General features: G+C 43.5%; 7 protein-coding genes across 8 annotated transcripts in view; 5 read left to right on the top strand and 2 right to left on the bottom strand.

Moving 5' to 3' along the window:
* The first annotated feature begins 7,747 nt into the window (after positions 1–7,747).
* Positions 7,748–13,446, top strand: irx6a (iroquois homeobox 6a). 2 transcript variants are annotated; one of them, XM_037456963.2, is made up of 7 exons: positions 7,748–8,136; positions 9,189–9,482; positions 10,134–10,243; positions 10,488–10,783; positions 10,917–11,576; positions 11,747–11,858; positions 12,167–13,446. In XM_037456963.2, exons 1-6 carry the CDS (start codon positions 8,071–8,073, stop codon positions 11,851–11,853), a joined length of 1,533 nt encoding a protein of 510 aa, XP_037312860.2. In that variant the 5' UTR covers positions 7,748–8,070; the 3' UTR covers positions 11,854–11,858; positions 12,167–13,446. The 2 variants fall into 2 exon arrangements, with proteins under 2 accessions (XP_037312860.2, XP_037312861.2); XM_037456964.2 differs by having other exon boundaries at positions 7,749–8,136; positions 9,239–9,482.
* Positions 13,447–55,100: 41,654 nt separating this feature from the next.
* Positions 55,101–68,665, top strand: mmp2 (matrix metallopeptidase 2). Its single transcript, XM_037453388.2, has 13 exons — positions 55,101–55,451; positions 55,596–55,822; positions 56,718–56,866; positions 57,458–57,586; positions 58,292–58,465; positions 59,147–59,320; positions 61,871–62,044; positions 62,305–62,460; positions 62,608–62,734; positions 65,389–65,525; positions 65,956–66,115; positions 66,409–66,518; positions 67,943–68,665. Exons 1-13 carry the CDS (start codon positions 55,305–55,307, stop codon positions 68,044–68,046), a joined length of 1,968 nt encoding a protein of 655 aa, XP_037309285.2. The 5' UTR covers positions 55,101–55,304; the 3' UTR covers positions 68,047–68,665.
* Positions 68,666–69,898: 1,233 nt separating this feature from the next.
* On the top strand, positions 69,899–78,876 carry lpcat2 (lysophosphatidylcholine acyltransferase 2). Its single transcript, XM_037450861.2, has 14 exons — positions 69,899–70,219; positions 70,630–70,772; positions 72,179–72,396; positions 72,878–72,990; positions 73,298–73,358; positions 73,655–73,713; positions 74,063–74,097; positions 74,204–74,258; positions 74,926–75,008; positions 75,229–75,354; positions 75,498–75,651; positions 76,388–76,486; positions 76,936–77,077; positions 77,211–78,876. The coding sequence occupies exons 1-14, from the start codon at positions 70,109–70,111 to the stop codon at positions 77,378–77,380; spliced, it is 1,569 nt and encodes a 522-aa protein (XP_037306758.1). The 5' UTR covers positions 69,899–70,108; the 3' UTR covers positions 77,381–78,876.
* A 6,259-nt stretch (positions 78,877–85,135) lies between these two features.
* On the top strand, positions 85,136–103,358 carry slc6a2 (solute carrier family 6 member 2). Its single transcript, XM_037484570.2, has 15 exons — positions 85,136–85,235; positions 85,645–86,081; positions 87,714–87,845; positions 88,925–89,162; positions 93,143–93,281; positions 93,675–93,809; positions 94,597–94,700; positions 96,356–96,480; positions 96,691–96,803; positions 97,621–97,749; positions 98,251–98,350; positions 98,650–98,750; positions 99,723–99,890; positions 101,105–101,176; positions 101,456–103,358. The coding sequence occupies exons 2-15, from the start codon at positions 85,787–85,789 to the stop codon at positions 101,477–101,479; spliced, it is 1,875 nt and encodes a 624-aa protein (XP_037340467.1). The 5' UTR covers positions 85,136–85,235; positions 85,645–85,786; the 3' UTR covers positions 101,480–103,358.
* Positions 103,359–113,473: 10,115 nt separating this feature from the next.
* Positions 113,474–129,302, top strand: slc12a4 (solute carrier family 12 member 4). The gene is made up of 24 exons (XM_037484558.2): positions 113,474–113,747; positions 120,444–120,541; positions 120,625–120,756; positions 121,119–121,265; positions 121,582–121,636; positions 121,885–122,015; positions 122,167–122,408; positions 122,563–122,777; positions 123,068–123,232; positions 123,511–123,609; positions 123,700–123,757; positions 123,848–124,022; positions 124,278–124,396; positions 124,595–124,693; positions 124,836–124,955; positions 125,102–125,206; positions 125,935–126,103; positions 126,461–126,656; positions 126,961–127,130; positions 127,290–127,421; positions 127,691–127,798; positions 128,201–128,388; positions 128,504–128,637; positions 128,744–129,302. Exons 1-24 carry the CDS (start codon positions 113,612–113,614, stop codon positions 128,833–128,835), a joined length of 3,285 nt encoding a protein of 1,094 aa, XP_037340455.2. The 5' UTR covers positions 113,474–113,611; the 3' UTR covers positions 128,836–129,302.
* Positions 129,303–129,918: 616 nt separating this feature from the next.
* Positions 129,919–134,058, bottom strand: dpep2 (dipeptidase 2). The gene is made up of 11 exons (XM_037484584.2): positions 133,899–134,058; positions 133,260–133,420; positions 133,008–133,134; positions 132,767–132,896; positions 132,305–132,455; positions 132,106–132,175; positions 131,677–131,853; positions 131,232–131,316; positions 131,065–131,140; positions 130,722–130,857; positions 129,919–130,549 (listed from the first exon to the last, which is right to left on the bottom strand). Exons 2-11 carry the CDS (start codon positions 133,415–133,417, stop codon positions 130,343–130,345), a joined length of 1,317 nt encoding a protein of 438 aa, XP_037340481.1. The 5' UTR covers positions 133,418–133,420; positions 133,899–134,058; the 3' UTR covers positions 129,919–130,342.
* A 7,451-nt stretch (positions 134,059–141,509) lies between these two features.
* The window catches only part of rpp25b (ribonuclease P and MRP subunit p25, b), a 2,399-nt gene continuing 217 nt past the window's right edge, over positions 141,510–143,691 (bottom strand). Inside the window, exon 1 of the mRNA XM_037455735.2 lies at positions 141,510–143,691. This exon is cut by the window's right edge and continues 217 nt beyond it. Coding sequence (XP_037311632.2) covers positions 142,092–142,949 — 858 coding nt within the window. The 5' untranslated portion in view covers positions 142,950–143,691 and the 3' untranslated portion in view covers positions 141,510–142,091.

Below are 143,691 nucleotides of genomic sequence, written 5' to 3'. Positions count from 1 at the left end.
ATCTGAAGACAAAGACAAATGTTGCAGCAACAAAAATATTGTCGGCCGCATCTGGATCCAGTTGCGAGTCGAGCATGGACGGACCTCCACTAGCTAGGCGGCAAACGAGGAACAGAGGGCCCGAACGATTGAAGTGTCATTGGTCGAATTGCAATTTCCACCCTATGGAGGGCTCTGGCCGTGGCTCTGGGGGGACAGGAATCTATACAGCTTACACATACGATTGCATGCTCACCAGTTAGCACTGAGCTGCCACTCTTACCTGCAATACAAAATCAATCGGGTCAATTTGCTTAAACCTATAACAAAACTAAAGCTTAGCGATGTTTTTTTGATGTACAATCAAATGGAAGATAGACTTTCACTGTGTAACACAAGCCTGATTCATCTCACTACATAACCTTGCTTTTTGTTTCCTTTGCTTTGACATCCGGGAATAAAAATCAAAGTGGCCATGTGAGGGATTTAGGAGGAGAGACAGTTACTCCACATTGCGTTGGGCCTCTGAACTTTCAACTGAACCTTTAGCATGTGTACATTGATGTGATTGAAATTGACACTGCTATGCTACGAGTGCTATACACTCTCACACACGCACACACACACACACCATTGAAAAGTTCACAGTCCAAGGTCACTGCCAGTAACCGTGAAGAAAAATCCCAAACAACCATTATTCTTAAAGAAGAGTATATCTAACTGTCAGCTCAGTCGGGATTATTCCACCACGTTTGGCTCCCCAACTTCCCCACCGTAATCCACCCCAAAAAAACTCTCGGTGAAGCCATTCAAAACAATTTATGAATACAAACATCAAGTCCAGCTATTTGTATTGGCACCGCTTTGCGCTAAACCAGACTGAACCGGGACCAGATGGGGCTGGGCCTATTCCCGTTGCCATGCGGTGCAACACTCGAGGCAGCTCAGTAGACACCGCGCTCAACGCGGAGCACGGCCTTCTGTAAATGGAGAGCGTTTCAATATTTAGACCCCTTCTCATTACATTCCCCCCCCCCTTGGGTGTGTTTGTGTGGTCGATCTCGACAAGGAGGCATTAAAACCACGGCGATGCAAAAAACGGTTTGTTGTTTGTTCTGTATTGTTGCCTCACTGGCTTACAGGCTATCGTCAAGTTTCGGGGCGTCCTTCACATCTCGTTGCGATTCGGCTCTTTGATGGCTTCCTACTTCAATCAACTCTTGATCTCGCGTGAGGGCAAGTTCGAAAGGAGAAGATGATCTTTCATAACCAGTCGCTTCCAGGCCAAAGCTGGGCTGCATCACGCAGTAGTTAACATACGAGTTCTCCTGCCCAGGAAATACTTGGCCGAACATGAGAGAAAAGATGCCGACGCATACCGTGACCCGTCTGGTGTTGACAGCGGTGGCTGTGCTGTGGCCGGTAATTGGCCTGACAGTAATAGGAACTGTCTCTCTGCCTCTGCGGGGGCCCCAGAGATGGGCCACAATGCTGCTGTGAATTTAGCAGCTGCAGTCAGACGGAAAGCATGTAACTTGCAATTTTCCTCGTCTTCCCCTTTTTTTTTTTCTTCTTCTCCGTCTCCGTTTGAACACGACATGATCATTTATAAGTTGAGTGAATTTCACGACCCTCGGGCCCTTGAAAACCTGGTGAACCGCCAACATGCGATTTCAGAAGTACATGGTTGTCAATGATAAAATGAGCCCTCCATTCGTCATCGCAGAGGAACTTGTTCTTTGCCAGTAGAAGCATTTAGCCGACAGCGGCGTTTTGCTGCTACTGGCCCAGCGCCTTGAGGGAAAGTTGGGTGTGAAGTCAACATCCATCTCGACAAATAAAAAAACGCACAAACACAAAACACGGGCAAAGTAGCAATGAAGCAGCTCGCGCCGAGCTCATTACTGCCGGTGACTGAAAACACGCGTTTGATCACACCGGAGTACAAATGCGAACGTTAATTCGCGGGGAGACGCGGATCCACGGGACGCCACCGCAGGAGCTTCGACACACCCGGAATAGACGTGTACGCACACCGCTTGCCGGCAGGAACACACATAGACAAAGAGCCTAAGGCCCCCGAGATGAAAGGCGGCGCATGGATCCGCACGTCATGTGATCGACCCGCTCCTCCACACACACACACACGCACACACACGCACACACACACACGCACACGCGTCTCCAGACACACCTGGGTGAAAAGAGACACAACTTCCTCCCACTTGCTCAATGTCTCGCTTGCTCTCTTACACACACCTTCTCTCACACGAGCTCTCTCTCTCTTTCTATAAGCAGTTATTTCCCAGAGTCACTGCCAGCTCTCTCTCTCTCTCTCTCTCTCTCTCTCTCTCTCTCAGTGACAAGCTACAAATCCCTGACACCACCGCTGATGATAGCTTTACAGTGGAGCCTCAAGGGTTCTCTGGCAGCCCGCACACACACACACACACACACACACAACAACTCACCCACTTGCCTCCCCCTCTGTCTCTCTCTCTCTCTCTCTCCCACTCCCAGGAGCCCCAGGGGCCTCTGGGATATGCGGCTCCCAACACAAAATGCCTTGGGTTTGTTTGAGTGAAACATCTGAATGCAAGCTAACTAAAGTGACAAGTGGTACAAACGAAACACCAATTTGGCCTCGTCCGTTAATGTTCAGATTAACGGTTTGAAGCGTGGGGGAACAAAAGCAGGATGAACAGTCAAGCCTTTAAAGTCAAGATGCCGATGTGAAGAACATACCACGGGACAGCGGCACTAAATAAAGAGCAGTCGAACTTGAACCGCCATCCGTCATCGGCCTTTTGTGTGACCACACCACATACGCCGAGGCAGTCGTCATGATGTCATAACTTTACCCTCTTCTCTTTTCTTGCTCCGTTTGAAAAGAGATTTAATGACTCCTTCTGTGTGCTGTAATAATTCAGCCGCCGTGGGAATGTTTGTTTTGGTGTTAACCGGCCCGGCCACCGCTGTGACCGTATCCGCCATTATTTCTCATTACAATATTGATTACTTTTCTTTCCCTTTTGGATAATTTTGCGGTGCTAATAAATGCTCTTCACGGGGGCAGTTTTTTGTACATGCAGTGTACGTGTGCATGAATGTAATAATTCCAGATCACAAGTGCCTTGGATTTATTGGCATATACCAATTTGGCTTTAATGAGATCATACACCTCCAGGTAGGTGCAGCTTCATCCCCTGTTCCTCCTTCTCTCCGTCTGTCTGCCCTTATTACCATTTCATACACACCCCCTCCACCTCCACCTCCACCCCCAGTGCCACTGCTACCCCCCATCTGATGAAAAACCAGAAGGCTTTGTGTGGTTCATTAAGTCAGCATTGAAAATGTATTAAGTAGGAGAATAGTGCTGGGAGCTATTGAGTGTTGACTTAACCTTTCCATTTTTCTTTTTTTTTCTTTCTCCACCCAGTGATTCTTCTAATGGAAGATGCGTGCATTACTCAGGCTCATTAGGAGTCGCGTGGATCCGGTACAACAACACATAATGGAGGTTTGGTGTTGCTTACTCTTAAATGATGTGTTTGAATGTAGTGTTAGGGCGTATGAGTAGTTAAATGTTCTACACGGCCGGCCTTGGGTCACATGGTACATTTACTGATTGTCACTGCTGGAGCTTGTCGCAGCTTGTTTCAAGTAAATAAACGGACACTTTCTTTGTAAAATGAGAATGCAGATCTGTGGGATACTAAAAATTGGATATCAAACCAAATCAGCTTGTACTTTCTTACGCCATCCTGCTATTGATGTCTTTGGCGTCCTGCACCAGAATAAAGAATATCTGAATTAGGCTGATCATATACGTCCTTTAAATCTCAGATAAAACACAGCTCTGAGGACAGAATTCTTTTCACCTATGTAACATTTTTATTATTTATTTTCTGTCAAATCCAGCCAAGCAGAAGAGTTAATTCATGCATGTGTTACTTCTAGGCTACTGTAGATTACAGCAATCCCTTGTTATAAGGCTTCTTAAGTCTCTCCAGTTGATCTAGAATCATAATACTCCTGTATTAGTTTCTCAACAGCGACTTCTTTTTTAAAGAATCAATTTAAAATCTTTCTCCTCAGCTAGAAAGCCCTAATTGGCCGGGCACCATTAAGGAGGGTACATTCATTTCTATGGAACCATCTTACAGTTTCACACTCACCATATTCAAGAGTAAGGCTTTACATCTGATAATGGTTATAGTTAGGGCTGGCTCACGTTTGTTTTGCACGAGCCCATGGAAACACCCCAAGACACACTTCCTCTTCTCTCTCTCCCTCTGTATGCGTCTTTGTGCGTCCTCCCCACAGAGTTGTTTGTGGTTCATGGTAATATCTTGACCGTGGTCATGTGGCCGGCCCTGGCTCTTCTGATATCCACTACTATTATCATTTTTAGGGCCTGAGCTGACTGAAAGGTCGGGCGAAGCCCTATTGTGTTTCGAAGAATTATTATTATTATCATTATTATTATTATAATTATCATTAGTCCATTATTATTAGATACCATCACTGCTCTTATTATCATTACTGTATTACTGCACCCACCCCTGCTGGTAGTAGTTGTGACATGACGTGCACCAATGACGTGTGGTGAGATTGCGGCTCTTTTAGTGTCAGATTTGCTTACATAACATTATGTTTTGGGTGTATTTAAACCAGCACTCCGATCTTCTCCTTGGTCTCACGCTCATCCACAGGTTTGAAACAAGATAAATATATAAAAGATAAAACTTTAAGGACATAACATTGGCAGCTCGCACATGGACTACTGGTTATTTTCGGTATTTCATTTCAGCTTTCTTTGCACACACATCAGTGAGTTACATATTGGATTCCACTGGGAAAATGCGTGTTTTGCGATCCGGCTCCGGCGTGGCTTTGCTGCGTCCTCCGCCGCCTTACCTGCTCCACCAACACAAGAAGAAGAGACGTGTAGAAGCAGAGCAACGGTAGAGTTGACCCCGTGGGTTCTCCCGCGCCCCCTACATGGAGGCAGAGGTACTGCTTGCCTCTCGTCTGTGCAATTTCATCAGCGAGACAGAAATGTAATTTATAGCCCTGATGAGTAGTAGTTCATATGTATTTTATTTTATTGTATCATTATTTGTTTTTTACATTTCTATTGCACTCCATCCTGGTAGAGGAATCCCTCATCATGTTTTCATCCCCATTGAAGTGTTTTTCTTGGGGGGGATAAAAATTACTTATTTGTGTGTTCTGGGTTTAATGATTTCATGTGCGTATCGATTTGTGATTTTGGGTCACGTAAATTAAATGGAGTTGAATTTACATGAATCCACTAAAACAGACTTTGAATAAAGTTTTTTTCTCGATAAACAAAAACAAGGAACCGCTAATTACGGTTGTCAGCCATTTAGTGGCGAATAAAAAAACAAAAGCTTGTAACAATGTGAGTACTAAGTAATCCAGACAAAACAATGTAAAAATGTCTCTTCTTGGCAGTGTCAAACATTTTAAGGGGAAGGACACTGCGGCCAGTCTGCCATTACAATTAGTGTTCATTTTGGCCTGATTCAGGTAGATCTACACTGACTGCTGGACATGTATTATGCATGAGTCTGTCCATATGCACTTGGGCCATCATGCATGCCCTTGTAGAAAAGCACCGGCCACCGGTATGCAATTACGTTTGGCTTGTGTCTGCATTCTGCTATGGAATAATGGTTCAAGCATGGAAGTGTACATTCCTTTAGGATAAAAAGTTTTCATATCCGTCCCTGATGCTAAATGGAAAGGTAAGTATGTTACGTACAGCTTGTTGCTGACATGTGTGTTGAGCTCTTTCCTCTGCCCGGCTGAAAAAATGTGTTCTCGTTAAGTTGGTCAGAAATACTGAAGTATAAGGTGTTGCTTTTGGGAATTGAGAAAAAGAGCCACCAATTCTTTTGAATACTGCATTGTCACTGAACTGATAAGAGAGCTGTTTTTTTTATTTTTTATATATAGATATGTTATTTCTCTCTATTGTATCCGGAACACTGTAAATACACATGGATGGACACGTTTTGCCCTCTGTGGCATTTGTCATACAAGGATATCCGAACATATAGTCATATTGTGGTCAAGCTGGCCTGTCCCTTTCATTCAATATACTTTATTTTAACGCAGTTTGAAACGTCTGTGTGATACCCTGGCTCATAGCTCTTAGCAGGCATCAACAAGTTGGGGAACAGAGAGAATATTTTATTCAAAGAACTATTCTACCACATGAAAGGTTTCCTTCATTTTTTAGTTGTGAGCACCGACTACCTTCCTTCTGTAACTTAGTTGTGTTAGGTTGCAGTGGGCACTTATCAGGGTTGCAGTGTGTGTGTGTGTGTGTGTGTGAGTTGCTCTTGCCTGTGGGGGATTACTGCCCAGGCACTTTCCACAGCCTCGACCGTGGCCCACCCCGTCCACTTTATCTCTGTGGAAAATCTCTTGACGGGGAGATCTCCATCTTCCTCACGTGGCTCTTTAGCGCCCCTCGGAGAGGAGGACCATAATCGCAGACGCGTCTCCTTGGGAGCAAACGCCTTCCATCAGTTAAGCAACGGCGGGCCACGGGGGGATTTGGCACAAGGTATCAGCCGTGACAACGGAAACCTTACACAGCCCTATAATCAGAAGCAGGCGGATCATTTGACTCAGCGGGACTGACCATCGCTGTCACTGTCAATACGAGTACAGGGCGAATAAAGGGGAATAACGCCCCCCCCCCCCCCTCCCTGCCTTCCCTTCTCCCGACTCAACATCACACGAGGAGGGGGGGGGGGGGGACAGTGTGTTTATGTTTATGGGGGAGAGCGAGAAAACGGGTGATGGTTGGGCTGATCATCTAATAAGGCTTAAAATTATTCCTCGTTTCATTCACTGCGAGGCAGCATCATTCCTTACTCATCCTTCAAATGAGCATCATTCAATTAAAATGCAATTCTCGTCGCCCCCATCCACGGATATTTAATTAGACTGGAAAGCACTGCTTCCACTTTCTGTTTTTTTTTTTTCTTTTTTTCTTGGGATTTCACCTCTAAGGCATATTTTCACTGTTACTCGTTGGTTAAACAAGGGCATGTATCCATTTGTTAATTGATACAATTACGCATTACGCGTAATGGTCACGTTGGTCTCCAGGCGCGCATCAATCACTGGTCTATTGACCTGCCCAAAACCCTTCTAACCGTTCCTGCTGGGACTGCCCCTCAATTACATTTAGAGAAATAGAGGAACATAGAAACATCATCGTCATTAACTCCGCGGTGGACCTCTGGCCAGAGAGCCAGAGGCGGACAAAGGTCGAGATTAAATAGAGGGGAAAACAACTGTGTTTATTTCAACCGCGTTGATTGTGATGAATTGTAAATAAAAGAAAATGTTTAAACTACTCTCTTTACACAGAAAATACCCAGCAGACGAGTTTAGACGTTTGTTTCCAGCTGGGTGAAAAGAAAAATGTGTCCTTCTGAATGTGTATGTGTCTGTGATATTTCACAAGACACTTTAATTCATTAAACTATACAAAGGGTGTACATGTGTTGCTAAACTACAATTCAATAATAATGGGAATAAAACACTTTTCTGAGACCTCAGCAAATCGGGGAAACAGAATTCTATTACAGAGACTGTGTACAGTGCACCTTAAGAAAACCCTGCCTTGGACGTGATTGGCAAAGACATTATTCTATCCTTTGGTACCCTGCCGTTCCGGGATTACAGTGACGTCACGCCGATACCCTTGCATGGATGAATGCTAAAGAACTATAGAGCCACAAATAATAGCACAAGCAGAGTCTATATCTTGCAAGTCTTACGTTATCCTTTAAGCCTCCTTCAGCTAACACAACAACAATTTTTTTTTTGCACTTAATGACGCTTAATTTCATTTCTTATCGGGTCCTTCGGGGGGATTATTCATTCATATAAAACAATCTGCAGCTGGTGCCATCCTAAAGTCTCCCTCCTATGAGTGAAGTCATCTATTATTGAGCGAAAGGCCGTGCGTGGAAATGTGTGTAAGACGGTGGATTTGAAGTAGAATTGGTCGCAATCGATCAAGGGTGAAGAATATTTCTGATGGTAACAAAAGAAGCAGCTATGTCTTTCTCGCAATTTGGATACCCTTACAATGCATCTTCACAGGTAAGCCTCTTTGCTTTTTATTTGTGTACACACACACACTACACAGACACACACACTAATTGTTTTTTTGTGCATGTTGCCTTGTATTTTACTACAGTAAGGGCATTTTTCTCTCTTACCAACATTATTGGCCGAGTGACTTTGAGAAGGAATGTTATTTTCGTGTGGTGTTGTTCAACTAAATGTCGATGTATATATATATATATATACACACGCCCGTGTCCAATTACACTGAATTATGAATGAACTCACGTGTTTTTCTGATGACAATAGAGAGGGATGTCACATATTGCTCGCTACGAGGTGTAATTGGGCTGTAAAGCATGCTGTACAGATTCGCAAAATTCTTTTTTAATGCGACTTGTGGGATTCAGACACCTTGCTTTCTTCGGAAAACTTAAAAAAAAAACTATAGTGGGCATTTTAATTTAAATATACATTTGTTCACTTAGTGGCATGTTCGAAAAAGTTCGACTTGATCGGGGTGGAGAAGTTACTGTTGTGAAAAAGTTGTCACCCAACTTTTCTCTCGATAACATTTTAAACATTTTGTATAAAATTCAAATATTTTAGATGTTTATTACGGTGTTGAATTATTTGCGTTGTGATATCACCCTGTTACATCGATGATAAACCATGGATTTCACCCACCTAGATTTCCATCTTAATATCCCCTCAGAAATAATAATTACTACATTTTTTATTAATAAACGAAAAAGTGACTTTGAAGTACTATTGCTTATTACACGTTTTCACAGTGTAAGTCACTTTGTGTCATTCAAGGAGTCCCGTGAAAAGCGTCTTTCCTTGAACTAGGGCAGATCGCACGTTAGTATAAAGACACCTGATTTAGGACATTTAAACTGAAAGGAACTTCACCTTTTCACAATCGCAATGCCGACTCAAAGGCTCAACTCTACACCGACGGAGCAACTTCACCCGGCCACACATTTGCAGCGCATCACCCACAGTCACTTCACAGCTGTCACAGGCATCCAGATGAGAGCTGGAGCAGCCAATGACCATCTCTATCCACGATTCTCTTCATGCAGTTTTTCGTGTCGGCAAACCCCAGTACGACTTGCTGCGATTCGATTTCCAGGTCGGTCTCTGATGGGACAGGCGGCTCCCAGACCGCCGCCGCCGCCGCTGCCGCCGCCGCCGCCGCCGCCGCCTCCTTCTGCTGCCCGTCCTACGAGAACCGACTCCTGGCGAGCAGCCGGACGGAGCTGAACGCGGCGCTGGGGATGTACGGCTCGCCATACGCCGCGGCGGCTGCCGCCAGCCAGAACTACGCCAACTACTTCCCCTACAGCACCGACCCATCCGCTATCTACTCCACTCTGGTGGGCTCACTTTAGCTTGATTTGATGGGTAGCTGGGAGGGTGCGGGGTGGGGGTGGGAGGGGGGGGGGGGGGTGTTTCAGGCTAATCGATCAACCGGGTTTAGTTTGTCAATTTATCTCAAGCTGCAAACGTATCCGTCTCGACAAGCCGTTTAATCCGCCGTCCAGTCTCGTTTTCTTCCCGTCAATAACAAATCTAAAGCCCCTTCCCCAGTGCGAAGGGAACTAGAGGAATGCAAAGGACTCGATTGAAAAAAATGTCACTTATTGTTATTGTTTTAAAAGTAATCATCCACATTCTGCCTGGTTTAAACAAAAAAAACTGGCTTTTGTTGTTGTTGCTGAAACAGCATTTGAATTAAAAGCATTGACTTACATTAAACTTTCAGATATATTCACTTTGAGAAAGTTTAAATGGATATTTTGGATTGCAGCTGGGACTTTTTAAAAATGTTTATTCCTATACATAATAAACCGTTAACCTTTTCGATCCATGGAAATGTTCAACAGTGTTTAAAATGTTTTTTAAAAGTGATGTTGTGGTTACATTTTTATGACTTAAAGCAAATGTCTTCATTTTTATTTTGAAAAAAAAAAATGAAATGAATACGTATTGCAAACTTACAACAACTTTATTGTTTTTTTTTGCAGAATCCACAGTATGACATCAAGGACAGCACAGGCACTTTACACTCCGGCATCACTCAAACCGCTGCATACTATCCTTACGACCATTCACTGGGACAGTATCAATACGACAGGTACATTTTACGTTCCTTTTTACTCTTTCTGTGATGTGAGTGTCGGCAGACCCGGGTCAGAGGTCATAACAGCAAACATTTCACGGGATGAATACACTGCATTCAGATCAAGGGTCAGAGTTTAAATGAACACTGATACCTGATGCGGGAGGGGGGGGGGGGGGGGGGGAGCTGTGGGGCAGCAGGGAGCAGGGACACGATGAGGTAGGGTACTATGTGATGATTTTGTGTGTCCCTTCTCCAGATACGGCACAGTAGACTTTAACGGCACAGCCAGGAGAAAGAACGCAACTCGTGAAACCACCAGCACCCTCAAAACATGGTTGTATGAGCACCGCAAGAACCCCTACCCCACCAAGGGAGAGAAGATCATGCTGGCCATCATCACAAAAATGACCCTCACCCAGGTGTCCACCTGGTTCGCCAACGCCAGGAGGAGACTAAAGAAGGAGAACAAGATGACCTGGTCGCCAAAGAATAAGGCCAACGACGACAGGAAGGATGACTTTAACAAGAGCGACCAAGACGGCGTCACCAAAGGTAGATTCATTTTTGGTGGCAAAAAAGGTTTCTTACACCAAATTAAAGTAAATAGACAAGGACAAAGATAAGGACCATGCATGGTAACATAGGGTTTACATCAAAAGGTACTAATCATCTGTTTTCCACGCAGACTCTAGTGATTGCAAGGAGGAGAAGGATCTGCATCTAAGTGATCTGGAGGACATGGACGACGACGACTGTGACAAGTTGGACAGTGACTGTGAAAAGGCGGCTGCAGACGAGCAGGCCCTCCACAGGGTCATGGCAGTATCCGGAGCACCTCAAAAGAGAGACTGCGGCTCTGAGCTGCACCTGAGTTTAACCAACAGCTTCCACACATTCCCCTGCACTCTCAAAAGTGTCGCCAGCCTCTCCCCTCTCCCGTCCGACTTCCTGGACCCCGCGGTGTCCAAGGCACCGTCTTCGACCGGCCCCGCGGGAACTGTGTCCCTGTCTCACTTCGAGGGATCAGACAAGCCTCGGATTTGGTCTCTGGCTCGCACGGCGGCTTCGGGGGTCATACTGAGCCATCAGCAGCACGGCTCGGAGCTCAGGACAGGCAACTCAACCGGGGACTGCCAGCTCCAGGGCCCCAGCATTACTGGACAGTGTGGGGGCATCAGAGGCCTCCATGAATCCAGTGTCCCCAGTGCTGAGAACCCATTCCCCGATGGCCTATCCTTGCACTCAAAAGTCTATGGCACCGGCAGCTACATTCACAAGGACCTCCAACTGCACTGCCCGTCCTACGCTGCCCTTCCAGACGCATGTCAGTACTCCACTATTGAAGGTATGTTGTTTTATTCCTGCACTAGAGATACAGTTAGACAGTTAGAGTAAACAGCATGCCATGATGTTTAAACAGTAAGGAAAGTCCATTTAGGGTTAGTGAGGAGACGCTTCATGCCAACTTGCAGCAGAGGCAAGTTTTCTCAGATATGCTTTTATTCGGTTGTGCAGGATTCTCTGGTGGCAAAGAAGAGGCACAGTCATCTGACCTCAGAGAAGCCTGCGGGATCGTGCAGGATGACAAGGTCACAGCGTTCAGACCAGTGATGAAGAGGTGAAGCAGGTGAGAATCTCCACTGAACTTGAAAAGAACAGCAAAGTCACAACACACACGTGCACGCACAACTACGGAGGTACGGAACAGGAGCATTGAACACGTGAACAAGCACACACAGACACCAAATGTATAATGTATTTGTGTTGCTAAATCTAAAGTTTGATTGTATCTTAATATAAAAAACGTAATGGATTGCTGTGCAATATTTCAGAAGTCATTTATAATAACCTTTTTGAATTTGATCTACTTGGAAATATAATAACTTTTTATATAGTGTTTGCTCCTCGTTTGAATGCCGTCTTTTCCTCTCCTAGATTCCGGGAAACTGTACCACAATAAGGAATGGGACATGTATTATGCACTAAAGGAAGACTACATGGGAGCTACCTGATGCTGCAGTGAGAGGCTGTCAAACTGTGGACGTGGCTATCATTTTGCACAACTTTGTTTTTATGGTGTAAATGACTTTATGCAAAAGTTCTAGATGCAAAGGTATGAAAAAGGCCAAATTAAAATGGCAAAATTTGTGTATGGCAATCGTGTAGTGTAGCAAACTTATTTATTTCTCTGTGTATTTATTATTTTGTTACGTTGCCTGTTTGTTTATTATCTGAGGTGTTTATTGGTTGAATTCGTGTCTGTTCTGAGTGTATTGTTACATGTTGCGTTTTACTGTGGCTTCGTTTTATTTTGCCTGAAGTAAAAAAGGAGCAGGTCTTTGGACATTCAGCTGACCGTAAAAAGGACCGGATTCCCTGTGTTGTTAAAATGTGAGGTTCTTCCGTGTTTGCCTATCATGTGTTTTTTTTTTTCTTTTCTAAGAATACAATTTTTTTTCTCCAAGAGTTTTCCTTGTCTGTGTCATGGTTTTTCATTAATTAAAAGCCAATTGTTCAATTTAAAACATTTGCAGATGTGCAATTGATCAAAGTTCGTCGTCCTGACTCGACGCCGAAGGCCACAGTGCTGACGCAGGGTCATAATTCAGAGGATTTAGAACGTGAGTGAAATCCACAAGTTGCGGAAGAAAGGGGACATCACCCCCCCTATTGTTAGCATCTAATCCAAAGTGGCACCGAACACTTTGTTACTGTTCAGAGCAAGCAGCGAGGCAGGGACATAGAATGAATGCTGCTTTGTCCCCTTGCAGCGAGCCCACTGCACTAACTTAACATTGTGTTAATTAAAAGGTCATTTGCAGGATCAAACCCGGCAGAGAAATTCACATGGTCCATCAAAGCGCCTTTTGTTTGGCCTGTTTTGGCACGCACTCGTTATGTTGGTGACTCTCCTTACAAACAGCTGTAATAAGATGATCACTTTAGTCCTCTTGATGTCCTCCGACGGGTTTAAGAACTTTTGAAACGAAGCAGTTTTAAAACAAACGACGGGAGTCAGCTGTATAAACTTGAATGAAGGTTTGAATATTGATTTTCACTAACTATTCCACTGCAAAAAAATGTTGTCATCATTTTGTCCTTGTGTGTCAATCTGATATTTAATAAATCTGGGTGAGGCTGAAAGGAAAAAACAAGTACAATCTTTATAAATGTACAGCCTGTGTGATGTCAAAGGTTTGCATCTCTATAATAAACAGGACAAGTCAAAACAACGTGCATTCCTTACAGTGACCCTTATACTTTCAATAGAAATACAGCAAAAACATATTGGCTATAGAAAAACATAGATGGGGAGAACAGGGAGGAGTTCACTCCATCTAACGTGTGGCCTAATAACAGCTTTTATCCATCAGTCGAGGGCCGATAATTTAACAGTCCTTCTGCTAATGACAAGCAGATCTCCTCCTCCTCCTCCAAATCCTCCTCCTCCACACTAATCACTCGTGACCCCGGATGCGATGCTCTTTACGTTCAAATGTAGGCTAGGTGTGTATCAAATATTTACAACCAAATTTAATTAAAGCGCAGGGCTGTAAAGAAAAGATGCCTTAACGCCACTGAAGGTAATGATGCATGCGCAATGGGATTACCACGGCGACGTACCTGGGGGAAAGCGAAGATAATGGCCATGATGGCCTCAGACGGAGCGTGTGCCTGAAGCAGCTAACAGGTCAATTAGTCTGTCGGTCCCATATATTGGGTGTTTTAATGTGGCCAAAGCAGCTGCGCAGACAATCAAGAGACACATCAACCGGATAATCCGGTCTGGATGCCACGGCTCAGAAACCGCATTTAAAATATTGCGAGGAAACCCAAATTAGAATAAATGAAGTAAAACATCCTTAAGTTTGAAGATGTATAGATGTTTAGCATAATTTCCGTGTCATGGTGCTGGTGAACACAGGGGGAGGAGACAAACACAACAGATTTTTTTTTTTGTCTGAAATCTTTAATCTGAGGCGAGACATGAAACTACAATCTTTCAGAATAATAAATTCCTTAGGTAGCCTATATATGAACAAGTGAATCTCCCTAATACAGCTTCCCTTTTGGTAAATTACATTTTTCATTAGGGAGGGGGAGGTGGCTGTGCGTAGGAGAGCCTATTTGCATAATCCAAAACAGATTTGCAATAATCTGTGAATGAGACGAAAATATGCACCCAAAAGAAAATAATAATAAGAAAAACAATCAATGCAATCAACACTTGCACGGTTTTGAGATTATTTTTTTTGTCAGCACCTTTTGTGTGAATTCAGAGGTTGTCTTTATAGTCATATGTCTGTTGTTATCAAACAGAAGTTAACCCCCCCTTTACTGTTACGGATTAGTGATCATTTCTTTTCCAGCTTGCACCCTCTGCTCTTTTCAAGTCAAGTTTCAACGACGGGTGTTCATTTAAAGTCTGTGTGTGCACTCACACCGAATTATTTGGGACGAGTTAAAGAAACTTTAACAGAAAAATTCTGAACAGCTGGTGTAGTTGTTTTTTGTTTACTTTCAATTTTAAAGGTCACCTTTAAACTGACTTTTTTTTTGTTGCTGCAACTATTATGAAATACACAACTGAGTTGAAATAACAATAAGTGCAACTTCCCCATGCTGGTCTGCCACGTTCTTCAGTCAGCGATCACAAATGAAGGCTCAGAAATGTACATAAAACCTGCAAAGTACAATTCCTAAATAGTGTTTGAGCACACAATCTTTGCTTTGCTTGGGAATCCTCAACTTTATAATAAATGAAGCGTCTTGTGGCTAAATGGCTAAATAGTTTCAAATGCCCTTGTTTCATGTAATCATTGTTTTTTGGTATTTGGCTGCATCACGCTTAACAATGACTGCTAGTGTAGTATGTTGTGCGACATGCTACTGTAGGTCAATGAGGGGTTAACCTTTGACAAAGCACTGTCAGAACCATCCATCAAATGCTCTTTTGGGTTTTGGCCCCCACTTAATGAGCATGGGCCTGCGGCGGTAAAAGAATAGGAATAATTCTGATATGATAGTAATGGCCCCTTCGCATAAATGGAAGCCACAATAACAACAACAACAACAACATCTCGAACAATAATTTGCCCGCTAGTCTGACAAAGGAGGCCGCATGTAGGTGCCCTTTGATGTGTCCCACGCTGGGCCACTAAGGCTCATAAAACAAAAGTCTTTGTACCGGTGGCTCGGCGTTCCGATGAGGAGGACAATATGTACACTTCATTACATTTTGTCAAAAGGCGCAATGAAATGTGTGCGGGACATTGTTCCTGTGCATGTCTCCCTCCATGGAATTCCTGATTGACGATGTTGCTACAAGGTCTCTGCTAATGAGTTTTGTCAGAGACAATTACGGACTTGGTGGAATGGCCGCAGAGGGGATGAAAAGGTGGCTTTGTGCGCTTTGGGTGGATGTTGCATTGCGACCCTGCTTCTTTCCGTACCCCGTGTTTGACCTGCGTTGTTTGTTTCGTGTCTGAAAGAATCCCGGGAACCTGCGTTCTCCAGGCCCAGTGATCTGCTCCGCCACCTTTGCCCTTTTCAAAGCACGTCCCGAACTGGAATCCGGTGCCTCCGTTTCCCAGGGTCCTGTTTCGTTTGACTTAAAATTGAGTCGAGTCAGGGAGTCCTGAAATAAAGATTTGCAATTGAGTTAATTCACTTCACTGACAGTCTGTCACTGCCTAATATGGCTCAAGTGGCACTACGCTGTGAAGGTAAGCGTCACACTGCAACCAATCGGTTCAAACCTTTGCCTCCATGGCTTCTGCTGCTCAGCGATTCTCTCTTGGTGTCAATTCCACTGCTTAAGCAGAGTGTGAAGTCAATCTATCTCCTGCACTATCTGTTACTAGTAAAAAGGGCACAAATGGCACTCAGGGGATTAAATGAGCAAAGATTGTTTACTCTTGACACACGCATGCTTAAGCGGGTCAAAAAGCCCCAATCACACAATGAAAGGCAAGATTCGTAGATTCTAACCGACTATGCTATCGCGAGAAGAGCTTCCACGTGAATCCTCACACTTCCACCCACAGAGCGCTCAACTCTGTGTCCTCCTGTTTCTGTTATCTTGTTTTTTTTTTCTTTTATGTTTGTCTGCTGGACTGGCAGCTCCCTGCTGCTGACCTTAGATTGGCGTCACCGCCATCCGAATAATCTCTTGTGTCTTTTTAATGCCCTTTAATAATCCCCTGCGCATCTCATTTTTTAATCTCGCTCACTCCTTCTGTTTTTCTTCCCCTTCACATCGGGCATCTGTTGGCCTTTAATGCCTGCTGTTGAGTTTCCATTTGACTTCTAAACACGGTGGATCATGTCTTAAGATGACCACAAAATAGGCAGAAATCTCAGCAAAAACATGTCACGTTTGCTAAAGTCAAAACAAATTGCAGTTCTGAAAAACAATCCATCGCGTTGGCAATTCTAAGATTAGATGGAATAAGAGGCAGGGCTCATGTGTACTGACACTAAAAAAAAAACATTAAGAAAAGGGGTGTTTTGGGGTCTCACGTTATATACGGGCGGAGACCATGCTGCTCCGATCAACCGCTCCACCCTTATAACCCCACTGTACATGACCCGTCCAGATCCAGATGGCAAGTACAAGTTAGCAACGTGCTGGTGGAGACGGTGGAGCAATGAGCAGCTAAAACCACGGTCATTTTCTCACATGTGAGTGTAGACCAAAAACCTAAAGTAAAGTCGAAGGGATGCAAACAGTGGAGTGACAGCGCAGTGCAATAGTGCTGATTCAAGTCCACACAACCTGAACAGTGATGAGGGGCGTGGAAATTCTTTATGACTTTTTCTGCTCTCTGGTAGGGAAAATATTGATCAGTGCAGTTTGAAGACATCGGTATTAACTGCTTATGCAAACAAACCAACTTGAACAAATGGTTTGATTTTTCTCCTAAAATTATGTTATTGACAAAGTGCTATTGCTTTTTCTTTTCAAAACCACGTAATTGGAGCACAGTGCTCCTTGTTGGATGAACTTTCACTGTCGTTGGTGTTTGTATGATCTCTGGATTGTACAGAAGGAAAGACAGCTTTGCTGGTTTAGAGAGAATATTCATGATACTAGAGAACAACAGACTCATTTTAGCAACTTCACATTGAAGGACACAAACAACTCATGACTCAGGCTAATTCAGGGTGATCGTTTTTTCTTTTGTGACTGTTGCATAGGCAGCAGTTCATCTGGACTGCAGACAGCAACAGTGTTCAGTAACCGCACTCTGCAGAGCACCTGGAGCACTGTCAATTCTCTTCAATTTGTGTCTCCGATGGCCACAGTTCGGCAACTCTTCCCACCATTTGACAGATGAGGTCCAGCATGTGACGCCAGCAGCTCGACTCTCTCTCGGCGACTCTACACCTGACTGCCCCCCCCACACCCCCACCCTCCCTCTTCACAGATATGTAGCACAACGAGTAGCTGTAGCAGTATCGCCCATAATGAACATCCTCCACCTGAACAGTGAGTATTTCCACTACATTAGTTTCATTGGTAGCATGCGGGCGGCTGTGTAACAGTAGGGTGTCAACAGCACTCTTCTCCCACCAGGCTCTGCTTGTGGGCCTGCTTTCTCTGTGTGAAGCGCCCCCGTGTAGGATTACACACTCCGGTGTGCGAGTAAAAATAGTTGCTCGCTCTAACGGTGCCTCCACGCCTGCCCCGACGTCCACGTCCGCCGCCGCCGCTTACTGTTACTCACGGCCCTCGGGTACCGTGCAGAGACGCCGAGGGACGCCAAAGCTTTTTACGAGAGCGGTGTTCAGTTTTGATTTGCAGAACGTGTCATTACTGTGATGATGCAAACCTTAAAAAAAACAAAAAAAAAACGTATGCACGCAATCACAGAAGAGCACTTTGAAGCGATTGTGCCATGTTGAATACCTGGGAAAAGCTTGTTAAGACACTGGGGAGAACACCGTGGCCTCTAATTTGAATTTCATCATTTAAGTACATTGCACGGGAGCCATGAAATGTGAAGAAGAAAAAAAAAAAAAAAACAGCTTTGTTCATCGCAAACAAAGCTCAGCGGCTCTCATCAAGCGGCGCCAACGCGCGGCGCCCCACAACAAGCCGCTGTTGTTGCGTTGGCATGCCAGCAGTGACCTGGCTGCGACACAGCGGAGCAATGAGAGGCCTCAGAGAGGGGCAGTCGGTCCGCACGCTCCACATTCTACAGCAGCAAGGTAAGTAGGAGGAGGAGGAGGAGGAGGAGGGAGCAGCAGAGGGAGGTGACACGGAGACCACACATTTCCAAAAGTTCACTCTTAAACACACTACGCTCATAAAAGTACAGGCCCCATTATTCACGGGTGGGATTTCTCCGTCTCGCTTATGGCGTGCAGGCAAACAGCCCGAAACCCCCGGAGCTGTGTCAAATGATGGAGCATCATAATTACGCCCCTTTTTATTGGCCATCTTATTCCAGCTATGACTGATGCTGCTCCCAACCCTAAGTGTTTCCATTTGCACTTTCATGTGGTAAACGAGCAGAGAATCCGCGGCTCGCCCAGCCTTTTCGAAGGTGGGCTGACAAATATTTATGGCCTGACGTGGAGTCACTTTTAATCAGGGCTGGTGACCCGCTCCCGAGGATTCTGGCCACGCCGGTGCACGCTTATCTCCCGCGTAATAAATGAGCCTTCAAAAGGGCCCACCGTGCTCGCATTATGCGCTTGTCTAAAAATAATAACTGACACATTTCTTTAGAATCACTCACGATCAAGAAGCCAGAAGAGGCGAACGCAGATCGCTGCTGTAACATGGCAGAAAGGAATCAATGACCTCCCTCTACTGGTTAGAGGCCAGACTACAGTGGAGTGAGTTACCAAACCTCTGCGACTGACTCTGTTTGAAGTTGAGCTATATGACTTGCCACAAATATATTATTTTTCACGCAAAAAAACAGCTCCCTAATTTCCGTTTTTTTTGGATAACCACGTGGTTAAGATGTCCTTTAAAAACGATGAATTGCACACGCACTCAAAGGACGTTGATGAAAGCTGATTTATTACATTTATTTACATGTATTACCTCGAATCCCTTTGAAAACCCAGTTAGCACTACTCAAAAGCAAAGTCCTATCTTTTTTTTTAAATTTGTTGTAAATCCTTTGTATGTGAGGGGCAGGATGTGATGGATGGCAGAGGAAGCCAAGAAGAGATCTGTTGATGATACACCATTAATAGAAATTACCCTCAAACTTCATATTGAAGCCGGTCGAGACGTACCGTGATCCTTTGCTCTGGTTTAACTTCTTCACTGTTGTTTGCGATCTGCGATCTCACACTTTGTTTTATGCTGCCTACTTTGAAATCTAGATTTATGGCACCAATATGTTCTTTTCCATGCTTTAACAGCCTATAAGGCATTATGGGAGGGCCCCCTTGGTGGAAACAGATATTTTCATCCATATTAGGAGTTATGGGGATAGTGATCCTTAAAAATGAAAGCCATAAATCACTTCCCTTCACGATCGTACCATTAACGGCAGCATGGTTTTGTCGTTTGGCTCATGCTAATAGTTCGGGCTTGAGGTTGTGGCCGTAGGGAAGGAGCGAGGAGCGAGACGCATGTTTCCCCGCTGCCAGCGGTGTGTGGGAGGCGTTGAGAAAGCCGAGTTTGTCTCGGTGGTCCCCGTGTTAGTGCTTCGGCTTTCTTAGCCTGATCACTGTCAAGCGTCCTCGGCATCTGCTCGGCATCTGTACCCCCCACCCCCCCCCCCCCACCCCCTCTCCCTTCCAACCCCCGTCTTCCAATTTTGACTTCCTATATTGGGCCTGGTTGTGGTCTTCTTGTGAGACCCCGGGACAAACTATCGGAGCATTTTGTACTCTCCAGAAGGCACCGGATGCCAGCAGAGTGCATATTAAATTTGTTACTAATTTTGAACTTGGCATGGTGGACCACGTAGCTGCCACCAGCTCTGTGGAAGCAGGCGGGTTCAGCCCCACTGCGACCACAACCACAATACAAACAAAGCATATGGAACAGCAGCTCCCAGTATACTACTGACAGTAAATGTTTGGAAAAGGAACTTTTAAAAATAACCCAGTGTAATAGAATTAGTGCGAGAGAGGCGCCTGGCGGCATGTTTTCCCCCTTTTTGACTCTTGCACAAGATTAAACTCATAGTTTGAGAGGCATAACCAAACCGAAGGAAGGAATGGGGCTGCTTTTGTATTTTTAAGATCCTTCTTGTGAACTGGGAAATCCTGGGGCATCTTTTTTCTTTTACTAATTTTGTATACCTAACCTTCACAAAAGAGCACTTTAAGATCTGAAAATCTAAATTTAATAACGTGCATGCCAGTGAGTAGCTGTGAAAACCAGAAGCAGTCAGATCTTTTACCAAAGTACAAGTAGTGTAGGAATTCTTTGTTACAAGTGATAGCAGTGAATTCAAATGTGGGCTTTTGTCAAAGTACAAAAGTACTAAAATTATGACCCATTTCAGAATAAAATGGACTATGTTATTGGGTTATTATTGTTGATGCTTTCATGTATGTACCAAACTACTTAGGTGTGTATTACACATCTTCTAGGTTTATATTGCGTCATTTATTTATTTTTATTTCATCAATAATCTTGAACTGCAAAGCTGCTTTGAAACAATTGCTTTGAAACAATTGCATTAAATGGAAATACAACTACCTTTGAATTGTATCTAAATTCAGTTTTTGAATTAAAGACATTAATTAAAGATTTTTTTTTCCTTGCCCCCTCCAGCAGCAGACATGTGGGCTGCAGCCGTGGCACGTTCAGTATCAGTGTGAAATCACTGCTAATAGCGCCTAACAAAGCTTGTTGCGGATTCAGATCTACAGCTTGTGGCGACCAGGTCGCAAGGTTTATTTTTTATTTTTTTATAGGCACATGTCCGTCGGTGAGTCCGGCTATTTGACAGTGTGAAACACACACCGTGATATTCACAGGTTTCCTTCAGTCTTCAGTTCATGCCCATCACCTAAGTGGCTGTGTAAAACAGGATGTTGATTCTGGCCCCAGCTGCATCTGTCACCCATGGAACTGCAGTGACCTCTAGAGACAGCTCTCCCCACATACAGTGCGGAGGCGAGGTGAGGTGTTTTGGCACGATCCAGGTGAGGTGGTGGTCGATAAATGCATTTGTGTGTGAGAGAGAGAGATAGAGAGAGAGAGAGAGAGAGAGATCACAGGCAAGTTGAGACCACAGACAGTTCCGAACGGATCGTTAAATACAAGGCATGGCAAATGACAGAAGCATCAGAGCAGAATTAGGGCTGGTCCCCACGCACGCACGCACGTGGCAGACAACACACTCTCTATCATGCACATACGCACACCATTACCAGCGCTGGTACATAGTTAAACAAAGCGAGGCCCGACTGGACCCCGGGCCACCCTGCAGATCCCGGTGATGAGTGTGGGAGCTGTGTCTTCTCTGGTCTAATATGTTTAGCAAACATTCATTTATTCTCCCCCAATCAATAACACAGAGCAGCGTGTGTTTATGATTCAGCCTCTACTCACGCAGTTCATCTGCAGTTCATGGAAGCTGAAACACTGCTTTAGCCTCTGGCCCATCGCTTCATCTGCTCCAGTCGACGACTACGTCTCTGTCACTCTCTCTCTCTCTCTCTCTCCCTCCATGTCACCAATATGGATAAAGGGACATTTTGGAGGAAACACTAATTGTTTGTTAGGAATAAAATATCTGTCAGACATTTCTAGTTTCAAATCTTGACACACCACGTCAAAAACAGGTAATAGCAAATACTTTTTCATGCTTCCTCTAAGCCAATAAAACATGTTTTGATAGAGAGGCACATTGGTATATACAGATTTGCAGCTCATGGTGATGTTGAAAACCATCCCAAACAGGGAGAAAGGGTATTACCTTCAGTTGAACTATGAAACTCGAGGGGCTCTAGCTTAGAAAACGATTATACGGCATCTTAAAACATGCACAATGATTCGCCATGGACCCTTTACACCCCAAAATTCCCAAGGTAGGAAATTATCCCGTAGAAATTGTTCCAAAAATGCAGCCGTGAATCACTATCAGATGGAGACTTCGTTTCATTTGAGGGAAACCGGTGCTCGCTTTAACTCTCCGCTGAGGAACATAGAGTATCTAGTAAAGAATGGAGCTCATTCATACTCCCAAGTGCAGTAAACGTATTTTATATGGGTAGTTATTATTGTTATCATAATTATCATTTTGTGTGTGCTGTAAAAGCGGATGATGGAGGATATATGGATGGCTGAGGCTGTAAATAATGGTTGCCTTGGAGGACCGTAAAGCTGTCCCTTCTTTTCCGTGGCAGAATAAATAACAGCACATGCCTCGACGTGCTCAGTCTACACTCACACCAAATCGGCTTTGTTATGTGAGTGGGTCAGTGGGTGCTGTGACAAGAAGTAAGATATCCATGGTTACTGCAGATTTATATCCAGATTGGTGAAGCGGCACGGACGGACAACACATATCCACGGTGTGCCTGTACAGTATGTACGTGTGTGTGTGTGTGTGTGCGTTTTCAGTGGCGTATGTGCTTTCCATTAGCCGCGTACAGCACAGGGGCCCGATGCACAGATGCCCTGAGCGGTGCCATACGGCCGATGGCTCATTAGAGCTCCGATGGAAGACATGAATCAAAGGAGGAGCCGAGAGGAAACAATCAATCTGCCTAATGGGAATCCCCTGTGAGGGGCGTGGGCCAGCCGTCCCAGTGCAGCTGTAGCTGTTTTAAACGTGACCTCCGAGTTTCAACAAAGCCGCCGAAATTGTCCCCACGGCTGTCGTAGCCGCCGCCAACGGAGAGAGCACAGCACACACATACACACACACACACACACCAAAGCCCCACAACAAGCTATATAGCGCAGGGGGCCTCCCACGGAGTGTGTGGGTGCAGCGTTGTGATGATGTGGTTTCTGAAATGGAGACCGGGAGACCCGGCATTCCCATGCGTCTCCGCCAGTCCCCAGCACATGTGTCGCCCATATCCTTCATAGCTTGAAATAACACCCGGCTTAATGTGGCGGGATATCAACGAGGTGGCGGGGGATCGGATTTATAGCGGGTGGGGCGTCTGTGTTCTTGGACGCATGCTGGTAGTGTGTGTTGACTGTGGGCGTGTGAGGCGGTGGCCAAGGTCAAGGCAACATTGTTGCGGTCTAGGGGCGAAATGGCACTCAATGAGGTCAAGGTTAGGGTTTTTCACCCCCACGGTTTACCTAAACTTTCTCCCCTCCCAATTCCGACTTCAGACAGCCCTCATGAGCTTTGATCTTGTACGCTGCGTGCTCTCCGCCTGCCTGAGGACTACTTATCTATTCAGCGTGGGTTTTGCTAGCCGTGCTTTAAGAATCGAGTTATGCTAAACAGAGGTTGATTTAAACCAGAGGTTGACCTCTGACCTGGGCTTAGAGGATAATGTCCCAAGGAAGGAGAGCAAAGTCCTGTTACCGTCCATGAATCAGGCTCCCAGCGACATTATTTCAAAATTGCTTAGTTGCATGGAACTCCCTTTAGTGCTGAACGGACTTTCATAAAATTGATTTTCTGAGTACACCCTTTTAGCAGCTATAAGCTTGAAATATGAACCCTTCATTGCTGAAAGCATTTCATTTTTTTTGCCCCTGTGACTAATGATCCAGGGAAGAAGTGTGTTTGAAATTCTCCTCGGCAGCCATTTCCATAATTAAACACTGCTAATTATAGAGCTTTGGCTGACTTTAAACAAACAGGCACTGTTGCCGAGCATGCTTTCACGCCTTCCATTTAGAAAATTTATGCAAATCATACCCGTATTGTATGTTTTCTTAGATGAAACTGACAACGTTTAGACACATTGCTCACGCTCTCCAAGATCACACAGTGATGCCGGTAGTAATGCTGAGGGAAAGCCAACGAGCTATTGGCGGTTTGCAGGAAACACCCTGCACAGGTATGACATCCCATACAATGAGGATCAAAGCTCACAGTGCAAAAGTATTAGACGGTTGCATGTGTTCACATTCACATGTGTGTATGTTGGTTTGTGCACACATGAATATGCATTCATTCATTACCATGAGTGCCCTGTGGTTGAAAAAAAAAAAAACCCGTCTTGGCCAACAAACATTTCTGCTTTGTTGATTCTAGTGTTATGATACTGCTTCTCAATTTATCAGCCCTTGACAGCAAGCCACTAGAAGCCATTATATCAGACAAATGAAAATTATATATGAAGATTGACATCAAGTAATTTGTTAGGGAGGAAATAATTCTGCAAGGAAATAAACAGGGCACAGGACTGAGAGCTATGCTGCCAGTAATTCACATATCAACAGCATTTAAATTATTAAAAAGATTGGAAATCATAATTGGCCATATATTTTTCCCATTCTTCTCCACACAAATGGGTCGCCTGGGGTACTTGACATTCACCAGTGGTTTGTAATGTAAATGACAGAACCTATTTTCTCCATATCTTAACAGGGGATGGAGTGATTGACTATGAATATAAGCAAGCCACAGGTGGGGGGTCAATTATCATTTGAATAATCGAGCATCAGCGGGTGCCTGGCTTGGCTGTGAAGTGTGACACATTTTTATCTCTATGCATTTCAATGAAGTCAGACTGGTACATAAAAGGTTATCACCTAGGAAACATATTTGCCTAGGCGCAAGTTAAACAGGCAAGTGAGATCAGCATAGATATTCAATTTAACCAGTCAACCCTGACCTATAAATATTTCAACAAAACCCAATGAGGACGCCTCCCCTCCACCCCAACCCCCTTCTTTTCCGTCTTTGATCCAATTCCATTTCAGCAGCGGGAGATACGAGAGGAGAGAGAGGGAGGAAGGACTTGTGGGGAGGGAGGGAGGATAGCGTGGAGGGTATGAGAAAAGAAAGTCAAGCACATTGTAGCTTATCTATCAAGTGAATTGTTTAATGCATCTGCCACCTTCTCACCCAAGGGGAGGACGGCGAGCAAGAGGGGAAAGAGGGGGGGGGGACGAGACTCACCCCCGCGGCGCACCGGTGGCTCCCAAAGTTGGGGTCGGAGGCGTGGGCCTAATCTATTGGTTGTGAGCTGACAAATCCGGCCTGACACGGTGACTCCGTAGTGGGTAGACTCGGGAGATGGGCATTAATCACAGCGTGTGCTCTGCTGAGAGCTCCGGCCCACTGGGGACGCCTCAAAGTGAGCTGGAGGTTATACAGGCGAGGGGATTAATCAATATGGCCCCCGCAATAACAGCCCCGACCGGCCAGCACTTAAAGGCCCGCCGGTACCGAGGCGCGGCGCGCACTCACCCAGCGCCCCCCCCCCCCCCCCCCCCCCACCGGACGGACGCCCGTTTAGAGATAGGCGCACGCACTCGTCTCCCACCGAAAAGGCTGTGTGAAGTGAGTTCTGTCGTCAGGGAAAAGAGGAGGAACACGCACCAATTCATTCATTTTCTCTCTTTGTGGAGGGGAAGCACAACGGTCATTTTAAGTAAAGACATTTCCAGGATCGCTCAACGTCGGTGCACACGGACCCGTTTGCATGCAAACACCTCCATCGTGCTGCAAGAGCTGGCCCCACAGTCCATCATTCTCCGATGTGCTGTGATTACACAGCACAGACAAGCCCTCTCAGCTGGGAGCAAACCCGGGGATCGGTGTGTGTGTGTGTGTGTGTGTGGGGGGGGGGGGTAAGGGGGGGTTGCGAGATAACTGCATCCACGCAAGGAGCCCAAAAACTGGCTCAAGTGTTCTGTCAATGGACAGCGCCCCCCCCCCCCCTTCCCTCTTCGTAGGAGTCCGCCACCCCGCAGAGACCTCGATCAGCGGCCCCCTGCCTGACAGGAGATCTGTCAGCCCCCCCCCCCCCCCCCATCACTTCATACAGTCAGCGAGGGCTGGTTTAGCAGGAAGCAGACAGTGTAGCAGGAGGTGAAAACTCCAGCTATTTGTCAACGTGGCGCCCGTGTCAAAATGTCAGGCCCGGGGACGCTCCCCGTGCAGCTGGGCTGTTAGCCAGGGAGACAGGCCGTATGGTCGGAGCAGGAGCGCGCTGTCACCGACCAGTCAAACTGCCCCGGGACCGGCAATCAAGGAGGCTCTTTTGCTCGCTCGCCCTCCTTATCTATCCATCACAAATCTCCTCTCTCACTGACTAGCATCTATCTGCAGGGTGATTTTCTCCCCGACGCTCTCCATCTCTCGGCCTAAAAATGCATATTTTGCCTCGTGTTTAATCATTTGTCACCTGATCGATCTATCCTTCTTCATCCCTTTTCTTCAACCAAAATGGAAATTTCAAATATTTTTGTATACATATACATAATGATGGACCCATATATACTTTTCCTCTATGTTGTATTTTTTTGAAATACAATTGGAAACAGGGAAGAAAATGAGGGTGAGCAAAACAGATGCAGAGGGACCGGCCCGATTCTGGATAAGCGAGAGGCTTGCATTACGTTTCGGCCAATCCCTGTCAGGATGATGTTATTTCAAAATATTATGCTTACGTTGTGAATTCCGTTCTTGAAATCTGCTCAAGGCAGATTGATGGAAGTCAAAAACAACTGGGGTTAAAACGGTAAACATCTTGGTGTTTACTTGAAGTGCCAAGTCTGGTGGCAACTCCATTGTCTGTCGGCCTGAGACGCTTCCAATCCCAGAAGATTAAGAGCTGAAATAACAATAACACAACATCAAATCAAGTAACATATGAAACGTGAAAAAACAACATTAACTGTATTCATGAGCGGCAAATTCATTGCTCTGCCTTTGCTTAAGCTCCTTTGACTCTGGCGTTTACCAGGAGAGGGTGGAGGATTTACGGAGGCAAAAATGCAAACAGGGTATTTATGGGTCAAACACGGCCTAGATGGCTTTATGGCAGATTACGCCCTTTTTTTTCCAGAGGAGAACACAAATTCAGTTTTATAGTGGCTTGATAACATTTTACAGCTTTTAATTTTGATTACTATTAGGTCATATAGTCAGAATGCTACAGGATTGGGGTGGCTCTGTTGGATGGGGGGGGGGTTGTATGGGGTTGGCTGATCTCTCATGACATTTTACACTCTCTCTCTCTCTCTCTCTCCCTCTTTCCGTCCAGTTTTTTTCCCCCCCGATCCGACTACCCCTCCCAGAGTCCATCTGGTACCTTTGCTCCCCCTCAGAACGCGGGCCGGTGGAATTCCCTGGCCTAATTAATGAGCAGACACTCGCAGACGGCCAAAGGCTCACATGTCTGTCTCTGTACGCCGCGATGCCTCACGAGGCCCTTTATTGAAAAGGGGAAATGAATTAGATCAACCGGACAGAATCCACCAGCCAACAACATGAAGTGTCACGCAGTTTTTTTTGACCAACATGGGTTTTGAAAGGTGATTAGACAGTTGTCAGAAGTCGGCTACTGATCGTCGATATCTTGTCCCGCGCGGCATCTCAAAAGATTTGCTACCATTTTGAGGTACAATATGTTTCCCAAGTTTCATGCACTCTTGTTTTCTTGCTTCTACATGCCTTCTAAAGATCTAAATGACCTGTTACGGATTTGTACCTTTGTGATGGACTATTTACTCCCTAACTTTTCTGTTGGCTTAGACAGGATGCAGTCCACCCAAGGTCCAGAATACAACAAGGGTGTGTAATATATATACATAAATCATGAATTCAGCTTCCTATATTTTATTATACAACTTAAGAGTAACTCTCTGAGTGGCAGAAAGGCAGCATGAGGCCACAGTAGCCGCCAGGCCACCAAAGGAGATCCAAAATACCGAATCAATGATTTCATCTTCCTGAGGGCCAAACAAGTCCTGGAGAGCTCACACGAGTGGAAAGAGTTGCAAAAGAGAGACAGTAAAAAAAAAAAAAAAAGCACTCTGGCAGTCCGTTGTTGGCAGAATAAAAACAAACAAGAAATTGTGTGTTTGAAATGTTTTTTCCTTTTGAGTTGTGACATTATTTTTCATGTGGGACATCAATCACGCAGTGAGTTAATGACACATCCAGCCCATGAATCTTTCAGCTCCTTTTCCCCAACCTCAACAAGGCATGCTGGGGCTGTTCCTGCACAGCAGCTGCTGGAGCAACGCAGTGCCGGAGCCCGGGCGGATTTGCCAGCACCGAAGCTTTGATCTCAGCTTGTGGAACAGATAGCTGCGAGGCCGGGCCTGGATCTGGCTAGACACACACACACACACACACACACACACACACACACAGTAGCCTTCCTCCCCCGTGAGACACCTCTACATGACCAAACACCTTCATTGCAGATCAGTGCTGGGATTATAATTTCAATTGATATATAATACGTGCAGAAATCCTCCACCCAAAAAACGCCCCTGCCATCTATCTATCTATCAATCCATCTATGTATGTATGTATCTATCTCACTACCGAGGAGCCAGGACTCAGGAACAGCCTGCTCCATTCACACATTCACACTCCCTGGGCAGCTCCGCTGACATACTTTCCCTGCTAATGGGGCCACCTGCAGGTCTGTGCAGGGCCCCGTCCCGGACAGCGTCAGAGGGGAATGCAGACGGAGCAGGCGGTGACGGGGGGGGGGGGGGGAGGGGGGGGTGTGGCGGTGCTGGGCATCTGTGACTGGCACCAGCATAAGAGCTCTTTTATTTCCCCCTGTTCTGCCGAGTGCCACGGGCACACTCACACACACACACACAGAGCCGGGCAAGGGTACAGGCCGTAGCACCAACACATGTCGGGAGAGGCTTTCTCTGTGATCTGAGCGAGCAGGGCCCCGCTCATAACCCCCCCCTGATGTTTGATGTTTGGACGGCAACGTAGCTGACGTACAGTGTAATCATGAGTGCTTAAATGGTTCAAAACAAATGTTTTAATCAGGATATTTGTTGAATTTCAAGTATAAACAACACATACAACAGCATAAGATTCAACATGGTGTTATGCGATTTAACATGAAAATACAATCCTTTACGATATCAGACAGCATGACAAAAAACAACGCAATTCAAAAACGAGCAACAAAATATGTTCCTTGTTTTTGGCCTTAAGATGCGACATACAGAAGCGTTTTCTGATCTCATCAGCTTTAAAGAGCATTATTTGTCTGTGCGCTGTGGCTTCTAAAGCCGATACAAATCACCCTTCAACAAGAAACGGGTTAAATATAAGAAAACGCTTTAAACAAAACTAAATGACAAAATGTATATTTCCATATTTAGGGAAAGAACATGGTTTGATTGATTTAACGCAATATAGTATGCGACAAAACATGACGCGACACAACAAGACACCAAATGACACGATACAATGTGATAATAAGATTTATATGGCACTTTCCCACTATAACTATAATTAAAACACCCACGTCATAGATCTTCATCCATTTAAACACTCTCTCACAAATGTCTAACAATTGGATTTCCGCTGAAGAACCTTTTTGCACCTGAGGGTAAAAGCTGTTTTTCAAGACCAGGGTCAGCCCACCTGATTACAGACAGCTCACACAATAATTGTTTTTTAATGTGTGCATTCAAAGCCGTAATTCCGAAAATAAAGCTCACAGTAGGAACCAGTTGGGCGACAGCGATGAAAAGGCCATTCAATTAACAAAGCCCGGGAGTGTCTGCTACCTGGGCTGTAATTTCCTTAAACACCATCCTCGGCAGTTAAAGAGAGGCGTTAAAGAGAAACCTCCATGCGGTCCTCACACACTGAGCCCTGCCTTGGGGCAGCTGAGCAAATTTATGGGTGTACTCTGCTCATTACACCAGAGAATAATCAGCCTTTTAAAACAAACCTATAATTGCTTGAGCCCCTGAAGTCCACAGGTCTATTCAAATCATTTCGCTAATCACTCTAGTGTAAATGTCAAGCAAGCGCACCTCTCAGTACACGTGTTCTGTGAGTTATTTCTTATTTATTGCAAAACGTAAATGTAAATTACATATTCATGCTGCTTCCTGTTTGCATGTGTTCCTCAGTAATAATGATAATTATCCAAAAATGTCGTCACACGGTGTTTCTGATACAACTATCATGTGGGTCGAATGCAACCTACACTCAAAGTTTATATTTTTATTTTTATCTTATTTTAACCATCTGGAATGTAAAAGTGTTTGCTGGAGTATCTGCATTCATTCGGATTAGTTGAATAATTAAATCGTTATTAGTTGAAAATGCTAAATTGAGGCAGATGCTGAACCTAATCTAGGTTACATAATGTTCTACGAACAGAGGTGATGTGTCAAGTGATCACAGCGACACGTTGCACTAAACGCTCTTGCATGAATGGTCCATAATTCTTGTTGACGGGCTCCTAAACACATTCACACGGCTACGCGCAGTTCACCAAATACTCCTCCACTGCGCCCGGAAACCTGACCCTCCCTTCAGAACAAAGTGGGAAAAAACACAGGCCCAGTTAAAGAGGGAATCAAAAGGGGAACGATTTAGAAATTCAAGGGGATCAAATGGTAGCTTTATTAGGAGCTGAAGCCGCATGGGCTGGAAGGAATGAAAGCCCGGTCTGTGCTGGGCCCTGCCGGGCCCGGTCAGCCGAGACACCCAGTAAGAGAGAGGGAGCACTCAGGCCCGTAGCTGCCTTCACACTGCTAACCAAACCCTCAAGGGTCATCCCACTCTCCCGCCTCAGCATACCGCTGCACAGATGACTTTCTCAACAGGTACGGTGAGGAGGGGGGCCGGCCAGGTAATCCAACGCTGATGGGATCACTCAGCCCCTTTGCAGGCAGGGCGGGCATTTTCCTTCCGCCATCGCGCTGTTAGCGCGGCGCGCTCACGAGATGTCAGGCTTTCGAGTGAGCGGGAGGGAAAGCATTTCCCCCGAGCAGCGAATGCAGGTGACGACAATTCAGGTTAGAGATTTTCTTCTGCGTCCTGCAGGGGTGTGTGGAACAAATCCAATTTTTACAGAAGGGACAAAAAAGGAAAGCAGGCCAAAAAGGATATCATTCATAATTACAAGGCTAAGCCAAAGCAAATGCTCCCCCACAGAGAACTGCAACAATGGCCTTAATTACATTTTTTTTTTTTTCTCCTCCAAACCTCACCTCAAAGTAAGAGCACGGATGACAAATTTGGCATTGGGATTCCAGCTCATGGCTACTCTCTTTGCCAATTTCTTCCCATTTTTTTTTTTTTTTTGCTTGTTGCCAAGACAAATCATATTAATATGTTACTAAAGAATACTAAAACCTTTTGGCCACTTACCAGCCTACCGGTGCCAGTAAACTTCATTAAAGGAAAAAATGCTTTTAGGAAACCTTTCCTCGGTGGCAATTATGAACAAGTTCCTTCATTGAACCCCCCCCCTCACCCAGCATGGGTGGGCTAGGTGCCTGGGGGCCACTGGCGTGCAGACAACTGATCACTAGCCTGAATGGAAAGCAGGTCCAGAGAGCCGGCTCAAGTAACTGCTTTGTTGCTGAATAAATGTCACCAGCAACAAAGTTTACAAAGGGCCATTTGTCAACATGTTTATGTAATAAAGTTCGATAACTATGGCGATGACAGCCAACGACTAAAAAAAAAAGGGTCCCGCGACCATGATGGAGAGGAAAAGTAGCTTTTTTTGACATTACACGAAAGAGCCTTGGTGGGAACTGGCTAATAGTTCTTGGATCGATGAGCACTAAAACAAATCTTTGGTTGATCCAGTGTGAACGAGGTGAGACGACTGTGAGTACTACAATATAGCAGACTTGCATTTTCTGGCTAAAGGCATGCCGATACAAATGATGAAAACAAAACTTTTTCACTTGCTTTCCCTAATTACATCTAACTGAAATACACTGAATATGCAATTCATGAGAAGTGTTTCACAAATTTGGCAACGCTCACAGTTTTTCCTGCCTCCTTATAGACCCCAGAGGTATGGGCAGGCGCGTAATAACATATTAATTTAGTCTCAAATTGCATTATTTATTACTTTGGTTATTTGCTTAAGAAGCAACGCTCAATCTAATAAACCTGCATTGTCTACCTGCTTGAAAATTAACTTGAGACGGACAAGAAATGAGACATTCTAAGCTTTACAAAACAATTAAGTAAAATGTCTCATTTTTAACTACCCAAAACAGCACCAAAAAAGTGGAAAAGTCATGTTTTGACAGGAAGTTAAAATTCCTTTTATTGTACAACATATATTCATTCATTCATTGTTTGTTTTTAGTGTCAGAGCAAAAGTTTACTACTTCTTACTTGGCCTTGATCCGGCATAATATGTTCTGTTACAATACAATAGGAGGCACATATAAAACATATTGAATCAATTTTTATATCGAAGGTTGTACTGGAAGTGGGGAAGACATAAGTGTGGCGTGTCTGTTTTCGCTTTGCATAAATTGTGCAGCAAGGCGAAAAAAAAAGGAGCAGACCAAGACCTGGAGGTGTGGTTGTATTCAAACTGTTATTTTCACATCCTCATTAGATAAGGAGCGCTGCTGAGTTTTAAGATCCACTGACAACCTGTGAGGACGTTTTCATATGCGGCCAGTCTCTTGAGACCCGCTTAGAGACGTGGCCTATGAATGAGAGAGCTGTTTCGAAGAGGCCAACCAAAGGCAGCCCGCTGTCTGCGTGCCACTCCATCACTCAGTGACCCCTTCAAAGGACACGCCAAACCAATCAGCAGAGAGGCCTTTAAGGAAAAAATCCCCCTACCTGTCCCAGGCGATGGCCGGTCAGTTAGTGGAGAGCCCTCCCTTGACATTCATGGTTGGGGTAACTGGGAGGGGGGGGGAGGGCCTTCGTCTCAGAGAGGTCATTAATCTTTCTTCCCTTCTCTTTTTGACACCTGAGCCAGACCGTTCCGGCAGTCCGGGCGCTACGCAACCGCCTCCTCTCTGGATCCGATCAGAGTCATGGAGGAGGGCGCCCCGCTGAGAACCAGCACCAAAAAAAAACACATGTAGAAGCACATGCCCAAAGCCGGTGGGTATACTGACGCACAAACATACACTTTATCTCCGGCTCACTAACAGGAAGCCATCAGCAAGCTGATCCCTTCCCCTCGTCTCTCCAACGCTCACAACTCACTCGCTGGCACACCCCGACCTGACAATTTATTTCATTGTAGTCAGACACCAAACAGGAGGCAGTCTGGGGGGGGGGGGGGGGCGCTTTAGAGATGACTTCCGACACTCGCTGCAAACGAGGCACCTGGAGATTGCTCTTGAGGACGGAGGGGGGGGGCGGGCTTGCCTAAATGTGCGTTTGTTTGAACACACACACACAGACACACACAAGTGCGCTTGTGCACCCAGATGTTATTCTTGTCGTACTGGCGCCAAAATGATGTTTGTCACTGAAAACCCCCGATACTTGTGCTATCTCGTAAAACCGGGGTTGGGGGGGGGGGGGGGGGGGGGGGGGTGGATGATGATGTGATGACAGTGAGTTCAGAGGCTGCAGATGACGCGCAGTGATACGACAGCTTACGGCTGTGATACCTGTTTAGACAAACCCTCTGACAACAAGACGTGTCACTGAGCGAGGCTTTAGCACAGCCAATTCCCTCATCACAAGATGCGGATTTGCTTGCCTCCGAAGCTAGTCTTTCGAAGCCTCTCCTTATGACGGTTAGCGCTAAGCCACAATGTTTACGCAGCCCCCCCCCTCGGGGGCTATTTCACTTGCCAGCACCGAAATAGTAGTCATATCCCAAATCGCGTCTTGCGAGGAGGAAAAAGTCTCATTGATGAGGATGAGGAGAGAAAGGGACAAGACAAGCTTGGGGATTAGAGGCCCCTAAACTCCCGCACAGCGCACTCCACCGTCTGGTGCTGTGCATTGAGCCGTCTTGACAGGAGGGGGGCCTTATGGCATTTGAAGGAGGTTAGCTGGGGTCACGGAGCGTTGCTCAGCGGGGATTAGGAGGCGTGTGGCCCCCTTCGCTTTTAATCAAACCCTTCCAATCAGGTCAGATTACAATGGGATAAGCGGCATCAGCACATTGTGTGGTTAACGCTTCCTTTTCTCGACGAGTCCCCTCGTGCTGCAGAGTAGACGGAGGGTGCATTGTGTTGAGGAAAAAAAACAAAATGCAAATGATTTTCATTATCGCTCTTTAAGAAGTGGGTTAGCCAAATGTGATGAAGCATTATGTGAAAACATTGAGGGCTTTTCGAAGATTGTTGCTCACACTTTAGTTTCAAACAGCTTACGGGAGCTTTCTCTCGTCTCCGTTGCTCTTTTTTTTGGGGGGGGGGGGGCGCGGGCCACATGCTCTGACCTTTGATGCTGCCGTCGCGTTGCACGTTTAAGTCAACGGGAAGGAGCCGTCTATCAGGCGGGTTCATCGTGACCTATTAATATTTGCTGCTCTCAAGGCCAGAGAAAAGGAGATGGGTCATTATGTTGGACGCCTTCTTGGAGCAGACAGCGTTTTTTTGGTGGTGGTTTCAACTCTGCAGAGGTTTTTCTGAAGAATTTGGTAAACAGTGTTAACAAGGTAGAGGCTGAAGGAAAGCCAGAGAAGAGACGCTTTGCCTGCGTTACCGTATGGCACGACCCCCCCCCCCCCCCCCCCCCCGGATTCGTAATCTGGGAGTCAGGCTGCATACCTCCTGATTTCTCTGTTAGAACAAGGAGAGAGGAGAGCGGTCCGTGGGACTTCAAAGGGGGCAGGGAGACGCACATGGCTGCTAATTTTTCAGACCGGGCATATGTGGCGGAGAGCTCGGATTTGAGGCTCTCCTCATACTTCAAAGCCGGGGGCGCTTTAAAAGGTCTGGCTGTGTTTTGACATGGATCTGCAGAGGTGAATGAGAATCAAGCCCCCGCAGCAGACCCTTCAGAAGTCAGGCTCACTCTGTTTAACCCCCCCCCCCCCCCCCCCCACTGCATATTTCACACACACACACACAATTCTCCCTCTGTACACACTCTCTCCTCCCTGTCTTGACAAAGAGAAGAAGAAAACAAGAAAATTCAATAATGCCTTTGAGAGGCAGGATTACCTGAGGAGACGCCCGCGCTGCTTTGCTGCGAGTGAAATCTCATGTGCCCTCCTCTCCGTCTGCTCTCCCCACAAACCCCCGCCCCCCCCCCCCCCACCTCCCCGTTCCGCTCCTCTCTCCCTTCTACTGCCGAACTTGGCTAAAGACATCCCTCCAAAAACACATCAAAACTCTCCTTTGATGCCGTGGCAGGCAATTAACCCCATGAGTCCAAAATTACAGATTGCCGGGGATGTGACACATTTTGGATGGGTTGGGTGGCAAGTGTGCATGTGTCTCCTTAGGGGAAGGGGGGGTGCTATGGAACTGGGGTGGGCTGGGTGGGCGTGTTGTTTGTTTGTTTTAAAGCAGGCTACTTCTTTAATGAAGTGATGCCGTGGCAGATTTGAGACAACCCATTTCTGTCAGTTTGAAAAGTAAAGTAGGGTAAACCTCTAGAGAAAGGGCTGGCTTCACCGGAGTGAAGTGTTTGCACTCCATTATTTGTACTCCTGCTCACTTCTGATGAACAATGCTGCAGTACAGAGGGAACAAAGGAGCCAGGCTCCTTGCGTTCCTTAATTAAGTCGTGGGTGAAACCAAAACAATGATGAGGTCTATCCCAATTTTTACAGTTTTTTTTGTTTTTTTTTTGTGTCACCCGCTCCTCTTGTGTTCAGCTTTGCACGCAAAAATAATCCTGCTGGGTTGGAGTGGCTGTGATGTATGGAGATGCAGACCAGAGTCCCCCCCCCCCCCCCCCCCCCGGACCGATGGGGTTGATGGAGTTCTTTGCATTGTCACTGGGCATTAACACGGATTCAATGCCATCCGGCTGGTCCGTCTAATTACGAGTGATGCAGCGCACTTTTCCGTTTTTTTTAATCGTCATTTTTACCGTCCGTGCATGCGGCGCGGCCTTCCCTCGTGGTGAGTCCCGTTTGGGGCTCGCCCCCCCCACGGGTCCTTCACCCGCCAGCCTGAGTCTTGATTCTGTCAGTCATGGGGTTGGGCGTCCTCAACTCTGTTTCAACACAGTTGTGTCTCTCTCTCTGTGCGATGCCAGGCACTAACACGCACAATTACCTAAGTTCAAGCAAACATGCAGCTCTCTGATCTGCACAATTAGCGCACATCACAGCGTTTGGGTACACAACATGAATCTGTGGTTTTTCTCCGCCAAACGACCAATGAGTCATTTTTCCTCCCTTGCTGTAGACACTCTCTCTCTCTGCCGTTTCATCCTACCAGAAACAGGCAAAGGCTTCTGATCTCCTCAAAACATTGTTTTACGTGGGGTTTGAGGGGTGGGGTTGGGGGGGGGGGGGGGGTGTTCTTTCGCGCTGCCCTCCCCTGGCAGACAGTGAGATTACACTGTGATTATAAGCAACTCAATATTGTATGACAGCCTCTTCCACGTGGGGGACTTACAATCATGTTTCATTAATTCAGCTTGAGTGAAGCCTCATTTCAAGCATACAGGAGCTTAAGATTTATGTGAAATTAATAACATAGCAGATGTCTGCAGAATACCGTATCTCTGGTATAAATAAAGGAAATCAGATATTTGTCAAAAATGCATAAATACATGTATAAACTTCAAACCTGCATTCGATCAGGCGATCAGGAGTTTAAGAGCCCTTCCCTTACATCATGCAATGCCAGGTACCAGAGGGGTGTCAAGTGACAGATTTGTACCAAATGGCCTTATTTAACACTGCATCTCAGCTTTAATACTGCCAAGCAAAAGCGAGCTGGTGTCGGATATTTCAAGAAGATGTAATCACCCGGGGATCTTGCCGAAACATGTTATGCATCAGGGCTTTCCTGTTTTTAATTTTCATGAGTTGCCATTACCTCTCATCTATTCTTTTCTTGTGTAACAAAATGCATCTGTGTTTCAAAAATGTCTCGCGCACTTTGTTCAAACTCAGAGAGCCCGACATAAGACCGCCTCAGGCCAGAACCGTTGTACTCCCGCTCCCTTTTGTGTGCACTGTCTCTCTGCATAGACTCAATATGGGGACAAGAGCTTCACAGCCTGCTGTCGTGCTGCGTGCTGCCGACCCTCCCCAGGTACTCCACCGGCGCAGCTCAAACGGAGGCAGTGGGGAGATAGCGTTTCTCTGCTTCAAAGAGGAGAAAAGATAAATCATTCAGGTTGGGGCTTTTGTACCAATATGCCACGGAGCTGCGATCACAATCCCCTTTTCCACTCTCTTTGTTTCCAAACTAAAGCGTCTGAATGTGACAGTGAATCTGACTTCCTCTGCATGTCGTCTATGCGGCTCAATCCATATCATTTTTTCAAATTCGATATGACACCAACAGCGTGCACGCTTTGAGAAAAGTGGAGCTGGGAGATCGTATTGTGCAAAGATTCGCCACTTTAAAGAGAAGAGGTAACTATTTCAGACAGGTGCAGCGTATGTCACACACTTAATGCTGCAGGAGATGAACTATAGCATCTTCAGTGATAGTTTAATACGTTTAAGATGAAGCATGATTTTAAATATCAGGAGTGAAAGTCAAAAAACTGACGACGATGGTTTATTTTTGAAAGTTTCGAAGTTGAGACAGAAGTTGTTTCAGTCTGTAATTAATTTTCATCATTTTATTCTATCTTTATTCTAAGTCAGCTGAACCAAAAAGTGTCATCTTTCCTTGAGACGTCCTGTTTTCATTCACGCTCTCGTTCATTGATGGCAAGTCTTTTCGTGGAAAAGCTGCCCAAGTCCTGTCAACGCCATCCTGCCCCCCGCCTGTTTAAGTCGTTTAAAAGAATACAATACCAACAGAATAAACAATAAAGGAAAATCTGAGTTATTAAATTGAATATTGGGGTAATGCATAATCTAACTTCATCTCAATGGAACTGTTGGAAATTCTTTGTTTAAACAGATAGAGCTGAGGCACTCTAATAATTGAAAAACCAATTCAAATTTATATGTGAGCCGGGTCTGTGCAAAAGTGGGCGGATGGGAGAATGAGGTGTAGGGGTGCATTAATCTTTATAACACTATTATTTTTTCTTCATTTCTCGAATAACAATTGTCTCCTGCATAATAGGATCAAAGTGAGTTTGCTAATAACGTCAGTAGAAGAAGGGGGATTACAGTATGTCAGTCAAACCCTTTCTAAAGGTGTCTAATTCAGTCTGAACTCAGATACCCTTTGGACTGTTCGCTCCCGCTTTACACATCAATGGGCGCAGCGGCCCGCCAGCCTCTGCCAAGAACACAGTGGTGCAGAATAAAACAGTGCATTGTGCTAAACTGTCTATTTAATCCATTCACTGCAAGGGCTCAGCTAATGTTCAGTGTTCCTGTTTTATAATTACGCCCAGACAACAGCAAGCACAACTCTTAACCCTCCTCTTACATCCGTTCCACGTCGCATCATCGGGCCACGGGAGTCTCAGGGAGGAGTCGCTTCGAGGAAGCAAAGCACGCCTGCTCGAATAGATATATATATATATATTTTTTTTATTTTCTTTGATTGACATCCAGATACTTCAGGTCATGGAGGTGAGTTTGGAGATTCGCGTGCAGGTGGTGTGGGGGGGGTGGAGTGTGTACCAGTGTGACATGTTGTTAATTTACTAATAAATAGGGAAGGGAAGGGTGACAGGGGGTCCAGAGGAGGGAAAGTGCTCCTGCTTTGTGTGGCCCCCGAGGTGACGTGTGGTGATGTGTGTGTGGAGAGAGACACGATGCCCAGAAGCTCTGGCCACTTGCCAGCGCTAACTGTACTGCTCCCGCTCCTCCCTGCTGAGAGAACATCCATCTCCCCTCCCCGGCACGACACTCGGTTTATTCCCACATTCATTTGTCATGTCCCCAATCAGCTGGATGAATAGAAATCCTGTGACCATGATGAATGGTGATTTTAATTAAGACCAACAAAAAAAAAGAAAAGAATGAACACTGAACTTGAGATGCTGTTTTCTTTTTCTTACACTCTCCGTTTATCTAATAAAAAAGTACCCCCACCCCGTAATTATTATTTTTTTTCTTACGCTGGCAGTGAGTGATGGCTTTTGCAGTCACTGTCAGTCAGCTGTAGGTCATCTGACAGAAGAGACAGAGGGATACGTATGTGTGTGTGGGGGTTGGTCTGTGTGTGTGTGTGTGTGTGTGTGGGGGTGGGGGGGGGCGGGGGGGGCTGTTACTGTGGACCCAGAATGCTTTTGTTTGTTTGTTTGCCGTGTTTAAAACAAAGAGCGCATGGCATTGAGAATTCCATCTGAAGGAACTCCCCTCAGAGATTAGTTATTCAAAGGCATGCAAATGACATCGCCATGTGCTGGTTTACAAGGGGGTTGTGTTCATTTTGGATCTGCTTAATTGCTTCATTTCTAAAATAACTTCTCTGTTGTTTGCCAGCACAATACAGATAAAGGCTGTGTACAGCAGAGCTGTAGCGCATTTGATGCACCCTTTTTTTTGCATTGTTTGTGCATTATTTTGCTGGTTGGTCAACAATATGTTCATCAAAAATGAATGTGCTGGTTTCTGAAACACAGTATGATGTGGGCGAGGTCCTTTTGACTGCAGCATTGCAAGCTAATCTGGAAAGGTCTGTTCCAAATCATTTTAGGCAAATAACTGAAAACAATTTGAGGCGATGTGTGAAGTACAGATCTTAAGCTTGATCATGAATTCCAAGTTAAAAGATGTGACAACATTTACTGCTATTTTAAGTTTCACCTTTAGCAGCAATTATAGTATATATATAGTTCACAGTTATACCTCCAGATTACTTGATCAAAATTAAACTGATTCATGTTAGTAGTTGTAGAGTGTAGCAGTTGTTTTTTTTTACCATCCAGCTATCACTTGATATAAGTCTATTACTTTAATAACCTTCGTTGCAGTTTTTCTGGAGGCAGATTACAAAAAGATCATCTAACAGTAAAGCCTAAAGATGACCCGTGCAGAGTGCATTTAAAAACCTCAGTGCCCAATAAAAACAAAGACAAAACACTAACTACGGATATCTAAGATTCTAGTTGACTTTTTAAAAATATTTTAAATTCAACTACATTTGGTCTTTGTCAGTCAACGATAAAAAATGAACCCAAATCGATAGGATCCATATTTTCAAAACCACATCAGATAAAGAATATGATTATGTGAATATATGTCATTATGCATGAAACAACATGGAGAAAGTGATTCTATGGGCATAATCCAAAGGAGGAAGTCCAGCAGCCCTTGTGTCCCACAGAGTTAATCACCTTGGTGAGGTGCAGAGAGGCCGGATTGAATTACAAAAAAAGCAGCATATCTTCAGAAGTAAGCCATGCGTGAGATTCCTACACTCTCCTTAAACATGCAATTCCAGCAGGGGCCTCGGCATTTTAAAATCATTGAAAAGAATCAATTACTGTAAATGCAGCCAAGCATGTAACCCATGACATATCTACACATTGCAGTTTGGGTAGGCTAAAGCTGCATTTGGACTATCTATTGTGAGATTCTGGAGGGTGGAAAACATTATTATAAACCAATACGCATACATGGTACCTACATCCCCCTCAAGGATGCTGGATACATTTATAATGCATCTTTTGTAAAAGGCTAATATCAGCCTCAAAAAGAGTGCCAGATGTGTTATATCAGATGGGCCACATGGGCCAAAAATGGGCCCAAAAAATGATTTTATATATATATATATATATATATATATCCCTTTTACTTTCTTTTATACTTATATTGATGGCACTGTGCAGCAGTCTTCAAACCAAGTCTAAACAAGTGAAACCTTGTGGGGAAGCAAGGATTTGTGGATTGACGTCCTCAACTAATCTTTTCAAAATAACCCCAATATTGCCCAAATATTCTCATTATGTGCACAACATAACCTGCTTTACGTCCAATCAGCCCAGAAGCCTTACTACAGCTGTATATCTGCAGAAACACGCCTAATCCCATGTTAAACGGAATAACACATAATAAAAGGAAGAAAAAAAACGTCATCCCGTGGTCAGGGCCTAAATCTCTTTTCCATGTCCGTCCTGAGTGGACAAGCAATGTTATTCATTGTGAAACAAGGCGGGGACAAGGATCAGAGCTGCTCTTTGGGCACCATCTGAGGACTGAACCACTGTTTTCACATCATATCTCAGTGTATACAAGCTGTAAACCAGCGTTGGTGTGGCCTAGGCCCTTTGTTAACACTTGTACATTGGTCCTCGTCTTGATCAGACACACTCACAAATATTGATCGCTACAAATTTGTTGACATCGTCCTCGTTGCCAGAACAGCACCCTTTAAAAAGAGGATTGACTGTCTAACGTAGCTATGTCAGTGCCGTGGAACGACACCCTTCTCTACCTTCGTGTATGCTTATGCCGCCTATTCTTATTTGAGGGGCATTGCTTGATCATTCATTATTAGCTCACGTCTGTCAAACCAAACAATGAATAGACTGCTTAAAATTGATGACTATATAGAAGTGCATATGAGCAAAAAGGCTTTCATTTAGTGCCCTACTCTCCATGTAGGAGGTGACAGCCATGATGGATATGACACTATACACCAGATTTATCTTGGAAATGGAATAATTATGCACTTAATGCATGACTGGTGGTCTGCATTTATACTGATAACTAACAGGGTAGAAAGCAGGATAAGCAGAGGGGGTCGGAAAGTAAAATCCCCAAGGCTTCATAGCCTTGGGCCCCATTGGAAATCTTTAACTACAGGAAAACACATTTTCTTTAGTCAAGGTTAAGATACAAGTCTACATGCGCTCTGACAGTGTCACCTCCACAGGGACGGTCGGCTCATTGCAAGGTGACCTTAGGACGGCTAATGGTGACTAATACCCCTGTAGAGGGAAGCTAAGGGTCATAACACGCCACACCACTTACAGGAGAACCACACGGAGACACCAGCCAACACCGATCAATATGCGGCATTACAGATTCCACCATCTTTCTTTGTTCCTCTCTTCAGCCCAGACACGGAGACACATAATGTGGAAATAATGTAGATTTCCGTCCAATCTCCTGTGAAGGCAGAACACAAACACCTGGCGTGTAAGTGCTCACTGTTTCAAGAGACCGACTTTCCATTACAAGTTCTCAGTTTGGCTGTTGCTCAGGGAACAAAACAAACAGCTTTGCATGCGGCGCTGCCTTTATAATTGAATGTGCATTTCCCAGACATCAAAATGATCTGAATGTTGCAACGGAGGCCTCTCTCTTCATTTTACCTCAGCCCAACTTCAGACAGGGTTTCTTCCTCAACCACGGGAGGGGGGTGGAATCCCTCAGTAGTGTCACTGAGTGTTTTGCGTTACACGAGACAAATAATCCTTCCGTCTCAGAGGCGTGAATGTACTTTACAGGTATCCGTCATCCAAGTGTCAATCCTGCCGACAGATTTCACACGCCACTGGCACCAGTGCACATCTATCTGCTCGCTTCCTGATTGCATAAATACTCCCGGTGACACAGTGGACTGCATCCAATTCCGCACCCGCTCAGACAGCTCGGGCAAATACATGCACAAGTCATGAGGGCGAGGGGGAGAAAAAAAACATTAACTAATAAATACAGAGCGCCAGTTAAGGGCGGGGCTCTTATCTGCGAGACTGGCTTCTCAACTCCTGAACTGGAGAGGTTATTGTGTGATGCTGTACATCATCAGAATAAAAATGAGCAAAGCTGAGAAATTTGTCATTTGGGAAGAGGGTCACCGAAGGGCCTAACAGCTCATATTGGCTAAATACTTTGTGTCTCCACACCTCAAAGACGGATACTCTATAATTAAAGTAATTGCGGTCATTAGCCTTGCACTATTTTACTAATAAATTCCCAGAGGCTTAGTGTGATTACGCTGTTGTACTTTGGGCCTTTTGAAACGCCACAAATCCACCCCCGGCGCTAAGCTATGTACGACAAATGTTACAATGCCACCTTTCAGGTACAGGATGATGAACAGCAGCTGAATGGGGAAAAGGGGGTTCAAATCCATCTGGCGGGTTTCCTATTCACGTCCACGTCTCGGTTCCCGATGTGTGCGGTGGATGGTTTGGCGCCGCGCCTTTGATCAGCACATGCAGACAATGCTGCTCTCTTCAGCCCTGTGGCACGGGGGGGGGGTTTACCTGCTGCTAAGTCAGGTATCACAGCCGGGGACCGAGCACCTTAAAGAGGCTTTAACCCTCCTCTGGATCAGGCTGACATGATTCATGTGGGCCGGGTGTGGATTTGAGTCCCTGCTGTGGCGCAGCGTCTTTCATGTCAGGCTGTTTATGAGAATATGGAGATGGGTTTTGCGTGCTGGCGGGCGTTCCTCAGAGCAGCGATACGACCCCGGGCTGGGCTTGATCCCTGACGAGTCAGAATCTACCTCTCGATGAATCTCTTGTAGCACACTTAATACCCATAAGAACATGGTGCACGAGGTCCCTCATCTTGGTAACAGAAAGGAATTTGAGAGCAGATTAATATTATGAACAGTAATATTCCCCCGGCGGCATCTGCATGCGCCAGGGATTACAGGGCTCTGGGGTGATTACCGGCAGGGGAAGAGGGGTTACAAGTCCAAAAAACTTTTTCATCTTCACCGAGGACACAAGAGCACACACTTAGAACGACATACAAACACAAAATAACAGAGCATATGCACGTCTGCTGAAATCTGCGTCTTGTTATGTTCATCCGTCAATGTCACGAGTCATGAACAAGATTTTCTTATATATAATGTCTTATATTAACTTTTAAAGCATTTTGTATCGTATCATTTAACACAGAAAGTCAAAATTCAGAATTCCTGCAAATAGACACATTAATTAACATATAGGACGGACTGTAATAGTGTGATAGTAGACAAACAGGGTTTACAGTAATTTCATAGCATGTTGCCGGTAATTTCCGGGGGTTAATCCAATCTGTTACAACACATTATTAGTACCATAGTTTTTTTCTGGTCCTCAATCACTGATACATCTCTATTTGCAAGACAACTCCTATTAGGAACATTTTTTTTCCAAAGTTTAAGGGGTACAGCATGTGGAGAAGAAAAATTACAAACACGGCAAATGTGACCTGCAATAACTACGTAGAATAATTAAAAGGGAAAGAGAAGAAAAGGAAAAAGATTTCACTGCCTGAAACACAAATTGGCATCTCTAGTTCCCCACTCCCTTTTGAACATTGTCCTGTTCCATCTGGTTTGGAGTTCTGTAGTCTGCTCTAAAATAGTGAAGATCAACACAGTTTGGTATCCAACATTACATCATCCCACTGTAATTGGAAAATAACTTAACTAACAATAGTTCTGCTCTGCTGGCTATGCTGAGCTTGGGCTAGCTAACATTACAGTGCTCGCTTTGCCAATTTTAGCAACATGATATATGGAAACACACCAAATCCAAAATTGTCTCAAATGTTAACGGTTTATTAATCATGAAAACTAAATAATACCAGACACTGTCAAATTCTGGTGATAAGTATAACTTTACCTCGGCTCCTCAATTTACATCCACATGGCTGGGCCCAAAGGGGGGTTACTGAAGCTGTGCTGTCCAAACCACAATCAACAGCCAATCACATCGTCTCACTCAAAAATCTCCGGGCAGTTTGAATAATCAGAAAATACTACATTTATTAAAATGTATGCTTTATCCTATAACCACCTGTAATGTTTTTTTTTTGTTTATATTATCAGTCAAATAGATTACCCTACCCCATCCAATTTGAACAGAAGGCACTTTCTTTAATTATGTTTTTTTTTCTCTCTCCCTGATGTGTGTGAGAACACTATTAGTTTAGTGAATTAAGAAAGGAAGCACACAAGGCGAGGAGAAGAAAAAGCTAATCTCCCACAGGACGGCATCGGGGATCCCTCAGGGCACCACGTCCGGCCCACTCTAGATATCAGTTTTCTGTGAGGCCCGAGGAGCTGCCAGGTTTAAGGCCCTGCTCACTTTAAGCCCCATTATTCCCCTTGCCACCGGGCTGACGCCAGGCCACGCGTGCGAAGCAAGCCAAGGAAATCGCCTACGGGACTTGTCTCGTGACAGAAGACTCAGCAATTTCCTCAGCACCTTTTGCGTGAGGATAACACACAGTCCACCTCGGCCATGTGCAACCAATAAGTCGGCGTAATTAAGGCCAGGCCGCGCACGGGCAAAGGGGGGCAGGGGGGGGCTTGAGAAGGCTGAAACAGGCCTCTCATGTCTGAAATTATCCAGAGGAAAGTGGTCCGACACGCTGTTCTCCTGCTAGGTGGTGGCGTGAAAGAAAAGAAACAACACTGTTTCCATTTAGAGTTAAGTCGGAATCACGGTGCGCCAAAGATTGCACACACTTGTGAGAGAAAAGCAGCAGGATATTTCCCTTCTTAGGCTCTAGTGTTGACTTTGTAAATTCCACAAGGTCCCGAGGATCGAGCAGAGGAAGGAAGGCAAGGGGCACTGCTGAATGCCGCCAAGCAGGGTCTGAGTTTGTCAGCGGCGCATAAGCTTGAAGTTCAAAGAGCAATCTGATAGATAAGCTGTCTTGGCAGCGGTTTCCTCCGGTGTGTTTGCCAGCAGACTGCTTCCGTCCGACAGCACCCAGTAGTCATCAATTAGAAAGCTGAAGGGTGCCATCCACACACAAGCACGGCCACTATTTGCGTGCGAGTTGAGCAGGCAGCTTTGCTCAAGAGGCTTACAACCATACGGGACCAATAAACAGCAATGCGCCGTGATATGTGTTTTAGGTTTGCAACATATCTTTCTTGTTTGAACTGATTCTGCAAAAAGTATATAATGACTGAAGTTCCTTTTTTCTGCTGTTGTTGTTTGCAAATGCAACAATACATTTATCTATATCTATAGTATTGTAAATGTTTTTTTTTTTTTTATTAAATGTATTAATTAGTATAACAAAGCATGTTACTGTAAGGTACACACATTCTATTGTTAAATCTGAAAGAATTGAAAGAAAAATATTTGTGGAATAAATAAGGGATTATATTCCACCCATACGTCGTATATGAAGATGGGGTCATGTTCAATTCATGTGCGGTTTTCAAAGATGACAAATGTTTAGAGTGTTTACCTCTACTTGAGTGTGATGAAAACTCAACAATTTTTTTAAGCAAGCCCTACTGTGCACTACCTGTCTAGCTTAGCAGACACACATTTAGCCACTAGCTAGCTATGCGTTTGCCATGTCATTTTAAAATGCAGCATTGTATATGTCAGGGTGTTCACGTTTAGCTTCTGCTGCCCCCGAGTGGCAAAAAATTTTAAATTATGTAATAGATGGCGGAAGGCGATCAACATGAACATTACATTTGAATGTAATTTAAACTATTTGAAAATAATAAAAAGACGGTGAAACTGGTGAAATAAAAATAAATAGGGTAACTGTTTCAATAATGCATAAAATGGGTTTTCCAATGTTTCTCAGTCGGTCACAAGCTGCTTTCGGAGATTAAACCGAATCTTCGGTCTGCAATAGCAACATGAGAAGAATATAACAAAAGGCTAATGATCCATAGACCTTTTACTTAAATATCATTTAAAGCCTTGTGTGAGGAAACATCCCAATTGATAATGCTTGAAATTCATCATTATTGGAATAATGCATTGGAGGAATTACTTTGCAAGAGCCAGCCGCCTGAAGGGTGACCTGTGACAATTCCATACAACACCTCTTCTGAGCTGAGGGAATTCATTTTCATCTCCCCACTGGCTGTCTTAATCACCATGTTTCATTGTGACAGAGAGTTCACTGCGGCTGCTCACATTTCAAGAATGGGACGTTAAATTGGTTTCACCGCTGTCCAGTCACATTCTGCACGAGTAGTAACACGAGTTTTAACAAAATTTGGACAGACTTCTTGATCAAAACAGCATAAATTACAGCACCCTCTTTATAATGTCCTGTTATAATGTCCTGTTTTTTCGGCTTGTGGGGACATGGTTTCAGAGAGTTGGAAAGGTGATAATAAACATTACGCAGAATATAACTTTCACAATATGTCTCAGGGGAAAAGGTCGACAGGATTATCATTTAGGACACATAGCAGACCATCTGTTTCAGCTCTCTATCCTCTTTAATCCCCTGATCTTCAATTGACAAGTTTGCAATGGGATTTCCAGATTTATTCACTCGATTTTGCAAATCATACTAAATACATTCTTAGCCGACTATACTTGAAGAATAACATCAAATGAGATATCATCACTTGTATTGTACAACCATGCAAAAACATTGTCCAACGTTAACTAAAACATTAAAAACACGAGCTTGGTTATTCCAGGTGGGGGAAATGACCGTGGTCCTGGGCTTAGGCAGGTGAATTTAACATGTCGGTAGCTATAATTTAAGTGCAAGAGCAGGGATCCTGCGGAAATCAATACTCCGCCGCATTTGCATCGCTTTGATCATGTACTGCAGGACCGGGAGATTAAGTAATACGGATGCAGCCTGACAGGTCGATCATTAACACTAGTTTGTAATCTGCCTGTGCCTCCACACGTCCTGTCTAACGCCTTGGGAAACACAAGTGTTCTACATAAGTGAATTTAGGAGGGCACATGTAAGACAATGGTTGTAACAGGCCGAACAGCTTGCTAGGTGAGCGTTGTCTCCGTGAATCATTGTCTGGCTTCAATCACACCTAACCTAGGCCCACCTAAGTGAAGAAAGAGGCGTAGGTGAGATCAAATGCCTTCATTTTACAGGTAAAAACAATCAACCCATCTCTCTCGATGCGGAGAGACAGAATGCGGGTCAGCGGCGGGCGGCCATGTCCGAGGGGCAACCTTTGCCATGTGTTTCCCGCCGCGGTTCACCCCACTCTCTCTCTAATCCACTCAAGGGGTCATCGTGCTTAGACGATTTAGCGCACTGATCCAAGGACACAAAGTCACGTTTCATACGTCAATGAAATTCACAGCGCTCCACATGAGACTTATCTTTGGTCTGCCTCCATTTGCGTGGTCTTAACACACACACACGCACACACATACACACAAAGAGTGGAAATCAGGTTTCAATATGGCCCTGCTGTGGAAATCACTGTCCCTCATACATTACAAAGATCTCAAATATAATATGGTGGATTATGCTTTGATATCAGCTCTTACTTACCATTGTGCGTTAGGGGAAAATACCTGCCCTCTTTCCCAATAGGATCAGCGGATTGATCTTGGTAAGACGTAACGCACACAGATGGTCAGACAGGAAAAAATTAGAGAAATATGCATTATGAATACATTTGTCTTGCATAATATCAAATATGATTCATCTATCACAGAGATAATGGCTTGATGCATTGGTGTACTTAGCAAAGAGACAAAGTTAATTTTTTTATAGGCCAAATATTCCTTCCAAGATCCCCCGTAATAAAAATGTTTCTACTGGGAATATTAAATTAATTAAATGTAACTCATCTATCTTGCTTGCAGCGCAGCCCTGTGCATTGATTCATTTCTATTTACATTTCAATGCTGTAAACAAAATGCACTCAGTAAGGTATGTGAAACCCTCCCATAACATGTTACAACAATAAACACATTTTTATTTAAATTCATTTTATTTTCTGATGGGTAATATTTTAAGTCGTTTAAGCAAAAAAAGCCCGTCGCATGGCTGTCGCCGATCAAACATCCGACTTTGTTGTTTGCTGGAATGAATGGAGAAAGGCGATACGGTAATTTGGAGCAGCAGGATCACCGCTCCCCAGTGACCAGTGGGCCTCAGCTTCCTGACAAAGGTCTTTTTCAATATCCTGCGAACACACGGGCCGCGCAGACGTGCACGCTATCCGGTAAAACACAAGGAGGCCTCTGGGCTGCAGGCACCGGCCCTACAAGACTTCAGATCACAAGTAGCAGCAGATTAAAGGAGGCACCGCTTCCAAGGGGCCGGAACACTGGCTCATACATCAGCTCCCCTCTGCTGCTGCGTCACACAGAAAAGCTGTTGTCGGGCATGTGATCTCGCGGCTAAATAAGCCACATAGAAGCGTCAAATTGTCCGCAATCAACGGCACCGCAATTTTGTTTACGGCTGTTCCTTTGCTACGTGGAGGTTAGAACAGCTGTTTGCAATCCCTTTGAAAGGTGCATGAACATGAAAACGGTATGTTTCAAAAGTGGAAAAAGCTCCTGAGCTGTGTCATCAGAGGGTTCACAGTGTGGCAGGTTGTGGAAAAAGCCTGTAGGGGAGAAGTAATTCAACTCTCTCTTACTAACAAGTTGACTAGGGGTCAAAGGTGAGGAAAAAAGAGAAAACTTTATTGAATCATGCTCCCTCAACTTCGGAGGTGACATCGAGCTTGTTATTGACAGGGAATAGGAAATTCACTTTGTCTGGCATTTGTGACGGTTGGGCCCAAACCATAACAACCAATGGCCTATTGAGCTTTCAAGGCTTTGCTGTATCATCTACCAGGAAGCAGGTTCGCTAAGGTGACTGTGGGGATTTGTTTGTTCTTAACGTGTGACTGATGAACTAAGAGGAGGGAGGGGGGTGAAAGCCAAAATATAATTCAATCTGACTGTTGAGATTTTCTGTTCTATAAAAATCCTGCATGCTCAAATCCGGTTAAAGTAATTTACCTGGGCGTGTTTTTTTTCCTGACTCTCGGCAGATGTGCAGCATCTTCCCAAAACCGAGGTACATATAAGCTGGAAGAGATTAAAAGGAGTTTCCATGCCTGGTTGTCTTCCCTTTTAATGAGTGAAAGGAAATGATAGTGAATCTGATTTCCCGAAGGGTCTCAACACTATTCTCATTCTCTTTTAATAGACGATTATTTATCTTCTGATTGTTTTCTCATTCCTAATTACACTCCAAGGGAGAAAAAACCCAGCATTAGCATAAAAAGCTGGTGTTGATGCATGAACTCGGGCTGGGGTGGCACCCTCAGATTATGAGAGAAATTATTTTCAGATACATCTTCCCAGTGAAGGATGAACCTTGGGGTGAAGTAATAATTATTGAAGGTTTTTCTAATTCATGTGCTGAAAGTGACGGGTAGAGAGACAGTTCAGAGAGCTGTTGCAGCAGATGAGCTATTATGTTGTTTGCACGCCCGCTTCAAAAGCTTCTGTCGAGCGCATCAGACTAATAGTAGTATTTCAGCACTCCTTTCACTCACTTGCATCATCCCTTTTATCCAACAATCCAGGTAACAATGATCCTGACTTATCAAAGCCATCCTTTCACAGTGACGTCTAAATCAAATCACTTCTGAAAAATGAATCTCCGAGTGTCGGCATGCAAAAACCAAAGAGCCGCTGCGCTGCAAAATTACCACCCTAAATATTTCAGAATTACTAAAAGCAATCCATGGTAGACATTTATATTTCATCTGTTGTCTGTGTACCTTAAGATATCTTTGAGAGTAATTTGTTTTTTATGTGAGAAAGTCATCAATATTTCAATCTTCACACAAGATCACACAAACAGACCGATGATGTCTCTACCGGGAAACAGTTGTTGCGAGCTGTGACGTCAACGCTCACAATTTACCCAGAGCTGTGAGGACGAAAAGAATATGTATACAAAAACCACCAAATTAACATTTCATAGGTGAAGAATCTCTGACATTTTTACAGATGCTGTCTAAAAACTCCTTTAGACACTTAAATACAAGTGGACTCTTCAACATACAATAAAACAAGACAGGTAAATGAACAAATCAACACCTTTTTAAAATAACAAAATAACTAACCAACTTTAAAAAAAAAGCAGAGATGGACTGGGAGAGAAAAAGGAAGGAGAGTAAAACTGTGAAGAAGGGGTCAGCCCTCCCCTCTCTCGCTTCTTTCCATCTGCTGTTGCCAGCCTCTGCCACAGAGTGGTGCCGACACGGCTGTCTCGGAGTGAGGCAGGGCCAGCCCCGTGTCCTATAAACTCACACAAATCATTTACATGCTGTACTCATCAAAGGCAACGCTCCCTCATCTCTGCCGAGATTTGCTGCTGAACTGAGCTTCCAATATCGCGTCTCAAAGCGGTGCGGCTAACCTTTGCAACTGCCAAGAACGTGATTAATTTTTTAAGTACAGCTGTTGACCTATTATTGAGATGGGGAAGAGCCACGAGAGACAATCATCTCCTCTCCTCTGTATAATGGAATGCATTATTGCATCAGTGTTTACAAGGCGTGCTAAAAGAGAAACAGAATGGGAGAGAAAGCATTAAATAAAGCAATTGGGCTAATGTCGCTTTGGGCCTTGTGCACACACAAAATGTCAATCAAAACTTGCATTTCTTTGATTCATTGCAGTTTGCTCTGGCAGTTGCATCTGAGAAAAGAGTGGTGACACAATGTGGAACAATAATTACCCTGCAGTGTTAAAGTCCTCCAATGTCTTGGTGCATTCATAAATAAAATATGTTCAAGATAATGGATTTATGTTCAATAATTCATCATCAGAATGTTTCCAGCCGAGTGATATAATATGTGTCACAGTATTCTGTAACACAGTGCTTAGCCAAATTAAGTGATCTTGAAACAGATTTATTGACAGGGCGGCTGCTGCATTCATTTACTCAGCAACCATTGCTTAATTACTCCTGCAAAGCACATAAAACAAACAATGCCAATAGACTGATTCTAAACCACTCAGTGTCAGTATTACCTACACGCCCAGGCTAACTCAAGCCAGGACTGAACCGCCCTCACCACAACAAACTTTCTGGTTTGGAGTGAGAGTTGAGGAGCGGGCGGAGTAGCCCTCGAACAAGAAGGGGAATTCATGACCTTGGTGCTAGCCAACCATGGAGGCGGTTTGGTTTGATGACCCATCAGAGAATCTCCCCGGGTCCTTGCAGGAGCCAGTGGACCGGGGTGAGGGTGACATCCAGGGCTACGGTCTGTTCAGCTGGACCGGGGTCAATCAGTGGGCCTGGATATCAACAGCCAGCTGGAGAGCCATGATACGCCTGGCCTTCATGTCCAGAATGTCCCATTCCCAGTCGCAAGAGGAGGCCAGGCTGGCATGCTGGAGGGAGCCACTCATCCTCATAATTAATGACATGAGTTTGTGTGGTGTCGAACCAGAGCAAGCAAATTGCGGCATTGCATTAAGTCGCATTTGTGAATCACATGTAAACATCCCTCAAAGTCATTCAAACTCAAAATACGTGTCCTTAATGAAGGGTGATTTATTGTGGTGCAAATGCCGAGGTACAAATCAGCTCTATTGGTGTAGAGCATAGTATACAAGGATGATTGTGTTAAAACCAGCAACAAACAAATATAAATGAAGGAGATGCACTTGCATTCAGCAGCAACAAGACACCTTCCATAAAACGTATTTTATCAAAAAACACATACACAAACATTGTGCGATGCATTCAACGGGGGCAAAAAAAAGAATGAATACAATTTACATGCAAATCAAACCTTATCATCTCTATCTCTTTGTGCCCTTCCGCATGCAAAATTGCATTAATATGCAAAAAAGCATTCAATTACTGTAGCTGTGACTTTTCCCATCCAAACATTTTCTATTTGGAGAGGCAGGCCCATGTACATTTAATAGGTAGCCATTCTGTTCCTCGGCTCTGCCAGAGATCACTGTGAGTGTGTCAGTTAGAAGAGAAGGCAGCATGTATCAGTGCATGAAATAAAGCTCCTGCTCCAAAGTGACAGGCCCTGGATATTGTTGGAAAATGGATGTTAAATTCACTCTGCAAACTCCAACAGCAGCGCCGGCTATGAAAAATTAACTGCACTCTGGCTAAGGGAAAGGGAAATTGCTTTGCTAGATATACCACAAAATCCTGTTTGTGAGCTATCCATCTGTCTGATCTCTGGAAAAAAAGAAAAGAAAGAAAAGTCTTTCAGCTTTCTGTAGCCTATTAAAGAGTCCGCTTTCTTGTGATGTTCAGAGTCATCCAGTATAGGAAGCAAAGAGACGTCAAAGGGAGTTGGAGTAAATCCTTAATCTAAAGCAAAGAAGTACAGAGAGTCAGTCAAGAAGACTGTCTCCAAGGGCTTGAGAGCCAAAAGAGATGCTGGACGGATGTCAGCCACCAGAGGGGAGTGATACTGACGCTCACTGCTGCTAACCTCAACCGGCCTCCTATGCACCGGGAGCCTGTGGGAGTCGCTGCATTTCCATTTGAATTTCTGGGAATGATTGAGATCTCATTTCACGGAATATTCGGACTGCGATGAGTCAGAGTTCTGCAACATGGTTTCGTGCAGCACATGATAATGAACCCATCGGAGTCAGAAAAAAAGGGACACAAATAAGTGCTATGAGTGGTTGTAACAATGGTTGCATTTAGCCAAATGTGCCACCAAATGGAAAACATATAACATATGAACATGTGACATACATCTAATGAAATACAATGTTGGAAATTGTGAAACGGGGGGTAAGTGAGTGAGTCAATGGGCAAATATGCTAACCGCATTCTGTGAATTCTAATGGAGGTTAAACTTCATGTGCACGCAGGGCAATTCCATCCATTCACATTAAAATATTCATGCCATTACAGCCTTTTTCTTCTTTCTCATCCACATTGTGGCCTTACATTTCTCAAGCTTCTTGTTTGGGGTTAAAGGTGCACCATGGTGATCAGAGAATTGATATAGCCTTAAACTATTTGTTGTGTAAAGCTATAGTGTAGTCATGTCGACCTGAGCAGAGCATAAAGGTGCTCACCCCATGGGTGTGTTGTTTGTTCAGAGCTCCACCACCCGATCCCGTCACATGTTAGGATCCCTTACTAGGCAACGGAAATGCTTTGGTTGGAAATTACATTGTAATTTTGTAAGTATGCTGCAACAGCGTAAGATTAGACCTAGAATGTGGGTTTAGCTACATAAGAGGGAAAAGTGTTTTTTTTAAACTGATACCGAGGTGAGTTTTCACATCCCGCCACCAGAGGTCAATATAACACTTTAAATTATGTCTTGCCTGTCTACAGTCTGTCTCTGACAAAGTAAGTGGTGCCATATTTACAAAATGTAGACAATTCAATCCACAGCGAGAAAAAGAGATATATCCGTTTTGACTGAATAAAGCAATGAAAAAAATTGTTTAATAGTTAACTGCTGAGGCACATATTCACATATGTACATATTCCCATCATGAACCACACTCGTAATGTATTCACAGGGTGGTTGACATTAAATCACTGGCTCCTAAAATTGCATTAACCTGAACGAGTTTATGTGGTCCTGATACAAGTGGCATAAGGGATGATGATCGGACCTGATCAGGATTTACATGATGGGGCATCACCCCTCTTTCAGAAAAATAGAAAAAATAGAAAGTGAAGTTATTATTAAATTAAATTGTCATTGTCATGCATATCCTGTCTTCATGCACGTTTTAGCTGCGCTATGGGGCAACGTCAAGTTTGCCCTCAGAAGGCGGGTCTAAAAAGCACTGAAAAAATGTGTGACATACAATTTAACCAATTAGTGTCCTTAAACAGACTTAGTCTGGAGACACACTGGGTTTTCCCCAAGCTTCCACGTTCTGACATTTTGGAGGAAGCAAAGAGCACAAATTCTATCACGGTCTACATATTATATCATACTGACATCATATGACTATATTGTATATATATATATATATATATGTATCAAATTATACTGAATTTCCTTCAGGGGTGAAGAAAATAAGATGGCCAAAGTGTTTTTACTGTTTGTCTTCATGTTGGCATAAAAAATAAATAAATATTTAACTGCAAAGTAGTACTGTGTTTTCCATACCTTAATTGTTTTGCATTAAATCAACGGGATGTTTGCTGAAATGGATTCGATTGCCCTACCTGGAACATTTTCCACCAGTCTCTACTGCCTGTTAGACGGCTGTAAAATCAGGGCGGACTGAGAAGTCAACATGAGTAATCACCAAACCCTCCCTGTGTTAGCCCGTGCATCCCTCCGCAGCCCCCTTTTTCTCGGCCTGGAGACTGCGCAGAAAGCTGTGGGGGGAAAAAAAGTGCGTGTGTAAGCAGAACTGAGAAAGTTCATAGAGCCGAGTTGCAGGATGTCCCGTTGAGGAGAAAAGAAAATCCTGCAGAGCTGCAGAAGCAACACAAGCCGAGGGGGGAAGAGAAGTGCAGCTCAGGACCAACAGCATTCACCAAACTCTAGACATCGGTAAACTCGGAGGAAATGGCCTCTCCGACGGTATTTAGCTGTCGTCGGATTGTTTTCAAACTGTTTGTGGTGCAGTTCATTGCCTTTCAAGCCAATGCTGCCCCCGTCGTCCATCAGTTTCCCGGAGACGATTCTCCACAAACAGACAAAGAAGTTGCTCTGGTAAGTTTATTTGTGGTTTTCTTAAACACAGTCAGCTGTGAAGTAACAGTGTTTACTCCTGAAGTACAAGAATTGTACTTCTGTTGGGGAATAGTCTGTGGTCAGTTAATTGCATTAATTTCAATTTCTCTTTTTCTCCCCAAGCACTATCTGAATAAGTTTTATGGATGCCCGGAAGACAGATGTAACCTTATGGTGCTCAAGGACACCTTGAAGAAAATGCAAAAGTTCTTCTCTCTGCAAGAAACTGGAGAGATTGATGCCCAAACTGTGGAAATCATGAAAAAGCCCCGCTGTGGCGTCCCAGATGTGGCCAATTACAAATTCTTCCACAGGAAACCCATCTGGCAGAAGAAAGACATCACATACAGGTCAGGGAATTAACTTTACCTAAAGATTTACTAAACAAGCATTGAATTATCCTGCCCTTTAGGTGCTAAACTGTGTCCTGCATGGGGTATTTTATAATGGAAGTAACTCCCACTTCATTCTGAACCTGAAATAGTAATAGTCAAGTAATGACATCAAGGCAGCTTCGCCTAAAGCTTGCAGACCACAGAGAGGTAAAATGATTTGACTCCAGCCAGCTGCAGCCCATAAAAACAACATGAACTACTTATTGGAGTCCCTCCATAACACTAAGGTTTAAATGTAAATCCCAAAGCAGCTTTTGATGAGTGCACAAAAGTACAAAGCCAGAGTCTGTTTGCTTTGCAAAATGTACCACAGCTTGGCCCCGCCCTCCTCCCGCCTCCCACCTCACCCTCCCCTCAACCCGCAGTCCACCCAACCCCCATCCACACGGTCGCTGTGCGCTTGCATCTTGCGTCTCGCTTGAACCAGCATTCCTACACAGTGTGTGTGTGTGTGTGAGGTCTTTTGTTTTTGTTCTGTTTGAGGTTTACAACAATGTGGAAAACCGTTTATTTTTTTCTCGTGGGCCCTGATCATTGCAGCCCGTCTGCCTGCGTGTTTGTACGGAGAACCTAGAGCCAAGGACAACAGCAAGATCTGAGATCTTAGGCTGCCTTTGAGAAAGGACTGTGCAGACGCACCGGGTTTGTAGCCGGACACAGTTTCAGGAAGCATCATCATAGACTGTCAGCCCGTAATCTGAAGTTGAGAAGATAGATCTTATGATTTCTGCAGGCTGTAAAAGACATGCCGCTCACAAAGACACACACCGCGTTTTTTCACGTGATATTTTGTGTTTATTTGACTTCTTTTATCTTGTTATTTGAATGTGACCCTCTGCTAACTCCGTAGAATCCTCGGGTATACCCCCGACCTGGATGAGGAAGTCATCAACGATGCCTTCTTCAGAGCCTTCAAAGTATGGAGCGACGTCACGCCACTCACAATCACCCGCATCATGGATGGAGAGGCCGACATCATGATTAATTTTGGCCGCAACGGTACGGCATGTATTTAAACAAGCACGTAGGCGTACAACACACTGTACTTTACTCAGCTGAACTACCATCAGGTTATCTGTGCATCATAGGGCCCTACAATCAGTGACACCCCTCAGACTTATAATAAATACCTTCATTTTATAGTAAATCTCTTCCTTTGACATCAAAATCCCTGCTGACTGCAACTTTCCCACTTGTCAGCATTGCGTTAAACTCTTGTCTTGCGACATTGGGCTGGAATGTAGAACAGGAGCGGTAACAACTTCAAAATCAAAGCGCTTTAATAAGCAAGTTGTGAAGTTTCCTTCCCCCTCAAAGAGGATCTATACAGATCATGTTCGGTCACAACCCAAGTAAGCAAACAGTTGAAAACATGGTATCACCGTAACTAACACTTCTTCACACAGGTCAGTCTGACTAAGGCAGCCGTTTTACATGCTAAGGCACAATAGCTTGTTGTAATAGCTTCTGTCGATGCCAGGAGCTATACTACGATAGTAGTGGAACAAGAAAACATGGCAACCCGAGATGACGTGAAACCAAGCAAATGTCACATTATCGATGCTGATGTTGGAATGATGCAATCGACAGAGCACGGAGACGGTTACCCCTTCGATGGCAAAGATGGCCTCCTGGCTCACGCCTTTGCTCCAGGGCCCGGGATCGGGGGAGACTCCCACTTTGATGATGATGAGCAGTGGACGCTGGGAGATGGCCAAGGTAACTGGGAAACGCTGTTTGGAAACACCCAAGCGTGTTGCAATAGCAACACCGCAACCGTTTTTGGAATCGTGGCGTAATCTCATGAAAATGTGTACCAATTTGTCTAAAGACACAACGAGTGTGAAATAGGTGTGTGTGACACTGATAACACTTTTAACTTTCAACTACTTTGTTTGGATTTTATTAACTTTGTCTGAACTTTCTGGCACTGGATGTGACAAATCTCAGCCATCTGGAAGCTCAATAGAAGAAAAAGAAATCTCTCTTGCAGGCATTTTGCATTTGCTCGCAGTGACCCAGATAGTTTAATGTATTTCCCATTATTCCGAATCTTCTTTTCTGAATTCGTAATTTGAGCACAAGTATCTATAAACAATTGTTTGCTTGTCTCATGACACAAATAAGTCTAACAACAGCTAGAATGATTTTTTTAAAATAATACACAGCCTGTCGAAGTTGTATCCCATTTACTACAGTGAATAGTCAGTTTTCATTATATGTATTCTTTTTGAGAGCCTTCTTTTAAATGATGTCCCATAGTTTAAGTAGCCTCTACAACATTGCAGTTTCCTTCAGAGACGCAGCGTATTGTGTCGAACATCATGTCGCCTTTAGGCTCGGTTTGGGAAAATGGATGACGGTTATATAAAAGTAATAGAAAGCGTTATGGTGTTGATGCTTGCTCCCAAATCTTCTAAACAGTGGTGAAGGTGAAGTACGGCAACGCTGATGGGGAGTTCTGTAAATTCCCCTTCTTGTTCGAGGGCAAGGAGTACAACAGCTGTACACCTCAGGGCCGGGACGACGGCTTCCTGTGGTGCTCCACGAGCTACAACTTCGACGAAGACGGCAAATATGGTTTCTGCCCCCATGAATGTAAGTTGGACCTGTGGTGTTCTTTTGTTATATTTTTATGCAACAACACTATGTAACAATGACTTGTGTGGCTCCGCGTGACCTCAGCTGCATGGCGGTCATGTCCTAATTGCGCCTGGAATTGGACCAGTGTTTTTTTTTTACTAGCAAAGTAGTACTTCATCAGATTGTTTTGCGATATTCAAAGCTCTTCTGCTGATTGCTGACAGCGGGGAAAGTAGGTTAAACAGTTTGCCAGGAAAGTGTTGTTTGCTGTTTGGAGTGGATTATGGAATATATTTTTTCCAAGTCTCTGTCCCACTTTAGAACGCTGGGCTTTGTCAAACATTTTGTTTATCTGTGTTGTATTGCTGTCCATGCTGCTAACGTGAACACATGCCCATTACATCTAGGTGCCAGAGTACACATGTACTAAGTTGTTTTCATAGAAGAACACGAGAGAAGCCTGTTTGTACCGTGTTGTTAAGCTTTTGTATTGATGCACAGAAAAAAAAGTTCCGCTCCCCCCTTTTTTCTTTGTTCAGATTTCTCCTCTCTCTCATCATCACGCAGTCATCAAAGGATCTTAGTTGCTTCAAATGACCATGTAGGAATTGTATATTGCTCTTCATAAGCATCCAAGACATGGAAAAGTTTCACTATAACACCTCTATGTATTTTTTTTCTCTTCTTTCTTTACAGTACTATTCACCATTGCTGGAAACGCAGGAGGCGCCGCATGCAAATTCCCCTTCACCTTTCAGGGAGAGACGTACGACGCATGCACCACTCAGGGCAGAGACGATGGGTACCGCTGGTGTGCCACCAGTGAGAACTACGACCAGGACAAAACCTATGGATTCTGCCCCGAAACCGGTAGGTGGTGCGATCTGCTGCCTGTTGGGCTGATCCAATGTAATGCAAAATAGCAATAGTAAAATAATATATATTTCAATGTAAATGTATCGTACCCTTGAATAGCAAAATTATTTCCCACCAACAGTTCTTACGGCATGATTTGTTATGGCCATTTATTAGAATTGTTAAATGCACACGCAGAGAAAACAACTCTATTGGAATTTGCAATATCCCATTAAATAGCATCAGGGTACATGGTGTATTCTTCAATCATATGGGTAGCCAACACAACTGCCAACTTTCTGAGCTAAAGTAGTAATGGTACACGCTTTCCTGGATTGTGTTATATTAAATGATATTTCAAAAGGAAAGTGTTGCTTTTACCAAGTAGCTGGATTGAGAGTTTTAGATAATCTATTTCCATTCCTTCTTTATTGTAATTAAAATTTGCTCGCTTTTTTAGCTTGGATTTCAAAAGTAGGCTACCTTCCCCCATATATCATATACAAATGAATTAATCAATTAATTACGAAAATGAGACATCGTGTTTGCGTATGATGTATCAAAATGTGTTTAGATCCACATGGTAAATACAGGCTGAAAAGCAAACCCCTATAAATCCATTGTATTCCATTTATGTCCCATATATTTCCATAAATTCCCGTTATTCTCATGGAAATGGGTTATTGGGCTTATTAAAAGGCTTGCTTAGATGCCTACAGTGTGCTTTACTGGCTGTGATTATTTTGATGTGTAGTGATGGGTGCCCATTGGTCTGCAGGAATGCTCCGGCTGGGGTTTTTGGTTTTCGGTCTTGCTTGTGGTCCGCTGAATGACTGTGAAAGTATTTTAATATGCAATGGCAAAGCTTATTTTCCATTCTGTCAGTGGGACTGGTTTTATGGTCGAGGTAGTGTAGCAGGGGAGGGAGATAGACCACTGGAGCCTTCATCTGGTTCTAATTGATAAGGAAAGTAGCTTAGTTTTAAAGCCTTGTGCGATAGGTTGTGCTAAATAAGAAATTATATATATATATATACACTCACCGGCCACTTTATTAGGTACCCCATGCTAGTAACGGGTTGGACCCCCTTTTGCCTTTAGAACTGCCTCAATTCTTCGTGGCATAGATTCAACAAGGTGCTGGAAGCATTCCTCATGGAGTTTGGTCCATATTGACATGATGGCATCACACAGCTGCCGCAGATTTGTCGGCTGCACATCCATGATGCGAATCTCCCGTTCCACCACATCCCAAAGATGCTCTATTGGATTGAGATCTGGTGATTGTGGAGGCCATTTGAGTACAGCGAACTCATTGTCATGTTCAAGAAACCAGTCTGAGATGATTCCAGCTTTATGACATGGCGCATTATCCTGCTGAAAGTAGCCATCAGAAGTTGGGTACATTGTGGTCATAAAGGGATGGACATGGTCAGCAACAATACTCAGGTAGGCTGTGGCGTTGCAACGATGCTCAATTGGTACCAAGGGGCCCAAAGAGTGCCAAGAAAATATTCCCCACACCACGACACCACCACCACCAGCCTGAACCGTTGATACAAGGCAGGATGGATCCATGCTTTCATGTTGTAGACGCCAAATTCTGACCCTACCATCCGAATGTCGCAGCAGAAATCGAGACTCATCAGACCAGGCAACGTTTTTCCAATCTTCTATTGTCCAATTTCGATGAGCTTGTGCAAATTGTAGCCTCAGTTTCCTGTTCTTAGCTGAAAGGAGTGGCACCCGGTGTGGTCTTCTGCTGCTGTAGCCCATCTGCCTCAAAGTTCGACGTACTGTGCGTTCAGAGATGCTCTTATGCCCACCTTGGTTGTAACGGGTGGTTATTTGAGTCACTGTTGCCCTTCTATCAGCTCGAACCAGTCTGGCCATTCTCCTCTGACCTCTGGCATCAACAAGGCATTTCCGCCCACAGAACTGCCGCTCACTGGATGTTTTTTCTTTTTCGGACCATTCTCTGTAAACCCTAGAGATGGTTGTGCGTGAAAATCCCAGTAGATTAGCAGTTTCTGAAATACTCAGACCAGCCCTTCTGGCACCAACAATCATGCCACGTTCAAAGTCACTCAAATCACCTTTCTTCCCCATACTGATGCTCGGTTTGAACTGCAGGAGATTGTCTTGACAATGTCTACATGCCTAAATGCACTGAGTTGCCGCCATGTGATTGGCTGCTTAGAAATTAAGTGTTAACGAGCAGTTGGACAGGTGTACCTAATAAAGTGGCCGGTGAGTGTATATATATTATATATATATATATATATATATATTTGAACAAAAACATTGTCTCAGCAAGTCTGCCAGATGGAAAATGATCTCTCTTTGAAAGAAAATCAATCCGGGCGAGTGTTTTTTGGTTCAGTGCCCCTTTTGGATTAGTTATTTATGTTGTGTGTGTTCTGCCAGTGCTTTCTTGATGCTGTTTTCAACATCATCTGTGTTTTGACTTCACAATACAACACAATCTGTTCTGAGGAAACATTCTGGCACACAAAGTTTATTGCACATGCTTCTTCTTCAGTACACTTGTGTTTCTCCCTCTAGCCATGTCGACTGTGGGAGGAAATGCACAGGGAAGCCCCTGTGTTTTCCCCTTCACCTTCTTGGGGGACACCTACGAGGCCTGTACCACATCTGGACGCAGCGATGGCAAGATGTGGTGCGCTACCACCAAGAGCTATGACGATGACACCAAATGGGGTTTCTGTCCAGACCAAGGTATGAATAGTATTTGTGGGCAGTTCTTTTGTATGCATTAGTCATTGTGTTACTTGCAAACACAATAAACATGAAAATAAAAAGGTTAAAGGCAGGTTTGTTGTTATTCAATCATCATGTCTCATTCATGTGTCCCACAGGCTACAGCTGGTATACAGTAGTTACCACTTGGTAGACCTATCCATATGATCATTCGTATTTTTTTAAAGTAATATTCAGAGTTTGCAATTCATTTTCTTCATTGTGCTGCACGTTTCCAGGTTACAGTTTGTTCCTGGTGGCAGCCCATGAGTTTGGTCATGCCCTTGGCTTGGAGCACTCTGAGGACCCTGGAGCATTGATGGCCCCCATTTACACTTTCACTAAAGACTTTAGGCTTCCAAATGATGACATCAAAGGCATCCAGGAGCTCTACGGTGAGATGAATTGTCACGTCGAACGGGATCAATCCTAACACTAGACCAAGCATATATTTGTACCATAAACATGAACAGATTAATGTACTGCGAGCGTGTTATCTCTTTCTAAATCATTAAATATTCTGTAAAATGTCTTATGAACAGGTGTGCCAACGGACAAACCCTACCCTCCCACCCAGGGTCCGGTTACTCCAATGGACATCTGTAAAGACACAGTTGTGTTTGATGCTGTAGCGCAGATTAGGGGAGAGACATTCTTCTTCAAGGACAGGTAATTGAATACAAAGAAACAAGGAGTCCCAATATCGTTTGACCTAAACATGTCTTCAGCAAATATGTTTATGCTTCATTAACTGCAAATGATACGAGAGCACTGACAATGAAACCTTTGCAAAGTCCCGCCCTCAAACGCAAACTGGTCAATTGTAGGCAACCTTTGACCTGCTGTGACCGAGGTCCAACAGTTAACCAGCTTTGATTCCCATTTGTGGAGTTTGGGACCGTCATATGCAAATGAAGGGTCAACTAATCATCCAAAACCAATCCAAATCAAGTTCCCGACCACGTTGTTTGAATATGTTAGCTGATATATTTTCATTAGCTTTCTGAGTCATATATGCAAAAACTTGCAACAAATACCAAAGTCCATCCCCCCAATAGCCTACTTCTGACTTCATAGGCAATTTAACATGAGGTTTCTTGTTCATTATTGCAATCGTAGGTTTTTTTTTTTAATGAAGGCACAATTAGTGTGAGGAAAGAAATACACTATTCCTTCAGTCATGCAGAGAGAACCAAAATACTCATCAGTCATAAACACAGTCCACACTGCACCCTCCCCACTGGCGCCAGTGAACGCAAAGTCTTGTCGGCTCAACTGTGTCTACTGGCTGACCGTGTGTAGAAGCGAGTTTCAAGAAGTGCTTTGGTTTCGTCAACAGTCTTTATGAGTCAGTGTATGTTCCCATGGGAAGGTGAACATTTTCATTACAACAGCTGAAGTTTGTTACAGAATACTTCTCTCGGGAGTCACTGAGAACAAACGCAATAACGTGGTAGAAAACAACCGGGTGGAAAACACAAACAGCGTCCTTGTTAGTTATGATATCTCAATGCCTCTAGCTGCGCTATTACATTGAAGCCTTTGAATTTTATGGGTAACAGAGCTGTATACCTGTCGTGGCCATAAATGCGTCCAAAGCAAACAGGCCTGCATTCCTTCTTACCAAAGAGTCTTTCAGCTAACATGGTTTTCCTCGGTGAGAACCTTGCCATGATTCTGCTCACAAGTCCTGTTTTAAAACTGAATAACTTTGCAACACTGCGATGGAAAAATGTCTAGAATTACAATGTTTCATACAAGCAAATTGCATTTACCTAAATTTAGTTGACTAATTAGAGACCGCATTGACATTGGGAGGCCATTTAGCCTCATGTTTGGCCATGTTCAGCGGATCACCATATCTGACAGCTTGCTTGCGTGACCATACAAGGCTTTGTGTGCTGCTTTCAGTCAATTCTTGATCTGACATTTGAATCCGGAAGAGTAGAATTTTAGAACAGAGTGATCTCAGGGAACAGATGGGAACCTCAGTAAGATACATTACATCTTCCTGGAGATTGAGATAAGTTTCAGGAAGGTGTGTTGCTCTGACCTTCACAGGGTGTTAATTAGTTGCCTGAAGGCCATGTCAGGTTTGTGGGCTGTAGAGATCTGGTACAAGCCACGTTTTATAGCTTTAGAGTAAAAGCACTTCCTTCTGGGTTCCCAGAGCTAACACTCATTATCCTCCCTACATTATAAAAGTATGAACCCCTTTTTTCTCCTGACTCAACATTGTTATGATGTCGGACACATCTTGAAATGATGCAGTGAGTAACACTTACGGCTCCCCTGAGCTCAGCATAGTGTCTGTCTGGAGGCTTAAGGAGAAGGTAGTTATAAAGCATGTCTCATAGAAACAGTTAAGCCAACTTACTGAATCTGTAGCAACTTATTTATGCACATGTATCCTAGCATGTAGTCACCATAAGCTATTAGGAATGTACAGTATTTACTTGCAATTGTAATCCTTCAGATTTTATTACCCTAGTGATACTAATGGTTAGCAAGTTTGGTTTAAAACTCTTTTAGGGGGTATTTGTCAAAAGACGTAACTTAAGTATCTCTGTACAGTGCAAACCACACAATTAGATAACTTGAAATGCAAAGTTGGTTTTTGAGCAATGGTTTGGGAAAATCAGTTATGTGGAGCACAGCACTATGTATACTATATGACTAAATCGTGTTAATCTGTCCCCTAAAACAGCCACCAGGCGGATCATTTATTTATTTATTCTGCTTTTTAATTAAATAGAGACAGGAAGAAAAGACAGAAAAGCCCTCTGGATATTGCTGGTCTACTGCATCAACCTGACAAATTGAACCACAAGAACATTGCTAAAATAATGCAATTAGATGGTTGGTTCAGATTGAATATGTCTCTTCTATGATCCTGACAAAATGTAAATACAACTTTAGATATGTCTGTATGTTCAGTAAGTTTTATTCTATCCCCTTTGCCATTTATTTTGCATTTGGCAAACCTTTTTCTTCTTAAAAAATAGGTCAGTGGAAAAGAGTTTGGTAAGCTGCCGTTATTGTGCAGCTGTGTATTGGAAATCCGGGCAAGATAGGTCTTGTTCCGCTGGCGTCTGCAGCCTTCGTTATAACAAGAACCAGATGCTCATGAATCAGGCCATTGTGGCTCGGCCGGGTTAAGCACTTGCACTAAAACCTCCTCTTACGCGGTACACAAATATACGCACGCATAGACACACACACACACACACACACTTTGCCCACCTCCCTTTCATCAGACCCCTCTGAAGGTTTGCTCCGTCGGCTCATCTACCTCATTCACACAGTCATTCTCTTTCTGCCAGGTTCCTGTTCAGGTCAGTCAACTTCCGAAGCAAGCCCAACGGCCCCATGCTGGTAGCCACCTACTGGCCAGACCTACCCACCAAGATAGATGCTGCCTATGAAAACCCAGTGGAGGAAACATCTGTCTTCTTCTCAGGTAATGCTGGAGAAAAAAAAACTGTGGAGAAAGGTCTGATTTTCTGAATATTAATATCATATCGCATGAACTGGTCCCCCTGGTCACATCCTCCATGTCCCTCTACGAGAGTCTACGGTGATCGGAGAAACAGGCAGTTCCGCTTTCATTTGGATTCACTTCAGGGTGGCGTTTCTACAAACTGAAACATTAGAAAAAGCAGGAATGTCGGCTGGGCGCTCTTGTGTGCGGTCTGCACTCTTGGGACATTTCACATACTCCATCATAGTTATTAGTGGTTTAGTATATTCTTCTTTTGCATTTGACTAATATGACAACCTTCTTGAATACTGATGCAAGTTACATAAATGTGATGAAAAGGAGGACTGTTTTTTCCTATGGGGGACACCGATACCCTTCATTGTTATACATACTAACTTTTCCCGTCCAGGCAACGAGATGTGGGTCTACAAAGCAGATGTGTTGGAGAAAGGCTACCCCAGGAGGCTGTCCAGCCTGGAACTCCCCTCTGATGTGCAGCAAATCGACGCAGCCTTCAACTTTAGGAAGAACAGGAAGACCTACTTCTTTGCTGGCGACAAATTCTGGAGGTAAGGGGGGGGACGGGGGGGGGGGGGGGGGGGGCAAAGCTCATGCTAACCACTTGTGAGCATAAGTCTGTCACACCTTAGTTTGAGCTGTTGTTGTCAACGCGTCCTGTAGCAATGCCAGGACAGGTCTGGGTCTAGTTAATGTTTAGTGTGACCTAAACTGCACTGAGCTTTGATGGCCCTTGCACTTTTTTATAGAAAGCTATGAGTGGTTTGGATCTGTGGGTGTATGGGATTGTGAAGCAGTCATAAAAGGATTATACTGTTTCAATGCCCTTTTATTGTGTGTTTAGATACGATGAAGATAAGAAGAAGATGGACCCTGGCTTCCCCAAACTTATTGCAGATTCCTGGAATGGCATCCCAGATGGCATAGACGCTTCCTTCAGTCTCAATGGCATTGGTAAAAAAATGATTATTATTTTTTTTCACATAAATTATTAACTGAGAGGCTCTGTATGATTATAGGCAGGAACATTAGTGTAGGCTCTACAATGGTGCTTATAGCCACATGCTAACATAATCACAATTAAAATCCTTACATGCTGATATTTAGCAGGTCACCATCTTAGTTTAGCAGATAATTAGAATAAATGTAAATAAAATAAAAGACGTTGTTGAAGTTAATGCAGTTCGTTCTGAGCAGGAGATCAATTAGTGCTTAACAGCTAATGGAAACCACATGGTGACATTAGATGAAAGGATATACAATACCTTTAATTATTAGGATTCATCCCAAAAGCACGTATGTGCTGATTCGAAACCCATCCAATGGTCGATGAGGCATTGCAGTAAAAAACAACCCCATAATGGATGAGAAAAGTGTCTTAATCCTCTGTGTGCCATAGTAGTCTGTAAATCCAACAGTTATAAATAGTGAGATCAGTTTTCCACCAAATGTAAAACTGTAAAAAAGTAAACCAGCAATACCCACTCTCTTCTAAAACGCCAGAGGTAACATGAACTTACATTTTCCTTGAGTCTTTAAAAAGACTTAAGGGAAAGGGGGATTTTGTGGTGGTTGTGTTCCATCGATAATGTCTGGATTAGAAGGGGTGCTTTGTGTGCTAGCTTACAGTGTTTGGGCAGGCATCTCTTGTAGCTACAGTAAAAAGGAGCCATATCCAGTTAGCACTCTGCCTCCTGCAATAAAACGCCTCATATTCCACAACCCGGCAAGCAATGACGCCATCTAGCCAGAAATGAACCGTTTTGGGGAATCGACTGATAATGAGGAGGTGCAATGGGCCCAATGAGAGTAGCTCTGAAGTTAGGGTGTCATCTGTGGCCTGATGTTAGGCCTACTTTAGGTCATTGCAACGAAGGTGAGAGGACTATATGGTGGTGAGATGGTTTTTTTCACGACTCCGCCGGTAAACTTCCCGCGAGACTGTGATTGTCAGCCGCGTGTCCTTCAGGATTAGAGATGGTTTGCAGATTTGTGTTCATGGCAAGTTGCCAGGGATTTTTCCATCACTGCTCTACTAACATTCACACATTGCTGTAGGCATCACTTCGCCCCCTTCTCCACACAGTGGGCAAACATCTTTATACAAAGAAAGTCTGTGCCCCTCTACAGAGGTGCCTGTGTGCTTGCTGATTAGCATCATTCAGAGCGAAATAAACTTAACATCGGCCTCAGCAGAGCCTGATTTGATGATGTTCTAATACTCGTTACTTTGATTGATCTGCTTTGATCCAATTTAGATTCATTTACTGTAAAAGTTTTCCCTTATTTCATTTTTATTATTATACAAGCAATATAAAAAAGCCAATGCTAACCTCAGTAATTAACATTGTGTGCATTTTTTTCCCCACCTCTTACAGATTACAGCTACTTCTTCAAAGACAACCACTATTTCAAACTGGAAGACAGCAGCTTGAAGATCGTCAAGTTGGGTGAAATCAAAAAGGACTGGCTCGGTTGTTGAGCTTTTTTGGAAAACCTCTCGCGTCTGGCCAATTCCCGTTCTGATATCTGACCTCACGAGGACGTGGCCATAGTACCGCGCACAAGCCGAGGGTGCCGCAGTGCACACTGTTGTAAGCTTTTATCCTGTCAGGGAGACATGTCCCTTCCAGACTGTATAACCAGCCTCCAGCTTTGTAGTGAGGCACCTTGGGACTTCCTTCCCAGGCTCAACATATGAACTGGATATTTTGCTATATTACTATGGGATAGTGACATTTCATTTATTGTGTTGAGGCAAATTTATTTCAACACGTATCGCTTTTAACTCAGACATCAGGTATGTCAACACTGCATTGAACGCAGGGCTATACTGGGCGATGTGATATTGCCATTTTATGCAAATTGGATTCTGAACGGCTGTTTTACACCGTGTGAAGTATTCGTGTTGACTTGGAATTACTTCTATGTCCAGTGTATAAGTGCAGTTTAGTAAATCACTTTTAATTTTCATTGTTGTGCAATACATTTGACAATATCAATTTGCACGATGTGTTTGACCGAAAATGGTGCTTTAGAGATTGCTTTTTGATTATAGTCCTATCTTCATACAGTATAATGTATATATATATATATATATATATATATACACACACACACCTTTTATATTCCATGTATCTATGTCTGACTACTTAGTATTCTCTGAATGTTACACCGTAGCTTTTGCAGGCACTCATTATTCTTCATTTGATTAGCACTTTGCATAAGATATATAAAGGGACTGCTTAATATGGAGACCAAATTAGTGTCATGGGAACTTTGTGTTGCATTCTCTTCACTAATGGTACAGTGGGATTAAAGGCACAGGCTGCCTCCAGAGGCTTTATTGATTTGTCACATGATGGAATCATGTCAAGAGTACCGCAGTAGTATTTTTTTAATTTTCGTATACAGTATATGTATTCTTTTTTTTCTATCTTGGGTTTTAACAATGCAGTCAGTGTTTGTGTTGTTTTTAATGCTTGTGCACTTTGTTACTGTCATCAATAAAGATGGTCAATATAATGTGGATCAGTGATAAACAAAGGAATTAAAGGGGACGATTGACGCCATTATGGGCTTTCAGCATTAAGAGTGTGAACTCACAAACAAGTCTCCAAATAATTCAGATAAACCCATTTTAAGTTGTACTACTTTTTCTCCAAACGTTGCATGATATTTGATAATAGCTTTATGATATGAAGTGATTATATGGGAAATGTGAATGTAAAGTGACTAGAATTTCTGTAAAAGAAATGTAACATTAGTGGGATGAAATGTAAGCTATGCTATTATTTGGTAAAAAGTGTGCAGTATGTTTACAGTACCAGTATGAAATAGTAATATGAAGAAAAAGGTACTTTAAATGGCCCTTAATATACAGCAGGGCTACTTTAGTTATTAACCTACTTACCACTGCTCAGTTGTTTATTATATTGCGCCATCTCATGGACAAATATGAAAGCTTGAAAACAAATATATGAATACGTCACATGTCTCCCTTGGATTCGTTTACTTACCCCCCTTATGTGCAATACTTCCAGTGTAGCTCAACACATCTGCACAAAATACAGCTAACACACAGGTTTCCTACTGTGGCGTGTGCACAAAGCAAACGTGCGCGTGCACCGACAGCGCCACTCTGGCGTCTTGCTTTCATACACATTTTGTTATTGGTTAAAAATATCGGTCCTGAAAACGCTTATAATAGAGGTTCCCATATTGTAGGAATGGTTTATAATCATTCTAAACAAAAAACACCTCGTGCACACTCACACACACACACACACACACAGGAGGACTCAGACCCCGGCTGCGGCCACGTTGGGGGCGGAGCCTAGACGCGTTCCCGTGGTTCCGCACTGGGTGCACGCTGGGATTCGCCGTAGCGCCGGTAACGCTCGTCCGACGCAGGTGGTGCACACGGGAGAGCCGCCGCGCAATGATAACATAACGCCGCGTCGACTTTTATCCGTCCGTCCGTCCGTTCCCCCCCTCCCTCCCCCCGGTGTCTCCGTCCGTCCGTCCGTCCGTCCGGCGCCGCGATGCCGCCGCAGCGCGTGTTCGCTTTGCCGAGGCAGCAATCTCTGCTCCTGCCCGCGGTCATCAACCCGTTCGTCCAAGACACCCGTCTGACCAAAGCGGCTATAATAAAAGTGAGTATGGCGTTCCTGGCTCTACGGACAAGACAAGGCAGTTGTTTTTATTACAATAGTGTCATCGGGATTGCTAAAATGGCTCACATTCACACACACACACACACACATCTAATGTGTGAGATTACACACACACACACACACGCGCGCACAGAGGCGGCACCGTAACCAGGGCCTGTAATCTTCTCCAACAAGGCTTTGGCAATCTGCTTGTGGGGCACTGACAATGAGAGCCGTTGTGCGCTTTCTAGAAACGCAGTCCAGTGATGAGGATTTCCACACTCGTGCATGTTTGCTTTGAAAAAAAAAAAATGTCAACAGCCTGCCCTGCAAAGAACCCTGGCTGCAGTACGCCCTTAAATGGTATCTGCAATGTACGATGTTTGTGTGTTTGTCCCGTCTCCATGCAGTGTGTCCTCGTGGGTCTCATCCTGGTGCCCGTTCGCGCTGTCCTCGTGTCCCTGGTTCTGATGGTGACATGGCCTGTGGCCGTCCTAATAACCCTCAACCACCCTATGAAGGGAGCAGTGGAGCCGATGACAGGCTGGAGAAGGTAACCAGGGTGCAAACAACCATCTGGCTGCAGCACGGAGCGAACACACACACACACACACACACACACGCACACACACACACACACCTCACCCTTGTAGGATCCTTTGGGCTGCCAAGATATTTCATGTGTTGATGAGTGCCTTGCTTAGATCTTAGATAGAACTAAAGCAAGAAGAAGTATCAGAAGCAATGCATTTCCTGCGTTTCAAACTGGACAGGAAAAGAACACAGAGACAACAGTATATTCTCAAAATAATAGTTCCTGACGTGGCTTTATCGTGTGCAGCAGCTTGAATTACTACCAAATCATGTTGGTCCTCAGATCATATCGGCACCACAAGCATTACGCTTAGCTCGGTTCTCAGAAGTCTGAGTCAGTGGTATCGGTGGGCTTCATATATATATATATATAAAAAATGAGCAAGTGATTGATCTGTTCATAGATAACAACCAACATGCCATCTGTGTGTGTGTGTGTGCAGACAGAGTGCAGCATTTAGAACGTTGCGCTTATAGCAGCTGCCATACACACACAGTGAGCAGTGCCACAGCTTACAGGAACATTGTGGTGACCCTAGGCCACAGCTTTTTAAACGATTAGGACCAAATATGGTGTGGGTGCAGTAACACGGGAGAAGCTTATCTCTCTCACCCACCTATTCTGTGAAAAGGCTCTTATGCTTCTAAAGGCTCGGAGAGATTCTCACAGAGGGGAAATATGTAAAGCTTTGGTTGGGCTACAATGAAAGGACAACATTATTAAATAGTCAAGTATTTCAAGTAGTATTTATTCAACTGAACTGACTGCTAGTTATTAATGTAATAGTACGATCTTGCCAGTGAATCTAAAGAGGCAGCCTGTGTTTTTAGTTTATTTTTCGCCTACTGCTTATTCAAGGAGACAATATCTGCACCATATGAACGCCGACACTTTGTGTTTGCGTGGGAAGCTCTCTACGCTCAAAACTCAAAGCCCCATTGAGCAGAAAAAACAAAGCATCTGTAAATAGTTCAGAGCTGAACATACCGCGGAAGAATGTTTTAAAAAAAGGTCCACGTCATTTTTCTCACTTTTTTTTTTCTCAATCGATTGCGATCAGGCGATTCCTCCTTTTTGGATAATGAGGAAGTGACCGGTGGTTGTGAAATTCAAGAAAAGCTCAAAATGATGTAATTCTTCCTGTTTTTGAAACACTTGCTGCCGAGTCCATTTGTGAAAAGAAAAAAAAAAAACACTGACATTTTCCCGCTTGCAACATGAAGGTGATGATAGGGAAATAAGAGAAATTTCACCATGACAATGCTAGTGTGACACGCATTAGTGCGAATTTAAATACACATTACCATTTTTCCAAAGAAATCCCTTTCAACTTGAATAATCGAGAACCTTGTGGTTGTTTCCAGGCTCATGTGTCGGAAAGTGATGGCGGCTCTGGGGAGGACGTACTACTTCTGCATGGGCTTCAGGGTGGTGGTCAAGGGCAAGCAAGCCGACAGCACCGAGGCCCCCATCCTGGCCGTGGCGCCGCACTCCACCTTTTTCGATGGGATCGTGTGCCTCGTTGCGGGCCTCCCCTCCACCGTCTCGCGCGTCGAGAACCTTGAAACGCCCATCTTTGGCCGTGAGATATTTTTGGGTTTGCTTAGCTGTGGTCTCCATACAGGAAAGGCAGGATGTGTTTGTGGGCTTTCTGGTTTGTGTGTGTGTGTGTGCTGTTGACAGTATACCAAAGTGTGAAGATTGTTGCTCATGTTCTGCATAGGGGGCAAACACTTTTATGCGCATTGATCTTAAATACAGGAATCTTAGTCCTATAAACGTCCATATTTCATCATAACTAACATGAAGAAATGTACTCGGGTATACCGTGGGATCCATTTTTTCTTTGCAAATGTGACACCACGAAGCGTGTGTTATTCAACTGTCGTATAATAGTGCTATCATAAGTTAATATCAACCTAATTGACTCTCCCCAACTTACTTGAAAAAGAAAGACGTGCAAATGAACCAAGGCTTGCCGATTTAAAGTGAAAGTAAACAATGTGACAAATCCTGATTATTTAGGAGTCTGCATTAATGTTTGTGTTTTGGCCCGTGGTCAGGGTTCGTGCGCTGTCTTCAGCCTGTGCTGGTGTCCAGAAAGGACCCCGACTCCAGGAAGAATACAATCCGGGAGATTGAAAGCAGAGCCAAGTCCGCAGGCCGCTGGCCACAGGTCTGTCCCAACACATAAAACAAACCTTCCCAAACAACCCCCCCCAATATGGCAATTTTGAATCCTGTCAATGGAGAGAACATTTTGGATTTGATTACTTTTATCAGTAAAGCATGTTTTATTTAGCTATTTTAGTTTTTTACATTATCAGGCAGAGAGCCAAAGCACATACAATATGACTCAAATATAATAACCATTATTTCAAAAGCAGACTCTGCATGTTGCTAGGGGCAACCACACAACTTTTACATACATGATACCAGTTGTAATTTTAACATTGTGTAATGATTCTTTGTTTCCTAAAAAGGTTTTGATTTTTCCGGAGGGAACATGTACAAATCGCTCATGTCTCATCACTTTCAAACAAGGTAAGAAATGAAATAAGATTTGAATGCAATGTACAGTAAATGTATATGTGCAACAAGTAAAATGATTCCAGATCATAATACCTAAAGTATTTCAGCTGATGGGCTTAAGAAGAACAAAAGTGAAGTTGGGAAAATGTCCCCTTTAACTTAACTCAAATAAACTGAGCAGAGTGGTTAAACAATGGGAATCAAGATCCAACACTGCTCCATTCCTTCATTAAATGATTTGTTGTTTGCAGGGATGAACCAATGAGAAGTCTCCATGATGTCTTTCACATTGTTTCCCCCCCCTCCAGGTGCCTTTGTCCCCGGGGTCCCTGTGCAGCCTGTGATTATGAGATATCCCAACAAACTGGTGAGCGATTTGGAATTGTAATACAGCAGTAATAATATTTATCTTCACATATTGAGAGCCACACTGTACTAGCTTGCACGGACATTAATTATATTGAGGCCGAGTGAAGGCAAATGCAAATGCATCCTATCGGGTTACTTTACACACACAGTGTATCACAGCGTTGGTGATTAGTTAATCCATCCCAGCAGAAGCACATGGGTTCATCAGTTTGATGAATCTGCACACTTCTATGAACGATGCCAACTCCAAAGTCCTTATGAGCGACTTGCAGCCGAGCTCCACCTCCTTGTGTACACCATTGTATGTCAGAGTCAATGTTTCATGGGGCTTTTTGCATGTCTTCCAGGATACGGTGACTTGGACTTGGCAGGGTTTCAGCTCGTAAGTAGGCCTCCTCCACGCTCCTGTCTGCTGCTGCCTAAACTGCAACAACTACTGGTACAGTGGAATCACTATTTGTGTCTTGTTGTTGTTGTGTTATGTGCAGGAAGACGCTGCTGCTTCTAACTCTGAGCCAGCTGTACACCACGGTGGAGATAGAGGTAACATGCGTTCCCCTTACGTGCCTTTTACTAAAAGGGTGAACGCGCTACAAACTGTTTTTTGTTTTTGTTGTATTATTTAAAAAGCAAAAAAAGATGGAACGTTTTCACTTGCCAGGATGGATTCATATGAATTGATTCTGGCACTGTGACCTCACGCCGGTTCCGTTCTCTGCATGTAATATCTCAGGGAATCTCATGAGATTTTACACAAACATCTAATTGAACTCACCTGATCATAACAACAATTTCAAAAATAATAATGGATAATAACAAATTACACAAATGTCTTATACGAAAAAAGTGAGAACATTTTGGAAAAGACATGCACACGGCCTCTCAACTGGTTGGTGGAGGCATTGCCAGGTGTTCATTTGGGGTTCATGGGTCACATTTTACCCTACGATTTGATCAAGGTGCAACTTAACCTGCCAGATTTACGAGAAGTATCAGTTACATTTAAAAACTAAAGAGAGCTAAGTGTTTAGCCTTCATTAGCTTTAATGCTTATTAATATGAATCAATATGACATTCTCTGAGGTACTAAATCAACGCGCGAGGTGCATTCCTGCATCTGGGAATTTGGTTTCTATGCCAGGCTTTTGGAGTTTACTTTCTGCTCAACCTTCCGCGTGACCGTCTTTGTCTGTTTTCTCTATTTTTGCAGTTCTTGCCAACGCAGATCCCCACAGAGGAGGAGAAGAAGAGCCCTCCCCTGTTTGCTAACAGAGTGCGACAAACTATGGCCCGGTAAGTTTTAATTGGCCTGCAACGCGAATCGCAAAATGCAACAGATAAGCAAAGTCGCTTTCTCCCCCTCCCGCTTTCTTTCTGACTTAAGGACTACGGTAGTGTACAATGAGTTTAGTCATTGCTTCCCCTTGATCTGTCCGACTGTCGCACGTCTTTCTGGCCCGTTGCATCCGGCACTTTTAAGAGCATCGCAGCCGTGTTTTATGCCGACTTTCAGGACCTTAGGAGTTCCAGTGACCGACCACACGTACGAAGACTGCCGCCTGATGATCTCAGCCGGTGAGCTGACGCTGCCCATGGAGGCCGGCCTGGTCGAGTTCACCAAAATAAGCCGTAAACTCAAGTAAGAGCATCTCACTCTACGTGCACTGTAGGCATCCCCTGTCGTATAGATAACTCAAAAAGAAAATGATGAAGTGACTGCAATGCATGACAAGAGTGTGACGTACAGCGCAAAAACCTCCTCATTGTGCATGGCTTCCTCAGTCTGAAGTGGGACAATGTGAAAAAGGACCTAGAGGGCTTCGCAGCAATTGCCGGCTCTTGTAAAGGGGGACGGATCACCATCGAGGAGTTTGCCAAATTCCTGAAGTTGCCTGTCAACCCAGCCCTCGAGGAGCTTTTTGCATTGTTTGACAGGGTGAGAGACGCACACATGGTATTTTGGTCAGCTGTTCACAAAGCGACGACGGTTCGCAAAGGCGTCTTGGCTTTGGCAATGCATCCCCGCTCTGTTGTCACCCATCCCGGGCAGTGGTGAGTGGGGACCAAGCACGGGCTCAATGGCAATATTAAAACAGACAAAAAAGGGGTGTTCCGAGGACGTTCGAGTCACTCGAGGTCCATAACTGGCTCCTTAAAGCCGAATGCAGCCACGGACGCAGGGGCCTCACACAGTCACACACAACTCATAACGTCTGGCTGAGATGATTAATGCAGCCAGTGGGTTGGAATAGATCTTCGTGCAGACAAACTGGCCCTGACGCATACTGCACGAAGCCATCCCGCACCTATGAATATACATTGTTGACATCATGATGTGCCAGAATCTTGATGTGCAAACTACAGAATGGCACACATATTCCATCATGACATAGTAGGTGCACCATAGCCTCATTCGGAGGACGTCATGATGAGTGTAACGCATAAAAACTGCCCTTTCACATCCAGTTTATCCAGTTTTTTTTATCCCTCAGGAATACCATGACTCATTATTTTCCGGTTTATAGAAATCCCTTACGGTATCAAATATATATTACCTCGTCCTCCTTTTTAACATTCTGAATCGACCGTAAAGTATTTATATCCATGATGATAATCTGTACATTTATGAATGCAAATTTTTGTACTGCTGTCTCTTTTATTTCCTTTGGCAGAACGGAGACGGCACCATAGACTTCAGAGAGTACGTTATCGGCGTGACCATTTTGTGTCGACCGGCCAACACGGAAGATGTGCTTCGAATGGCTTTCCAGGTACGTGGATACGTTCAGACGTTGCTCCTGCTTTGGGTCTGAAAAAAAATATTCACTGTTGTATTTAAATGCCCACTGAATACAAATATATATGCAAACCATCGCCACTGCATCAGATCAAATGTTCCGTTTTCCTGCGGATATTTCTCTTGGCTCTGTATATACTTTACATACTGTATGTAAAGTATATTAAATGTTCACTTTTCGGACTAAATATTAAAGACATCCATAAAATAACAGAAAGCAGAGGTAGTTTGACATTGGAGTACAGCAGGCAGCACCAGAGGAAGAACAGAAGCTTTGGGTAATGTCAAGTTAACTATATCTGTCGTTCGTGGAGAAGTTGGAGACATTTTTTCCGGGCCAAGTGGTTAAATGTGGTTTTCGGTACTTTTCCTGAAAATGCATTATTTTATTCCCCCCCCCTTTTTCTGTCCCGGCTCGTGCAGCTGTTTGATGTGGACAAGGATGAGAAAATCACCCGAGAGGAGTTCTCTGCTCTGCTGCGCTCAGCTCTGGGTGTTTCCAATCTGAACATGGCCAAACTCTTCAAGGAGATTGATGCTGACCGCTCCGGTTTCATCACCTTTAGTGAGTAGACCCAGTCCCGTTGCTCCATTTTGTTCTCATGACCTCCTTTGGCTTCTCCACCTGCATATTATGCAATGGGAATATGTACTGTGAATAAATACAATATTTATTTATAATATTTTCATTTCTTCAGCTGAATTTCACGACTTCGCCATGGTCCACCCGGAGTACGCCAAGCTCTTCTCCACCTACCTGGAGCTCCAGAGATACCAGGCCATCCAGGAGGCGACGCCGGGGGATCTGGAATTAACCGGTTCAGCTGAAGAACAGGAAGACAGCACCTCAGACAAAAAAGATGACTGAGGGTGACACCGAGGATGGCTGCGACTCGACGGGATGGGAAGGGAAAAAGCAAACGTGTGTCCCGCCCCTTTTGACTTTAAACACAGGTCAGCATTGTAGGTCATGTGCTTGCCTTTTTATAAATAGTTTTTTAGAGTACTTCTTTTTTTCAAAGTTGGTGCCTTATCGAGATCTCAAATGAACCACCTTGCCCAAGTCGCCGCACAATAAACGTCGTATTGCAGTCTTTTGAATCCCCAAAGCTTTGTGTGTAGGTGTGTTTTGGTCATGTGTTCTTCATATAAAAAAAAAAAAAAAAAAGAACATGCAAACAACCACTGGCTCTGTCCCGATATAGTGGAGCACAGTTGTTCCGTAGAATTAGGAACGCGGAAACTTTAGAAGCACCGCAATCGTAGTGTTAGTGACAGCGTTTTATGACATAATCGCCATACTTTTGACCACATTTCTGTGTATCTTTCGGCTTCCCTTTGCTCGGACTTGGATAAACGTGCATGTTGCGTTGTGCACCTTCTTCTTGGACTCTCTGTTCCCGTGTAAATGTGCAGAGAACAGTAGCCTTTAAAAAAAAAAAAAAATCCAACCAAAGGGCCCACGTGCTTCTGCGTTGCAGTATAATTAGTGTACCGTTGAGCTTTATTAAGATCGCTCCAATCCGGCAAAGCCACTGATGTTCTGTAGTAAATCCATGTCTACAAGGAGCATACGCGCTGTGCATTACACTTATTTTCAGCGCTCGGGGTGGGGGTGGGGGAGGGGGCACGGACCTTGTAAGACGGCTGTATAATTAGACAGAGGTTTGTTTTGCATCTGTATCTATTTGCATTTCTACCGAAGGCGGCTTATTGCTGAGACAGCAGCACGTCTGTGCAGCTTTGAGTTAACGAAAGCAAATCGGCCGCCAAATTTAGGGCAATTTGTGAGCAAAAAGGCAACGGTGCTTCTTCACGACATCGCACCCCGGCGGGGTTGTGCTTTCAGATTATCTAGCGTCTACTGTTATTTATTTAGCAAGGCGCATTGCAATTATGTGATTTCTTTTTTTGTTAACAATGCAAATTTTGCTTTTTAAAATAAAACAGAGTAAAATGTTAAGCTTGCTGGATTTTTTTGTATTCGCCACTGAGGGAACTAATGACTTCTGTAGATTTTGAATTTAATGAAGCACAGATGCTTTGGAAGTGTCTCTGGTTCTCTGCATCGCCACCAGGGGCCAGTACTTACCTACGAGTAATTCCTCCATGTGTTTGCTTTTTGTTCTTTTACTAAAGTACCAGTTTGAAATTCAGCCAGTAGAGCTAGAAACAATGTTTAATCAGGATTTACGGTACGTGTTTTGGTATGGGTAAAATAATGCATACATGTGCAAACGTTGCAATTAATCTTGAGGCACTGAAACTGAGTTTTGCCATCGTTTTAAATTCCTATCAGCAATAAAAGTGAGTTCATCTTTGATCTTGAACATAAACATTTCAATAAATCTCTTCTCAATTTTGTTTGATGCGTAATTCCTTAATTGTTACTACAATGTGCTCATAATTGCTCAATTTATCTGCCGTGCATTTCTTCTTTTGGCTCATTTGTGACCCTCCCTGATTTCATTGAGGTGCAGAAGAATGAATTATGGACATATGCAGTATTTGTGTTGATTGGGCTTAAAGAAACACCATACAATGGGTGTGGGTCATTTGGAGATGTAAGTCTTGGTTCTGTATGCGATTTCACCCTCCATTAAGTTAGAGTTATGTCTAAAACGTGTGTGGCGGTTTCTTTGTTATGTAACTGAGCCACTTTCCAAAACATTGTGAGCAACGTCCTTCTTTTATTTAGAGAAGGTAATTAGACAAGTTGGCCTAATTTCTAACAGCTTAATAGATGTTCTATTATAAAATAAAAATCTCACTTTTTTAGTTACATAAAGCAAAGAACTAAAAGTAACTTAATATCAGTGCTTGGTTCATTATAAAAGTGATTATAATATTCGGAAAAACAAATGTCAAAGAGCAATTATTAAGTATTGTGTTTGAATTTATAAGTCAACACAAGATACTTTATAGTGTGCAATGGTTACTTTTATAGAACATTATGAATATTTTGAGTGTTTTTAACTAAAACCACAGTGGTATAAGCAGAGTATTATGAATTTAACCTTTGAAAGTTATAGAAACCTTTTGTCCAACTTTACTATATTTTATATATCCCAATGATTCTGAGGTGTTGGTAACTTTCAGAAGGCGAGAGCTTGAAGACAGAGTAAACGATCCGTCGGTGCCAAAATTGTTCCAGGTGGGATGTTGAGCTTGGTAAATTTATGTTAGCATCTTAATAAATAAATAAATAATGGCACGTGATTATGCAATCAAGTGGGGAAACCATCAGAAACAGGTGTTATGTTATTTAATATTGCTTCAAGTGCTTCCTCTTTTATTTATTGAGCGTAATGGGTGCATCTGAGACATCTCCGCGAGGTTCAGTCATATTGAAATGTTTTTTTGTAATATATCGAAGGGATTGGTCAATGTGTTCAAAGTAGTTATGTTTTAGTAATATGTCTTAGAGTTTTCTCCTACGAGCTTATTGCTCCACTCAGTTCTTCTCTCTGCTCAACATTTTTTTTTACAATTTCTGCTCATTGGCTCATTGGTGGGCTGCTGGATTATTTTTCCTCTCACGACTACTTTTTCTGTTTCTAGTCAACTTTGTATTAAAGTCAGAATCTAGTAGTGACGATGTGTTGCAACCTCACCTGGCTTAACTCTGGTTTAACTAATAAAAGTTAAGCTTAACGCAACGTGGTCGACGGTGTTAATGGGATGGAATATTCCAGCTTGTGCTGTTGATACAATCAAGGTGCGAGTGAGGAAGTAATTGCTGAACGTCAATCATACATCAGAACTGTTTCAGATAATTGATGTTGCAATTTTACATAGATGTCCTTTTCCAGTGTTTTAATGTAATTTATTAAAATAGATAATGTTTATTAATAAAATGTAGATAAGTACAGAGAAAGTAAACAATTTCAATGGATGTAATGAGTTACCTTTTTGCCTTTTGGTCCGGCATTACTTTTTTTTTTGGACATTACGTTGAGAACATGACTCCTTTTTGGCACAACTGCACATTCCAGCTCAACTGCTGTCAAGGGAGTAGTTCATCTGTGAAGGGGCCATGATGCTAATGCAATCCCAACACATGCCGTTCTAAATACAATGAGCATGGATGTGCTTACACGCGCGCACACACACACACACACGCGCGCGCACACACACACACACACGCGCGCAAAAAAAAAAGAAACCGCAGTCTCTCTGCGTGCACAGAGGAGAGTGAAATGAATGATGGAGTGCTAGTCGCTTCATTAAAGGCCTGCTGTTAGACAAACTGTGATTACCAGCTATGATTTCCAACTTCAATTTGCTTTAACCTTTTCCGAACGCACGGAGGCTCATTTCATTTTAATCAAAATTGATGAGATGGCATGGAATCAATTAAGTGACATTGTCGGCGCGCTTGCAACAGTGCGACTGCTTCCCCACCCCGCAACTCCCGCTCTCTCTCACAGCCCCCTCCTCCCCTGCAGCCGCCACCCTGTCCTTTGCACGGCTGTTGTGTATGGCTGTGTCCACCCCGCCCCTCCTCCCGCCTCGGGTGGTGATGCTGTCGCTGTAGATTGTGAGAGATACGTGTTGGTAATGCAATTTTGGCCTCCTCAGGACCAGAGTGAGTGAGCAGCCTGTGTTTGTGGACACAAGCTTGACGCCGGCCTCTTAAGGGATGAGTGGTGTGTGTGTGTGTGTGTGTGTGGGGGGGGGGGGGGCAGCACTGGTCCAGGCTGGAAGGAAAGGTCAGAACAGACAGGCCTCGCAGTTTAAACAGATGTGACGGTACCGTGTGTCTAAATTGAACCAGGTAGCCCGGCTTCCTCAGGCCAAATCGGCGCGAGTCTCAGTGGCTTTTCCACGAGTCCACAACAAGTCAGCTATTTATTTCAATTTCTTTCATGGTATTTCCACTTTTGTATAAGTTATGGCTTCCAATCATAGAGGGGTGAATGCTGTATGTATTGTAAGAAGTCAATACCTTAAACACTTAAACTCATGCTCCCATCCACCGAATACATTTCACTATAAATATAAAACTATAACACATACAGACTGTTTAACTACGATACAACGGACTGATTCTTTCAACTGTTTTATTTTTTTAAAGTGAAACGAAAATTGAGAATTGTTAGAGCAAAGACATTTAAGGAGCTTTACATAAAAGGAAGATTCTTCTTATAGAATATGCCTTCCTGCTTATAACAACAGGATACCTGGGGTGTGTATACACTCCTTTGACCCCCTCCTTTGTCCTCAATGACGAACGAGGATGTATGGCTTCAACATTACAGGACAGAGGTTAATTGCTGGCGAGGACTACTGAAAGAAATAAAATACCATGAACAGATGAGGGGAAAGATCAAGTTAAAGGTATTCTTGCATAATCCTCAAACTCTATATACCATCCTCCTTAATCCAGTGTGCCACGCTGGGTATTTTTGGCCACCTATACTGGACTTCCAGTATATTAATTAGATTTCCCTGAATCTGAACAATGGTTGGCAACACGAGTTACCTTTATAAAGATGCCCCCCCCCCCTCTGTCCTCTCACGCATGGCTTCCGTCCAGCCACCCGGTGCAAAGAGTTTGATGAACTCCGATGAGGGTTTGCCATGTCATGGATACCCAATTCTTTTTGGGTTGGCGAGTCATGCGCTCGCAAGCAAACCCCCCCCCCCCCCCCCCGGAGAACGCTCGCATCTCTTTACTTTGAGGGCCGCAGTTTCGGAGCCCGCAGCGAGCCGCCAACCTTGAGCTCCCCAACTGGAGTCCCTCGCAGACCTCATTGTTACGTTTCCTTATCACACCATATGACACCTTGTTGACTTTCTCTCCCACTTATTATTCTCTCAGGAAAGGGATTGTTCCTCATTTCCTGCGTGATGGTTTGTGGAAACAGTGGAGGTCTCGGTGAGGGCAAGGTTCGGGGGAGCCGCATTGAAACAGCGGGACGCCCAGCGGCGGTGTGAATGCGCTGCTGGTTTGTTTTCGTGTCCCGATGTTTGGGGTGTTTCGCATCTCTGCGTTTGATTCCTTTCCAGATCTTGTCCTACGTATTTGGAGGATGGGTCAGAGCAAGGTCAATTGTTTTGTACTTGTTAGTGAAACTTGCCAAAAAGAAAAGGGGGTGTAAATGTTTACAAGCTCCAAAACAAACTCTCCAAACTCTGGTACCAGGGATCAAACGTCTCACAATGTTTTTACTCCTAGGAGGCAAGGGACAGAAAGTGCAATGTGTTGTCTGATGGAAATATGGCTTTACGCAACAATTAGATAAGAGAACTTTAGAATTGTCCGTATGGAAATGTAATATGTTTCTCTTATGGGACGTTTAAGATCAATTGAATCTCAATAGTTGCACATTTATTTCAATTCAAACAGCAATAATAATGTCAAGCTTCCCCCTCTGCGCCCCCTAATTACTACCCACCATTCAGACTCAAGTAGTGTGTGCCCCCTATTGTGTTTCTCATTGACCAGTTGCTTGGATATTACCGGGGTGGGACTTTGTAAAAAGATTCTTTGATATAAGGATGAAGGAGACGGTCATTGTGTGACAGAGTTGTGAGGACAATGGCACCACATTCTTATAGATCTGTTTTGGAGTGTATGTGTTGGCTGAAGCACAAGATGGGGCTACGGCTGAGGAACATTCTTTAGCCTCCACCTTTTTATATACACCACATTTACCAGATGTGTGCTGCTCAGAAATGTTCTGACTCATAATGCTTTTTTTTTTCTCCAACCGAATGTATACAGCATGTAGGGAATGAGACATAACATTGCTTACAACTTTGCAGACACCAGTGAAGCCCAGAAAGAGAGAGAGAGAGAGAGAGAGACGCTTAAAGATGCTCTTCTCTTTGTGAGGCCGGCAGAGATTTAAACCAGAGAGTTTCAATGGGATGCAATAATTAAAAAAACTCATTGTGAATGCCCAGGCCTGATTATTAAGTCTATTGAAGGACAAAACAAGGAATACTGGGCTTTGTGCAGAGCAAAACGTGTGGACTTGTCACACCAGGAGCCGCCCTGGTGTCACTAACGCCCCTAACGACGACTCTGTTCCATTGGTGAAACCCCAGTGAGAGTATGGCACGGTACCAGGGTCCTGACTTTAAAATCAGCCGGATGAAATCCAGACTGTTTAATTATTAAAGCCTCAGCTCTCCCAAATGCTGTGGCGAGGCAAAGTGCCCGTAAACATTTTTCTGTAAATCTTATTTGTAGCCCGGTGTAAGGGGGGCTCTTTTTATGACGTGGGTTTGATTGTAAAAGGCGTAACTGAGACATATACTGCGGGGTCACCTCATAACTCAGGGGGACGAAAGTGAAAGGTTGTCGGGTTGTGTGTGTGTGTGTGTGTGAACCGAAAAGGGCCGAGTGGAGCTCTTTGCTGTGACCCTATCTAAATGCACGGGTTAAATCCAGGCAGTCAATCCCGGGCCGCGTCTTGTTTCATTAGCTTCTAATCCTAAGGTCAACATGGAAAAGCCCGAACCTTAAGAAATAGAAGGAAGGTCTCCAGAACCGGGGCTCCAGCCAGAATTCGGAACCCCTGGGACGACGGAGGGCGAAGGATGAAACGACTTTCCCTTCAGCACAGCAGTGCTGTGCGTCCTGTGACGGAGGCAGCGTCTTCTCAACCGACACCTTTACATCTGTAGGCCACCTCTGAGGGACGTTGTCCGTCAAACTCTTGCTGCTCAACGCGCGGTGCGTTGACATTTCGAAAAGGAGTCACTGTTTGAATGTAGAGCCTCACGGTTCATATTCAGAAACACACTCCCCTTTTAAACACTGTCACACATAATAAGACAAAACATTTGGTCATCATTTTCCTCAGGTAACGGGCAACACAAAACCAAGTGAAAAAAACGGATAGGACTAATTCAGGGGAGAACAACAGTAATAACACATTATCCTTCCGTGTTACCTGGTCCTTTGCTTCACCATCTTCGCAGTTATTCAATCTTCACAAACAAAATGCCCAAAACCAGCCCTATTAGGGTTGTATAAAACAAGCACTGGGGAGCAAAGAGGACATGAATTGACTCTAATGGGATGAACTGATCAACCATATCCAATAGAAATCATTGCCCTTGGCTAAAGCTGCTTTAGAATTAAATTACACATGGAACACAATGCTTTCATGGCTTCTTAGAAAACTGTAATTCAATCTGTTTGGAACAGAGTAAAAACAGATAAAGTACAAATCCAAACATTAAAAAAAGTTTTTCTGCATGTCAAATTCAAAAGGACTGATGTGAAGCTGAAGGTAAAATTACTTCATGCCTCTCAAACTATTGTAAATCCAAGCAAATAAGCACATTATTGTACTTTTTATTTTGGAGTTGGGAAAAAGTTTTTTCAGGTTCAAAGCAAAGTTCATGGAAAGAATATCTGATTTATGTATAAGTTACGACGTCATCTGCCCACCCAGTTCGATTCCCGCCTGATTCTTCCTCCGGCGGGTCGGAAGCAGATGCACATGTTTATGGTAAAACGAGCATGCCAAATCCACCTCCAACATGGAGAGGAAGTGTTTAATTGTGACATCACGTGGAAGAGAGAGAGAGAGAGAGAGAGGAGGGGGGGGGGGGGAGGAACCCGATTTAAAAGCTCGCGTTTTTTATCTCCCCTGCTGGAGAAGGCGAGTCTTATATTTCCTTTAGAATGGGAAGTCTTCCCTCAGATGCGTCTGGACATCAGCGGCATCGGGTCATGGACACGTGTACCTAGCTCCACACAAGTACGGAGGGACAACTTGTAGCCACACACACACACACACACACACACCTTTGAACGGCTTTAGTAACGGTGACACATTGAAGTAACCATTGGTCTTTCTCCTGTTCCTTACGGGGGGCTTTAAGGGGATGGTTTGAGTGGGTTGACTGTTTAGCGCACAATACGCTCATGCGCGCGCCGTGACGCTCTTTGCGGTCTCTCTCACCTGCTGCTGGTGCTGCTGCTGCTGGGCACCAGCCACAATGTTTTATCCTATTAATGTCCGTGTCATATGTGTTAGGTCTGGCTACTACGGTAGGAATCACGTCAGCCACCCCGCCGCGTCCTAAACGGTGTTGTTCACTCCGCGCGGAAACTTTACGCACAAACGTCAAACAACCCAAACTGTGTTTCTCTTTCCTCCCCTCCAGCCCATGCACGCGGACGTAGCAGCTGCAGTTTCGGCGGACAACACTCGCGTGGAGTTGCGGTCCTCGGGAGGACCGACGCAGACCATCGAGTCCGCCAGAACCCGCAGGGGCCCGTGAGAGCACCGGGTCAGCGTGGATCAACATGAATATCCAGGTTCTGCCAGAACACAAGCTCTCGTCGGTGGCCCCGCTGAACCAGTGCAATGTGGATAAAAAAGAGGTCGAACTGATACTGGTGAAGGACCAGAATGGCGTCCAGTACACCAGTTCCTCCATCATTCCCACCCCTGGCCACCCCGCGGGTCCTCCCGGATGCACCGAGGACGAACGCGAGACTTGGGGAAAGAAAATTGACTTTCTTCTATCGGTTATCGGCTTTGCAGTAGACCTGGCCAATGTTTGGAGATTCCCTTACTTGTGCTACAAAAACGGAGGAGGTGAGTTTGCCTCGAATGTACGTTCAGAGATGGGTATACAAGGGCACCGACGTAACGTGGTGTCAGGTGTGGGTACTTCCAATCCCTGTTTTAACGTAATAAATAATAAAGAATACGCGCCGTCCACATTCAAATGATAGCTGTTAGAAAAATCTAAAGGCCATACTAGGAAGATCCTACGCCACAACGGTGTGAAAGCGTTAAACGGGACATTTATCAATAATAATATATGCATGCAGGGGACATCATTGAAAGAGACACTGCATCTCCCAGTTAAATGGTTGAGAAATGAAACTCTTAATACAGGGAGATCCGGACCAGATCTTGAAACTGGTCACCTTCTATCCTCAAACAGCGGAGAGGGTTGTATAACTTTACTCCATGAGTTCCTGTGAAACAAATCCTTTGTGACTATCAGGTTGCACAGAGCACCATGTGTCTCTGTAAACAGAGATCACAGCTCTGTCATCTAAAGTAATACTAACACAAAACTATTATTCAAGTGTCTCTAACAATCGTATATGTTATTCGATTGATCTTCTTTCTTTCATGGGTTAGGTGCAAAAGCTCCTCTAGTTTCTATTTCCAAGCGTTGCTAAATTGTTGTAATAGTTCCTTTAATTAACCGTTCAATGTTCCTAGATTTTATAACTGCTTTAATGTTGTGCCACTTCATTCATTAAATAGTTCCTACATCACGGGGAACAATTTCAACTTTCTAACTTAAGAAAAATGCTGTTTATGAAGCCTTGTGTGCATGTGATGACAACCTTGAGATTTGAAAAAGACGTTTTGATATAATGTTCATAAAACATGACAATATTGTCCTACATGTCTTAAATTATTCTGTATATAGTAATAGTACATTCCACTCATATTTTGTACTTTTATTGTGATTTACCAAAAAAGGGAAAAACATCCAACAAGCATAATGAAATGTCTATTTTGACAATAACATCGCTATTGTTAATTATTTAGGGAATGATATTCAAGTAGTGCAATTGTGATATCTGGACAACCCTCCGTATACGTGTAAAGCCACAATACCTTTAATACCAACATCTACTATATTCATCCGGTTTAAAATATTCTGTCAGGTTTATTTGCTTCACTCAGTACGTATGCGCTGAAGGTGGGGACCGTGTCCCAAAACGGGTTAACGCAGAGGCTGTGAGAGAAAAGAAAGTGCGGTCTAATAAACAAAGTAGTGTTTTTATAATCGGTGCTTCTCTACCAGGGCTCATCAACAGAGGGCTGAGCGCAACGCGTGGCCCTGCCCTCGATGGCCCGTCGTCTCCATTCCGGTCCTGTCAATCACATTTGGCCCTCAGTGAAACGTGTTAATCACTGTGCTCGTTCGTGATGGACGTTATCACAGAACAATTCAATAATGGCAGGTCATATCCTTGTCAGGGGGGTGATACTGAGGTCCAGCATGAAAGTAGCTGTGAGCCTTCCTGCTTGCATGTTATGGTGTGTTGTTTTTTCCAACATTCTCAAAACCCTTAATCAACCGCCCCCTCGCCCTCTTTTCTTCTCCTAGTTTTGTGATTTTTTGTTTTGTCTAGCACTTATTAACTACAAGTCGAAACCCAGGCCAGACAATATGTAAAGCATTATTTCTCTCTCCAGGTGCCTTTTTGATCCCGTACATCCTTTTCCTGGTGATTGCGGGGATGCCGTTATTCTACATGGAGCTTGCCTTGGGTCAGTACAACAGGGAAGGGGCAGCGACAGTTTGGAAAATATGCCCCGTCTTTAAAGGTGAGCTTTAACACACACACACACACACACACACACGTGAACTAGCGTGTCCTTCTACCTCACCCTTGTCTCCAACCTGGGCCACGTCATGCTCTCTGTGTCTTCTCTTCCGTGTCCTGCCCTTTCATTTCATCGCATTGCTCTTGTCCTTTAACCCCTTGTAGATTCACGAGTGTCACTTAGAACCAATTTCTCTGTCGCTTTAGCTATTTCTCAATTTAAATTTTTCTCCGCCTGTGCTTCCAACCTTAAACCCCGTCTATGTTTCTTCAAATGTCAATTTCAAATGAGTGAAGCCAAAGCAGCTACTGTCTTCGGCCTGCTGAGGAACACATTTCTGGTTGATGTAATTACAAGTCAATGGAGCTTAAATTCAAAGCGGGGTCCGTTATGTACTGTTGGTATTGAAAAAGATTTAAACAAATTGAATGGAACTGGTTAACTCCAAACTGAACAAAATACAAACATAAATCTCAATCCTGCCAAATAACGTTCACCTCTCATGATTAGCTTTGATTTGAGAAAACAAGATAATGCATCTGGAAAGCCACAGCTACACCCAAGCCTGACCTCTTCTCACATTGGGCTCCTTTAAACAACTGATTATTATTTGAAGCAGCACATTTGCAATAATGTCCGATAAATACACAGGTCGCAGCACTGAATCAGCAACAATCCCTGCTTTTGTTGGCTTCAGTGCTGACAAGGGTTTGTTTTCCTTCCTGACAAAAATAATGTGAATGTGATGGATTTATGGTGGTGGTTTCTTTGTTTTTTGTATTAAGGATTCATTTTTAGCAAAACTGATGGAAAGTAAGCTTGATAGCTTTTTAGCGCTTTGGCGCCCAGTGGACCCGTTTGATAAAAATGAGACTGTAAATACTCAAAATGTGTTGACAGGTCAACAGAGCCTCAGATGAGAGACACCAATGACCAAATATGTTCCAGCAAACTTCACATGCACACATTTTAAATGAGTATAACGGCTAAAATACATCAAATATGTTCCATCCAGAAAGAGTACGCATTAAGTCATCCCATCGATCCGTCCTCACTGATTATAACTCTGTGTTCCTCAGGTGTCGGCTACACTGTGATCATCATAGCCCTGTATGTCGGTTTCTACTACAACGTCATCATCGCCTGGTCCCTCTACTACCTGTTCTCCTCCATGACCAACGAGCTGCCGTGGCTCAAATGTGGCAACGCCTGGAACAGCGAGAACTGCACCGACCCCAAATTGGTCAACGGCTCCATCATCGGCAACGGGACGTCCTACGCCAAGTACAAGATCACCCCGTCAGCGGAGTACTACGAGTGAGTGATTTCTCAAAGTCGGAGTAACCCACTCGCTCCTCGCTCGCGCTGCATTATTTACGTTTTTTGCAACCTGACATTTAGACAAGTTTTAACATGACTCACTATCTCTCCTAGCATCAGACCAAATGACCTATTAGGGCAAATCTCAAAGAAGCAGCTATCTTAATTCATGGTAAATGGAAACATTCACGATTGTTCAAAGCTTTGATCTGCGAGTGGACGAGGCCGCTGCCTTCCTACGTTTATCTAGCTTGTGTGCAGGTTTTTACCAATGTTTGTACTATAAAAGGAGTATACATAAAAAGTTCAAATGCACTCTTTGAAGAGCATGAAAAACTCCATTTGTTTACACTTCAAAGACGGCCAGTTCTTCCCCCGGCTTCTAAAAAAGACTAACTGTGCGGCCCCAGAGGAAGCCTGTGAAGGGACTCGGACAGTAGACGGCACACGTGCCAAGCGTGACGCACGCCGCGAACACGCTGAGCAACTTCCAACGCGGAAAAATGATTTAGCTTCGTTAAAGTTTTCACTCCCGTGCTGCTGCACTGTCTTGTACGGTTTATTTAACCGGGATCCGTGGCCGCTTTTTAACCCCCCCCCCCCCACCCCTTAGAAATTGAATATGTTTTTAAAATAAGCAAATACTTTTACCTAACACAACGAGGTCAGCACTTGCGTCAGGGCTTGTGTATTGCGTTGCGCTTTCCAAGAAGGTGAGGTGACGTTGCTCCAAGAGCTGACATTGTGTTTGAAAGAAGGCGCGGGGCGGGCTATGTGTTCCAGGTGGAACCGTTACGCTACGCACTCTAGGGAAGAAATAAAAAATCACCAGCTGTGCATAGACAGGATCTCAGGCTCTGTTGGGGACGATTTGTCCTTCTGCCTCCGGCTATGGCTTTGCGCGCAGGAGCAACGCCAAGGCACAGCATGAGGAGGGGGGGGGGGGGGGGGTCAACCGTCTCACCTGTTACACGTCATCTTAAGCCAACTGTTCTCAGTTATCCTGAGCGTGTAGTTTGCAGGAAAGTGAATCAAGCTTCTTTCACACTTAGTCCCCCCCCCCCCCACACACAGCTGCTCAGGCTCACTGCTGCTGAGCTCATATATTAGCCGATTGATTGCCCAAGTGTGACAGTACAGTAGGTTTTTTTTTTCTTCACGTGCGCACACACGCGTTCCAAACTGTCCAGAGGGCCGAAAGGACGCAGGAAGCCGCAGGTGGTTTACTCTTATTTGGAGACGGGCAAGGTTTGGTACGTAGGATGGTGGGAGGCAGAGGTAGGAAAGAGTTCAGGGCAGAGACGGATTCCTAAAAAAAAAAAAACGCAATCAAGGTCGTGGACGTAATAAAAAAACATACTGGACTTGGGAAACACGAGGGAGCTGGCGCTCCTTTGCAGTCTGTAAGAGACAAACAGGCTACAAACAACACATAAAAGGGGGAGGGGGGGTGGACGAGACACAGGTGGACACAATCGGGGGGGAGACATGGAGAAAAACTGGAATCATGTATAAAAAAAAACAAAGGCAAACGGCAAAAGTAACTGCACTTTTAAAAATGATTTAATGTAAAATGAGCTACTTCATCAGCAAAAACACAAACAACTAACCCTCCATTGTATTCCCTTAAGCCATCCAGCCCAATAGATTCTAAAGTATGACAAACTAAAAGATGAATAGAGTTCATATCATTGCAGAACAAGCTGGTGTGATATCGTGTGACATGACTTGTTTTCGAGGATGTGGAGTGGAAGGCAGCCAAAAACACTGCTTCTGCCAAAAGACTGACCTGGAAACAAGACTTTCTGGACATTTGTCTCCGATTTAATTTCAATATGCAGCCCCCACAGATGAAAGAAAAAAAATGTCATTTCCAAATCAAGAGATAGACATTTAGTCACATGCTTTCTTTTTTTCACCTCAATTATCCTTTCACATTAGATTAGATGTAGAGTTAAAGTATCTGAAGCATACAAACAGTCAGCCGTGCTCATGTGGCTCAAACATGCACTAACAACAGTGACTGTGACAGAAATGTCTCATTACAGCAACTTTAATTTAATTGGCTACCATGATTAAATCTCCTGTGTCCTACCTGTCCATAATACATACTAACAGGTTTTTAATTGGGTGCTGTCATCCCGCAATGCAAACTAAAGTATTACATTTCCGGATGAGCCCCCCTACTGGCAGACACAAGTTAACCCACATCATTTCCTTAGCATGGACCCGTATCCTTTCCCTTTTGGATCCCGCCATAACCACAACCATCTGATTTCATGTCAATTGAAGAAGATGGCTTTTAACTTCAATCTCACGTGCAATTTGATACATTTGTTGAAAGAATTGGATTTCAAATAAAAAACCTAGAGTACATGTGTTATTAATTAAATGAATTGGATCGAAACAAACCCCTGAGGTCATTTATATGCTTTTTGTATGCCCTATTTCTCATTCTGTAACCAACGTTGAGACCGCGCTGCATGCCGGCGTGCCAGCTTAAAAGTATACAGAGACCAACTAATGGCAACGTTGAGTGTTGGGAAAAGCAGCGTAACCAGCTCGCAGAGTGATGATAAGAGTAAATGTGTTTAGAGTAACTGGGCCTAAGGGACCTGGATTGATGTGGAGAGCGTTTACTGGCAGCGCACTATCGGCGCTATCAGACCAACAAGGAGGCCTTGAGGCATAACAACAGAACACCAAAACGAGGCCCTTAGGTCGGCGCATACACTCCAATTTTCTCTGCCAAAATAAACGGACGTCTTCACGCCGCAATCTGCGTCCCCCGGAGACCTCGTGGCCTCGGATTCATCGCCAGCCAGAGATAAATAAATGCCCGAAGAGGAGTTTTCACAGATCCTTTTGGAGGTCTGAGCATACTTCGGTTTGCGTGTGTTTTGTCTCGGTCCGTTGCGTAAGCCGATATCAGATCAAACCCAGTTCCTCTGTTTATCAACTAGTAGCAGCACATGCTCGCTTAATTGAATCTTTTTTTCATTTAAGGACAAATGTGGGGGCGGAACAGAGGTGCTTTTCAAAGAATTTCAGAAGATTTGTGGATCTCCAAATAAAATACAAGCCGTTCCTGGTTGCAAAGGACACTTTGTATGTAAATACTGATGTTCTGCAGCTGGTTTTACAGCCGGTGAAGTTCACCTCATGCACCTCATGTTCTCTTTTATGTTTATGTTACTTTGTGTCATTTTTCCCCAGCGGGTCAGATTACAAAATACCATTTTTAGGTCAAATTAAGGAGATTGGTCAAGTAACGTTAAGTCATTCTGTGAATTCTTCTCCAGCAAAGCGTACAACCAGTAGTTCTCAACAGTGTCATCTCCACTATCCTCCTGTATGTTTTCATTGGCCACCTTCACGTTTTCACCAAATTATGCATAAATTGTAGACATTTTAATATATCAAATGGCTTGAAAATAGTTCATGTAGTTGCCGTAAATGGGGGTAGGTGGGGAATACAAACAATTGTTTTTCCCATTACTCTATATATTACATTATTGACATTTAGGGGTGGACACATAGAGGTGGAATAAGTATCATTTCATTAATCTACAGTAGTGTTGAAAAAGAAATGGATTCACTTGCTGTAATTCCTCAAATTGAATACTTGGTCCTAAGATGAACTGCGGGGACGTGACATTGTCAGTTTGTTGAAGGTGGAGTGCTGCAATACATCTGATTTGTTATGTTTGATCAGAGTCTCTGTCCAATCCTCCCATTCTTCAGACACCTCGGGCGCACACACGGGGTTCGCTGTTTTTCTAACTCCTCCCGCTGCGAAGGACTCGGGCGGGCCTGCTATCCCTGAACTTTTAAGTCGTAGCCAAAAGAAATAAAGTTATGATTTGTGCCGATTAGTGTTAAAAAGCTGTTTTGCTTGGAAGATCATTGCTGACCAAAGTATGTGTACCGTAGAGACATTGTTTTTTGCATTTCCCATCCATATTTCTGTCCTGCAGACGGGGCGTCCTGCACCTCCATCAGAGCCGGGGCATCAATGACCTCGGCCTGCCTCGCTGGGAGCTGACCTTGTGTCTCGTCGTGGTGGTCTTCATCCTCTACTTCAGCCTGTGGAAAGGTGTCAAGTCTTCGGGGAAGGTACTGGCCCACACTCAACGACAACAACAACAACAACACTGTGTGCTTTCTCTTCTCCCGACGACATGTACACACACGTGTTGTAGCTGAGGTTCTGTGACAGACAGCAGCTCGGAATAAACCGCTGTTATTGGGTCCAAACCGTCAAGACTCTTCTCCCATTTGAATGTTTAAGTGGTCAAATATTTCACTATATATCATATGCACTGCTTTTACAATACTGCAGCACATTCATATTTAGCCTTACCACATGCAAAATGAAGTAATAGTCTGTTAGTAAGATGATGATCTATACAGTCCCCCACATTCAGTTTATTTGTATTGATTAGAATTAGTTAAATGAAACTGGGGACCAATTGATGTTTGTTTTTCGGTCTGTTTGTGTGCATTCAGGTGGTGTACATCACGGCTACCATGCCGTATGTGGTCCTTTTTGTTTTGCTGATCAGAGGTATAACTCTACCCGGGTCAATGGACGGCATCAGGGCCTACCTCCACATTGACTTCAAGCGGCTCAATAATCTGGAGGTCAGAGACGGCACTTGTTTGCTCACAACCCCAATCACACGTACTCGCATTTGGCTACATGAAACACAAAAACCCACATGAATATTGAATAGGTATCCGTGGAATCACTAATGAAAAACCAGGAAGAATTCTTGCTTTCGGTATAAAATCCAGAGGACACATCAAGTGTCAAGTCTTCAATACAGCAAACTGCATTTAGTAGATTAAGATTATGATAAAATGGACGATAAAGCAATATAGTTTTTTGTGTTTTTGTTATATAACTCAATCCATTCAGTTACTCTGGTTTTGAGGTCCTGAAAGTTAATTTAAATATTTGGGTCTTACTCCATGTTCATTGAATTATCTGCACTCTCATCCGTCACTCCTGGTGGCCCAAAACTAAGAATGTGACGACCAAAAATGCTGAATTTGGGTCCAGAAACCAATGGCTGACGTCACAATGATTACATCTAATTCTCAAATACAAACTATGAAACAGACCCTGACGTTTGTGTCATTAGTTGTTTCATGTTAACCCGTGGGACTTTCAGATGAATCCACTCTCTGTGTACTTTGAAGACCTTCTTTCTAGGATCACTATAATACATCAAACTCAGGAGGCCACATACCAACTAGTGGTATGTAAACAAATTAGCATACATGTATTTGAGATACTTGCATGTTTTGCAAACCAGAGCCAATAAAAACCCAATCCAAGCTTAGATAGAACGAAGGAATCATCAATTAGCATTTACAGTTAACACTTTTTCACAAGCTTTCTCGATTTTTATTTTTTTTACCGCAGGTGTGGATTGACGCCGCCACCCAGATATTCTACTCCCTGGGAGCGGGATTTGGGGTGCTCATTGCTTTCGCCAGTTATAACAAATTTGACAACAACTGCTACAGGTAAGAGCTGGCAATTCATTTTGTGTTTCATGAACACAGAAAGTCCAAAAACAAGCCCCTCAGCAACATAACATCCTGCTGTCTTGAAGCAGCCGGCCCTTTCTCAGCCTGTAACTGGATCACGAAGCAGCAGAAGTGATGCTAATCTGTTCAGCTGACCCCCCCAGGGCCAGGTGTTAACAGGGCAGATAAAGCGCAGGCCAGGAAGGAGTTTTTTTAGATCATAGCCAAAGGCTGCATGTTGGTGGTTTGTCATCTGCTGGTCTTCTTCAGGAAAAAAAAAGGCAGGCAGGAGGATGTGAGCTCGCCTTATCTCCTTCAACATTAATAGGTTGCCGTTCGAGGCAAACACTGTTGGCAGAGCAGCAGTTTCGTGTTTGTAAATGTTCAATACCAAACAGACAGAACACAAAACCCGCAAACACGGACATGATCCGGCTGCTGGAGAACAGCTCTCTAAAAAAAAAAAAGTTCATACCAAAACATCATCACCCATAAAAAAAATTAGCCTCCGAACTACATCAGTGCCGTACTGGAAGTTTTTTAAGCGTTATCGGCCCTTCCTCTCCTGTCCTCACCCATTTCCTCCACCTTCTCAAACACAAACAGGGCCCCCGGCCGTCCTCCCCTTCCATGTCCTATTTAGAGGTAGGTGGGTGAAATGCCGGCAGGTGGGATTCGCATTACGCAGCTAATGAGAAATATCTGAACTAGATGAAAAAGCAACAGCCTGGAAGAGCTGGTGCAGTTAGAAGACTTAAGAACTGACCAGACTTTTGTTTGAATACCCACACAGATGGAGGAAATCTGCATAAAGGTATAGTGCAGGGAGTGTGCAGCAGTGAGTCCTCCATCACACCTACCTGTAAAATAAAACATAAGCCCCGGAACCAAGGTAAAACATTTATCTGGTTTAAATGCTTTTCTTGACTGGTGTTTTCTACCAGTGCGATCTGAAGAGTACAGATGCGGCATTTTACTGCCTTTTGTTAGTCAAGTCTACGACATTATGTGGCATGACGGACTCAACATTTCCCTCTGTTTTTTTTGCACCAATATTTTTTAAGAGAGCTACGTTTTTTTACTTAAATCTAATAAAATAAAAGCTATTTGAATAAATCACAGTTACAATAGTTATAATAAATCATACTTCAAATATAATCTTGAAATAGACAAACGGTAAAGGGCATGCATTATCTTTGAGCAAAGATAAAATAAAAACCATCTGGGGGAAAAGTAGGTGGAAGGAAAATGAAGCATTTTCAGGTTTCTAATCCCTTTGTGCAGACGGTTGGTCACGTTGACTTTGTTCAGTTTGTCAGACAACAGCGCGTTAACAACTGATCGAATGACCAATCAAATCTTTTTTTGCTGGCCAACGTTCAACCTGTGGAAACCCTGAAAGATATCAAATAACCTGTGGCTCCAGGTCAAAGAACATCCAAATGAATGGATACGGGCTCAATGTCTGTTTCAAAAAAAAGAGCCAGTTAGTAATTCATGAACCCAACTAAGACCCGAAAACACGAATGCAGAAGATAAAGATGGTAAAGTAGTGGACATTCAACGTTGGACAGTTGTGGAGCTGAGATGTTGAAGATGTAAAGAAATCAAGCTCTCTTTTAAAACTCTTTTTTTATGTTTTCTTTTTCCAGGGACGCGCTCTTGACCAGCACTGTGAACTGCATCACCAGTTTCTTCTCAGGATTTGCCATCTTCTCTGTGCTTGGATATATGGCTTACAAACACGGGGTGAAAATAGAAGACGTGGCAACGGAGGGTAAGTCCCGGTGTCTTCGATGAACACAAAAAAAAAAGATGTCGTTACTGACACTTACTGCACCTCACCACTGCGTTGCATCTGTGTACTTTACGTACCTTTTTTTCCTGTTACGCTGTTCGGTCATGTTTGTCATATTTGCACTTTGTATATTGGACTCATGAAAGCATTAACCTTTGTATTTCTCTGTGTGTGTGTGTGTCTGGACAGGGGCAGGATTGGTATTCATCATCTACCCTGAGGCAATTTCTACACTACCTGGCTCAACGTTTTGGGCTATTGTGTTCTTCATCATGTTGCTGACTCTGGGCATCGACAGCTCGGTGGGTGCAGATCTCTCCATAAGACTCAGTAACAATGAAAATGCAATTTTTTTTTGCCATTTACAGAAACTATAAAAATTCAAAGTGTAATTACAAGGATACGACTTAAGTTGAGTGGTGGTATATTAGTGATGCAATACATGTATAGATACAGTAAAGTTTAGGAAAGCATGTATACAGTAATTTACAACAATATAGGAAAAGAGTTATTGGCCTTGTCACAAGGCGTGGTTTTCCTTGTGCTAAGAAATAGTTCCTTATTTACTGTGCATGTGCAGAACAGACCCGATACATTGTACATTAAAACTCCCATAGAATAGCAATGATATCCACGTATCATATCGGCTGAGTCACCCATTAAAACGGACAATTATTGATTATCAATTTAGCCCAAATTACCAATTTGTTTTTTAGTGAAGTGACTGTTCCCAATTGTTAAACTTTTCCATTTTAGCAACGTTTATAATCACAGCTTAGGTTCGGTATTAAAACATACTTAAATTACATCATTTATCGTTTACAATAACACATTATTTTTCGGTGTGGTCTTCCTTTGACGTTTCGAGAGTCAGCCGTAATTTAACAAAAATCTGGCCAACGAGTCACTAGAGCACTAAAACCAGAGGACAGTTGAACACCCTGTTACGTCTCAGCAGATGTCCCGAAGCACGTAAGTTATATCCTCGCAATCCTTCATCAAGCACATCGAATTAGGAGCGCGTTAGTGGCACATACTGTAACGTGCTGCCCGATGTTCAATGGCGGCGGGGAGGTACATTTGTGAAATGTCACGTCTCCCTCTGTTTGTGTCCACCAGATGGGCGGCATGGAGGCGGTCATCACGGGCCTTTCAGATGACTTTAAGATCCTCAAGAGAAACAGGAAGCTCTTTACCTTTGCCACAGCCTTCGGAACCTTCCTGGTTGCCCTCTTCTGCATCACTAATGTCAGTATCAAATTCTCAAAGTGCCATACGCTTAAGCCCCCCCCCCTCCCCCCCTGTACCCTCGCGGATGTCACCACTCTGTCAAAGAAATGATCAAAAATGCTCCAATTTTAAATTAGACATTAAGGTCAAGGGCAAATGTTTAATGAACTCTCTGGTCCCTATTTATTCACATGGATTCACCAAGGAGAAACACTCCTGGCACCGATATACAGACTTTAGTGATTCACACAGTTTCTTACCTTTATCATTGGACCCATTGTGTAGTTAAAAGATGCCTTACTTAAGTTATGTGGCACGACCAAAGATTGTACCACTCTGGAGACGGATCAAAGCTCTGTGGTATAACATTTCTAAAGCGCTCTTCATCCATGTGAGGCGTGTTCATGCCGACCAGGCAACTCTTCAAAGTGCATTTAAGTCACCTCAAACAGCGAAACAGAGATGCGGTGCAGTATCAAAGACCAGGAAGCCAAACTTAACCTCTTTTCTTCTCTGTAGGGAGGCATCTACGTGCTCACCCTGTTGGATAAATATGCAGCAGGAACATCTATACTATTTGCTGTCTTGTTCGAGGCCATTGGAGTATCATGGTTTTATGGTATGAAATTCTACAGCACTTTGGCATTGCACTCTCTTTTCTCGAAATGACTCCATTTATACCCAGTAGTCTAATTTCAGTGCACAACTACCGAATATTTAACCCAAAAATGGATATGACGAATGCATATTGTCAGCTCACGGTCAGAGAGGGTGAAGGCCGTCATGGGTGCAGTTCCCTCCTAACGTCCAGTGAGACTGCATCCAGGACCCTGGACCCCTGTAGCCTACATGGAGGTTATGTCTTAACTGCACTTGCCCCATTAGCCTTCGATGTTTAACTTGTCATCCTCATGCCAGGTGTGGACCGCTTCAGCGAAGACATCGAGCGGATGATGGGCTTCAAACCAGGTCTCTACTGGAGGCTGTGCTGGAAATTTGTCAGCCCAGCTTTTCTGCTGGTGAGAGTAATGACAAATACATTGACGTATTTGCAGTTGGCTGGTTTTCCTCATTAAGGATAATGTCTGATCCTAGACACTAGAAATTGGTTGTCTTCTATTAAATTTGAGCCATGAAAGCCTTCCGTCTGTCTGCATTTGGCGGATTTTTCCTAAAGGGGGATAATGTCGGATTCGAGAGAGTTAAACATTGTTAATCTTCTATCAAATGTTATCCACAAAAGCCTACCAGCTGTGTTGAGGTATTCATTCTAGCAAGTAGTAAATAGGAATTCATGCAGTTATTTATCGAAGGCATACAAGTATCCGTCAGAACCAATAGCTAAAGTTAAGTTGAGTAACGTAAAACATTGTGTGAATTTGCCAATCCAATTAAAAGTAATAATTGTTTTTTTAGTCATTTATATAATTTTATTTGTAGATCATGTTATACACACATTTGCGACCATTTTAAAATAAAGTTACCTCCACACTGCAGTGCAGCATATTTTCTGCCACACATTGTGGATGAAAGGGAATCTGCTAAAGCCAATCAGCTCTATGTCTTAGATCCTTCTTAAGATATAACAGAACCTACTTAGTTTCAAGAAAAATAATGTGGCCAGTATGTTCCTTGTAGTCTTGCTAATAAAAGAAATAATTATCATAATTTGCAAATGTATTTGGTAGATATTACTCCACTGAACACGCATTTGCACAAAAAGCACACATCCATGTTTAAGGTTTTCAGCTTATCGGAGTGCAGCCATTACCTGTGTCCTCTCTCATTGGAGAAGCAAACAAGATGAGTAATGTGAGTGAGAGAGTGATGACACAATGCAATTACGTGCCACTTAGATCCTTTTCTTGTAGCATCCATGGATGTGCACTGCAATTACATTAATGCCGTGACTTCAAACGTTGCAAAAGGTTTTGAATACAAACAGATGTAACATGTGTTGTGTGTCCCTTCTCTCTCTCTCTCCATCACAGTTTGTGGTAATAGCCAGTGCTGTGACGTCGTCAGGCCTGAAGTATGATGACTACGTCTTCCCTAACTGGGCCAACGTAGTTGGTTGGTGTGTGGCCATGTCCTCCATGCTGTTTGTCCCCTGTTATGCCATATATAAATTCTGCAGCGTGAAGGGAACATTCAAACAGGTCAGTGTTTCGAGACTCTGATTCTCACTTTTAAAGCCTTTTGCATGTTTTTTTTTCTTCAAATCCACACACCCTCATGTGCTCTAGTGCAGAGCATTTATGTTTTTGTTACTTTGCAGTTTATGTGTGGACTTCACAATAGTTGCATGCTGTAAAGTAAGCATCGATGAAATAGGATAAGTCCACCATTTTAAGGCCGTCGTCTGCATCAAAGCTGCAAAAGTGGGACACGCCGCTCTCTCATTGCTCTGATAACAGTCGCTTCCTCTGTGTGTTGGCACTAGCAGAAACATTAAATGTTTAATTATATTGCAAAACCGCTGCTGGTATAGACAACCAGGTCAGCAACCACTGTAATTGGTTAGCTATGTCAAATGACCAACTGGCAGCAAATCGATTATCAACGCTGTCACACAACTCCCTCATCCATCTTATATTTATATATATATATACACACACGTGTTTATCTGTATGCTTTTAAAGCTTTTTAAGCAAAACATCAATGTAATGGAGGAGGGAACTCTCTTCCTTCAACTTGATCACACTGGCACTGTGCAAACCCTTTCTGATTAAATAAGCACTTTAAAGCATTAAGGGTTTATAATCACAATCATTAAAGCATAAGGGAGCTATTTTTATCCATCAGCAGTCAACCAGTGTCAGCTTTTACTGTATTGTAATAATTATCCCGTCCCAGTAGGATTTCCGGTTAAAACTCAAAGTTTGAGATTATTCTCAAGCTCCCAATAAATACTGTCAATGGCGATCACATGTTGCTGTACCAATGACCACATCAGTGTTTGGGAGAAAATAACCTTTTTAACGAAAAATAGTAATTAAAGCGTAAACAAAAAAATGTAAAATGATGAACTCCAAAAAAAGAGATTCTACAAAAACAGTCTCCTTATAGAAACCATAATCTCCAAAGTTCTTGGTGAGGATCTCTGAAATGTTCTCTTTGGAATCCATAACGACTTTCCCAAATATCTGAATACAGATTCTTACTACTTTTTAGTAAGTTGATGGCTAGAATAACAACTTACACGTGGACAGACGCAGAGGTGCACACTCACTCATGGTTCCATACTCACCATTGAATGATTCTAAAACACAACGAATGGGAAAATGTTTTTTTTTTATGTTTGCCTAAATTAAAACTATTCTACGGTTGTTTTGAGAGAGAATTTGTCATTGATGTGCTTGTGTTTTTACAGAGGATAGCCTATTGCATCACTCCAGAACATGAACATCATTTGGTGGCTGAGGGAAATATACGGCAGTTCACAGTAAGGGCATGTTTTGGTTTTTTTCTGGTTTTTGTACTTTTTTGTCGATGGTGTGAATTTGAACAAGCTGAACGGCTGACATTAATGTGGAACTCAATAAACTGCTTGTCAACCGACTTGATTTAACACTGGAGCATATGTAATTACAACTTAAAATACATTAAGTACTACTGTTAATGCCGTTACAAGATAAAAGTATGCAATAGAATTCGAACATGTGGTTGAACTGGAGTAACAGATATTAGACATTAAGCTACAAAACAGGCTCTTGTTTTACAGCTCAAGCATTGGTTGGCCATTTGATGACTTCACCCACAATTCCCTCATCCATCTCCTCATCTGGTGTTTGGAGTTCCTGTGCGCCGCACAAGATGAAGAGCAGGCACCAACTTCTTTCAGCAGTCTCCCGACATCCACTTAATAATGCCCAAGGCCTTTGGTGACCACAGTAGCTTCAAGCTTTTAAAAAATAGGAACAGGCATAAATCATGAATCATTCGACAGCTTCAGCTCATAAGGGAGGGAAACCTCACGGGGACAAAGTACATGCTGTTATTTGCCCTTAGAGAGAGTTTTTTTCTTTCCTCAAATATATAAATATATATACACATACACCGCTTTAGTCAATCATTACTGTAGCTAAGATTTTGTATAATTTGTGGTGGGACTATTACGTTCTGTACGGAACAGACACTGAAATGAACACAATGTTATTAACTTTTATACTATTTCACAGGGGACCCAAACAATTACATTTTTAACATTTTGTTTGAAAGCTCATCATTTATTAACGCATTATTATTGGAAGAAGGTCACTGTTCTTGCCGTTCTGTTGTCAGTGCCTTATCCAGTGAGACACTCCATGTTTATTACGCTCCGTACAGGAAGGAATTAAACAAACCGCGTTGACTCAGGAAGCCACCAAATCAAGCCACAGTTTGTGGAAGGCAATCTCACGATTTGACTTGGTCCTTTAATACTCAAGTCAAAGAGCTGGAGGTCAACAGTGCACCAAGGCCAAGGTCCTCAGAAAGAACTGTACTATATTTAAGTATTATAATGCTTTCATGTCACATTCTATTACAAAAAAAAGGGAATAAGCATCGCTTGATAGCGTCGAAAGGACTGAGGCCAGACTCCCAACAACGCCTTAACGTCAGAGAAAGACGAAGGCTGAACACCTGGCTGCTTACTGAGGATGAAAACAATACAAAAACATATGGCGTCACTGTTAGTTTTTTTTATCATTGTTGTGGCGCTTTACTTTACACATGTATTTCTGTACAGGACTTCTGGGGAGTGTGAGAGAGGCTTTTTTCTCCAAAGAGACCGAAAGAAAGATAAAGAGTGTGTGTGTGTGTGTGTGTGTGTGTGTGTTACAGCACATGGAGGGGTGACCATCGTCAAATGCCTCTTTCGTGACACAATATATCATCTTAACTGCGCTTGGATTGTTATTTTAAACAAATATTGCGATGCTCTGCTTTTTCCATCACCTTAGAAGTGCCACTTTAAGTTCCTTAAAGAATGTTTTTGTTCACCTTATTCAGTTTCTCCTCATACCTCATCTTGTGCTTTCAGTTGGGTTTGTTCATTTGTCAGCAGAAAACCTCTGGACCAATTTCCATGAAACTGATGGAAAGGTGAAGCGTGCGACCAGGGAGGAGCACATCAAATTTCAGAGCAGATTGGCTTCGATGGAGGTCTGTGCTCTTCAAGTGCACTTCTAGTTTATTTATTGGAATTCAGTACAATTTTAAATGTTAATTATAACAACCCATTACTGCAAGGAATAAAGCCAAGAAGAAAAAACAGCAAACTGGAATATAGAAGACAATATAAAAGTATATTCTTTTGTTATGTATAATCTTGTATTCAAATTGTTTATAACAAAACGTGAATGTAAAGTATTTTAAGCGTAAATGTTCACTGTTACAAAATTGTGTTTGACGTAAAACTAAAATGAACTATGTAGAAAAAAAAAACGTTCTTCTGTGTAACCCTGGGCTACTTTGTCACACGAATGTGAACTAATGCACCCTGGCTTTTCTGGACTATGTTTACAAAAAAAATACTGTGTCCAATACCAATGTCTGTTGAATGTTAGTGACAACTATCTATGGAGAAGTCCAAAGTATTCACACTATGATAATAAATAATTTCATCTACACACACACTTGAAGGCCGTGTACTGTGATTTAACGTCTACATCTTTAGCACCTTTCAAAACAACTTCACAAAGTGCCTCACAATGAATACATACAAACTAAGATCCAGAGGTAAAACATATAAAGCAAGAATCACATCGTAAATCTGAACGATATAAATAATGAGCAACTAAAGAAGAGATTTTAAAAGACACTGCCGGATTACTCAATGGTTAAAATCATGTTCTGCACCAAACAGCGAAGGAGCCAGGCCTGATGAGGTTTTATACAACAATCTGAGTAGCAATGACACAATTGTGTTGACATACGATGAGTCTCAAAAAAACATCCATATGGTAAACAGGAGGGGACCCACTGTAGACCCCTGGGGGGACCTCACAATAGAGGGGAGAAGGAGAGGCATCTCCCAGCATTACGGAAAGGACCTGTTCAACAGGTTAGACAGCATCTAGACTTCATTATAGCTTTAGACAGGAAATATTGGGTTTGCTGCATCAGTCATGTTTAGAATGTTGAATAGGCAAATGAGCAGCATAAAAAGGTACTGAAGATTTATCACAAAATATATTTAAGCAATACTTAGGTTAGAAATAAATTGAACTAATGTACAAAAAGGAAATGAATGGTGAAATTAAGGGCCGTCAAATAATCTGCATTCTACCGAACATGAATCATAAAGCTATATATAGCTGGTCAGATGTTTAGTTGATGCCACTGGAACCATTATACTAGAAAACAAGCACTCCATCACATAAGGCAGTCCTGACAAGTCTAAAGGCCCAACGTCACAGGAGGAGTATCTTTGTACAATTGATTTGCATCTCAATGTAATAACTGATTTATTTTGTATTAAAACCTTTACATATAAATGGCGAGCAGTACGCAGCTAAAAACTAAAAGCGGCATAATGTTTTTTGCAAGAAGGTCAATTCTTCTGCTTTTGTCAATCAGTCAATCACGTTTTGCAGAACAAACAATTTCAAAATAAACACCATAGTGTACAACAACATCGGTAAAGGCTTTACGACCTTATCTCAAACAGTCAAGTTTAGTTCTCGTTAAATTCACCCAAAGATGTGTGCAGTGTGCAGTGGTTGGCATTGTCATTTTTGACCTTGAAAGTCTGAAGTTTGAACTAAATCGATGTAAATGGTTGCTGTGACTGGTGACCTATGCAGATTGTAAACCCCCTCTGTAGGCTCCAGGTGGAGATTTGAGACAATTACCTGCAAAATGAATGACCAACACGGGAAAAGAATGACAGATGTTAAAAAATAAAAAAATAAAAAACTGACCTGAGTAAAACAAGCAGATGGGTTGCCTGTCTGTTTACAGTAAACACATGGTAATAATCTTGAATGTATCTAACGTTGGAACATTATACTTCTGAAACAGAATTTGGATGAGGAAAACCTCCACGGCTAACAGTCGGCTTGTTTTCATGTCCTGAAGTTGAACTTAATGGTCAGCGTTTTGCATCTTGTCTCAGGCGTGGATCTTAATGCCTCCAGTTCTACTTCAATGCAGCAAAAAGGTCAAAACCACAAACTTTCAGCAAATTTGTTTAGCCAATAAAAGTCAAGCCTGGCCACCACAAACTGGTTCTTAATTGGCAGCGCTGTGCAGCACTAATGTGATTGGGGCAAAGGAGAGCCATTTTGAATGTGCCTCTTTAGACTGACGACTTGCTCTATACTCAGAATCCAATTTCCAGGGAATAATCCAAGTGACTGAGAAGTGAAATCCCTCAATGGTTGGCAGGCGCAATGCATGGAGAAAATCCTGACCCAAAGCTATCTGTGAATATTGTGTTTTTGAAAGGTCCTCTGGCACGGAAAGGGTTATTGCCTCCTTCAATTTGAAAACTGATTTATTGTATCCGTACAGTTCTCATAAAATGCCATTATTATGGGTGGCAGCACTGTCAGATCAGTTGTTCCTATTTCAACTGTCCGATTGTGTCCTATGAGATAAGTCTACTGCATTTACCTTCCTACAATAAGAGCCTTTTGCTTTTTTTAGTCGTCAAACTTAGTCAAACTTCCAATCTTCCCTACAGTTAAAGGTGAGGGATTTATAAATGAGCCACATTCGGTCTATAACCCTAAGGCTCATTTGGACACTGAGCAACAACAGGTGTGGACATGAGGTCAGCACTCCACAGTGCTCCATTGTTATGTAGTGGGAAAGGAAATAATCTAATGAAACCCATGGTTTTAATTCCCACATAAAATATGCTCACCTGTGGCCACAGCCTGTACCTTTCTACGATAAAAAGGTGCTGTATGACTTGTTAGCCATAACCTGTCCCTCATCCACACCTGTTGCACTCGCCAATTTTGGCTCCAACATTTTGACTACAGTCTGCACTTATCAGTTTGAAAATCCTCCATTAAGTTACGAAATATGATATGGAAATTAGTCCAGAAAATGTACACACCGAACTGCTAGCCGAGACAGCGCTGAATACGCTGATAAAACAACCACCAAGCATTCAGCACAACGTTTTGAAAGAAATGATTAAATTTCTCAGTTATTTTTAGCGCGAGACATGCATCCGCCATTGTATGAGCACCACGAGCAATTTGTTTTGCTGCATTTTACGCTCAAGCAATTTTGGCTATCGAGTGGCTAAGGAAGCTGTCGGCCATTACTGCGTAGTAATCCTGACATTATCAACATTAAATGTACTGTCTACACAATGGGCTGTCAGGTAAATGTTAGCCTGTTTTATATGACCTATAGGGCTGTTGGAGATTTTATTTTAGGCAATTCACAAAAATGGTGAACTGTCACGTTTGTTTTTGTGTGATATATAGATTTATTGTCCAGACAGACAAAGTAGTCCCCGAGTTATTACACATGTTATCATGGGTGTGCCATGATCCGAGCAGAGGCCAAAAAACAGCCCGAGAGTGCAACTTTTACACATAAGAAATGGGATCTTTTATGTGACATTTGGGTCCTCTAAAAAATACAGAATAATTTGTTTCTATAGCCTCTAATAATCACTTCATTACTATTACTCCTAAAGCTGACATATTTATCTGTGGAAAGCCCATAGCGTGAGTAGACCACACATTCTTACGTGCATATGAATTCTTTCACAAGAATACAAGTGCACACACCCATGCAAATACAAGCATTGCATTGGTTCTCAGGGGGGTCATTGTTAGGTTGACCTTAAAAAAAAAAAAGAAAAATGCCAGTCTGCTCGCACAGCAATTACTTTAAGCAGATCAGCATTTTTTTCCTTTATGGAAAAGGGGATGTGGTGGGAAGAAAGGGAAATGAATGATGAAGATAAGCAGATGACGGAAGCAGAAGTATCCCAAGAGTAGTCACAAGTCACTCTATGCTTGCGGCATGAATTTGTGTTACATTTTTTCATCCATTCACATTGTCATAATTCCGAAAAGTCTTTTTGACAGCGAGAAGCTCTAAGGAAAGGATATATTGTTAGACGTTAGACTTCCCTTTTACAGTATACTAGTAGGCATTGGTCACATGGACCACTGTTGTCAGAAAAGTCAGAGAGCTTCTGTGACGTTGTAGTGAAGGGCGTGGACCCAAGCGCAGCACAGAGGAGTCACAGGGAGGTCTTCGGGAGCAAAAAATAGATTTATTCTATAGACAAAAACAAAGAGTGCAGAGAACAGCTCTAGTCAGGAGTGGGGTGTCCTCTGAATAAGGCCAGTCAGCAGGCGAGTCGGGGTCCCGGTACTCGCTCAAATGACGGAACGATCTGGCGGCGAATGGCAGGAGGACCCAGGCTTATGTAGGGCCATCCTAGATTGCAAATCCCCGTCAGCTGTTTCAGCCACACCCTCTGCAACAGAGCACGGGGGAGTGGCTCTCTCCCGTTGACTGGCCTGGAAAACAAGGTTAATAGGGACAAAAACACGAGGGGCTGCTGGGCTGACCGTTGACAGCATGACAGCTTCACCCTAAATGGTACCAAGCATTTAACACCTTGCAAAAAAAGTATCCCTGCCTTGTCAACGCTGAAAACATACCATCATCTATATCGACGTCTGCAGTATAATCCTCATCTATAATGAGCAATTACCGAATTCACCATTAACATTTACAATGAACCCATGCAGCAGAGCGACATGCACTTTACAGTCAAATAGAACACAGATCAAGGCCCAGTAGTTGCTGAAATGTCAAAGAAAACTATGGAACTACTCACTCCTGGAAAAGCTTTGTGTTCCTAGCTACATATTGTTGGCCAAGGTTTATGTTTAGTTTCAAAATGGTAAAAAGTGCTGGGGTTAGATGATGTGCAATGGCTATCTACAAAGATAAAGCAAAGCAGGATAGGGAAAACAAACATATCCTGTGGCGAGTGAAGGGGGAATGTTTGTTTTCACCTAACCCTGGATTAATATCGCTACCCCTTCTGATGTGTGTGCCCCGGTTTCCTCTCAGCTTTCTTCATCTCTCTTCCGCTCTCTCATATTCTCTGGTTTTACCTTCCTCCTCTCTGGTTCTCTTTAAAGCTCTCATTTGTAATCCAGTTTGAGCTGGTTCCCAGTCTGCAATCTGTCATAGATGGAGTACGGTCCTGATTGTATCAAATCCATCAGCAATAGCCGTCCTGAGAGGATTGCATGTGCTTGTTTGTTCTCGCGGGTACAAAATAGCCGTGCAATACAAAGCGAGGCTTTTGAGTGTGGCACGAAATGACGGAAAGTTGTTGAGCTGATTTTTCATTGGCAGTACTTTACGAAAAGGTGTATACTGTGGAAACAGGCGGATCAATTAAGTAGAATGATAAATTCTTGCGGACTAAATAAAAATGGCAATGGGTTAATATTCGTGACCATTTTCCTTGGCTGCTTTGTCTCGTTAACTCTTGATCAAATTTGACCAATGTTGTGCAGAAATAAACCAGATGAGCACTACAGTTTCCAATATAATTCGTAAATTCATTATCCGGATGAATATTAGATTATTAAATATTGAATGCTCAAAGTCTGCAAGTTGACCCAGATGCTGAAAAAAATCACATCATCAATTGCATTCATTTAAAAAAAGTTTGTTCAAGAACAGTCAATATATCACCGCAGGTATCACAAAATGGCAATAAAAAGGATTACATGATGAAAAATGCCTAACTATTAATAAAATGTTGTTATTATAGACTAAATCATTAGTATGACGTCATACTAGGTGGAAATAGGTATATTTGGTTGAATAAGAGTTACAAAACCTGAAAGTCTAAATTACTTCAATGCAGTCTGCAGCATTTGGATGAGAGTATCTGGGAAGTGGGGGCATCCGCCTTTGTTGTATGCAGTTTACAAAGAGGACATCTCATCTGTGTTTGAAACTAATTCTACTAGTCAGCAAATGGCTTTCTTTAGGCCTTCAAGCCTTCGACAAACCACACGCTGCTGCGGCGAAGTGGCAGAAAGTGTTTGGAATCCCGTGATCAGTCACAGGTTCCAACCCTACAAACAATCAATGTCAGCCAAAGAAACCCTCTAACAACCGAACAAAGCTCAAAACATTGTTCCCTTCTTCCCATAGAGCGGGTATCTAACTTTACCGCTAGTTTCGAGAGGCGCTGAAAGCAATCTTTTTGGAGGGAGTGGCAATGACGTGTTTGCGTGCGTAGCTCAGTCCTACCTTTGTACACACGACGTGGCCATCACAGCCGCTTTCACCACCCACGTTTTAAGCGTTTCTTGTGAAACGTCCCTGTTAAATAAAAAGGCTTTTTTTCTGGTTTTCATTGGATAGGGCTTTTTAGCGTGGTTTGCCCGAGAAATATCGGACTGCCATGTGGTGACTTCGCTTTGACCTGTAGCTCTGTGTGTGCTTCCCTCTGAAAAGGCTTTAAGAAACAGCTGTGAGCTGCACTCTATCAGAGGTGATAAAGATAACATTTTCCTCGACGCCACACAATGTTGAGAGTCCTGCGTAATCAAAAGTTCTGCCTGGTTTCAACGAAGAGCAGCTCACAGCCACTTCTCTAAACTCTCTCTAATCCAGATACACTTCAGGTCATGCAATATATTATGTCGGATTGTCTTTCGGGAGTACTGCCTTACCGTCTCCACGGGGCAAGACCGTAATGCACAACAGACTATGCAGGTAGATTTGTGCTTGAAATATCATGGCGAAACTTGCAAAATTTGACTTTTTCTTTGAATATTCACCAAAAATGCAGGACATTACGTGTTTTGATGCCAAGAATGTATTGGGAAATAACAGCCACTTGATATCCCACCTGCCCCAGAATGTTGAAACGAAACCTCCCCCCCTTGTATGACAGATGTTGCATTTGTTCAACACCCATAATAAATCCATTTACAAGGAACTATGTGCCTCCTGTCCAGAGGTTCACGCCGGTCCACATTGAAAGGTATCAGTTTCTTCCGAATCAATCGTTTTGTACAGTTGAGGGAAGACATTTTTTCTTTTGCTTCGAAGTAGGTACTGCAGTTTTACTAACTGCAACGGTGTGGTACCATTTCCTCAAACGGGGATCGGACCCAAATGGCCAAGAGTTGAGCCGGGCCGCATGAATGCATATGTGACTTATTTAAATTCAGTTCACAGGGCCAAACATCTGAAATAGCAAATACTAATTGGGGAAGTGAAAGCAGGTGAGCAGGAGGTGCCTACGGGGACAGGTGAAACCAATCGGGGCGGAGCAAAACAATCAAAGAGGGCGGGAAAACCTATAAAAGCAGGACGTTAAATGATCCAGGATAATGAGGGAGATGGGTGACGACATGAATCTGAGAAGACACAATATGAAATAATGAAAAACAGAACTCTGTAGCGGGGGTCGATTGGGACACGAACACTGTAACTAAAAAGTCTGACGCAACACTGAACAATGGGCGAGCTATAGTGATTCCTTTTAAATAATGTTGCTAACATTTTTAGTTGTTGCATAATAACTTATTTTAAACCACACTTTGCTGGGTTTCCTCCAAGTGTGTACTCAAAATGAAATATAATTGGGAGTTTTCACGTTTTTCCAACAAATTGCCTCATTCATATCGGACCAGTCAAACAGGCATATTTGTGTTGATGTCAGACTAGTGGTTAGCAGCACATGGATTTGATCCATGGAGATATATTTCCAGCTGTAACGTTAAATTGGAAACCCTTCAAGAGAACGCTTATTTATTCAAAATCTATTAATATCAAATGCAGATATAAACAGTTTGAACCATGCGGATGACAAACTCGTACAGACCGAGAGAATCTGTCGGTGCACATGCGTTTTGAAATATCATGCAGAACATTTAATAAGCTTGAAGCCAAAGTCCTGGAACAATGGTCTCATGCAAACCTGTATCTTCGTGTTCTCTTTTTGAAGAAAAGCCCCATTCTTACCCCGAGGTAACTTAAAAATATGTTGCAGCACATATGTGATACTATCTACAACTTCCCAACCCAACCAAGCAGTGGTCTGAACTTCTCTTTTAAGGGTTTAGTTTTTAGGAGATCAGAAATCTAAAACGGCAGCATGTGTTACTGGATGCTGCTCAAGTGACCTCAAGGCCCATACTTTCAAGAACAGCATGTACCGCGGATGCAACAAGGAAATTTAACACTAAATGCAAGCCAATTTACAAAAATTATTAAACTTAATCAAATTCATACATTAATTGGCATAGAAACATTAGAGAGGGGAATTATGCCCGTTTTGCAAACTTAATGTACTCTTAACATATTATGGCAATAAACGTTTCCTGATTAATATCTCTCAATTTGATACAGAGACAGATGTTGGTTAACGCGCTGTGTGACCAGACCCGAAACCTTAAAACTACCAGAAGTTTTATCTCACGCCGAGCCCTACGGGTTGGTAAAGCCGCTTAGGGGAACCAAAAAAAATAACACGGCCAACTTTTGCGTCCCCATTGCTGCCGGGCTGAATGGCCTTCGTTGTCGACCGACGCAGATCTCTAGTGCAACAGACAAAGTGGAAGGACCCCTGTGGCCACGTCAAGCTAATTGGATTGACTTTAAGTCCCCTCAGGCGCATTATTAGAAAATCCTAATCAATGTTGAAGGACAAGGAGTGCTTGGCTTTCCCAACCAATTAGATTAAGCAATGTACATAGATACCATTCATTTAGAACACGGACAAATCCCCTTTTTCAGAAAGATCAGAAAGTAGTATTTCAAGTTTTTAATCTCCATGAAATTGTGAACAGGGGGATCGTGGGAAAAAACGGTTCTAATAAAAGTTCATTTTTATTTAGTTTAGAATTGAGTTAAAAATTAAATACAATACGAAACCCCTCCACATGCCAGCAAGGACTACAATAAGACTTAAAACCAACTCAAAGTACCAACACGTTTGGATGGTAGAGGTTCTTTTTTTATTTTTTTGCATTGGTAAATATCGTGAGCCTCTGTTGAAACATGTACAACTATTGGATTATTATTATTTTTTAATTGTTAAAAACCTCACATGGAGAAGGAGATGACTATCTAGAGAATGCGTTTGCAGTGATGTAAGGATGCCATCTAGCGGGGGATAGTCAGAGCAGCACCAAGTGAAAAAACAAATCTTAAATCATTCAGGGGTGTCTTGTGGTATCACATCTGTTCAAATGCCACATTGGTACGGATATATATGGAGATATTTGAGTGACACACAACCAGCACAGCGCAACTCTGGGCAGCTGTACTCATCTCGGTACCTTTTCACCAGACCCTCTGAGGTTCTTCCTTGGCTGTAAACAAGCTGAACCTTGTGGGCCTCATGTTTTTCAGGGACCAGTCCCTCCTGCTCATGTCCTCCCACCAGGCTGAGTCATTGCAGTGGAAGAAAAGAGGGCGTGAGGTCTTGCCTGCCTGCTGTTCCCTGACCCTCGCTACGCAGCACGGCACGGGTCGGTCAATCTAAGAAATAACCTTGTATGGCTGATGGAATCATGCGTATTAAGGGAGTTTTTTTTTTTTTTTTACTTTAAAGCTCCGTTCTTTCTGAAGCCGGAAGAACATTATAATAAATGTGATTTTGGGACAAAAACTACAACTAAAGGTACCACTTACTGGTGAATAGTTTTCGAGAGAGCTTATCAAATGTGTTGAGGGTTTCTAAGTGAAGCATAAACGTGTGAACACGTGACTACATATCTCATGCCTACAAGATAATGTCTCTGAAGGCAGTGCGTCGACTGCATTTCGGTCTTTGACAATGGGACATTTAACATGGTCAGTTATCTCTTGAGCATGAACATTCTCAAACAGATGAGCAGCCTCTATTTCAGTGGATTAAGTTTTTTTGTTTTTGTAGTCCATGTGTCCGATAAATTTTCAAATGGAGACTATTTGTTGCTAAATGAAAGAGGAAAAACACCCCAAACACTTTCAGTTTAAAAAGCCTGCACAATCTAAATGAAGCAGTGATACGATCTCAAATGACCTAGTAGCTACTTTTCTTGGAAAAAGGAGGGTGAACTTCAGCCTCTGTTGGTGATGTCACTGCTGAGCCTCCTCACTGCTCCAACAGCTGGAGAGGCCGAAACATCTCACACAAATCCTTAATTTATTGTCATACAATGAATGATACATATATAGTCACGGGGTCAAAGGTTAAAATGGCATGAAACTGTTCAGCTGTTGTAACAACATTCAGAATGGAATCTGGGCTCATTTAGTTTTCTCTTTTTCTGACAAACTTATTCTTCTCTACTTTCCACTCTGCGCTTCCAGTTACCACAAATGTACTTTGTAAATTTTCCAAACTGCCACGTGTGTGTGTGTGTGTGTGTGTGTGTGTGTGTGTGTGTGAATGGCCGGAGTGCACAGAGGACGGTCTGTCTGAACCTTGAACAGACAAGGTTCGCCCTGTTCGCTGTCATATGACACAGCCATCAGAGACAGAGTCACGCCATGCTCGTTCTTCACGCTCCTCTGGTGGCATGAAGTGCACAACCATGTCCCCAAAGTCCATTCACACCCCGTCCTCTGCCTCTTTTACATGACTCGAGGATGAAAACCCTTACTCCTCACTCTGAGTTGTGTCACACGGGTCACTCCTACTTGAGAGGGGGCGGAAGGGGGGGGTGCGCGAGACCTCCAAAACCTTCTGTTCACACAAAAAGAAGTGATGAGGGGCCGGCCTGTGGGCGGGGACTATGATAATAGCCTCCAGAGGAAGTGAGCGCAGTGTAGTGGAATGTAGTTGCCATTAGTGGGAGTTGAGCTGAGGCTGGCTAACAAGCTAGCCTGCTATGCTGAGTTGTCTGAGCTGAAGTCGCAGAGGACGGGGGATGAAAACATGCCTCACTTCACGGTGGTGCCGGTGAAGGATGACGCTCAGTCCAACTACGACAGTCTAGAGGGGATTAACTGGGTGGATTACAGGGACACTGGACAGGACGTCCCTGATCATCAAGACACTGTCAGCTCTGATGGTAGGTCTCACCTAACAAACTTTTTACTGAACACAACGGGAAGTTTTGAACTTGATGGATGTGTTGTTGATGAATGGAAAGTGTTTCTAAGCGCAGCATGCTTTGTCCAGAGATCCCTCTGAACAGCTGGTTGTGTGGTTACCATGGCGATTCTCCAGCGCCAGAAAGCAGTATTCCCACATCAGGCAGGTCTGTTATTTACAGCTCACTCTGGGCAGGGTTGAGGGAAAAACCCCTGTCATCATATGTATTTTTAGACTGTGGAAGCCTCTTTTAAAAATACTCACCGACCAATTAGTATAAAAAAAGGGGGAATACATACAACATGTTGGGGGGGGGGGGTTGTGTTGGAGAGGGGCCCGCTACGAACGCAACAAGAAAAGACTTCAAGTGCTTCCTTGCACAAAAGATGGAGATCTCTTTGTGTCAAGAGGGGTGTGTGTGTGTGGGGGGGGGGAGATTGGCACCTCAACAACACAGGAACAGATTATTTCTCCCTCCTCCTTTCTTTGTCACCTCGACTCTCACTGTCACTCGCTTCTATCAGTATGAAAAGAGGGTGGAGGTGAGGAGCGAAGAGGAGGGGACCAGGGGAGCAGCTAGCAGCGTGTAGCCTCCGGGCAGGATTATGTGAGCGCAGTGCTTGTTTGTGTGGGCTGACGGAGTGAATCGACCAGGGGGGGAGGAGGAGGAGGAAAGAGTTTTTCAATAAAAGACGCACATGGGCGCGGCTTCGCAACGAAGCACCCACGCTTCGACAAGCCGGGCACAAAACCCCACACAGTGACTGGCCACCCACTCATACTGCCTTGGCCGTCATGCTGACTAGGGAGCTTCCTGCAAATGAAAATCATCAGAAAGGATCAGAGTTCGAGGTGTGTGTGTGTGTGTGTGTGTCTAGAGATGGGATGCACTTCAATGTGAGCCACAGGGTTCAAGTAAATAATCAAAGCACATGTTGACCGAGCTCTCTGCTTCTCTACTCCTGGAATGCATGACAGTTACCCTTTTAGAGCCAAATGACAACGTTCAAACAGCAGATAAGCGAAGAAACACGCTTGAATGTAACTATTTAAAACAGTGATATAAGTGGCGGCTTGAATGTGGAGCTGGATTCTAGGTTCAGATGTGAGAGGGAATGCAGATTTCCTGATAAAAACCCTCATTCTTCCTCACGCGAGGAGAGCTTCCCGAAGTCTCAGAACGACCGTTGAAACGTGCATGGATGGGTTTTTTTCCTGGAAAGGGGGAGAAGGTGGTGAGACTGTGGTGAATGATGGCACGGCGCAAAGTGAAAATAGTACCACTCCATTTTACATACATGTGGGAACAGTAACGGCTCTGATAGTAACGCCATTGTAGCTTCTTTTTTTTTTTTTCTTTCAAAGAGAGGGTGACGAATGTAGACCGAATCGAACACGTTTCAAGGTATTAGCATTGGTAAAAAAATATTTATAAAAAAAACCTCAAAGCGGTTGTGTAGAGTGTTTTCCATCATGGGAGTGGTGGGCTTGCGTCTGGTTCCATGGTCGATGTCTCGGCCGTACGGTGACGTCTGCAGCGTGGAGATAGTGACACAGTGCGCGGTCTGTGCCAGACTGTGAACTCCGGTCTGTTCAGCCCAGAACTGGATCAACACTGGTCTCTGTAAGCCTCCTTTACTCCTCAGCAGGAAAAACTACCATCAAAAAGCCTTCTCATTTCTGGGAGGAAAGTTGGTTGGAGTCTTGTTCTTTTTTGGGGGGGTTTGAACTAGTAAATGATTGCTTGTTGTTTGTTCTCAAAGAAAGATGGCGTCATCATCCTATCAGCTGGTTGAAATCTTGTTTGCTCCTATTCTAGTTTGTGTAGGTCAGAAGGTAACAAACGGTATAGTATTCTAAAGCAGGTATGAACTTTTTCTGTCGTGATGAGGGCATCCCCCTTTTTGGTTGAGAATGTACTGTAGCAGTTGAGAGAGACATTTTTGGAATATGTCAATCTTAAAGTAGAGTATGTTCTTGTTCATCTTCCGTCCACGAGACTGCATTTCTCAGTTTTTAGATTTTTGAGGGAGGATTTGTTTGGTGTAACGTCTCAACCCTTGTGCCATACTTCAAAACAATTTATAGCATCCGAAATACAGGAGAGATTTTTTTGTATTTATTGCGAATAGAAAGTGCGGGTGTTTTTTGGAAAATGATACAACCATGTTGTGCAAATAACGTCTTTTTGCTGCTATTGGCCCTCAACTAAACAGGTGCTGAGAAACTCGTTATGTGAAGAATGCGGATGTCCGTTTCTCGCTCGTCTCTGAGGGGATCGGGATGACCATTCCTGCCGTGCCGTCTGCTGTGCCGCTCACCTGACCCTTGAGAGAGAAACCAAATGTTGGGGCAGATGTGAAGGGGCCGCTGAAAGCGTTCAGACGGACACAAAAACACGTAACAACTGCAGAGTAGTTTGAATTATGGGTTAGACTGTGATAACCTAATAGATGGTGAAGAAGATCATTTTCTATGACTCAACTTTGCTCTCTCGGCTCATTCTCATCAAAGTGAGCAGCAGGCAGAGCAGCCCAGATGTTGTTTAAATGCATTCAGTTTGTTCCGGGTTTACAAAGCTCTCCTTCACTGCCTCCCTTAGACACTGAACAGAGATCAGTGACATAATAATAATGATAAATGCTGCACTGTCCATAAAAACATAACACTTTTTTAGAACGCTCTGATTGCGATACATACAGTACACATATTACCCTTGTGATTCTGTGATGAAATAAGCATTATGCAAATATCATTATGTTTCCTACCCCCCCGCCCCCAAAATCACAGTTAAAGAGCTATTTTACGAAGACCCAGGGAAAGACAAATGTCCCGTACAAACCGCTCTCTGGATTGCTTGGTTCTACGCCCATGACGGTACCATTTAGTTTTTTTTTTTGTGGTCTTTTTTTAAACGTCTGTAGTACGATGCACCTCTTCCCGCTCACCTTTTACCCCTGTGAGGTAATCACGCGTAGCTGGCGTCTTTTTCTTATCATTAGCACACATCACAGTTGACGTGTTTTGGCTCAACGTCTCAGCAGGTTAGCATTCCAAAGCTCTGCTCAGAAGCTGCTCCGCATGGAGCACAGCTAACGTTGGCCTTTTGCTCCGGAAGAACCAAACCATATACAGTTACAATTATAGTTTCTTACAATATGCCTTCTAACCCTTTTCTTTAAAACGTCTGTGTGCACATATACAGTTTTTGAAGGGGGTAGGCCAACTATATCTATTTACCGAAGCAAGTAAATAATTACATTTTTGGGTAATTTCATTGCATTTGGATTGTATTTTGCAAAGTGCATTGTGGGGAGGTAAGTGAGCTATCAATAGGTGCACTGGAATGATTTAAGAATTGCCTGGTCTGTACCCCCCCCCCCCCCCCCCGCCTCCCCGCTCCCCTGGGCGCGCCGCGCCCTACACCAGTTATAAATATTCTATGACAGATACAATGCCGAACATTGTGGTATCCTGCCTCTGCAGGGCTGCACAATACACTTAACTATATGTGTTAGCTCAGCTCTGTTCTGTAAATACACATGCAAACACATGTTGACCAACTGTTCTTTGCTCTTGTCCCATTTTGGACTCCAACAATTTATGCTTACAATGAAAATGTATAGAGCTGGACTATTTCCCCCCCCCATTCCTCAAAAAAGTCCCGTCAAAACTTCAGGTCAGTCTTCAGATTGGTTGCTCATTAACTTTTTTTTTTACCTCGAGTAGCTGGTTGGTGAAAGTACGAGTCCAGAGTGGCTGGGAGCGTTTTGGAGGATCATTTTACAGGCAATCGAGGGGGGAAATTGGGAATTCGTTGACCTTAAGACCATTTTGACTTGCTGAAAAGCAACTGTTGCATGATGTTTTTCCCTAACCCAGTGGCATGATCACGTCTTACTACGCTTTAAGGGCATGCAGTTTACAAAAGCAGCGGGAGCCAATTAAATGAAGAAAGAAGCAAAGGCGATGCACGCCTCCTTTACTGTCTCTCTACGCACACTCAACCTCCAAACACTAAACGCACAAAGCAGAGTTAGCTAAGCCCTACTTAGGACTTCTTCTTATTAGGCTAAGTTTATAAAGGGGAAGTTTAGCATACTTGGTCAAACCCTAAGAAGCTAATGGACAGGGATGTTATTTTCCATGACTAATCCGCTTGAAAACAGCTGGCATAAACAATACTCTTCCATTTCTTTCTGCCTAATAACTGCAGTGCCTTTTTGAAAAAGTCTATTTGAGTATTCAAGAGATTTCTCTTATATTTCAAAGTATCCCTCCTAAGTACATTGTGGTAAACTAAGGCACTGCTGGATGAAATGTCTTCAGGAGGTTTCGCAACAGCCACTTTCAGCCACTATAAGGATTTGTCCAAGTCAAAAGCACTTTAAAAAACACTTGACATCGTCTATTCAGGGATTTGATTTAGATGTAAACACGCAGCAAATTATACCCAATATCCGGAGACACGACCAGTCATGTCTATAAGCCAAAGGCAAAAAAAAAATCTGTAGATAGTCAGTGGAAAGAAAAAGCATTTTTAAGCTCTTGCTTAATTTATCGACATGGGGAAAGCCTTTGGTTAATGGGCAAGTCTTTGATGTTCTGGTGGTGGTGGTCAGCTTTTTATGGTGGGGTCACAGTTGACCTGTCGGTACATGTTGCTGTAACTCCTCTGTGCTGTTCTGAGCACACAGCACGACTCTTATGGGCCTTCATGACAAGCGGGTTCATCTTTAATTTCCTTAATAAGACATTTAATGTGAGGTTAGCAGCAAGAGACCCCCACTGTCTTTTATTTATGCCGGTCCAAAAACTGTAATGAGCTGGAAGATTCCTTATTTTTGGTTTTAACCAAAGTTAAGTTTTTGGAGCACCACTTCGGGAACTGCCAGTAAACCTTCTGAACGCGTCATATGATGTGGAGCAACAGGCTTCTGCATTGCTCCAAAAATGCCCGAGTTACTCAGCGCCTCTATCCAATCTAATGTAGTCGCCCTTCATTGCTGCTTTGAACATGTTACGTCGTTTTTAAAGCAGTTCACTGACAACAAGATGACACTAGAGGACAGTGTTGGTGTTGTTTTTACTCACATCTCTTCTTAAGCTTGAATGCCTTCCACCTCTGTCTATGATGATTTAGATCAAATGCCATGAATAGTCCCTTTTTAAGATTAAAAAAAATAAAAAATCTCATTAAATTAAGAAAAATTGTAATAACGGCTTGGAATAATCTCCCAATTATTTTTTTTAACGAAACATTTATTAAAATTCATCAATACAGATATTTAATTAATTTTGAAACCTCCATACACCCACCCCAGTGAGTTACCACTGTATCTTCCCACTTCACCCCCCACCCCCCCCCCCCCCCCACTGTGCTCCATGTGTTAAATCAGACCCCTGAGTGAGTACTCACCCGGGGCAACCTAGTGTCCCGGATAGTAATCGACAATTCCCCAAGCTAGAGCACAGAGTGCCGTGTAGCATTCTGCACACAGCTCATAACTATGCTTAACCAGAGGGAAGGCAGCTGGGCACATACCACAGGTGAGTAAAAAAATCGGCACTGGAGCTCGACAAAATCACGCTGGTAAATCTTTTAAAGCTATTAAGAGTATTTTTCTATTTCATGCCTTCTCGGTAATTTGGGAGACTTTTTGTTTTCAGGATTAAATTTGGTCGTGAGATGCCGTTGTTAAAGTTTACACGCTCTAATAAACCAAGATCAGGTCATTTCTAGGTAATGAGGTGTGTGAATATGTGTGTGTGCGTGCGTGCGTGCGTGCTCCTTTGCCTGCAATAATGGCCCCAGGCACTGTGCACATTTCTGCTTGATTCTTTTTCGTCAAAAGTTAATGAGAGTAAAATCTAATTAAATGCCTGTTTATCACCTGGACTTTGCTTTGTCGGTCTGTGCTGCTTTTGGCCCTTCATTGCAGCTTAACTGCTCTGTTCCTGAAGTTCACTGCTACGTGGGGATCATCAAGATCGTCAAATTGTAATTAATAGTGACAGACTTTAAAGCTGAATGAATATTAAAAAATAAATTCCAATGGAAAAATGAATCATACTATTTTTTTGTCTACTTGGTATTATTAATTATTGTTCAAGTAATGCTACAGGGCTGCTATTTATATTTTAGATTGAAATGTTTGACAGTTATATAACCATGACGTTTTTTATTCATCAATGCCTGTTCATCTCTATTGACACCGTGCATATAAACAAACTATTATCAAGTAGAACATTGTGGATGTAATTGTGACTTTTTGGGCCAATACTAGTAGTTCTATAGTTGATTAATGAATGTAACTAGAAGTAAACTGAAAGGGACAAGGCAGTTGTAAAATAATAGATGCACTTGTAATCTTCCAGAAGCATTACTTTCACCTCATTATTTGTCTCATTAGAGAAACGTCTGTCATACTCTTACAGCAAATAAGCATTATTTTAAAACATGGTGGTGCAGACATTTTGCACGTTTTACAACTTTCAAACTATTTCTTGTTCTTGTTCTTGCTCCAATGGATCTTTTAGATAACAATATGTGCTTGATTTATTGGCAGGATAATGCATATTCGATCAATTTCAATTTGTTCCGCGGCCAAAAAGCAACATTTCTTCTTATTTTTTATTGTCAACCTTAACTAATTTATCCTCTCTCTAATAGGCCATGGCAATCATAAAGAAGACAGCCCATTTCTCAACAGTGCCAGTGCTGCTTCCAAGAAGAATGACTTCTACGACAGAAACTTGGCTTTGTTTGAGGTCTGTTTTTCATTTTCCAATATTTCTGCCACATTATAGACTATCAAACCCACTAACATACCCCCCTTTTCTTCTTCCTCTAGGAAGAGCTGGACATCCGACCGAAGGTTTCCTCTCTGCTCAGCCGCTTGGTCAGCTACACTAACATTACCCAGGGAGCCAAGGAGCATGAGGAGGAGGAGAGCGCCGCGGCCTCGCGTAGAAAGACCCCCAAGGTCAGGAGACGAGCAACACTATACTACGCCTCGCTGTTACTTGAAAGCTCAGTCCTTTGGAGGTTTAGAAACCTTATCCTCCATCTCTGGCTCTCGCTTTGCCTCGCGATCCAAGTTCCCGTTTTGTATTAAGAGACGTTGATTGATTGCTCATGCCTCTGCAGGCGCTACAGTATAGCTGTGTAGGACCTGAATACAAGCAAAGAGCTGATCGCGTGATGGAATGACCTTTTAAACAAAACAAAACACCCATCAATACAAATCATCAATACATGTGTTTCCTGCAATGCCCTGCTCAGTATTCTCCTCTCTCCCTTTCCCTCTCTTTCTCTCCATCCTGCCCATCTTCTTCTCTCCATCAGTCTCCGAACATGGGCACTCTGATGGGGGTCTACTTGCCGTGTCTGCAGAACATCTTCGGTGTCATTCTTTTCCTCCGACTGACGTGGATTGTTGGCATGGCTGGCATTATGCAGTCTCTGCTGATTGTCCTCATGTGCTGCTCGTGTGTCAGTATGAATACACACACACACACACACACATTTTGCACTGCTGCTCTGTTAACACACACACACATGCACTTTCTGTACTGTGGTGAACACACTACTTTGGTGTGTTTGTTTTTGCCAAAACATTCAGCCAGCTTGCATTGCTGAATCAGTGTTATCCACATGGTTGCAGCAGTTATTTAAAAGAACCAATCATCACAAATGTGCTAATTTTCAATATGGATTGTTGTCTCAGTTGCCTTGTTATGGAGATGTGGAATTGCTTTTAAATCATGTTGCTGAAGAGAATCCCTTAATTTGATTTTCTCCTTTACAGACAATGCTCACAGCCATATCAATGAGTGCCATTGCAACCAATGGTGTTGTTCCAGGTAATTATTGATACTTCTGTAGGCTTTTCTAATTCATTTTTTTTTATTGAGGTTATGAATAGTTAATTGAACTGCCGTTATAGGGACATAAACTGGTTTAACAATAATTACTTTGCTCGGCCTTCACATATTCGGACCGCTCTGAATCAGAATTTTCTTCCACTTGAGGGCAGCAGAAATCTACAGCCATGTCCACTGCATGCCGTTCAGTGGATTTCTGTGTCTAACGCTTTGTTTTACTGTTGTAGCTGGAGGGGCATACTTCATGATCTCCCGCTCCCTCGGCCCAGAGTTTGGAGGAGCCGTGGGCCTGTGCTTCTACCTGGGCACTACCTTTGCTTCTGCCATGTACATACTGGGGGCCATTGAAATCTTCTTGGTCAGTTTGCTAAAATCTTAGGTTTTGTTTCTGTTTACGTTTGTATGGCTAGATATTATAAATCCTTAATGCTGTTGTTTATTCAAATGATAGATAAGATATTTCACCAAACTCTACGTTGCAGTTTTTATTCATTTTATTCTCTCTTCAGAAATATCTGGTCCCCCAGGCTGCTATATTTCATGCCACGGACGCCCTTGGGAGTGACAGCGCCATGCTGAACAACATGCGGGTCTACGGCTCTATCTGCCTCAGCCTGATGGCAGTGGTGGTTTTTGTTGGAGTCAAATATGTCAACAAGCTGGCCAGTCTTTTCCTGGCCTGCGTTATTATCTCCATTGTCTCCATCTACGCTGGGGCTTTCAAATCCATGACTCACCCCCCGGAATTCACGTAAGGTTAAAGAATGAACACGAAAGGATTATTATCTGCTTCTGTTATTATGTTGTTAAATCACTCTTTTTTTTTTTCCATCATTACGTCGTTGGTGGAAATAATGATGGCTGAAATATCCACGACTTCAATTGCGCCCTTGTTATTGCTGTAGGATCTGCATGCTGGGGAACAGGACGTTGGTGAGAGACCGCTTCGACGTTTGTGCTAAGACTGTGACGAAGGGCAACGTCACTGTCCCCAGTCAGCTGGGGGAAATGTTCTGTCTGCCGGGCAACACGAGCAGTCCTCAGTGTGACGACTACTTCATTCAGAACAATGTGACAGAGATACAGGGCATCCCTGGACTGGGCAGTGGGATAATTAGAGGTAAATGTATCATACATTGCAGAGTGATTCCAATATTACATGATGCGATTTTGGTTACTTAATAAAGTTAACAGCACGCAATGCTGCCTATATGTATACATACAGTATATAATGAACATGTACACAGCTATAAAGGGGTAGATCACTGACTAAGGAGACCCAGTTAGAACAATTTCCTTTCTTGACATTATGCTACAATTCAGATTTTTTTTTTTTTCAAAAGCCTGTTTATTTAGTCCCTCTTTATAATTTTGTTGCCAATATTTTCATTGTTAGTTCTCTGTTGTTAGAGAACATGTGGAGCGACTACCAACAAAAGGGGGAGATCTCAGAGAAAGCGAGGCTGCAGTCAGTCGATGCCCACGGTGCCGCGGAGAACTTTGGCATGTACGTGTCGGCCGACATCGCTACTTCATTCACACTTCTCGTGGGAATCTTCTTCCCATCTGCAACAGGTAAACAACAGGTCTGCAGCTATTCATTACAAACTTGTTCACCTCAAGTCATAAAGCTCTATTAAAAATAGGATTGTGACAAGAAAAGGTCATATATGATGCAGATATGATTTGTGATGCAATAGCAAGCCCACAAATGCAAATTGGAACATAAGCCACCTGCTTTGTTGTATGATTTACATGCTTTACACAAATAACTTTTAACCTCCCTCTGATCCAGCCAGTAGGGGGCATGATCAGACCGCTTTAACATGTCTTCTGTTTTCATCAACTTAAAGGTATCATGGCTGGCTCCAACAGATCTGGTGATCTCCGTGATGCTCAAAAGTCCATCCCAGTGGGAACTATCTTAGCCATTACTACCACTTCACTTGTGTGTATCCTTATATATGGTGCTATGTACAACTAATCTGTGTAGATTTGGTATGCATTGTGTCACCTCGAACTCCTTGACTGCTTGCATTCAGATTTCAGTTCTGTGATCCTTTTTGGGTCCTGCATTGAAGGAGTAGTCCTCAGGGACAAGTGAGTTCAGTTGTGTCCTACTGGATGTTATCATTGAACCTCTGAAGTAAAAATCGTAATACTTCATGTTCAGTATCCATTTGCCTGTAGGTTTGGAGACGCCGTTCGAAAGAACCTGGTGGTGGGTACGCTCTCCTGGCCGTCTCCGTGGGTCATCGTCATTGGGTCGTTCTTCTCTACCGTTGGGGCAGGCCTTCAGTCCCTCACTGGGGCTCCCCGACTTCTACAGGCTATTGCCAAAGACAACATCATTCCGTTCCTTAGGGTGAGACAGTAGACACTGTTGAAGATAAACTCGTTGTTGCGACTTGACTGACACACATTTTGAGACAACCGTTGCTCCATAGTCTCTTATTACCTCCAAAACAGGATAAATTATTCATGTTCAGCATAACCTCTGTGTCGTATTCAATGTTGAGTTGTCAATGTTTAGTGGTAATATTTGACTATGGCTTATTTGAATATGATGCAGAAGTGGCCGGCATGCTTTGAATGAACGGTTTTGAATGTATGGTTTCAGGTGTTTGGTCATGGAAAGACCAACGGAGAGCCTACATGGGCCCTCCTACTGACTGGTCTCATAGCTGAGCTGGGCATCCTTATTGCCTCACTGGATATGGTCGCTCCCATCCTTTCCATGTAAGCTCACGTGCATACGCATGCCATTCATATGACATGTGCCAAGTATAAAACACACATTTTATACACACTCATTACAGGCGTTTATTCGTCATCAACATGCATTTCTTCATTTCCTGTTATAGCCCAAAACCAATAACCCCACTGACGCCGTGAACTTCAACTATGTTGGGAACTCTCCTTGTATTCATTCGACAGGTTCTTCTTGATGTGCTATCTGTTTGTGAACCTAGCCTGTGCCGTTCAGACTCTTTTACGCACACCAAGTTGGAGGCCAAGGTTTAAATATTACCACTGGTGAGTAGACTTCCTACAGGCGGTGCACACTCACTTTGTACCACTCAGATGGTCCTGGCCCCCCTCCTACTTGTAAATAACCACGCTGTTCTTGGTATGCCGGAACATCTCTTCACACCTTTTGTGGTTTACAAACCCACAGGGCGCTGTCCTTCCTAGGCATGAGTATGTGTCTGGCTCTGATGTTCATCTCCTCCTGGTACTACGCTATTGTGGCCATGGTAATTGCTGGGATGATCTACAAATACATTGAGTACCAAGGGTATGTCTCGAGTCTAAATATAATCTGTATATTTGTCTTTTTGTTGCGTCTCCGTGTCTCCGTTCGTCACGTCTGTGACGGATGCTGCTGGAAAGCCGCCCAGTCCCTTATGTTTATGTCTCTTGTCTCCCACTCACAAACAACAGAGCAGAGAAGGAGTGGGGAGACGGAATAAGAGGACTGTCCCTTAGCGCTGCACGTTACGCCCTGCTGAGACTGGAGGTTGGACCCCCGCACACCAAGAACTGGAGGTACACCTGCAAAATACTACAAAAGTGGTTCTCACAGCGCCAAGCATCCCACACTGTCACCCCCTGGAGACTGGGTTCAGACCAGGGTTCATATTGTTTAGTAGTCAATTTAATTAAAAATAACATTAGATGGAAAATCCAGTCAGTTGTATTAAACAAATGTTCATCTACCCACTACAATAACAGTCCTGATGCTGATATAAAAAAATGATCAATATATGATGAAGTTTACCACCAGTCCTAGTCTATATCGACCCACAATGACTAAATGCCATCTGCCATTAAGTATTTACAGTTTTGGAGGTTTTGGCAGAATCATGTATATTATTTATTTATAATTCTAGCATTGCTGTAGTGAGATCGATGTTGAGTATAATCCACCCGTTTTAAATGTGATGACACTGACTAAACATGGGTAGTCTTGAAAGTTTTGATAGCGGAACGAAGAATAGAATGTAGCCTGTATGTCAACAATATGTATTATGAAGTAAGAACCTTTATTAAGATCAACCCTGTTAAGGCTATACATATACAGCAGATGTGTTTTTATATTCAAATTATAAAATCGCTGCTTGACACCACTTTCTATCACCATACCCCCAATGACCATTCAGGAAATATTGTTTTTGTAGATGAATATGCCCATCTTTCATCAGGGATGCAAACACAGGCCTTTTGATCTGGGCCTTTAGCTCCCATTGAGTGTCTTTGACTCTGCTCCACCACAGACCTCAGCTGCTTGTGCTGTTGAAGCTCGATGAGGACCTCCATGTGAAATATCCCCGTCTGCTCACCTTCGCCTCGCAGCTGAAGGCGGGAAAGGGTCTGACCATCGTGGGCTCTGTTGTCCAAGGCAACTTCCTGGACAGCTACGGGGAAATGCAAGCAGCTGAGCAGGTAACTTATGGAAAGCGGGGAGAATTTCATTTTTTGTTTCGTATTTTTCCATGGTAACTTTTTTTGTAGTATTTGTCACTTTAATCTAAAGGCATGGCTGAAAAACATCTTGTTGTCACTACCATATGGGGCTAATGAGCCATTTCGGATAAAATAAGGGATTATTGCAGGATAATTTTTCATAATTTGACGTAAGAAATGAACCAGTGAAGCGACAATACAGTGAAAGCCAAACCTTGTGTAGTGGATTTACGATACAGGTATTTTCCTTTTAAAGCATTCAGTATGGTTTGTACCAAACGTGGTGTAGCTGCCTCCTGCTTTTTTTCATAGACGTTACGATTTTTTTACTTCCAGGCCATTAAGAATATGATGGAGATTGAACGAGTCAAAGGTTTCTGCCAGATTGTGGTGGCTTCCAAGGTGCGTGAGGGTATTGTCCACCTGATCCAGTCCTGTGGTCTGGGGGGCATGAAGCACAACACCGTGATGATGGGCTGGCCCTATGGATGGAGACAGAGCGAAGACCCTCGTGCCTGGAAGACTTTTATAAGTAAGAATTACACTGAACGGCTTTAAGGACAACTTAAATGGGCATCTGTAGTATAGCACCCTTATCAAGTGACTGCCAAACACAATCAATGTTTACAGGCATTACAGTATGTAGTTGTCAAATGCCAGCTCACTATTGTGGACTTAAAGATGGAGCAATTGTGGGCTTCAAAAAGCTCATTTGAAAATACAATTTCAATTATATTTTGTGTTGCTTTCTGTTTGCCATCTACATAATGTAAGCTGTTGTAAAATACATTTATTTAAAGTAGAGTTGATCCCCTCCACATTTCCTCTTTACTCAGACACAGTCCGCTGCACCACAGCTGCCCACCTGGCCCTGATGGTACCCAAAAATGTGTCCTTCTACCCGAGCAACCACGAACGCTTCGCCGATGGCAACATCGACGTTTGGTGGATTGTCCATGATGGGGGGATGCTAATGCTGCTGCCTTTCCTTCTCAAGCTCCATAAAGTGAGACGTTCAGATCTCTTTGCGCTTCAGTCCAATATGCTGCTTCATATGTAAACATGCCTTTCGAATTTGTTATTTTGTTTTATGTGTATAAAGGGTTTGTTTCCTGAAAAGCAATCATAGTCACGTGGAATTACCTTTATGGTTGTATTTGTATAGGTTTGGAAGAAATGCAAGATGCGCATTTTCACTGTAGCTCAGATGGACGACAACAGCATCCAGATGAAGAAAGATCTGGCCATGTTCCTGTACCAGCTGAGAATAGAGGCTGAGGTGGAGGTGGTGGAGATGGTGAGGATCCCTCGCACACGACCACAATTCTGCACTAAAGTGAAGACTTTCTTTTAAGGGTTTTTATTGCTAGACCCAGAAAAAATGGATGTATCTCAGTGATAAAACCAGATGCTCATAAATAACAAGATGCCGCAGGAGAGATTGTTTCACACGAAAATTGCCCGGCTGATTGAGTCCAATTTCTGTGTCGCTCCGTCCATGTTCAACACAGATATATGTTTACGATGGATTGACCACTAAAACCTTGTTTTTTTTCCAAATTCCAGCATGACAGTGACATCTCAGCATACACCTACGAGAGAACATTAATGATGGAGCAGAGGTCCCAGATGTTGAGGCAAATGAGGCTGTCCAGTGCCGAAAGAGAAAGAGAGGTATGTTTTCTTTTGCTCCAACTTCGGAGAAGGGATGTACAGTCGTAAGATAAACATGCTTAAACAGGGTGGGGCTCTGGGCAAAACCCAAGTGGTGGTAGTCATCCTCGGATGTAGACGATCATCTTTTGCACCACATGATCATAAACATAGAGACACAAACGGAGAACACCATGTGCCTCCTTGTGAAAGAGTACAGACTTTCTGTCGTACTAAAGGTGGAACATTACTGCAGTTTTTTCCAACAGTTCTCCAAATATTTAAGAAAGATGAAATCCAGAGAGGCTGCTGTGTTTCATGTTGTGAATTTAACCTGCTCTACCCGAACTCTGCTTGTTGTTATCACGCAACCGTTGCAGTTGCACACAGTGTATTAAGAGCCTCCTTGTTTTCCCACTGCAGGCCCAGCTGGTTAAGGACAGACACTCCCTGGTGCGCATGGGAAGTCTATATTCCGACGAGGAGGAGGAAGTGGTGGAGGCTCCCCCGGAGAAGGTTCACATGACTTGGACCAGAGAGAAGTGCGAGGCTGAGAAGAGGAACAGAAGCCATGCGCCCGAGAATTTCAGAGAACTCATGAGCCTCAAACCGTGAGTTGCCCGTCAGCGCAAAGCGTTTTAAAAATTGTAAAAAACAAAACAAATTAAAGCACGTTTCTTTGAGCACAGATCCCTCTTTCCCTCTCTCCTCCCCGCTGCACTCTAGGGATCAATCCAACGTGCGGCGAATGCACACGGCGGTAAAGCTGAACGAGGTGATAGTCAACCGGTCACATGACGCTCGACTGGTGCTGCTCAACATGCCGGGGCCGCCTCGAGACACCGACGGAGACGAGAACTGTATCCTCTCAACAATATGGAATAACAAAAGGGCTCTTTCCAAATGATATGGAGAGTTTTGTGTGTATGCTATTGTTTGGCTGGTTTTCCTAAACGCGTACTCCAGACATGGAGTTTCTGGAGGTACTGACTGAGGGTCTGGAAAGAGTGCTGCTGGTCCGAGGCGGAGGTCGGGAGGTCATCACCATCTACTCATGATCAGTTATAAGCTACAATAAGTATCGGCCTTTTTTAAAGAACGCATTGCACCTCTAGAAAGGATGCAGCACCTACTGGTTATACGCGTTGATTTGTCACTTTAGCCGTGGAGTATGTATTTTTCAGTACAAAATGTTTAGTCTATTCTTGTATCGAGTCGGCACACAACCGAGTGCACGTAACCACCTACAGTATATGTTTGCAGCTCTGCCATTCTTTACAAAGGAAATCTGTCATTTTTTTCTCCTTCAGAAAAGAATACTTTTTTTTTTTTTCTAGAAGCGCAACTCTATTTATTTATTTATTTTTTTCAACATTTCCCAGTGAGGTAAAGAAAATGTTACTGTGGATAATGAACACAGTGCTTGATGTTGGTTGTGCTCTAAATGTGGCCTGGCAGAAATCAATGAAGAAAGTTTTCAAAAGAAAGTATAATTTATGGGTTTTTTGACAGATGTTTTGTTGTGTAAGTGTATATGACTGACTTTTGAAATGCTACTTTTATACTTTTTCTACAGACCTGAAAAGCTTATCAGCACACACAAAAAATGGCTTCATTTAAAGTTAGTCTTAAAGATTTAAAGGAAATCACACCACAATTTGGATAATATTCATGGTCTGCATTTTTTCTGTACATTTGATATTTTCACGCTTATTAGCAATTGCAGATATCATTTGTATATGATAGTTTTCATTATGAGAGGCAATGCCTGTCACTTTACTTAAATCAAAACGGGTTGGAGAACAATTTTCACTATCTTAACATGGAAACTTTAGATTGGCATTGTTTTAGTGAGGACATGAGTGTAATTTTAATTAAAGACTAATGAGGCTGTTGTGCCACATTAGTTTACCTAAGCAAATTACTTTGTTGTCAAGACCGGAAGCGTAATCTTAATTGAAATCTTCACAGTGATGCTTCATGCTGTTCCAAATTCAAGATTGTCTTCAGTTACTTCTACAGAATGTGCAACAGTTTTCTGTTTGACCGGCCCGAAGAGCCGAAATGTTCACAGAAAAGTCATTCTTATTATTCTGTAAAATGAAATGAAAATAACAACTGTGGCATAATTACTATTCCTGCTCACAGGTCAACAATAAACATATGACAATCCTTCATGAATGTGCCATCTCAACCATTTTATTTATCACTATTGTCCTTCATTTTTTACGTTTTCATAGGAATGATGTCAGCAAACACATAAAATCTGTATTAAAACACATTTAAAAACAAATAGTAAAGTGCCTTGTCATTGCTGTTCTTGTGTAAATGGTTTCTAATGTATATAGAGAGGCAGATTTTAAATTATCATTATTCAAATATACATATTACAAATTACAAGTCTATTATACTTCCAAATGGGAATACATTTTGATTGATGCTAAGATAAGGATTATCTCCTTATCTTCTCTGACCTGTAAAGTGGCCCAACAATATTATTAACATCGTCTTATTTATAGTTGAAATTATGCATTTCCGATGCGGCTCAACCAAGTTTCTAAACATTCACGCAGTGAAAACTAGGCTGGAAAGCAAAAGAGCCATGGCGGGGACGAGGGCACCTTTGGTTTCGTGCTGCGCTCTGGAGGGCACACTCCGGATAGAGGACCCTCTTGGGCTAGGGGGTCTGAGGACCAGCCTGCATGGGTTGTGCACCTCCTCTAGGGGGATTTGGACCTCACTGGGCCGGTTCAAACTCAACTGATCCCGGACCTGAGGGAAATGCAGCGAGACAAGAGAGGGATGTGATGCACACTAACTGTAGACATCTTCCACCAAACAAAAAGCCTTATGTCCTCAAATACAGCCCAATCATGGATTCACATACCCTCCATTTACCAGAGAAGACTGTTCTTTAACATAATATAAAGGTTTTATAGCTCACCCTCTCCACCTCCTCAAACACTCGCAGGAAGTTGTTTCGAAGGACATTAGCCAACTCATTCTCAGTCCAGTTCCTTTTCAACAATTCCTGGAATAGGGCGGGATACTTGGACACATCTTCTAAGCCCTGAGGAAATCTGTCAAAAATTGCTGATATCAGGACAGGCTAACAAAAGCAAAGCATCTTCAGACTGACGGACATAAATGGGTACAAGCTTTGTTTAATTCAGTTTGTGTATCTGAAGAGCCCCACTGATCCAAGTCGTGTGGTGGATATGTGGATTTACTGTCCCACAGTTCTTCCGGTTGTCACAATGTTGCATAAGAAAGACAACATTTCTTACCTCACAGCACCTTCATAATCCCCTCCGATTCCTATTGACTCGGCTCCAATCTCCTTCTTAATGTGATCAAAATGATCTGTGAAACCCAAGGTTTGAAAAGAAAGTCACCTGAGACAGAAAGAAATACAAACTACAGATTCACCTCAGACTCAGGAGGAATGCCTCACCGGCCACGAGAGAGATGTTTGCTACGTTGCTGCAGGATATGAAATTGCTGTGGAAATTCACCATGATCAACCCATGTTTCTTTTTCTGAAACACAACCCAAAGAAATACCTGGAAGCATTAGCTAAAACAAACTTCTTTCACATTTACATGCACCAGATGTAGCGGCAGATACATCAGGCAAACATCCTGTTATGCCTGTCTTATCTCAAACCCCGTGCTGTGGGAAATAACACAGAAATATCTTGCAAAAATGAGAAACACGCCGACTCTAGAGGGATCTGAGGCGTCACCGCATTGTAATGATATTCAAAACAACGAATCCAACCATGGGAACAAATTGGGTGTTCCTCGTCAGAGGTGTAAAGGAGAATTATTAATAATAGAAATGAATTAGTGACTGGATTTAATCAAGCAACTAATCACGCAGTGATTTTGTTTTCTCACCAGATCGCGCAGCAGCCAGTCAGGTACGTTGCGGTCATGGTTGCACATGGTGAAGGAGGATGAATGGCTAAAAATAACCGGTGCCTTGGAATGCTTCAACGCCGCCGAGGCAGTGTCCCAAGAAGTGTGGGAGAGGTCCACCAACATTCCCAGTCGGTTCATCTCCTCCACGACGGCCTGTAGGGGGAAACCACATTGAAAAGCCGGGCACGACTAAATTAGAACAACGGCAGTCAAATGAGCCGAGCGGCATGGTTACACCCACCCACGCGCGTGCAAACACTCAAAAAGATGGCAATCAAGGAAGTGCTCGAATGCAACGAAGACTCAAGCATGGCGGTCTTGTTGGGTTCCTCATCACGGCAGCACGTTTTGAACAGGCTTTGTTAAATGTGATTGATATTACTGATACTGTAATATTAAGCCTACCTTCCCAAAGTGTGTCAGGCTGTTGTTATGTCTTTGATAGACATTGTGCAGTTTGGAGGAGGATTCTGCCCTGCATTGAAAAATAAAAATTCCATGTAAGTGTCGTCTCGGGCGTCTCCCAACACCATCAAATGTATCCAAAGGCTACGATCAAATGAGACATTCTAAATGCAACCATGCAGTCCGAATGTTTATTTACCAGGGTGTGTTGCAGGTATGTGTGAGGGCCATGGAGCGCACCCCGAGCTGGTAAAACATCCGCAGGGTGGGCAGGCTGCTGTCAATGGAGTGCCCCCCCTCGACACTTATGAGACAGGCAATCTTATGTCTCCTCTCAGAGTCCCTCAGCTCTGCAGTGACAGACACGCGTTTGTTTTCCCTGCGTTTTACATACTGCACGCACATTTTCCAAAGTGAACATCTCCATTCCAGTCTTCACTTCGAGTAATGACGGAAAGATGATTATTACTTTCATGTTTCTCTTTTTGCAAATATTTTACAAGAAACGGATCGCAGATCAAAGAATGATGGTGGTTATTATGTCCATTGACACTAAAACCAAAACTATCCCACTCATTTGTAGTAGTAGATAATTTAACCGCATTCAATTCCTCTTTCACATCCACAGTGGTATAGGTGGCCATGTTGAGGTGTACTTTACCCTTGGCGGATTTGACCAGTTCAAAGTCCTGGTACTCGGTGCACATGCGTCTGACCACATCTATTTGCTCCAGAGTCAGCCTGACAGCATCCTTTTCCTGGGCCCCACACAGCACATAGACCGCAAACATCTGACAAGGGGGGAGCCGGACACACCTTGAAGTTACCGAAGTGCCCGGGATTCTTTTCTTTTTTTGTAGAAACACATCAGGGTCAAGAGCGAAAGGTTATTTTTGCGCTACCTGTGCCTGCACGCGGCCCGCTTTGAGCCGGTTGATGTCGGTGGCCACTTTGCTGATGTTGTGTAGGTCAACTTGACTCAGCCGATTGCTGTGCAGTATCCTCAGCTGGAGAGCTAGGTCATTATGACTGACCGTTGGAAAGAGAGGGCGTGAGACAATTGGAAGTCACAAAGAAGGACTTTCCATTCAAGAATTAATTAACTTCCGGTATTTGGAAAAGGATGTGCAGAGGAGACAATTCACTCGATTTACCCGTCAATGAGGGGATATTTGGACATCAAGTCGTCCGTCCTCTTTCTTTCAGAGTGTCCAGATATAAAACAACAAAGAGAGGAGAGAACCACAAGATGTCCAAGAGACTTGATCCAGAAGCCTCTTGAAGTACTCATTAGACATTTTCTGGAGAGCATATTCTGAGGAGAGAAAACACGTCATCGCTTAACCTCTAGCACGTGAGCCTGGATCTGGATTTAATTAATCTAGGCAGGGGAACTCCCTGTAGAGATTCGAGCCTTTTTGGAGTGCTACATAACTACTGCAGTGACAGTTATAAACAAAACGTAATAGCATCATCACTGAAAACGTCATGTTTTTTTTCATCATGTCCATTTAAAGTCTTACTCTACACTATAACTGCTGAGGTTTAAATCCCCCTTGGCCTGATGGGTTCGTGTATTCTAAATGGTCAGAACACAGATGCAGTGAGAAGTTTGGTGAGACACAGAGAGAGAAACATTCTACCAAAAAACGTTCTTGACTTCTCAGCACGTTTGACAACTAATGTTTGACAATAAAACCCTGGACAGCTAAAAACAATGGTGCAACATCTTGTTCCAATAAAAATCCATGTAATCGTGGGGAACGACAGATTTTAAACCATGATGTACTTACCTGCGAGGTTAAAACTTGTTGACCACCTGATTTAACAACTGTATGTACAGCTCTACGCCCGAGTCAAATGAAGACGAGACCTTTGTGTAACTGGCCGATGCATTCTGATGCATTCATTTCACGTCGGAAATAAAACATAGTCACGATCGTGGCCGAATCCCACGTGTATAACCAACAAACCCAAATGCTAGCATTAAAATGAATCAATTCCTCATCGGACTTTTAGTAGTTTTTTCTTATTATACACTTGTACTCGCAATTCCCTTTACGCTTAATAGGTTTTTGCGGTGAATGTATTCTACGGTTGGCTACACGTTGGAAAAATCAGATGATCCAATTAACGAGGAGTACCTGAAGGCACCGCAGAGACCCGGTGCATTTTATGTTGCCATCTAACGGAAAAATATTGCAATCGCTGCTAAATAAGACTCAGCCGGCTACCGGTCCGTTTAACTCGTGCTCTCAACGATTTAAAAACGTTGTTATGTTTGTAACGACAACTTATTTCGAGCTACCATGTTTATGTTTTGTAAAATTATTTGTTTCGGAAGGAAAAAACTACAGTGAAGAAAGTTTCGCATCGAGGTAAAAAACAAAAAACGGCAAAGAGTCTAAAACACCAAATGGAAGACACAAGTAAGTCGAAAGATATTAAGTGAGCCTTTGTGCACATTCATAACGGAACGACCATTGATATGGATGAATACATTAGTATTTGTATAGTTATTATTCGGAAAATAATCCCTCATCTAATTCAGCCCCTCAGGCCAATAGTTACTGAAGCCACGTGTTACACGTTTAGGAAACAACTTGAAAGTGATCAACTCCTTTTTGTTTTGCTACAGCTAAATAGAGCGAGCTGACTATGTGACAGGTCACAGCAGATAAACAACCAGTACCCCAAACCAAATACACAATGACTTGATTTGAAGACACCATTATTACTTGACCAGTGAAGCCTTGTTTTTGCCCATAGTGACTGGTTCCATGTTGTTTGGCCCACTTTAGGCCCCTGGGATGCTGAACCCCGGACGATTTTGCAGCACTCACAAGTCAGTGCATGCGTCTTGAAAGCTTGTTTGGGCATTGATGGTTTTTCAATCCATGTGAGGACATTGGGTGTGTGTTTAATACATCTCCCAGTCAGACACTTCTTCCGCAGGCACATTATTCTCATTTGTATGAGTTGGGTTCTTAAGCATTCAGTGGTAGAGGCTACCTTAATGGTTTGAGTAGTGATTGAATTAGCTGTTAATCTGTTTGCGATAATTGTTTTCTTTTGCTTGAGTGGTACTTAGGTTTGCCCTGCAGAGGGAAATGCGTTCGCCTGTGGTGTGTAAATAGCGTGTGCTCCGCGAGTGCATAATAACGTAATAATTGTTTAGGACCGCATGTTGCGCAAAGCCGGAATGTCAACCATTTGGCATGTGCTACTTCATTTCCCAGTGTCTGATGAAGGGACGCCTGTTGCCATTGCAGCATCCAAAATGAACCATCTTCAGACCTGAACTCCTACCGTGGAAACTACTCCTGTCCTCTGGGGGGATTCAGTATGATCACATTGGCCAAATAGGGCATCTTTGCATTCCATTAGCAGGACATTTTATTCTAACTTATTTAATTGCAATCTCTTGTCGAATTCAGAACCACTTGAGGCATGAGGTGTACCTTTATTCACTTATGATACGTGGTAGGCTGTCACTTTGCCCTGCCACAAGCGTACATGCACCTGGTGCTCTGTCTTAAGACATATGATGCAGTCAAATGCAGATTTGGGCCTCAGAGCAGAGGGGCAGAACATGGAATTCCATCTCTGCTTTTGCATCCTTGCACACTTGAAATGGTCTTTTTGCTTAATGACTCCGCGCCGCGAATTTGCACATTGGAATAAGCCTGCGTTGATGGGGAGCATTAGGGTGCTTCAAATGCATTTCAATTAACTTCATTGGGAAGATGCAAATCCTAATTCCGTAATCCACCCACTGAGATCTGGCCTCGCAGTCTGTAATAGGGGGGAGTGATTCGGCTCTGATTGGAGCACCCTACTGCTTCGATGGAGTAATCACAACTGTGTTGATATGGCTACCAGTCCTCCCACTGCACGGAGTGGACCCCCAGACCGACAATCTGGAATTCAGATTTCCCAGATGATTTAGTCCAACCGTCGAATCTGGCTGTGGAATGTGAATGGCAGCCAAAAAAAGAGACAGAGAGAATGCCTTAGCTTAGAACTCTCACTGTTTGATGAGGGGACTTAAGCCAAATTGTTGCCGTTAGTGTTCGTGGCTGCTGTTATCTTTAATTGCTATTTTCCTTTTTCTTTAACAATTCAAGGTCAAAAGTTCAGTATGGGTGGGGAGGGGATACGACTCTGGCTTCCAAGAATGGAATCACCGTGTGGGAAAAAAACAACCACTACTCAAATAACAAATGCCACCAGCCTCGGGGGTATTTGAGTAGTTGTGGAACTACTACTTTTTTTGATAATAGTTTCTAAAACGTCCACTTTTGATGACTTCATATTCAGCAAGTCATGTCCAACGTTTATTACTGTTTTAATTAAAATTGAGATGATGGAAAGGTTTTATGCATGGTACTGCAAAATGGGCCTGCTGATAATTTATAGTTCCTGCAGCTATCACTTTATGGCTCCTATAAAACTTGCTTGTTGTTAACACTGCTAAACTTCCAACAGAAAACCACATTTTGTGAACGTTGTACACTTTGATCCTAAAGGCCGTCTCGATAAATGCAACTAGCTAGCTGCGGGGAAGATCTCTGCAAGATGGATCTGCAACAACCACCATTGTAACGTTTGAATGAACACAACCCACAAATGACCCTTTTGATAAGTCCCACCTTCCAACGCAGACCGGCCAATCGTATCGAAGCTTGGTCCAGCTCTGAATAAGTCACAAGTCCACTAACCAGCTTTGCTCAATTGACTCTCGTGAAATCCTTTCTGAATTTTCCTTTTCTATTCCACTAATCTGGTCTTGTGGATCTGGAGCTAGCATTGGTTTGGAGTTGTGTAGTAGTGGTACTCATCACCTGGAGAGGCTATTCTATCCTTCCCGAGTTACTGAAGCTATACTCAGCGCATACACATGCTGCTGTTGCTTTTTTAAATTGATTTTTACAATGAGTAAAGACCTATTTTGCTTTACAGAAACGTGGTTCATGGCTTCTGTCCTGATTTACCATTTAAGACCTTTTCAGCTTTTTAACCTGTTTTCTCGGCTGTATCAGTTTGACCTCCGGAGTATATCCCTTGAAAGCTAATATTATACCCTTCTGTCTGCTTCGCTATAATATTGCTATCTCCCTCCACCTGTATTTAGTGAATTAGTGAGTGTAGTTAGAGACCGTATGGGCTTCATGGTATACCAGTGTGGCAGAATAGCAGCAGGGGGTTGGGTGACCTACCCATTGTAGTGAATTAGCAAGTTAAAGGAACATCAACTATTCCTGCTGTGTTATTTTTAATAACTGCAATACTTGGTTGCAATACTTTGACTTAAGAGAGCTGTTATCCTGTTGCTGTTCCAAAAGTAAGCCGCTTAAGAAAACTTCTGTGCTTTCTATTCAACGATCATATTGATCGCACTTTCCAATTACACAGATAAGACCGGGAGGCAGCAGCTGTTCATCACTCTATCAGTACTGAGTGGAGGACTAAAGGATGTTAATATGCAAACCAAGCGCTCTGCACCCCGTTCTTGGTTGTTTTTCACCTCTGAACAGTGACAGTATATTAGAGCAGTTCAGACCCCGTATTAATAGCAGCATCAGTGCATATCCCCCCTATTGTACAGCAGTGTGGGTGTCTTCCCATTCTTACGTTTTTTTTTTCTCACATATATTGGCTGATAATAAGTGCAGCTTCTCCGGTTTTTCATCATTGCCTTTCAGCGTAAACTATTCTTATTGTGAGAGCTCCTTTACACTTTTAAGCTAATTGAATCGGAAGTTCTCATTATTGCGAGGTGAAAAGGACTAATGATAAAAGGGTGGAATGGATTCTTTACAACAGTTGAAATGAAAGACGGAGAAAAAGCAGCATTTCAGTGGGCTGGCTGATGAGATGAGCCATTAGCGATGAAGAGAAACACTGCTCCTTTTTGCTTCCAATATATGCTGCGGTAATGGTGTACGATTACAGACATCAATGACTCTGTGACCATTTAGCTTTGTTGTACAAACCCTGTAGTGCTGCAGAACCATAGATTTCAGGTACACCAACAGCAGCATCCTTTATACTTTTGACTTTGAACTTATTCCTCCACCAGAGGGCAGCAATAGTCAGAATAAACCCTGGTGAATTTCCTTTTTTTTTTTTAGCTCATCCTATTTGTTATAAAATGACCTGTGTAATAACTAACAGATGCATATAATTAAATGCATACACTTGTGGATAATTCATTTAAAGAACATGCTAAACTTAAACATACATTTACCTCAGTTTTTTTTATAAACTCAAACCGCACAATGTAGCGGTCAAAATGTATAAATCTTTAGAAATTGTATGTTAGTAACCACTAAGTCACAGTTTTTTTTCTTCTTTTTTTCAGAGGATTTATTTATTATTTTTCATTTAGTGTAAATGCAGTTTTTCTTCATTTTCGTTCAGGTCTTTTGAAAGAACGCTGAAGACATTTTGGTCCCCTGAACTTCTCATTTCTTTTGCCCCGGATTCTGGCAGCCCTGTAGTCAGTGTTCATTATCTGCTCTTACAGCTTTGACTTCAGCACAGCAATTACATCCTCAGCTGCGCTGATTAATCCAACATGGAGGCATTTCACAAAATGATTTTGAAAAGACGTTTCCAGACACTTACCAGGGAGTAGCTGTGGTACGGCTTGTTTGTGCAGATAGACCACAGCCAGTCGTATTGCAGTAAAGACGTTTTCAATAGCTGCTTAAGTGTTCTCTAAACCTCTAGTGTATGCTGTGCAGGAAACAACAGACCGTTGGGAAGGGGATTAATTCCATCTATTTTTCTCCCAGCATAAAATGGAGGTCTGCCCGATGTCATGTTTGGGTAATGCACTGTTCTCTTTTGTCCAACGCATTCCCTCTATGGCCGTTCGTTAATACGTCTCCACTGCTTAACCTTCCCATTCGCTCTTGACAATCGCATAATCAATCACTGTCCCATTACTTGACATGGGCAGACAAAGAGAGCGCATGAGTGAGAAAAACCTTTCGGCCCGTCATCGACAAGCCAGAGGAACGTCGCCTTCAGAGGGCTAACACGGGCGGAAAACATAGGCCCAGTAAATATTCAATTTAAAGGATTCCCCGAGATAAGGCGAGTTGAAAAATTGAGGCGGCACCCATTCTTCTAGATAAGAGAAGACGGAGCCATCTGGAGGCTGGGAGATAGCGAACTCCCACACCATCCCGGAGACCTCGCTCTCATCCGCTGCAGCGGCAGAGAAGGCGAAAAAAATAGAGTGCCAACACTTTCATTATGTTGACTTCAAAATGAATTTATTCACATCCAGCGCACGGAGTTATTTGCTTTGGTAAACAGAACGTTCCAGCTGTGCCCGCCATGAAAGATAACAGCGTATTGGTCAGTCTTAACGTAATGCTGTAATGATGGAATAACCTTTGACTATTTAATGAATTGTTAGGTTTTTTTTCTCTGCATTACCATTTTGATGTAATAATAGAATATTAGTCTAATTTGCCCTCAACCAATGTCCCCCATTCAAGCTCCGATAACAGTTGACGAGAGAAAAAATAACTGTTCTTTAACATACTTGGTGGGGAAAGAATGGGCTTCGCTGGTCTCCCGAGTCACACCCAACCCCAATGATCTTTAAGTATATCTTCTTCACGGTTGAAGGTACGGAGAATGTGTTCCCTTCTTTTCAGGTTTGACACGCTCAGTTTAAATATACTGAATATATATATATATATATATATATATATATATATATGAACCCAACTCAAATGGTGGATACTAGGCACAGGCCTGTATTTTCTTCTAAATCCACCATGACAGCATCTTTAAAAGACACGATATTTGCAAAATGGAACCTGACCTTGTCCACATCTCATAATGCACTTTGTTGACTCCTCCACCGTACTGTTTTTCGCGGCAGCCACATCGGATTTGGCTCTGGAATAATGCTTTTGTCACTCTGTTTTATCTGTTGTCTCACTCAGGTACACTGCGCTGTTATTCCTAATTACCCCCGCCGCGTTTTACACTTGGCCCGGAATTCTTAATGCTCGATAACAGATGCAGGTCGATTTGAGGATTTACTCGCGGTTGGCGCTATCTTTTTGACCCGCGCTGCAAGCCCGACCGTCCCAAAGGCTCTCGGGTGAAAGCCGTTAACTCTGTGATAACAGCGACCTGAAGTGATAACCTTCCAGCGGTCTCGAGGACACGCGGTTTGCTACGCTGCGCTGTATTGCAGTCGCAGCATTTCTTATTCAACCTTGGGCGCTCTGCTGTGCTCTGATTCACTTAATGGGATCGAGGGGGAGGTTAATCACTACGTTCGCCATAAACTGTTCAAATGCTGGCTGACCATTATTCAAAATATTACAGTTTTGTTTCCTTTAAAAGACGAATTTGAACATTAAATCTGTTGACGTGGACTCTTTTTTTCTTTCTCTCTCCTTTTCTAAGTTGTAACTGTAATTGTTGGGACTCGCTTTGACTAATTTACTTTAGGAGGCCGGCATCTGGAGTTTGGAGATTTTCATTAAGATCAACTTAAAAGCTTCAGACAAGGTTCCACTTATCTTAAGTTATTATCCCCAGAAGACACGGGTTGATTAAGTGGAAAGAGCTCTTTTAAGTATTTGAATCAAATAACTCCCAGAAAGGTTTATTTATTTTCTCCAGGAAAACTTAAAAAACCCCTGTATGAAACAAGTCAAGTTTAGAAATCTTTAATCCATGAAATTCAATTCATTTTCTGGCAGCTGTCTTTTTTCTGCATTTTGTATTAGTAGAATTTTGATCCAATTTCCGTAGATGTCTGCAGCATCCAGTTAAGCTTCAGCAATCAATCAGCGTCGCCTTTTTTCCCCACTGAAATTATATTTAAATGGTGTGGAAATACCGAGGCACGAACGTCAACCGTAGAACGTCTGTAGGCTTTCATTAATGTCAGTCAACTTCCAGTGCGTAATGTGAAAACAACGTTTTTTTTTTTTTTGACCACGTACCAATTTGCTTGAGAACCCGTGGAACGTAGCCTAAGCGGAAGCGGAACAATGGCGGTGGTGGGTGGGCCGGCCTATGGGCGCGTTTGCATAGCTTGTTGCCTTGGTTTCATATTTTACAGGTGCAGCGTGAGGCTGTGTCAAGCCTGGCTTTTAATCCCCTTCTCCACTGTGTTGTGTGATGTTATGTTGTTATCTTAATGATAATCAGTGCCTGTATTTCTGCCCTAGGCATTTCTGTCAGGCTGGGTTGGTTCAGGAGCTGTGGCTTATCAACAGCTTTGTTATTAAATCAGCTTTTTCTAACAGAGAGAAATTTCACCGCTGTTATTCTTATCAACTGATCAGCACGCTGCGATTTTCTGTTCAATCAGAGCTTTGCAAATTCAACGATGTGTGAGTAAGAAAGATGAAACAAAATTTCCATTGGAAAAACCGCCCGATTTATTTAATTTTGTTTTCATGAGTTAATAATCCGACAAATTAAATTGTTACGTATTGCATTTTTCATACATCAATGGCTTTCAACTGTTTTTATTCTATAGTCTCGGGTCTACCTTGTGCATTTTGAGAGGCTACACTTGGAGAGAAAAGAGGAAAATAAATGATTGCAACATGACGCTAATAATCAATTTCATCCACAGGCCGTAGATACTTTACTGCGAGCGGCAACACGGAACCTCTGCAATTCATGGCTTTTCTTTAGTGTCAAATGGGATGTGAATCAGTTAAAAGATTTTCCGGCACACATCGCAATCATGTGGATGGTTCCCAAGGAACGCGTCTCCTAAATGCTGTATGTACAGAGGCAGGCTTTCCAGGTCCCGGTCGAGCGGACCTCTGGAGGCTGAGAGTGGGACTCGGCCCTTCTGAGAAAGCATTGTTGTGTCCGGGTGAGTGTTTCTGATTGTCTCAGCGTTGTGCTCGAGGCGGAGGGCAGCGTCACACGAGCCCTCCTGATTCCATCCCCTCCCCGCCGCTCGCCCGCCGGTTCCGGGCCAGTCAGAGAGGAGGGTGCACGGACACGCCTTCCCCCAGGCGCGCTCTCTTACAGCGAGGGAGACCGCCGCGCGGCAAAGGTCCGGGGGGTCTCTTGCACGCCGCTCCCATCCCCTCCTTCTCGTCCCACAATGCACTGAGAGTCTCGGGCGGCTGATAGCCCGGCTCCCGGGGATCCAGGGGGTCTTTGGAGAGAAGGATGCTGACGGAGGGCACAGTCCGGTGCACCACCGTCATCTCGGACGCCCCCCCTTCGCTGCTCTCCCACACCTCCTTCACCACCTTGTAGCGCAGTTTGGTCAGCTGGTGCAGGGAGCCCACTTTTCGTTTCATGATCTCGGCACAGGTGATGGTCTTCGTGACCGCGCGGCCCGACCCCGTGAAGACCACCTGCCGGAGGCCGCCTCCAACGCCGCCAACGCAGACGCTCGCACCTCCCTCACAGGCGGCCGCCTCCGTCTGCATCCGCGCCATGGCGAATCCCATCAAGTTGCGGATCTTACTGCCCTCCTTCACGCGCATCTCCAGCACCCCAGAGGCCAGCCCTGGAAAGGGACAGGGGCTGTCCTCCTCGGTTCGGCAGACTTTCTTAAACCCCTCCTGCCCCAGCTTGAGGGCGGGGGGCGGGGCCGGCGGCGGCGTCTGCTTCAGCGGGAAGGAAACGCCGTTGGGCGCCGTCGGCTGGCAGGCGGCGCTGTGAGTTTGGTCGTGGTAGACGGGGCGGTAGACGGGGCACGTCCCCTGGCTCAGCCCATTTTCCATCGGGACAGGTGTGTTCACCGCCAGTCCGGGATGGGACCTGACTGGGTCTCTGGTCAGGTACTGGTTCTGGCTGCTCACCACTCCGCACCCTGGGAACATTTCGTTCCCTCTTCAATGCGCCACCGCGACGTTAGTCCAGACATGCACTTCTGCCGGATGCGACGCTGCTCAACATCATTTTCTTATTCATGTGGCACTTTTCTCTCCCTCCCAGTCAACAGCTCTAAAGTTTCCAGACTTCACATAAGAAATATCACCCGTTCCCCAAGAGCGCTATCAACAAAGTCTTTAATGGTTCCTCCCAGGAGGAGCTGGAGAAATAAGATAAACGTCTGGTTGGTGAATTAAAAGCGTTGTCTGGACCGCTCAAGATATGTTATGAAGAGCATCTCAATTTCATACCACAAATGACACAAATATTTTCAAAGTGCTCCGGTGATGGGTAAAAAATATTGAAATTATTAATTATAAATGTCCTTCCTTCTGCCGTTTGTATTTCACTCAGTACTTTTTTCCTTAATAGCCGTAAACAATATGGAGTTCTTTGCGGATTCTTCTTTGACAAAACTTTTCTGAAGAAATTCTAAAAGCTCAAATGAAGACTCCACCTTTTCTTTTTGACATCCAGTCCGTCGCTGTTGACCGTTGATCTGCTGAAAACGTCCCCTTTGACTCAAAACTGACCTCTTGGCTTGTTCAGCTGATAAGTTCCACCTCCTGTTTTGGATCTCTTTTGGCGTTCTTACTCCAGATGGAGTAGGTCTGAGTCTCCTCCGCCTCTGCTCCTCTCAGCCTCCACAGTAGTTGGTGCCAGGGTTGCACGGAGGTCCGCCCCCGGGGT

This window comes from Pungitius pungitius, chromosome 4 (genome assembly GCF_949316345.1).
Source record: "Pungitius pungitius chromosome 4, fPunPun2.1, whole genome shotgun sequence".
NCBI classification, from domain to species: domain Eukaryota; kingdom Metazoa; phylum Chordata; class Actinopteri; order Perciformes; family Gasterosteidae; genus Pungitius; species Pungitius pungitius.
This window is presented reverse-complemented; position numbering and strand designations above follow the sequence as displayed.

Bases quoted from the DNA above. Each gene is read 5' to 3' on its own strand.
- irx6a (XM_037456963.2), top strand. From the start codon at position 8,071: ATGGTAACAAAAGAAGCAGCTATGTCTTTCTCGCAATTTGGATACCCT. The intron at 9,483-10,133 runs GTGGGCTCACTT...TTTTTTTTGCAG, and splicing joins CCGCTATCTACTCCACTCTG to AATCCACAGTATGACATCAA. The intron at 10,784-10,916 runs GTAGATTCATTT...TTTTCCACGCAG, and splicing joins CCAAGACGGCGTCACCAAAG to ACTCTAGTGATTGCAAGGAG.
- mmp2 (XM_037453388.2), top strand. From the start codon at position 55,305: ATGGCCTCTCCGACGGTATTTAGCTGTCGTCGGATTGTTTTCAAACTG. The intron at 56,867-57,457 runs GTACGGCATGTA...TGCAATCGACAG, and splicing joins GATTAATTTTGGCCGCAACG to AGCACGGAGACGGTTACCCC. The intron at 65,526-65,955 runs GTAATGCTGGAG...TTTCCCGTCCAG, and splicing joins AACATCTGTCTTCTTCTCAG to GCAACGAGATGTGGGTCTAC.
- lpcat2 (XM_037450861.2), top strand. From the start codon at position 70,109: ATGCCGCCGCAGCGCGTGTTCGCTTTGCCGAGGCAGCAATCTCTGCTC. The intron at 72,397-72,877 runs GTGAGATATTTT...GCCCGTGGTCAG, and splicing joins TGAAACGCCCATCTTTGGCC to GGTTCGTGCGCTGTCTTCAG. The intron at 75,355-75,497 runs GTAAGAGCATCT...TGGCTTCCTCAG, and splicing joins AAAATAAGCCGTAAACTCAA to TCTGAAGTGGGACAATGTGA.
- slc6a2 (XM_037484570.2), top strand. From the start codon at position 85,787: ATGAATATCCAGGTTCTGCCAGAACACAAGCTCTCGTCGGTGGCCCCG. The intron at 87,846-88,924 runs GTGAGCTTTAAC...TGTGTTCCTCAG, and splicing joins AATATGCCCCGTCTTTAAAG to GTGTCGGCTACACTGTGATC. The intron at 98,751-99,722 runs GTGAGAGTAATG...TCTCCATCACAG, and splicing joins TCAGCCCAGCTTTTCTGCTG to TTTGTGGTAATAGCCAGTGC.
- slc12a4 (XM_037484558.2), top strand. From the start codon at position 113,612: ATGCCTCACTTCACGGTGGTGCCGGTGAAGGATGACGCTCAGTCCAAC. The intron at 126,104-126,460 runs GTAACTTATGGA...TTTTACTTCCAG, and splicing joins AAATGCAAGCAGCTGAGCAG to GCCATTAAGAATATGATGGA. The intron at 127,799-128,200 runs GTATGTTTTCTT...TTCCCACTGCAG, and splicing joins GTGCCGAAAGAGAAAGAGAG to GCCCAGCTGGTTAAGGACAG.
- dpep2 (XM_037484584.2), bottom strand. From the start codon at position 133,417: ATGCTCTCCAGAAAATGTCTAATGAGTACTTCAAGAGGCTTCTGGATC. The intron at 132,456-132,766 runs GTAAAGTACACC...CTGTCACTGCAG, and splicing joins ACTGGTCAAATCCGCCAAGG to AGCTGAGGGACTCTGAGAGG. The intron at 131,317-131,676 runs GTGAGAAAACAA...GTTGTGTTTCAG, and splicing joins ACTGGCTGCTGCGCGATCTG to AAAAAGAAACATGGGTTGAT.